Source organism: Erythranthe guttata, chromosome 4, assembly GCF_056151865.1.
Source record: "Erythranthe guttata isolate IM_541 chromosome 4, IM_541, whole genome shotgun sequence".
Taxonomy (NCBI): Eukaryota; Viridiplantae; Streptophyta; class Magnoliopsida; order Lamiales; family Phrymaceae; genus Erythranthe; species Erythranthe guttata.
The window spans coordinates 14,833,418-14,950,036 of NC_142536.1; the positions used below are offsets into that span (position 1 = coordinate 14,833,418).

Below are 116,619 nucleotides of genomic sequence, written 5' to 3' on the forward strand. Positions count from 1 at the left end.
AACTCGAGAGAGGATTTCTCGTTTGATTTTAGGAAAACATAGCTCGGGTTGTGGAAACGGAGACGTGATGCACCTCGGGTAGCCCTTAAGGACTTGACCTAAATACTCTCTTAATATCAGGTTCTGAACGGAGACGTCGGACCTGTGGGTAGACTCTAACTACACTGGAGACGGGGGTTAGGGTACTTTAGTGTCTGGGTTAGCGAACATAGAATTGACAATAGATTCGGATTTGTAGATCTTTATCGATAATACACTGGTGGATTTTACCCTAGAAGCCATCACACGTCGGAATTCCTCGCGTATACTGGCGGACCGTTGTTTTTATTATTTTTGTTTCCTTTTGGCTTCATGTCATCTCCCATCTTTTTCTCTCGTCTAGATAAAGTTTAGGATAGTATAATTACGGTACTTGGTAGATTTAGGAACTTAATTCCCTGTGGATCGATATCTGGAATTCACTATTCTACAAAACGCGATACTGTACACTTGCGGTTATTTATACGTAGGTTTTACGCGTATCAAGTTTTTGGCGCCGTTGCCGGGGAATTAGTTAATCTTGAATTTACTAATATCGTTACCAACTATCCTTACTTTACTTTAGACATTTTTTTTTTCTTTTGATTTTTTTTTATTTTTATAGCAGATTTGTATACATCGATGGCCTCGATTTATGATCTCTCTCTTTGCAAGATTCAATCCAGAGCTGATTACATTCAACAGGAGTTGGAGGATATTGAAAGACATCGAAGGTTGAACCCAGAAAATGGAATTGCACAAACAAATGAGCACTTCTGCTATCTACAAGAAGAACTCCACTTTTTGGAAAATATTTTCGAAAATTTTCAGAGATGTCACATTCATAAACCACATCCGACCATCCTTTATGAAGACAACGAGGTATTTACAGATTTTCGTATAAACGATGAGGTTGAGCACCTTGAGGGAATTATTCATCCCAGTTCTGTAGATACTTTAGCGTGTGATGAGAGTGGGATGAAGATGATGGTAGAGGAACTTGACGAACATAATCCTATCCACATTGCTATTCCAGATTTGAGTGTGAGCGAGGAGACGAGTTTCAAATTTGAGGTAGAGCTTTCTCCAAAGCTCGAGTATCTTGTATACGAGTTTGAGAGATCGGTAGGCAAGCAACCCATCCTAGTCTCCTACCGACTGATTTCCAAAGCAAACGAAAAGTACCATGGGTTGGGATGGTCATTACAAGATTGCAATCTAGTCCACGATATGATTGCAAAGTATGTATCAAGACTGACGGATGGATGCGCAATCTACAAGGTTTTGGATTGGACATAATCCGTCCAAAACGTGTCGAGCCGTCGACTGTAAAACAGGCGCTGAATGGGAGGCAACCCATTTTTCATTTTTCGTCATTTATTTTGTTAGTTTTCTTTTATTTTTGCATTTTTTTTTTATTTAAAGCTAGATTTCACCCATTTTTCTTGATTTTTGCCGGTATCTCGTCCCCAAGGAAAGAAGAGTAAGAAGTCGGGAAGTCTAGGCAATTCCGGCAATTCGCCCTCGGTGCCAAAATTGACGGCACCCCGTGCAACCAAAGAACACTTTCGCAACCGTAGAACACTGATCAATCTGCGGCACGACTGTTCAGGGCGTATTTCTTTCTCCTTTCTTTTATTTTCGCATTGAGGGCAATGCATGATTTAAGTTTGGGGGGAGTTTAGCTTATTTTGATTTGGTCTTTTGCATGCATATCATATAATTTAGTCTCGTTTATGTATTTCGATTTCCGTAATTGTGTTATGTTTGTCACATGCATTTCATTTAGGATCGAGTGTAAGTTGCATTTCCGGATTCTATTGAAGCAAAGCAATTAATGAATTAGTAGATGGGCTAGTTGATTTTAAAATTGAAATTATGGATAACCGGCTAATTATAGATGTACCTTCCGACTGCGTTTTTGCAACTTGTGTGGATAGCCTTTCGAATCCTTTCCGATTAAGCTGGAGCGCACTTTTCTGAGGGGTATAATAGTCTGAGGTTTGGGGGGCGAGTTAGAATTGAATTATGTTTTCACGATTTCCAGTTGTTGGCTAAAAGTTCTATCAATGGTCTTTACGTTTTTATTTTATGTTCGATGTTAAAAAAAAAAAAAAAAAAAAAAAGAGAAAAATAATAATTTGTGGTATTGTTGTGATTCACGCTCTGATTTCCCCGCCTTTCTGACTCGAGCTTAACCCGTTGGGTGCACCTCGTCGCCTAAGTCTCTCGAGCTGTCGAGCTTGGGGGTTTCTTGGACTAAAGTTCGATAAATGGGTCAGGGAGATAACACAGTGGTGTCGAGCCTTGCACGAGTCACGATTATGCCCGTTTCAAAAAAAATGAAAAAAGAAAAAAATTGTGATGAAAATCACCAAAAATATTGTTGTTGTCATTTCTTCTATTGAATAAATAGACCTACTTATGCCCAACTCGAGTTTTTGAATTTCTGAATCAAAACTTACTTTTCACCCACATTTCTACTCAAAACCCTCGATCATTGTGTTTATTGTTTAATTACGGATTCTTGAGTCTATCTTTCATTTTGGTGTAGAAACAACTAATTGCGTCGGTAAGAAAGTCGAATACCTTAAGCCGTATGCCATTCTAAGATTTTAGGTTATCTAGCTCGTTTCATCTTTCGAATTAATTGCAATGCTTTGACCAATCCGGCAACTTTGTGGGTGTGTTGTCTAAAAACCCTCACGAGACACAACTCGTCCTTTGGGGGTACCCAGGGGTTCAACGGCTTGTTGCATACGCTAAATGCAATCGTGTTTCCCTACGTTAGTGGCCTAGGTTTAGTTTTTTTTGCTTTCGTCATTTTTGTTTTTGGGTTGTTGTTGTTTTGTTTTGATTTACTCGGGACGAGTAAAGATCTAAGTTTGAGGGTGTGATAAGTGTTCATTTTGCATGATTTTCACTTATCAATTCTTCGAGTTTTGGTCTTCGTTCGTCCGAGTTTTCGGCTTTATTTGTATATATTATGTTGTTTTTGTTTTATTTATATTTTAGGTAAAGATAAGCTATTTTTGCCGATTCGAAACGATTTTGGAAGCGAAGCCGAGAACCAAACCAAACACGTGCAAAAGTGCATTCTCGCGGATTGTGGCAGTGTTTGGTATTTCAAGCATAACTTTCTCATACGACCTCCGATTGAGCTGATTCAAGTGGCCTTAGATAGCTAACTTCAAGGGCTACAACTTTTGTGAAATGCATAATTGTCAAATTCGGGCGAAAAATGGGTGAAAACAGTGTTTGAAGTTGATGCAGAGGCCAGATCGCGATCCAGAAACACCGGATCGCGATCTGGTGGCGAATTCCAGTAGCAGCGAGAAATTGGGGCAGATCGCGATCCGCACTTCCTGGATCGCGATCTGGGAAGGCGGTTCACAGTTTTCAAGGTTGCCAGATCGCGATCCAAGAAGCCCAGATCGCGATCTGGGCACAGAAATCGAGACTAGATATTTTTCTTTGATTTTTCACTATAAATAGAAGGTCTCCTTTTCATTTTTCGATATCTCGATTATCTTCTCGACTTCGTCTTCGGTTTTTCTTTGGTTCTCGCCAGTTCTTCGCGGGAAGCTTCGACGAGGGTTTCGACTCGGGTTTTTCATAAGCTTTTTCTTTACGTTTAGTTTATAATTTCTCGTGTTCTTCATTTTGATGCTATGTTTGTAATGAACTGAGCATTTTCTTTTAGGGAAATGAAACCTTGTATATATTGATTTTGATTTCCAGATCTGTTATCTATTTGTCGTTCTTTGATTCTGTTTATGTTTTCCTGTATTAAATGCTTTCGATTGTTTGGCCAACAGTTGAATTGATTCTAAATGGGAATGAACTCGAGAGAGGATTTCTCGTTTGATTTTAGGAAAACATAGCTCGGGTTGTGGAAACGGAGACGTGATGCACCTCGGGTAGCCCTTAAGGACTTGACCTAAATACTCTCTTAATATCAGGTTCTGAACGGAGACGTCGGACCTGTGGGTAGACTCTAACTACACTGGAGACGGGGGTTAGGGTACTTTAGTGTCTGGGTTAGCGAACATAGAATTGACAATAGATTCGGATTTGTAGATCTTTATCGATAATACACTGGTGGATTTTACCCTAGAAGCCATCACACGTCGGAATTCCTCGCGTATACTGGCGGACCGTTGTTTTTATTATTTTTGTTTCCTTTTGGCTTCATGTCATCTCCCATCTTTTTCTCTCGTCTAGATAAAGTTTAGGATAGTATAATTACGGTACTTGGTAGATTTAGGAACTTAATTCCCTGTGGATCGATATCTGGAATTCACTATTCTACAAAACGCGATACTGTACACTTGCGGTTATTTATACGTAGGTTTTACGCGTATCACCTTGACAGATGTGTTGTTATCGGAATGAGCTGCATTGGCAAAGAACTCTCGGACCATGCTGACATTTGCCTCCCCCGGATCCTCAATGAACGATTGCCAACCTCGTTTCATGACATTGTCAAAAATTTCCGGGTTCCGTTCCTCGTCAAGAAGAAGTTCTCGCTCCCGGATGATCGACTTCGCTCGGTCTTGAAAATCCTTGGCGGCTTGTGGACTAACGAATGTGTGTGTCTGAAATTCATCATCTTCGATTGGTGCCGACGATGCGTTCCTTTGGTTGGCTCGGGCCCCAATTTTCTCTAGCACTTTTGACGAAGCCGTGGTTCGAGGCTTTTTCTTGCTCGGAGCCATATTGCAAGGGTTTGATTGGATAGGGTGGAAAAGTAGCTTGAAATCTTCTTTCGGGCAATTCACCGAACACTTGGTGTGCGGTGTTTCGGTACACTATTGAATGCTCCTTTTTGCTAGGTACCTGACTCCTACAACAATGAACAATCAAACACAAGAATTAAAATCCATCATTCACAAACATAAACATAAATTCAACATTTAACCCAAGCAAATTTGACAAGAAATTCAAAATAAAGCATGTTAGGGTAATTCCTAAATCTAGACATTGGTTCAACCAAAAACTCATGCTTCAAACCCCAAGACTCATAAAAAATGAACATTTGCAGTACCCAACAAGAATCAAGGGAGAAGGAACAAGAAATTAGAAGAAATTTGAAGAAATTCGAATTTTTTAGGGTATTCATACCTTGTTTGGAAATTTCATTCAATAATCAACCCCAAAAGTGCAACAATGCGTGTTAAAGTGAATTGGTGTAAGATTTTGTGAAAGAGTTGTGAAAATTTGGGCTTAAAATCGATTTTTTAGGAGTAATGTTTGTGATTTTGAAAGAGGGGAATGAATTTGAATTATGTTTTCTGCCTCTTTAATCTGCATAAACCGACACCCATATCGCGATACAGGCGTCTATATCGCGATATGGCCTTACCTGGGAGTTCCGGAAAGAGTGCCCCATATCGCGATATGGACACCCATATCGCCCGATATGGCAGAATTGCAGACTCTCTGTTTCCCATCCTACCATATCGCGATCTGGAAACACATATCGCGATATGGTACCTTTTACCAGCCAAAATTAGAAAGCTAAAGAGGTGAAGTGACAGAAGTACGAGAAAAGCATATGACATAAATACGAGTAACAATGGGGTGCCTCCCATTTAGCGTCTGTTTTACAGTCGACGGCTCGACTTAGTTTGGATTTATTGGGAGAAAATCAGTGCAACACGCTCCACTTCCTCGGGAGCACCATTTGGGTAGTAATGCTTGACTCGTTGCCCATTGACTTTGAATGATGGGTCATCTCGTCCTCGGATTTCAATAACTCCTTGTGGGGTTGCGCTCAGGACTACGAATGGCCCTGACCAACGGGACTTTAGCTTTCCCGGAAATAGTCGTAGTCGAGAATTGAATAGCAAGACTTGGTCACCTGCCCGAAACTCTCGCTTTGTAATTCTTTTGTCATGCCACTTTTTCGTCTTTTCTTTGTAAATCTTGGCATTCTCGTAAGCATCGTTTCTGAACTCCTCCAATTCGTTTAGTTGAAGCAATCGACGATCGCCGGTAGCTGTTTGATCGAAATTGAGCTTTTTGACTGCCCAATAAGCTCGGTGCTCCAATTCCACTGGCAGGTGGCACGCTTTCCCAAACACGAGTTTGTATGGAGACATCCCAATCGGTGTCTTGAATGCGGTTCGATAGGCCCAAAGTGCATCATCGAGCTTCAACGCCCAATCTTTTCGGTTCGTGCTCACGGTCTTCTCCAGAATCTGTTTGATTTCTCGGTTTGACAACTCAGCAAGGCCATTTGTTTGCGGATGATACGCCAGCGCAATTTTGTGTCGAATCCCCAACTTATTCGTGAGATTAGTGAACAGCTTGTTGCAGAAGTGAGATCCTTCATCGCTAATGATCGCCCTAGGTGTCCCAAACCTTGAGAATATGTTCTTGCGGAAGAATTTGAGGACTGTACGAGCATCGTTGGCAGTGGTGGCAATTGCTTCGACCCATTTGGACACGTAGTCCACGGCAAGCAGAATGTAAAACTTCCCGTTCGAAGAAGGGAATGGTCCCATGAAGTCTATGCCCCAAACATCGAAAAGCTCCACCTCTTGCATGTTGTACAAAGGCATTTGGCTTTTGTTGGATAGGTTCCCTGTTCGTTGGCATCGATCACACCGTTTCACGAACTCGTAACTATCTCGGAATAGGGTTGGCCAAAAGAAGCCTGACTGCAGAACCTTGGCGGCTGTGCGAGATTCCCCGTGATGCCCGCCACAAGGTGAAGAGTGGCAATGTGTGAGAATCTCACGTACTACTGTTTCCGGAACACATCTTCGGATGACACGATCGGGGCCGGTTCTGAAAAGCAACGGCTCGTCCCATAGATAGAAACGACTGTCGTGAAGGAATTTTTTCTTTTGGTGATAAGATAGATTGTCAGGGATGATTCCACTGGCCAAAAAGTTGGCCACATCAGCATACCACGGAGTGTGAGTACTAATGGCGAGCAGTTGCTCGTCTGGGAATGATTCTTGAATATTTCCTTCGGCTGGAACTTCGTCTAGTATGAGTCTGGAAAGATGATCTGCTACCACATTCTCGCTCCCCTTTTTGTCTCTGATTTCCAAGTCGAACTCCTGGAGTAGGAGTACCCATCTGATGAGTCGGGGCTTGGCGTCCTTTTTTGCGAACAAGTAACGAATAGCTGCGTGGTCGGTGTAAATGATCACCCGAGACCCCAAAATATACGGTCTGAACTTGTCAACGGCATAAACGACAGCAAGCATTTCATTTTCGGTAGTTGAATAGTTCTTCTGGGCTTGGTCAAGTGTACGACTCGAATAGTAGATGGCTTTGAAGATTTTGTCCCTCCTTTGTCCCAATACTGCACCTACAGCATAGTCGCTCGCATCGCACATGATCTCGAATGGTTCCTCCCAATTGGGAGTAATCATAATCGGTGATTGGGTTAGCTTCTCCTTGAGAAACGTGAAAGCCTGCAAACAAGCAGAATCAAAATCAAAGACGGCTTCCTTCTCAAGCAAATGACATAATGGTTTTACAATTTTCGAAAAATCTTTAATGAATCTACGGTAAAACCCCGCATGCCCTAAAAAACTTCTAACCCCCTTGACATCCTTCGGTGGAGGCAATTTTTCAATCGTTTCGATTTTTGCCCTGTCCACCTCAAGACCCTTTTTCGAGACCTTGTGACCTAGAACAATACCTTCACGAACCATAAGATGACATTTTTCCCAATTTAAAACAAGGTTCGTTTCTGTACATCTTTTCAAAACAAGTTCTAGATTATGCACACAATGATCGAAAGACGATCCAAACACAGAAAAATCATCCATAAACACCTCAAGAAATACTTCTACCATATCATGAAAAATAGACATCATACATCGTTGAAAGGTAGCAGGTGCATTACACAAACCAAAAGGCATCCTACGAAATGCAAAAGTACCGTAGGGGCAAGTAAAAGTAGTTTTCTCTTGGTCTTCCGAGGCGATTGAAATTTGATTGTACCCCGAATAACCATCAAGAAAACAGTAATACTCGAAACCTCCTAGCCTGTCTAGCATTTGATCGATAAAGGGAAGGGGGAAATGGTCTTTTCTAGTGGCTGCATTCAATAATCGGTAATCGAAACACACACGCCACCCAGTGACTGTTCTAGACGGAATAAGTTCATTTTTATCATTCACAATAACCGTCATCCCACCCCTTTTTGGCACAACCTGCACCGGACTGACCCACGGACTGTCAGAAATTGCATAAATCATACCAGCACCTAACAGTTTTAAGACTTCTTTTTTTACTACATCTTTCATTGACGGGTTTAACCGCCTCTGAGGTTGGACTCTCGGTTTATAGACGTCTTCCATTAGAATTTTGTGTTGAACAATAGACGGGCTAATTCCCTTAATATCCTCAATAGACCAACCTATAGCCGACCTATATTCTCTAAGGACCTCCAGTAGTGTGTTTGTTTCGGCCTCGCTCAAACTAGAAGAAATAATCACCGGATAAGTCTTGTCTGCTCCATGAAAAGCATAACAAAGATAATCCGGTAATTGTTTCAATTCCAGTACGGGGGCCGTTTTCACACTAACTGGTATCTCGGGGACGATTCCTACCTCGTCTACGCCTAAAATCTCGGCACACTCAAGAAACAACACACAATCAAGCACATCATTTTCAATAGGAGTTTCAGGGGAGACATAATGCAAATCAATAGAATTAACAATGCAGTGCTCAATAGAATCACACAATTCATACAAATCAATAAAGGAGGAAACACAGTCCTCGATCACGTCTATTCTACTGCAATGCTCAACATGCTCAGAGTGTTTAAATGCATCTGTCAAATTAAAAACAACTTCTTCCCCATTCACCCTAAGCATTAAAGATCCTAATTCCATATCAATCATCGCCTTACCAGTGGCTAAGAATGGACGACCTAAAATGATTGGTGCTTCATCATCTTCAGGCATTTCAAGTACCACAAAATCAACAGGCAAAATGAATTTATCTACTTTAACTAGCACATCTTCTACAATCCCATCGGGATATTTCAATGAACGATCAGCTAGTTGTAAAGTCATGCGAGTGCGGTTCAAATTTCCTAAGCCCAGTTTTAGAAACACAGACATAGGCATCAAATTAATACTTGCCCCCAAATCACATAAAGCTTTGTCGAAAGTAGAATTTCCAATAATACAAGGAATAGTGTAACTCCCTGGATCTTTCATTTTCGGTGGTAGATTCGACTGAATAATGGCACTGCAAGTTGCTGTGAGTGTCACTGGTATGTCTTCTTCGATCCGAATTTTCTTGGATAGGACTTCCTTCATGAACTTGGTGTAGTTTGGCATTACCTCCAAGGCCTCTGCAAAAGGGATGTTGATTCGAATTTGTTTGATCTTTTCAATGAACTTCTTCAATTGATCCTGGAACTCCTTCTTCTTCTGTCTTTCTGGAAAAGGAATAGGAGTTATCATAAGAGGGGGATTATCAGGAAAAGAAATATTATTGGGCTTACTAGTCTCTTTTGTACCACTCCCTGAAATGGTGATTTCCGGCTCGACCGGGGTCGGTTGTACAGCTGGCCTTGGTGACTCGTCCGTCGGATAAGGAGGATCGGTCATTTGCAAACCACTTCGGGTGGTTATGGCTTGACAGCTTTCTTTTGGATTGACTTCGGTATTGCTCGGAAATCCACCTTTGGCCATTGTGGACATGGATTGGACGATTTTCCCTATTTGCTTTTCCATGTTCTTCATTGTTGATTTCAGGCCCTCCATTTCCCTTTCTTGTCGGTGAAGACGTTCGTCATACGTTGGCCCTCGTTGCTCTCTTTGATGGTTGACATCGGAAGGTGGTTGTAGAGCATTCTTTGGATTGGCGTAAGAGAAGTTCTCGTGATCCGAATTCCCGGGTAATAGTGAGTAGGATTTTGGTTCTGATTGTTGGTTCCCCGGAAATTGTTGAATCGGTGGTTCATAAAGTGTGCCTGTTCCCAATCGTCGTTTGTGGCTTGTGAGGTACTTGCTGCTGCCACTCTTTCGGTATGTGGCCCTCGAACTGATAATTGGGCGACCTGATTTGATAGAGTAGCTAATTGTGCTGAAACTGCAGCTAAAGGATCGAGTTGGTGGACTTCGGCCACCTTTTGTACACCACTCCGTTCGGACGGCCAATGGTAAGCATTCTCACACATTCGCTCGACAATGTCTCGAGCGTCTGTGGGAGTCTTGTTTTGCAATGATCCACCTGAGGCAGCATCGACTAGAGAGCGGGCTGGTTGATCGAGTCCATTGTAGAATAACTCCATTTGATCCCACGGGTTGAATCCGTGTTGAGGGCATTGTCGTAATAAGTCCTTGAATCTCTCCCAAGACTCGTGCATTGGCTCTTGGCTCATCTGTCTGAAGTTGCCTACATCTCTTCGTAGTTGTGCGGTCTTTGAGGGTGGAAAGAATCGTGCCAGAAAGGCTTGTGATAATTCTTCCCAACAGGTGAGTGATCCTGGATTAAGACTCAGAAGCCAACTCTTCGCTTTATCTCTGACAGAAAATGAGAATAGCTTCAACCGGATGGCATCATCAGAAACACCGTTAACTTTGATTGTGTCGCAAATTTCCAAGAAATTGGCAAGATGAAGATTTGGATCTGCAGTGGCTGCTCCAGAGAATTGGTTCGCCATGACCATGTTGATTAGCCCCGTCTTTAGTTCGAAATTGTTTGCGGCTATCGTCGGTTTCCTGATTCCCGAATAGTTCTCATTCACAGCTGGAGTTCGGTATTCTCGCATTGTTCGCTCGGGTGGCAGGTTCGGTCTTGGCTGCTCGTGATCTCGTCCTGGCTCTCGATCGTATTCAAAGGCCAGGTGCTCTGGATTTCCTTGATCGTCGGCCATTGGTTCACTTTGTTGGTTGCGTGTGGCCCTTAGTCTACGAAGTGTCCTTTCAATCTCGGGATCGTAAGGTATGATTTCCAAATTTCGACGCCTGGGCATAAACAAAGTGATCGGTTACAATCAAGGTATAAATCGAAAATAAAGCAGGTAAATAGCTAAAGTAATACTCAGATAATTGGTAACACTATCAACAAAGATAAAATCAAATTGGTCCCCGGCAACGGCGCCAAAAACTTGATACGCGTTTTCCTCACGTATAAATTACCGCAAGGATACGGTATCGCATTTTGCAGAACAGTGGTTCCGGATATCGATCCACAGGGACCTTGTAGATTCACATGCTGAGTAGTGTAATTATATTATCGTTATATTATCTAGCCGATCGTAAATATTTGGAATTGTGAGAAACCCTAATTTGAAAGCATGCAAGATCGTAAACATGTAAATATAGAATGTACGTAAATAAAGTAACGATAACTCAACGCGGGGGGGGGACTTTGATTTAAAGGGGACTTCTAGGGCCAAATCCACCTATGTATAATCAACAACGATCTACAAATCCGTTATCTAACGTCACATTCCTATTCGTTAACCCAGACGCTAAAGTACTCTAACCCCCGTCTCCAGTGTAGTTAGAGTCTACCCACAGGTCCGACGTCTCCGTTCAGAACCTGCTATTAAGAGAGCATTTAGGTCAAGTCCTTAAGGGCTACCCGAAGTGCATCACGTCTCCGTTTCCACACCCCGAGCTATGTTTTCCTAACTTCAAACAAGAAATCCTCTCTCGAGTTCATTCCTATTTAATATCAATCTGAGAGCTGATCAACGCAATCAGAAGCATTTAATACAGGAAAACATAAACGAAATCAAAACACGACAAAAAGATAACAGAAATGACGATCGAAATCAATATATACAAGGCTTCATTGCCCTAGAAGAAAATGTTCTTAGTTCATAACAAACATAGAGTCAAAAGAATGAACACAAGAAATGAAGAACAAAACGTAAAGAAATATCGTAAGAAAAACCCAAGTCGAAATCCTCGTTGAAGATTCCCGCGAAGAACTGTCGAGGACCGAAGAAAGTCGAAGAAGTCCCCAGAAGAATGAGGGCTGACTTCTATTTATAGTAAGGCAAAGCTTCTTGAGGAAGCTTTGCCTTTTTAGATATTTTTTACACATCCCGAGGCCCATATCGCGATATGCGTAGTCATATCGGGCGATATGGTAAAATTGCAAGCTCTCTGTTTCGTTTCTCCCCATATCGCGATATGGAATGGCATATCGCGCGATATGGCAAAAATACAAGCTCTCTGTTTCGTTTCTCCCCATATCGCGATATGGAATGGCATATCGCGCGATATGGCAAAAATGCAAGCTTTCTGTTTCGTTTTCTCCCATATCGCGATATGGGAGGTAATATCGCGATATGGTCACTGCAATAACTTCAAACTCTGGTTTGACCCTTTTGTAGCCCGAATCTGACAATTTTGCATTTCACAAAAGTTGTAGCCCTTGCAGTTGGCTTTGTAAATACAATTGAATCAGCTCAATCGGAGGTCGTATGAAGAAGTTATGCGTAAAATACTGAAGGCTGCCACCATCCACTTGATTGCAATTTTTGCTCTTGTTTGACTTGATTCTCGGCTTCGCTTTCAAAATCGTTTCGAATTGGCAACAAAATCTAACAAAACCTAAAAATAGAAATAAAACAAGAAACGCAATAATATATACAAATAACGCCGAAACTCGGACGAATGAAGACCAAAACTCGAAGATTCGATAAGCAAAAATCGTGCAAAACGAACACTTATCAATAGGGTCTTCGATCTCTCCTTACTATAGTCCGTCATATCAAATTCGATCGATGCTATATTTGTATCCAGTGATTAATTAAGTACTAAATAACTATCAAGAATTACCATGAAAATAAGTGTTTTCCTTTCTTCTTTTTTTCCGCCTTCGGGTAAATGTCTCTTTTGCCACTCATCATATCATACCTCTACGCTTCATCTCTTGTCTAGTAGCATGCTGTTTTCCCCTGAGATGCATCTCGAAGCAGTCCTCGTTCATGCAGCTGACGTGGCACAGCTCACAAAACACCGGCTTCTTCTTAACCACGATCCCTCCAGTTCCGTTCCTCCTACATTCCTCAAGTTCGTGCAGTTTGGCCTTGTGCTTACGCCCCTTCAGGTGCATCTCCATTGTATCCCTATCCGAGCAGAAAATTTGGCAGACGTTGCACTTCGGCTGCTTTACGGTGCAGTTCCTCGCCTTCAGCTGCATCCACACCAGCTTCGCCTTGTGGGGCCGGCCCCTCAAGTGGTCCTGCATTGTGGTCCCGCTTGAGCAGCTGACCTGGCAGAGCTCGCAGAATAAATTCCGGGGGGATTTATTCACCGCTTGGGTGCTGTTGTTGTTACTGTAGGCTGGCGGTGGATTTAGCAGTTCTTGAATGTCGATTTGCTTTCTCTTTAAACTCGAACGCGGCTTTGTGGGGATGATCTGCCCGGGAAAATATATTGGCCTTTGAGTTTCTGTGTCGGTTTTCAGAATCAAAATAGCCTTTGGAGGTGGAGTTTTTGCCGGAATCTGTCGACGGAAAAAAAAGGATTCTAGTTAACAAACATGGAAAAAGGACTTTAATTTATTTTTGCAAAAATTAGAAATAAAATTTGTTTAATTACCAATGGGAGTTCAAATGATGAGTTATAAGTCAGAAGTTTTTTGTCTAAAAGTTTGCTCGGGTTTATCCAATCTTTATGAGGTGATGACGGATTTATGAGGCTCGATATTTCATCGGAATATGGCTCCTGAATCATAAGAAAAATACGATAAATTCAGACAATGAATTCTTTTAATTAGTACATTTTGATGCAAGAACTCACAATTTTTATCAAACTCTGCTCTGTGTGAAATTGGGGTCTTGGAGACGGAAACGTAAGTCTTGGATGTTCCATCGAAGATTGTACCTTCAACCGGGGAATTAAATATTAATAAAAAAAATAAAAAAAAAAAATCGAGCGGTAAATTGTTAATTAAGGCGAAAAAGGTTTGAGATAAGAAACTTTTTTTGATGAACATGCGTTCGTCCAATCCCCGAAGCTTGGAGATCGACTCAGGGTTCTCACGACTTCATTATTCGGACTTGGAACCTTATAAAATAGGTGTAATTATGTAGAAAATGTATCGGAAACTGCTTGTTAGGAAAATATATACGATGTAATAATAATAATAATAATTAACATTTAGCAGATGTATCAGAAAGTATATATGATCAGCATACAAGTTTGTCCCGACAAAAATATACGAATATTTCATTTATGATTCGAAACGCAGACTTAAACACATCACTTTGGATTTTTCATCCAAGACTGTAAATCAGAGAAAAAAAAATAAAAAGAAAATGAGAATTTACGAGCCAAGAAAATTATGTTTACTATAAGTACTATAAATTTGATGAATTGAATGCAAGAAAGTCAATCATTACATGTAAATACGAAAAATTGGCTGATGCCTACCTTTTTGCGGTTCGCTAGCTCCCTTCGAAGTGCTAGTTCCAAATCGGACTTATGCGCCACAAACATTTCTCGTTCGATTAAATTGGATCCCTTCAAAAAACAGTTGACACAAAATTAGTACATTTCAAGAGATCAAGGGACTAATTATTATACGGCGAATGTAACATTTCTTAAACAAATTCGCATAGCAATTACTGAAAAATAGATGACACTCGCTTCGAATTCTTAAGAGAGAGAGAGAGAGAGAGAGAGAGAGAGAGAGAGAGAGAGAGAGAGAGAGAGAGGGAGGGCTTGAAAATGGTTACCTTACTGAAAGCAGAAAAAAGACTCAATAGAGTGTGAAAACAAAAGGAGGCCTTAAAAATTAAATATGGTGTTTGTGAAGTACAAGAGAAAGGACTAACGCACACAAGGCATGCATGTATATATTTGCATTAATAAGGGAATAATTTTTTTAAGGGTCTATTAGATATAACCCCCTTAAACATTCAAATAATAGGGGTAGACCCAAATTTAAATTTGCCATTTTGATAAAAGCCCAAGCTTTTCGTAATTACATAATTACCCTCAATCAAATCCCACAAATCCCGTTACTTTACCTTTTTTAAATTAATAGACTATCTCATATCTTTTAATAGACTATCCCATGTATCTAATTCGACTATGGGTTTAATTAATTGACTATTGGAAAAATAATAATATATATGGAAACTGAATAATATGTTTGTTTGAAATACTAATCAATTTGGGTAATTTTCCTTATTATATGAAAACGATTAGGGTTAATAATAATATATATGAAAAAATAATAATATAAATGGAAACTGAATAATATGTTTTTTTGAAATACTAATCAATTAGGGTAATTTTCCTTATATCATGTAATAGACTATCTCATTGATCTAATTCGACTATGGATCTCGTTAATCGACTATGGATCCCGTATTATTCAACCACATAGTATATTAATAATTTCAATATAGTACATTAATCTGCTATGATAGTATATTACGGTTATAGTAGTGATATGAAATTGTGTTACAAACAATACACCACTGAAATGACAAGAACATTGAGAACAAGACCAACGTAAAGTATTCCAACATAACCAATAAAATAGTACATTAATAATCTCATAATTTCAATCTAGGGTTTTGATAAAATACTTAAAACACATCATAACACAATCAAACCAATATGTAGAGTTAAAAAACTCTAGTACATTAATAATCTCATAATAGTATAATAAAATGATAATGGTAGTATCATATGGTATTCATAATAGTATACTACTGTATTATAACGGTTTAGCACTTAACCGACGTTACCGAGCCATTACATCGTAAACACCTCTTTATAGCAATCAACCCACCAAACATCGAAATCATGTCCTCATCGTCAGCCAAGATACATTCACCAACGCCTTCCAGCCTATATGTCATGCTTATATCCCACCCATCGAGTTGTGGCCACTTTGAAATAACAAATGCAACCAATGAACCGCGAGTAAACCCGTTCGAACACCTCTTTATAGCAACCAACCCACCAAATCTCAACAAAATCCGTACAAAATTCGCCATCGATAAAACCTTGAATCATAATACGACATTAAAAATACAAAATATTAAAAAATATATTAATATGATCAAAAATAAACTTAAAATGCAAAATTCATACGATAACTTAAAAAAGACTACAAAGTATATTTTAATGTACTACCCAGAGTCCTAAAATCCGCTGTTATAAACAAATAAATCAACTATCGACCGGGATCAGACACATGAACTCCACGACCGCGGACAGTTATTTCAATTACTACGTAAACCAACTACGACGTTCATATAAAATAACTCTGGTCCAATATGCGTGAACAATCCTTATCTAACTCTGTCAATCCTATTCCGAACAAACATCATCCGCCAAAATTAACGATGTATATATGACGGAATAATTTTGTTAAAAAACGTTCTACATAATATAATCAAGTATCAACACACCTCTTAAAATTTCTAACCACCATACACGACGATCCTAGCCATTGAACGAAAAATAAATCGAAAAACGCATTCATACCCGGTTAAACAACGTCCAACAGATGAGCGCTCAATTCGATCCTATTTCCACGACGGTACAGAAATCTTCAAAGATAAAAATCCCCTGGAACGGTGAAAGAGAACCTCCGAAAATATTATACACGAATTGGTATAACGGCCAATGATCTCACGTAATATTATTCCGTGATTTTAGGCTACGTATCAGCAAATCTCAAATCACGTATTAAAGGAATTAAATACCGTTTAAAAATAAACAAGGGTATTAAAGGAAAATTATATAATATATTTTGCCAAGTTGGCAAAATTGGGTCTATCTCAAAAAGTGGAAAAAAAATTGGATCTACCTCATTAGAAAATATGAACAAGGGGGTTATCCCTAATAAACCCTTTTTTTAAAGAGTTCTCAGGGGCATTCTTGTCAATTCAAGTGTATTTTGGCTTAACATATGTTGTGGGGCCTGTGGTTGGTAGATTACCATCACAGCCATCTCTCGCAAATGCTAAATTGCTAATTTGTGTGGGTCGTTGATTTGAGAGTTGAGACAATTCATCTATTTTTATTTATTTTAGCATCTATTCAAGTATAATAAATTGTAAAAAAACAAAAGTAGAATAGATTGTACGTCCATTTCCAAAAGGGTTTTTTTTGCAAAATCTACCCCTGTAAAATCTCTAATTGCTAAAAACCCCATCGTGTTAAAATAATTAGCAATGACCCTCCTATGAAAATAAGTCAAAGCCAAAAAAATCCCTAACAGCTCATCGTATAATGCACACGCGAATTGTGCGTGTAGGACTGTTTGTTTTTACTTGGAAATTCGAAAATACCCTCGGATTGTTTTGTAAAAAAAAAATCCAATTTGATTTAAATATAAATAATCCAAAACTTTGGATCAAATTGCAATATTTAAAATTTCTCAAACGAAGAAAAATAAATTGCGTCTTCCCCATTGAAATCGCCGGACCACCAACAAACTCCGACGGCCACCACCGGCAAACTCCGACGACCACCACCACCAACAAACTCCGACGACCACCACCACCAGCAAACTCAGACCACCACCACCACCATCACCGACAATCACCTCGTCAAGATGCCGGCTCCAAACAGGGGTGAAAGAACATGTCTTCCCCAAAAATCTTCTTCTTCCCATTGAAATCACCACCACCTCCGGGCTCCGGCAATCACCTTTTCACGCCGCGCCGCTACCCCTTCCTTCCACCACCCACCTCCTCTGCTCTTCTCGCCATAGACACCCTGACCCTCCACCGCCAAATTCTCAAAATCCCCGGCCCCCTATCTATCTCCCCCGTCAGCCACCTTTACTTGAGATTTGATTGCGACGAGATGTGAGGCATGAACATTGAAGAATCACCATTATTTTTTTCACAGTGTTGGAGAAGAGGGACCTCAATTGGAGAAGAAGACGTTGGGTTGGGTTTTGTTGCGATGGTTATTTGCATTTTGTTTTGTTTTTTTTTTAATATTTCCTTACAGTTTTGTAAGGGTAGTTCAGCCATTTCATATAAGTCAACATTCAATTTCAAAACGGGGAGTGGTGTGCTTTGAAAAATACAATATAAGGGTTTTTTTGCTAATATACTTAACACGAAGTGTTTTTCACCGATTAGAAATAACACAGTGGGGTCTGTGCTATTAACTCTTTCCAAACCGTTTAGGATTTTTTCCTTTTTTTTCGTAAATATGTTTTTTAATGTATATGCACAGGCATCCTTTGCTCTTCCTCTTCTGAAAATATTAATTGTTTATTAACTCATCACAATTTTTTTTAGGATAGGCCTTTAGAAATTTTCAATTTTCGCATGTACCCCAACTACACTTTAAAAAAATGGACTCTCCCCCCCTTTCAATTTTTGTTTGCAATTTACCCCAATTCACAATTTCTGTCTTATTTTCATCATTGTCATTTATCCATCCACCACTGCAAGGGCTTAAGCCCTTTCATCAATCCCACCCAAATCTTAATATCCTTATCTCTTTTAATAGATAAAAAACACAATCCATTTTACTAATTTCATAAAAAAAAAGAAAGTTATGTTTTTTATATCGTAAAATGAATTGTCATCGTGACACCAAAATTGTGAGAATCTTCAATTTCTTTTTCAGTTATCAGCTATTACGGTGATCCGTCTCTGAAATGATGCAAATGCACTTCAATTGGACGGGTTCATGCCAGTTCCCGTGAAAAATACACGGAAATTATAATTTGGGGCAAGTGCAACCGGAACAAAATTTAAATACAGAACATTATAATTTGGGGCAAAGTGCTAAGGGAACAAAATTTTGAAGGGAAAAGAGTCTTTTTGTTGAATTTATAGGGGTGAAAGTGTGAAAATTGAAAAATATTAGGGGGCCGAAGTTGTCCCTTATTTATTTATTTATTTATTTATTTATGTACATATACATACTTCAAGAGTTGCCTACATGTATGTATAACATAAAAGTAAAATTCTTGTAAATCCGCTTCAATTCCCCCCGCCAATCCCTTTCGCCGCTGCTTCCTCTCTCTCTCCGCCGCTTCCCCTCTCTCTCCGCCGCTCTCCTCCGGCCATTCTATCAGGTAATTGAGTTGATGTGGAAATTGTTTCCGATTAACGGCGAGCCCTTTTCATATTTCCAATACTCTATTACTCGATTCTTGATGGTATGTATGTTAAGCAGGTTTTTTAATTTACTTTTGGTTTCATTACAGCCCCTGTGAAAGATATTAGCTTTGATCTTAGAATTTTCAATCTATTTGTGTGGGTATTATGTGTGCCTCAATGTTTGTTTTTGTGGTCTATTTAGCACTAATTTCGAGAGTTGGGAATGGTGGCCGTTAATTATAATTGGGATTCAATTTTCAGAGAAATTTTGTAGCTTCTGCGCAACTGCAATTTTTTAAAGATAATATGATCTTCTTTACAAATATCAATGTTTTTAAAACCGGACCGGACATCGAACCGGACAACTAACTGGGTCATGGTTGGACCGGTTCAACCGGGGTTTAACCGGGTTTTTTAATTTTTTTATTTATTTAATTATTTATATATATATTTAAAAGTAATTATTATATTTTTAAATTATTTATATATATTTATGATTATGATCAATACTAATATTTATCTAAAGACCATAATCTATTTATTAATCACCCCAATAAAATATATATAAAAATACACAAAATATAGAAATTACATCAAATTTAAAAATTAATTTTTGAAAAATAAAAGCATAAACCCTACATTGAAATAACATTTCCGCCGTCAACTCCCCTCTCTCGCATCCTCTTCCTCTACCCATTTTTTTAAATATCCTTTCTTAATCCTCCTTCTTCCTCCACTCGCCCACCAGGCACTACTACATCACTGCCAATTTTCTTGTCAAGCTTTGAACAGATCCAGTGAAGAGGTAATCGATTTTCTATTTATCCCTTTTTTTCCCCCTTGTTTTGATGAAAAACCGGGTTTTTTCTGGTTTCGGGTCGGGGGTTCAACCGTGGGTTTTCCGGTTCTTCATCACCTGACCCGGTTTTTAGGCACTTTTGGGTTTTTACATCCAACCGGACCGGACTTGGCGGCGGTTCACGGTTAAACCGGCCGGTCCGGTCCGGGTTTCAAAACATTGATAAATATGGATTCATTGTAACTATTTTGGTTTTTAAATAATTTTGTACGTTTCAATGTGTTTTTTTTTCATAGTCGAAATGGATATTAGTGATGATTTTTTATGGTGCAAAGAGTGTTGTTTACAGTGATTCTTTGCTTTTTGATTATTTTCTCGAAAAGTATTGCTGATTTCGTATAATTGGATATGTTAAGAGATCTCTGCCCGTCGTGTGATGAAGATGTATTTTTTTTTTTCGATTTTACTATTTGTTACCGACCATTCACATGTTCGTGTTTTCATGATTAAACTTCTCAGGTACTTAGTTTTACGGCTCCACAATAACTATAGCATCAACAACGTCCATTCTTATATCCAAATTAGTATGGATTCTGTAAAATCGGTTAACTTATCCATACAGGATAATGTACTTCAGCCACTCTTTATTTCTTCCGGCTCTTCGACTTTACACGAAGCACTAGAGCGGCTAATCGAAACTGCCAAAACTTCCGATGGACGATTATCCCTTTCTTCCAAAGATATTATCAAACCAGCCCTCGAACTTTGCCAATATCCTTTACGAGTCCCACACCAAGAACTTCTTTTAGCCGTAAAACTACTTCGAAACATGTGTGCGGGTGAAATTAAAAACCAGGACCTATTTATCGAACAAAACGGCGTTGGTATTCTTTCAACCCTCGTTGGTTCTATGTGTTCGAATTCTGGTTCTGATAATGAGATACTTCGTATGGTATTGCAAGCGTTGGGAAATGTTTCGTTAGCCGGTGAAAAACATCAAGAAGCTGTGTGGGCCCAGTTCTTCTCCCTTGGATTTATCGATATTGCTCGATTTCAAAGCAAGGAAACATGTGATCCTTTGTGCATGGTTATCTACACATGTTCTGAAGGTAGTAATGAAAGATCGGTTGAAATGCTTTCCGATCAGGGGCTGGATATCATTGTAGAAATCGTACGAACAGTTACAGCAGGTAATCGATCTCCTCGTAAATTTCAAGATTGAGCTAATAAATACACCGTTTCTTGTAAAGATTTGATTTTTAATGTACCCCGTTAATTTGAAATTTGATATTTGCAGCTGGTTTTAGTGAGGATTGGGTGAAATTGCTCCTTTCAAAGATCTGCTTTGAAGAATCCTATTTTTCGTCAATTTTCTACAAATTATCTGAGAACTGCGACCAAAACGTACCGCAAATTTCGCATTTTGGAGACCAAGAAGCATTCTTGCTGAGCATTCTTTCAGAAATATTAAACGAGCGACTGGGAGAAATTGTAGTTTCGAGCGATTTTTCTTTGTCAATTTTTCAGATATTAAGAAATGCTGTTGAGGTTGTCGATTTCGGCACAAGGGCAAATTCGTCTCTTCCAACCGGTTCATCCGTTACTGATGCTATGGGCTACGCTCTCTCCCTCATAAGAGATATTACCGCTTGTGACGGTCCAAACGTGGATACATTATTACGGGCCGGGCTTATTAAATTTCTTATAGGCCTGCTTCGAAATTTAGAGCCTCCAACATTGATTAGGAGATCAACGGTCCACGCCGATACTGAAAACAATACTACTCCTCGATTTTCCAAGTACTGTTGTCCTTACAAAGGCTTTCGAAGAGATATCGTGGGCGTTATCGGAAACTGCAGCTACGGGAGGATTAGTGTGCAGGATGAGATACGAGAGCAAGATGGGATTCTTTTAATGCTGCAACAGTGTGTGACGGATGACGATAACCCGTTTTTGAGGGAGTGGGGAATTTGGTCGATGAGAAATATTTTGGAAGGGAACGTTAAAAATCGAGAATTAGTTGTTGATTTGGAGGTACAGGGATCTGTTGATACTCCTGAAATTGCTGGAGCTGGGCTTCGAGTGGAAATCGATCCTGTGACTCGTCGGCCTAAGCTCGTTAATGCTTCGTGAAGGTATTCGAGGGTTCTTTTTATTGAGTGATTATTAAATTTCTCGGTTTAAAACTGCAATTATATTTCGTTCGATGTTTGTTTGATTGAAGATCTGACTAAAAAAAGTAAAAAACCGATTGAATCGGACAAAAACTAGACTGAATGGGAAAAAAAAGATGGGTTCGACCGAAAATATCGGACTTTTTTTTTATGTTTTTATATGATGAAAGTATTTACGGGTAGTTAATAAATTGAAGTGGGGTTCTTTTAAGTTGATGTTCAATGACAAATATGTTTTTTTTTATGTATGTTCACGACATGGATCACTTTTATGCGACTCGGTTGGCTTTCCGATTCTGATTTTGAATGCATTGTTCTCATATTGTGGTTTTCTCCAGTTTTCTCCAATTTTCTCAGATTCTCGAGTGGTTGGATGAAAGAATCGGTAGGCTCGAGATGGGAGGATCGAACGGGGGCATGAATGCGAAAATGGGAACCGGTGAGGCGAAACATTTTGTGCAGTACATGTGGATTTCAACATTCAAGAAAACAGATTATTCAGACAAGTTTTAGTGACTGCATCAAGGAATGATGAACATCGCAGAATGTTTCACAATCAAAAAATGATTTGATCATAAATTAAAGCTTAATGTATATCTCTAATTTGCTATAAGTAGATTGCATAATTAGAGCTAAGGACTGATGTTACTTTTGATTTAATGTATTTATAAAGTTTCAAATTAAGTTGAATTGAGCTCTTGGTACTTTCAATTTCACCCCATATGCAGTTGGTATTTTTCTTCCACCCCTACATACAATGGCGGGTCCGGGTCAGCTGTCCACGGTTTGGGGTCGGGTTGGGTCGGGTCCGGTTATATATATGCGTGGAATTGGAAAAAAGGTACTTTTTATGTAACTAGATAATTAATTTCAATTTTGTAGAAATTAAATTGAAATTCAAGAAATTGGAATGAAATAACTTGTACCAAAAATTAGAAATTTTCAAATCAAGGTGGAAAAAAATGATTTTAAGGTTAAGCTAGTATAAAAGGTTAATAGCATTTTGCCATATTCACTTTGCCACTTTAACAAAAGAAATTGTCATGAGTACACGCAAACCTATTTTTAACTCACTTAACCATCTAAGTTGAATTTTAAGAGGAATCTTCACATATTCCGGCACACACATTTTAAGAGGAATCTTCACATATTCCGGGCACACACGCAATGCACATGCATAAGGATATGGGTTTTTTCGTCTTTTCACGAGCATATTTTGAAGAAATGCTCCAAAATGTGGTTTGGGTTCTTCAAATTTAGGTATTTTTTTTTGTTTGACTTATGTAAATCGTTTTTTTCAAACAACCAACCCATATAAACATGTGATAAATACGGTGTTGGGCCAGATTGAACCGCGAGTATCCAGCAAGGCCAACCAATTGTTATCACTTCCCTATTTAGCTGAAGAGGTAACCCTTGCTCTATCTCATATGACTCCTCTTAGATCACTTAGCCTTGATGGTCTACCCATTATTTTCTACACAAAATATTAGCATGTTTTGAAGTCTAATGGAACATCTTGTGTTCTTGACTTTATCAACAATAAACATATTTCCTCTTCCCTTAATTTCACATATATTGTGCTTATCGACGGAAAAAATCACAGAATATAGGTTCATAATTAGTTTGTGTAATGTTGTCTACAAGATATGGTATAAGGTCATCGTTAATGGCTCAACCGAACTTTAAACGACATTGTTTCTCCTGACCTATTCACATTTGTCCCTAATCATCTCATCACTAATAATATTCTACTAGCCTACAAAGTTAATCATTTTATCGAAAAACGAGTTAATTTCATGGCACTTAAACCAGACATTAGTAAAGCGTATGACCGAATTGAATGGATCTTTTTGAGGAAAATTCTCTCTCGTCTTGGTTTCTTGTCTGATTTTATTATTGATCTTATCATGCTTTGTGTTTTAACCGTCTCTTATGTTTTTTTATTTAATGGCTCTCAGTTTGGGTCTCTTATACCAACTCGAGGGCTTCACCAAAGAGACCCTCTATCTCCATATCTATTTATTTGTTGTGCATAAGCTCTCATCTCGATGATAAAAAAGGCTGTTGACGAGGGGGTTCTACACGGAATTCAAATTGCACCGACAATGCCAACCATTTCCAATTTATGCTTGATCGACGATACTTTGCTCTTCAGCCAGGTAATAGAAGACGATGCAACCACGCTATAGCAAATTCTTAACCAATATGCTAGGATTTCAGGCCCAAGAGCTCAATTAAAAAAAAAAAAACAACAAAAAGCTTTAGCGCCACAACTCCGGAGGACGTAAGAGAGGCGATACAAAGACAATTGGAAGCTCAAGAAGTTGAGTACCACGACAAGTACCTAGGAATGCCAGCCTCTATGGGCAAGTCCAGGAAAGAAATCTTCGATTTTTTACAGGATCGAGTTTGGGCAAAAATCAAGACTTGGGGTGAAAAACATTTGTCTAAAGTTGGGAAAAAATGTCAGAATTAAAGCTGTATTACAAGCTATCCCATCTTTTGTTATGAGTTGCTTCATCTTGCCGGCTAGATTGTATCAGATTTGGAGGCTGCCATTCAGAGATTTCGGGGGGGGGGGGGGGGGGGGGGGGTGTGGATATGGGAGTGATCGAAAAATGACATGGTTGGCATGGCATCGACTTTGTCTACCGATAGCAAGAGGTTGTATTGGATTTAGAGATTTACATTGTTTCATCTATGCACTTGTAGCAAAGCAAATCTGGAGGGTTCTCACTCAAATTGGACTATTATTTTCGCGGGTACTAAAAGTGAGATACTTTATGGAGAAAGATATTCTTAGGGTAGAAGTTGGTAGGCGGCCGTCGACCACGTGGTAAAGTCTGGTCAAGGCAAGGTCGTTTCTTTTAAAGAGTTTCCGACGGAGGATTGGCAACATGAGGGAATCTTCGATATAGGCTGACCCTTGGCTCGGAGACGAGGGCAATTTTCAAGATTCACACGAGAAGACCGATTGATTCACCTTGGCCAGAGCGTTTCTCGGACATTATCAATCAAAGCATAGGTGCTTGCTTGGGACGTACAATTATCTAAGATTTTTTTTGGCCTATTGACGGAGGTAGAATATTCTTTCGATCCCCGCTGGCAGCAGAGAGGTTAGTGATAGATGGGTGTGGAGCGTTCATAGTTCGTTTCGTGCTACCATAACATTGTTGCAGGGCAGCTTCTTGCCGGCGGTAATAAACCAGGGGCTCGAGTAGCGATGAAGTTAACCAGAAATAGGACTTGTTGTGGAAACTTCTCCATCCCTTAAAAAATTAGGGTTTTCTGGTGGAGGGTTTGCATGGATATTTTACCCACACATGCTGAATTGTTCTTGAGAAAAGTCTCCCCATCGACAACATGTGGCTTTTGTGGTTACATAAGCGAAACTTCCCTTCATATATTTCGAATGTGTAATGGCATGGAGAAGATTTGGGCGAGACATCCGTTCGAGTTAAATGGCTCTAAATATTTCTGTTAGAATTTATTTCGTGCATATATAAATTATTTGTGTCAGATTCAGTTTTTCGTTACTGTTGCGGGAAGTGTTGCAACAGTTCGTGAAGCAGTTCGTAAAAACAGAAATAAACGAGACACAAATTTAATGTGGTTCGGATACAATTGTACCCTACATCCACGGGGACCTGCAAATAAAATTTACTAATTTTTAGTTTTACTAATACAATAGTAAGACTTAATCAAAATACAAAGACTCCCTCTTTGTTGACGCCGTTCTTGTATACTACGTTGAATTATAAATCTTCAATTTGCAGCACGTCCCTTGCTCTGCACGGTTGAACTCCCTTCAACACTGAATCCCTCAGTCGGCGGATCGATCTCCTCCCGAGATCTGTTTAAGGCGCTCTCCCGAAGAACCGATCTTCTTTTTGTATAGAAGAAGCAAACTTGTGATACTCCTTGAATCTTGGTGTCTTCACAACAAAGCCTTGAAGCCGGTATATTTTCTATGAAAATCACGTATCACGATGGAACAATAAAAAACGAGAGGAAAAAATATATTTTCTCAGAACACTACTCTCGAAAAAAAAAAAGACGCTGGAAGAGCAGCAAAGAAAAGAGCAAAAAATTTCTCTCCAGAAGACACACGCAATCACGTTCTGATGTCTTCATTTTTATACGTGATTGAATCTTCCTGTACAAGAAATAAAGAAACCCATTAGGTTTAAGTTTTACGTACAAAGAAGAGTTTTAATAGGAAAGAAATATTAGCCCACTACTAATGAATACTTAATTCCCATAAAATATAAAATACCAATGAAATAAAATCCATTAGGTTAGGGATTCTTATTCACGTAGGAGAATAAGTTGTAAAATAAGAAAACTCTTTGTATAAAGAAAATTCCTAATATTAATCAATTAATGACAAATTAAAAGAATTAAAACACAAGGAAACTCCCCTTCTTATATCACGGCATATTTAGACTTGTGGTACAACTCTTTTACACGTTTCCTTGCAAAGTCAGAATCCAAAGGATTCTAACAATCTCCCCCTTTGTCGTTTATTGATTATAATCATTTTCTCCCCCTGAGTAAAATAACCTGAAAATAAAACAATCAGATGATAGACGGAAGCAATAAAACGAAGGATCATCCTCAGCATTAAAGGAACATCCAGCAACAAGAGTGGCATCAACTGCTGCAATAGCAAGTGCCACAATTTCAGCAACTGTTCCAGCAGTAGTGGCTTCGGCAGATGGTTCACAGCGGAGCAGCTCCCCCTGCATTTGTTTCTCCCCCTGTAGGTGATCCTTAGGCAGCTCCTCTTGTAAATGACTTCATTCTTCCCCTTTGCTTACTTGACTTGGTAGACTTGGAGGGCGGTGGAGGGCAACATGGTAAATCATCCACGTGATAAAAGTCTCAGCAAATAACTTCGGCATTAGCTCCTCCTTTTATATTCTTGTAAAGACCTAAACCAATTAATGACAATGAACACAATATTAAAAGAAGTAAAATTCCTTCTATTTTGGATACACACGTTCAGATGTTAATATGGAGAGATAAATTATTTCTTCTCAAATTATCTAATGAGATAACTAATGAAAATATGTTCCTCATATTAATACAAATCTCCATAGAATTCCACTTCGTGTTGTGGACTTAGAATCCCACCGAGATTCTAACACTCTCCCCCTTTGGCATTGATTGGTCAGAACATTTACTCCCCCTAAATATATGATACATACATGAACAAGAGTCAGCAAATTCAAAATAACATCTGCAAATATAAACAGTTGCAATAGTTTATCAAACAGTTCAGCAGATAGTGTACCGTTGTTCAATTAAGCAAAGAACAACAAAAAATATGCAGTAGCAGAGCAACAGTTTATCAAACAGTTCAGCAGATAGTGTACCGTTGTTCAATTAAGCAAAGAACAACAAAAAAAATATGCAGTAGCAGAATCAACTTCCCTTTACAATGAATTCCATCTTATTTGTCCTGTATTTCTGCATTATTCCAACAACTGTATGATGCATTATCTCAACAGTTGTCTGAACTCCCCCTGCATTCCTGCACTGTTCCAGCAACTGTCTGATGCACTGTCGCAACAGTTGTCGGAACTCTCCCTGTGTTCATGCTAGCGTTGCTGTTCTTTTCTCCCCCTTTATGGGCAATCACCATGCATAGATAAATCAACATGGACTAATGATCTTGATGTGTCGATCAATCTGTTCAAACACTTAACAAAAAGATCAAACGAAGAGAGAATCTTGAAAGTAAGTGAGAAGAATCACCATACATAACGTGCACACGAAGTCACAAACTCAAAACCACACGATAATTACAATGCGAAAATCAAAGAATAGTGATATCAAATCCAACATTAAATAACAAAGACTACAGACTTTGCCAAACTTCATACGAAACGTGGAAATGTGAGGAGTAAGCTCAATAGATCCGGCTGCAACAAAAAAATTAAATTTAACCGGCACATAAACAAAAATCCCGTCTCTCTCTCTTTTTTTTTTTTTTTTTTTTTTTTTTTAAATAATGCCTAATGCAAGACAAGAAGTAAACATGAGAAATAAACATGAGTGAAGAGACATATGTGAATAGGATACTGCATGGACAAACAAAACATATGGGATTTATCTTCACATTCACGATAAATGCAATCCCCAAAAATCCGACTGCCAATGCAACCAATAAACTTAATAATCCCAAGTCAAACACAAAGATGTTCTTATTAGGTAGCGAACACACACATCTAATGGTAGCTTTTTCCCATGAAAATCAGAGCAATTAAAAGGAACGAGATTATAGTGGTCGTGCAATGTGTATTTCCCTGGGCTTTCTAATTGAGCCTTGTAGTGAGTGTTCGGTCAAGTGGTTTACTGGCTCGACTCAACTAGGCTTCGAACAATTCACTGACCATATATATAATTTATATTGGCCGTGCAATGTGTAGTCCCCTGGGCTTTCTAATTGAGCCTTGTAGCGAGCTCTCGGCCACGTGATTTACTGACTCGACTCAAAAAGGCTTCGAACTATTCACTGACCAAATGGTTGTAGATATATATATTAGTAACAGTAGTTCAAAAGTAGCTTTCACTCATTAAAAGAGGCAGCTTTTCCCTCTAAAAACATCCAACCATGATAAGACTATTCAGAGAAATTAATAAGTTGGAGCCTTTTAAGTAATCATTTTGGGAATTGGTGAAGTTCTACCCCCACAAAGTTTAGAAATACACGAAGCATCAAATTCACATTTGTCTCAATCAGATGCAGTATGCTTAATGCAGGTCCTATATGAGATGCAAAAACATATGACGTGTCCTACTACTAAAAGTTGTAAGTCTTGACACACAGACTGTTGCAATAGTTCATGCAACTGAATCAGATTAAACAACATAAATTCCCAGCGATTTTCGCAAGGAATCAAATCTCTGTGCATCAAGGGTTTTTGCAAAAGCATCAGTTAATTCATTCTCCGTTGCAGCATAATCAATTGAGACAACCCCCTTTTCAATCAAGCCCCTTATGAAACAATGACAAATATCAGTAAGCTTAGTTGCCTTGGAATTATAATCTGCTATTCGTACCTCTTTATCACTCCACTTCTCTTTTGGCGTTTGAATGATCTCGTGTGACTCATTCATTGAGGTAGGAGGTGTCCAACCAATTAGAATCGCGCGCCAGGCCCATTCATCAATAGATTTGATGAACATCTTCATCCTTATTTTCCAATCAGAGTAGTTTACTTCACCCAAGAGAGGTGGTAGGAATGCGCCTTCACGATGATTATTCATATCTGCACAAAAAAAAAATAAAAATGAATTACATCCCAAAATCTCACTAAGTGTATCTAGTGACAGGCTCTTGATGCCAATTGTTAGAATTTATTTCGTGCAGATATAAATTATTTTTGTCAGATTCAGTTTTTCGTTACTGTTGCGTGAAGTGTTGCAACAGTTCGTGAAGCGGTTCGTAAAAACAGAAATAAATGAGACACAAATTTAATGTGGTTCGGATACAATTGTACCCTACATCCACGGGGACCTGCAAATAAAATTTACTAATTTTTAGTTTTACGAATACAATAGTAGGACTTAATCAAAATACAAAGACTCCCTCTTTGTTGACGCCGTTCTTGTATACTACGCTGAATTATAAATCTTCAATTTGCAGCACGTCCCTTGCTCCGCACGGTTGAATTCCCTTCAACGCTGAATCCCTCAGTCGGCGGATCGATCTCCTCCCGAGATCTGTTTAAGCCCCTCTCCCGAAGAACCGATCTTCTTTTTGTATAGAAGAAACAAACTTGTGATACTCCTTGAATCTTGGTGTCTTCACAACAAAGCCTTGAAGCCGGTATATTTTCTATGAAAATCACGTATCACGATGGAGCAATAAAAAACGAGAGGAAAAAATATATTTTCTCAGAACACTACTCTCGATAAAAAAAAAAAAAAGACGCTGGAAGAGTAGCAAAGAAAAGAGCAAAAATTTTCTCTCCAGAAGACACACGCAATCACGTTCTGATGTCTTCCTTTTTATACGTGATTGAATCTTCCTGTACAAGAAATAAAGAAACCCATTAGGTTTAAGTTTTACGTACAAAGAAGAGTTTTAATAGGAAAGAAATATTAGCCCACTACTAGTGAATACTTAATTCCCATAAAATATAAAATACCAATGAAATAAAATCCATTAGGTTAGGGATTCTTATTCACGTAGGAGAATAAGTTGTAAAATAAGAAAACTCTTTGTATAAAGAAAATTCCTAATATTAATCAATTAATGACAAATTAAAAGAATTAAAACACAAGGAAACTCCCCTTCTTATATCATGGCATATTTAGACTTGTGGTACAACTCTTTTACACGTTTCCTTGCAAAGTCAGAATCCAAAGGATTCTAACAATTTCCCTTCAATATGGAGTTGGTTCGAGCATCTTCAGCGGGCGCTTCCGACGAACACCTTTTTGCTCGCTTTAGTGATGGTGTGGGCTGCTTGGTATCACCGAAACAAGAGTAGACACAGAGAAGAGGGATTACATGGAGATGATCTCGTGGGTTGGAGCATGAACTATATATTGTTGCGTTTAACCAAGCAATCCAACCGGTAAGTATACGTAGGCAACCCTTAGTTGCGGCTGTGTGGAGCCCACCTATGGATGGGAACTCAAAATCAACCTTGATGCCTCATTAAAGACCATTATATAGTTTCTATGGTCACTCGGGATTTTGGGGGGTCAATGCATTTGGTGATCCGTGATCAAATTTCCAGGACGCACGAAACCGGTCGATAGGGAAGCCCATGCGGCTATGGACGCGCTAACTCAGGCACAAGGAAAGAGGTGGCTCTCAATCATGCTGGAAGGTGATTGTCTACAAGTGATTTCGGCCTCAAAGGAGGAGAGGTTACAAAAACATCATTTGGAGCCTATACTGAAGAAAGTTTATGAATTTCTACTACTTTTGTTTCGTGCAAGTTTAGTTTTGTTAAGCGCACCAGTTAGCTTCTATGAATGAATTGTCATGTAACGAGGGGATACCATTCCACCACACGTGACGCTGTTTTGATTAATGAAATCAGTTTTTCTCTAGTAAAAAAAAAGTTAGACAAAATGCTATTAATCCTAATATACAATACATAACATTATTGTAATTACAAGTGCAATTTCGGAACTATTTTTTTTCGAAAATCGGTATTGCAATTCCGATACAAAAATATTTTAAAAAATCGGAAATCAAAATTTCAAAAATTAAAATGAAAAATATTATTCCAAAATCAAATTTAAAAAAAAAAATAATAAGTGGAAATCAAAATCCCTTCCAATTTTAAAATTTCAAGTCTAATATGGTATGCATAGCAAAAAAAGAAGGGGGCAACTATTTTGAATACTAATTTTTGCTTAGTTGAATACTACCTAGTTGAAAACCACAATTGAGTACATATTTTTAAGTTTTTTCTTACTTTAATACCAAAATAAAAATAAAAGTACAAAAATACCCTTTCATACAAAATACTAATTACATCAATTTTTCTTTGAAATTACCTATTTGAAAACCAAATAAAAAAAAAGAAAAAAAAAAATCAAACACAAAAAACTCCTTCCGTCCACCTCCCTCCGTCCACGCCGCCCGACGCCGCCGCCGCCGCTCCAACCATCGCCGCCGCCGGACGCCGACGCCAAACACCGCCGAACGCCGCCCACGCCGCCCAACGTCGCCCGAAGCCGCCGCCGTCGTCGTCTTCGAATAGTAAGTTATAGTTGTTTCGATTTTTTTTTTCTTTAATATTTATTTAAGATTTGAATGTTTGATATGGGTAATTAGGATTTGGTTGTTTTAGGTTAGAATGATCGTTAATTAGTAATGGGTGCATCTGATTTCAGTCGATTTGAGCATTGATTTGAGATTCGTGGGTCGGTTCTTGGTTCACCATTTTCGACCTGTACATGTCGATTTTCGATGAATTTTCGACAGGTTGATGTCGAAAATTCATCCAAAATCGACAAGTAGATGTCGAAAATGGTGAAAGGGTTGAGTTTGGATTTTGTAATTGTCGAAAATGGGTTGCATTTTCGACAGCAACCTGTCGAAAATTCAACCAATTTTCGACAGTTAACTGTCGAAAATTCAAACAAATTTCGACAGGTTGCTGTCGAATTTGAACTGTGGTATTTATTTATTTATTTTTTTTTTTTTTCCTATTTTTATTTGCTTGTGTTTATATTATGTATATTAATTTTTATTTGTGTGTTATTTTGCAGTGGAAGAACCACGTCAACCTCGTATACCTCCGACTGTCTCGAACCGTAAAAAGAGGAAGGAATTATCCGATAAAGGCAAGGGCATACCAGTCACGACCAAGAAAAAGACCACGACCAAGAAGAAGTCTGGAGAGGGTTCTTCGTCAACGAATCCGGTGCCGGCTCTACATTCGACTGTACAAGTTGGTGATTCGAGCAATGAACCGGTCCTAGGTCCCGAGATACCGGAATTGTACACAAAATTTGATAAGCACATTGCTTATCATATTGTGAACGGAGGGCCAGATCGTTCGGAGCGCGGCTCAGAATTTCGAATACGAAATCACACAACAACTTTGAAAGGTTGGGAGCCGGCGCCGTTTATTAAAGAGGTAGTACAAAGATGTGGTTTAATGTCAGTTGTACAGGCATCGTACAACACTGTGGACGGCCATCTACTTAGAGCCTTCGTAGAGAGATGGCAGCCAGCTACCAACACATTTCACTTACCTGTTGGAGAGATGACCATCACACTTGACGATGTGAGTACGTTGGTCGGTTTGCCAGTTGTTGGGCGTACCGTATCTTGCGAGCGTTTGGTCCGTGATTCCAAAACCATTCCCAGTACTTTGATGTTCGAGTTGCTAGGTGAGTACCCGGACGATGTAAACAAGAAGAAAGCGGTCAAGTTGGAATGGTTGAAGGCTAAATTTAGCAAAGTGACCATGAGAGATAGTGCGGAGAAGAGGACATACGCCATTCGGGCGTATTTGTTATTTTTGCTCGGGTGTACTATACTGTGCGACAAGACAGGCAACATGGTAAGCGTTGAGTACCTAAATCTTGTATCTGATTTGGATCGGATCGGCGAGTATGCTTGGGGCACTGCATGTCTTTGCCGGTTGTACGATGAGCTTTCCTCAGCCTCACAAAAATCAACGAACTCGATGGCTGGCTGGCTGACGCTCTTTCAGTCATGGATTTACGAGCACTTTCCTTATTTGGGGGGTGGCACATTGAAGACGGAATTCGAGGGGCCATTAGCGAGCCGATGGGAGCCTCAGTCAAAGACTACTTCAACGCCTGAACGAGCGTCGTACCTGCGATCTCGATTAGATGATTTGATCCCCGATCAGGTAACATACCACTTTAATAATTTGTTATTACTACTTAAGTAGGTTTTTACATCTAATTTTTTATTTATTTTAATAGGTTATATGGTCACCGTATACGGCTATTCGTGATCGTTTCCCGATGCCAGATTCTGCTTGGTTTAGTGGGATGATATGTTGCATGGACCACTTCGAGGCATATCATCCGGACAGAGTGTTGAGGCAGTTCAACCGGGTGCAAATCATTCCAGGTCGTGCATACATGTCAAAAGATATGTACAAAGCTCTAGTTAGCAAAGGTCGACCGGTCCAGAACTCAATTTTCGTTGCGTACGGCGAACGATTCTCTGATCGGTGGGAGGAGTATTGTCTGGACGAGGAGTCGAGGTCCGTTGAAATTGAACTCGGGGAGGCGGACACTTCGCCGGACTACATGAATTGGTTCCGACTCAGATGCATGTTACAACTGAGTAGGCATGGAGCCCATCCACCTCGACCCCAGGCGGATCGACCTCGACCCCATGAAGCTCGTCCAGAGGGTGGTACCGATAAGGAGGTCCAACTTTCACAAATTTTGGAGTTGGTAAAGGGTACACTTAGCGAGGTGCGGGGACTTGCGCCATCCGACGCTCATACGGTCATGTGGGGGACCCTAAATGATATTGTCAGATTGATCGAGCCGGATGCCCCACTTCCACCTCCTTCGAGGTCGTCGGATGCCCCACCACCACCTCCAGGTAGCTCGATAGGGCCACTTCCACCGCCATCGAGCTCGTCCGATGCCCCACAGGCGGTTGTGAAACGCGTGTTTAGTAGGAAGAAAAAAATACAGGATTAGTCTTGTATTTTTTTAGATGGATGTTGTTTGATGGATTTTATTTGTTTTACTTGTTTTTTAATTTAGTTTTATATGGATTTTGGTTGTTTTAAATGAAAATATTTTTTATAATTCGAAATATATTTGGGATTAGTCTTGTATCAAATTATTTTTATCTTACATTGCAATATATTTGGGGTTAATTTCAAAAAAAAAAAAAGAAAAAAATTGCAATTTTTTCAAAAAAAATTAATTTGATACAGCTCAAATTCGACAGCTAGCTGTCGAATTACTCTCTGTAATTCGACAACTTGCTGTCGAATTTGAGCTGTATCAAATTAATTTTTTTTGAAAAAATTGCAATTTTTTTTTTTTTCCAAAAACACTTAGAATATGTTTTTTTATCTTACATTGCAATATATTTGGGGTTAATTTCACAAAAAAAAAAAAAAAAAAAAAAATCCAATTTTTTCAAAAAAAATTAATTTGATACAGCTCAAATTCGACAGCTAGCTGTCGAATTACAGAGAGTAATTCGACAGCTTGCTGTCGAATTTGAGCTGTATCAAATTAATTTTTTTTGAAAAAATTGCAATTTTTTTTTTTTCCAAAAACACTTAGAATATGTTTTTTATCTTACATTGCAATATATTTGGGGTTAATTTCACAAAAAAAAAAAAAAAAAAAAAATCCAATTTTTTCAAAAAAAATTAATTTGATACAGCTCAAATTCGACAGCTAGCTGTCGAATTACTCTCAATTTTTTTTGAAAAAATTGCAATTTTTTTTTTTTCCAAAAACACTTAGAATATGTTTTTTATCTTACATTGCAATATATCTGGGGTTAATTTCACAAAAAAAAAAAATAGCAATTTTTTCAAAAAAACAAAAAAAAGTATATACATTGAATGTAGCACCAGTAACTTTACATATTTATGTTGGGAGAACTATCACCATTGTCTGATATAGTAATAATCTCGAAACTCTCTCGCGTGGCAACATTTTGACCTATTAATTCTCGAAATGCTGTAATCCGACCATCCATTTCTGCAGGCTTCCAACCATCAGCTTTAGGATCATGACATCGGTACCAATAATCGGCGATAGGAGGTATTGGACAATTCTTGTTCAAGACAACATGCACGAAGTGACAGTTGTCGACGAATGCCATACCGTGCTCTTGCCTCTCGCTGAAAAGCTTTGGATCGCTCGATAGGGGAAGGAACGTGAGACACTGATACTTGGATAAGTAGACAAGCACAATATTGTATGTTGAAGCAATTACATGACCCATATTTGGAAAAGACATCCAATGATCACGAGTTGCAGGAACATCCCAGTTACTCACAATAGCTTGCATGCTTCTAACGGTTTCTTCGCCACGGTGCATGGTCGTGTAAGTGGAAAAATTAGAAGTCAACTCCCGTAGCATGTCATCTCGCACTCGACCCCATTCATCTTCTCCAAATCCCATCATAGAGGCAACTGCCCGAAATCCACAGTGTCCATCTGAACCGACATTGATGATTTCTCGAACGTGCATACGAAATCGTGGATGGATCGTGTCAATGTACTTATTCTTGCCGATCAAACCTGGTGGCAAGCCCACATCTGCATCTTCAAATAATGGTTTGACTGACTCTTGTGTCGGTATAGTGCTTTTTCCTGACTCTTGAGTTGGTATAGTGTTGAAAGAATCATTCGAATGCCCTCGTAATCTCATCAGTACAGGTATCAGCTGCAGTATATTACACTTCATTACTCAGCACAATTATAAAATACAACTTCAATGAAATGAGACGATAGTAGCGACATTTACCTTTGGAGAACAACTAGCTTGCTTCGATTTTTTTTTCTTTGGCTCCACATACTCAAAATGTGATTTGTCCCGAGTGCTTGATTTGTCTTTCCTATTTTTTGCCGGTCGACCTTTGCTAACAACTTTTTCACTAGGCTCCGTAAGGTTAGTCTTCTCTGGGTGGGTAAAATGTCTCAAATGGTTGCGCAATCGAGTTTTTGCATCGAGATCGGCACATTCAAAGAGCTTCTGGTATTCCGATAATTCTTCGTCGATGGTTGGTAGGATGACTTGGCCTGTGGTCGCGACGGGCTCCATACTCATGTGTTTCCAATACGAGCCTATTAACTCAAGTGGGATAGGACATTTGTTCACAACAACATACTCATGAAGTTCATGGCGACATGGTAGACTGTGGGTTGTTCGGATGGCGCAACTACAACCCATATCGCTCGGTTGCAATAGTTTCGCATTGTCCACCTCAACTTTGAGTAGTTGTAGAGCGTATTTTGAGATACTTCCACGAAGCTCATTGTATATCAACATTTTGAAAGTGTGCTCGTAAGTATTTTTACTTACTTCAAAGGAAGCCTTGATGTCATTGTGTTGTTCGACAATTTGATTGTGGACTTTCGTATACAAATCCACAAATGTGCTAGTTGAATTACGCACATCCCTTTTCATTCGTCCGTGTGCCCCCTCCACCCTATTAGAAGTGTACGTTCCAAAATGAGTATACTTATTTGTCCACACCGATACAAGTCTCTCCTTGTACGGATCCAACCATGAATTAGCTACATACTCTATAGCCGGGAGATAACCAATAAATGTTCTTTTCAAATCCTCCCAATCCTCATTGAACTCCTCTATGGTATTTCTTTCAATAAGAGCCGAAAAACTCGACTGAAATTGCTTCCATTTGGTGATGTCCTTTGGGAACAATTTCCAATTGGCCACTATATTCTTGTTCACATGCCACCGACACAGCAAGTGATGACTCGATGGATACACATTGGCCACTGCTTTCATTAAACCCAAATCTCGATCTGTTACAATGCAATTAGGCCGAGGACAACTGGTCATGGCCTCCTTCAAACAACGCAACGCCCATTCAAAATTTTCCGTCTTTTCGTGGTCCAAGTAAGCAAAGGCAATTGAGAACGTCTTGTTGGTACAAGTAAAACCCACAATCTCAAGAAATGGGAGTCCGTAACGATTGGTCTTGTACGTGCAATCGATGACGAATACGTACGGATACGACTGTGCCAACTTAATGCATTTCGGGTGGATCCAAAACAAGTCGGTAATCGCATTCAACTCGTTCGATCTATGGTACGAGAGGTATTCATCTTCTTTCAACTTGACAAACAATGATTGCAATTGAGATCTCCCATCCAATTCACTGAAATTTAACTTAGAGATAGTATTGTAAACTGTCTTCATACCAGTTACATTAGACGGGTCCTTTTGCTTCAACGCTCTTAGAATTGCCCTTGGTTTCACCATTGCTTTCTTCATAGTGTGAACAAAGGAAACATCCTCCTTTGATAATCTTCCGGCATAAGAGTGTCCGTGCAAGTTTTCGAATAAGTTGTGGTTGTGAATACCACAACTAACATCCAATTTCCACTCAGCCTTTTCATCATCCTTGTGTTCCCTTGTCCCCTTCAATTTAAACGGACAATTGCATTTCTTTGAACCGGTGCTCCTTTTTCCCGGTCTTTGATCATCTTCACCTGGTACCTTCTTGCCAACATAATGGCCCCCACGCTCACAACGAACAATCACATACGGTGTCCTACGTCCTCTATCCCCGTCACTCGAACCCCCAATCATTAACACCATTCCAATTCTTTTACATACTTCACGAACCCATGCCATTAAAGCTTCTTTTGTTGGGAATTTTTCTGACGTGGTAAATGAATGGGTGCAATCGATCTACACAAAAGTGTCGAAAATATAAGACAAGTAAATTTGCAACAGGAACCAAATCGACACTTAAGTGTCGAGAATTACCCATATTTTCGACACTTAAGTGTCGAAAATATGGGTCACTTTCGACACCTAAGTGTCGAATTATGATGCAATTTTCGACACTTAAGTGTCGAAAATATGGGTAATTTTCGACACTTAAGTGTCGAAAATTGTATCATAATTCGACACTTAGGCGTCGAAATCGAAGGGTGTTTTCGACACATACATGTCGAAAATAAGGGTATTTTCGACCTGTATGTGTCGAAAATACATGGCGAGTTGTAAAAAAAAAAAAATTTCAAAATCGATGTTTTAGCTCAAAAAATACATAAATACATACCTGAATGGGTTCTCCTTGCTCGTAAACTACCATTCTATTGTCATTTGAGGCCATTTTGCAAGTTGTGTAAGGTTTTGATTTCTTTTGTTTTGGGGTTTTTTAGGAGGGTTTTTGGGGAGGGAGAAGAAGGAGGTGGAGGAGGTGAGGGGTTTGGGAGTGAGGAGGGAAATGTTTTTTTAGGTTTTTGATTATTTGGTTTTTAAGAAAGAAAAATAGTATTTGTAATATTTTTTGGTTTTAATTTTCATTAAGGGTATTAAAGTAATTTACAATTAATTATTTAATTTCTATTTTTTTGGTATTCAACTAAGCAAATTTTAGTATTCAAAATAGTTGTCCCCAAAAAAGAAATATAATGAGGGGAGAACCCTCAAATAAATAAACCAAGAAATGGAGTGAATTTACAGTTTAAACCCACAGCAAAATCAGTAATCGATGAACACGTAGTAATTACTGGCTGGGCTGCTGCTGCTGGTGCTGTGCTGTGCTGTTGATGCCATCCTCATTAATGAAAAAAAGTTCTTAAAAGCTTATTAAACCCATTTCTCGATTTTCACGAAACCAATTTCAAAATTCAATACCTTCTTTCCCCTTTCTCTCTCTCTCTCTCCCAATTATACCTTTTTCTCCTCTCCAGGGTTTGCTTTTTTAATTGTCCTTCAATTCAATTTTTTTTCTTTTGAACTGTGTGGGCAGCCCTTTGATTTTTCTGTGCGAAAACAATGAGTATCGAGAGCACCGCCATGAGATGGGAGAGGGTTCAGCGGAGAGAAGTGAGCGGTGTGAGCGGTGGGCCCGGAGTGAGGTGGGGCCACACATGCAACGCCATTAGAGGGGGCAAGCTTCTCTATGTTTTCGGCGGTTATGGGAAGGATCAGTGCCAGACTAATCAACTTCATATCTTTGATACCGGTTTGTTTTCCCCCCCTTCTTGTTTTTTTCATATAGGTCTTTTATTTAATTTTTCAATTAATTGGATTTTTGTACGATGTGTTTTGTTTAGTTTATATTTGATTCGTGGGTTTTATGTGTAGAAAATGCCTGTTTGCTTCTTTGTTATGCTTAAGGTTTGATGAAATTGGGAATGGACTAGATAGAACAACCTGAACATGTAACCATGTGCGCTGGCGCAGGTGCGCGGAATTCTCGAAGAAAGAGGAATATAGGGAAGAATAAGACGGATATGAATTTGAAATCGAGATCCGACAAAGTTCTTTACAAATTTTATCTTGTATTTAAAAGGGTTAAATATGTTTATCTGGTTGTCAGTCACATCATCAATCGATTAGTTATTATATGGTGTCGGATTCGGAAAGTCGGGACCTTCTACACACATTTCTCGAATTTTCCAGTTATTCATAAATGATATGGAAACTGTTGAAATCGTGTTTCATTAATTTTACGGAGTGCATGATTATTTTGTCATTGTAATTTGCTTTCCACATTCTTGTAAGAATGATTTTTACGATTCAGTTTCGAGTTCCATAAGTATTCGCCCTCAATATCTTGTATTTCTATGTGATCAGTCAATATGCTTTGGAGCGAGCCTTCGGTGAAGGGCACACCACCTACCCCAAGAGACAGCCACAGCTGTACAACAGTTGGTGATAATTTGTTCGTTTTCGGCGGTACAGATGGAAGAAAGCCACTTAACGATTTGCATATATTAGATACATGTGAGTTGTTTATCCATTTTACTTCTTTTTATGTTCTTGTTGTAATCATATAGAAAATTGTCAATTAACTTTATACTGACATGTTTTACACATGCAAGCCTCCAATACGTGGATCTTACCAAGCGTCAGAGGCGACGGGCCGGAACCACGAGAAGGTCACAGTGCAGCTCTTATTGGTAAAAGACTCTTTATTTTTGGTGGATGTGGCAAATCCGACAACAGTGAGATCTACTATGATGATCTCTACATTTTAAATACCGGTACGAACTTTGTACTTTGCCTCGCAGTCGCCTTCAATTAGATAAACGAATATAATTCTTAAAAACCCAATTTTCTTATCTCGTTCTTCAATTATTTGCAGAGACCTTCTCGTGGAAACGTGTAGTTCCATCGGGCACCCCTCCAAGTAAGAGAGACAGCCATACATGTTCGTCTTGGAAGAACAAAATCATTGTCATAGGTGGTGAAGACTCGTGTGATTACTACCTATCAGATGTTTACATACTCGATGCTGGTATGATCGAATTGTCTTTTATTAACTATATGTTTTAACTCCGTTTTCACATGACAGTTTTCTTGATAAATTATATTGACTTAATTTATTTTGTTATCCTTGGACGAACAGATACTCTTGTGTGGTGTAAGTTGAACACTACTGGCCAACTAATGCCGCCTCGTGGCGGTCACACTACAATTGCTTTTGGCAATAAGTTATTTGTCTTTGGTGGTTTCTCGGATGAGCAGAGCTTGTATGATGATGTGTATATGCTTGACATTGGTAAGTGATTGCCTTTTTTTTTTTTTTTTTTTTTTTTTTTTTTCCAAAAATAGGATTTGAAGTACATTGCAGAATCGATAAAATCTCGATTACTTGAGATATCTTTTTTTTTTTCTTACATAAATAATTTTAATCGCTTAGATTGGTTTTTAAAATTTTTGAAAAATCAATATAGTTTATGCATGAAAAAAGGTTACAAGATTTGACATTCATCAATTAGTTGAGATGCAGTGAAATTCTTGACACATCATTTTTAGTTAAGATGCGTGCCCGACAATTCGGTAAAGATTGTTCATCAATCTTTAAAAAAAACTTATTTGCTGATTTCGAATGTAGAAACTGGGGCATGGACAAAAATACTAGCTAATGGAGAGGGACCTTCCGGAAGATTTTCGATGGCTGGGGAAAGTTTGGATCCCGAGGTGGGAGGTGTTCTTGTGTTTATAGGCGGCTGTAATAAAAATCTCGAAGCACTGGACGACATCTATTACTTGCATACAGGTTTCATTTTATCCCCCTCGTTTTTTTTTAAATCAAAAAGTTGCACATTGTCTTGTATTATTATATTAAAGCATCAAAGAATTACATTATCAGGGCTTTCAAGAGAAATTGAGCGGGAGGAGAGACGGATTGAAAAGCTCTCTCTGAGAAAACAGCTGAAATTGAAATGCCAAGAACAACAAGCTATTACTCCCGCGTATGGGAAGGCTTCTTCCGGTGTCGAACATGAACAAGACACCACCATTTATCAACCCATGCCGATATCGAGTTATATGCCATCAGGCAAGACTAAATTTCTTATCTTTCTGTCAATAAAGAGGCGTTGGTATATTTGCAGTGAAAATTGAAGATAGACGTTTCAATTCGATACCCGATTCAAGTTTCCCGCATTTTTTTTTTGAAGAAAATGTTTCAAGGAATAGATTGATTTTGACATCATTTCCGATGCAGGGAGGCAGAATTTCTATATAAGTGAATATCAGACTCCGATGGGAAAGAGGACTTTCCAAGCTAAAGTCATCAAATGCATGGCAGATGGATATACTATCGAAACTATGATCGATGGAAAACCTCTTCGTGGCGTGTTACTGTCCAACAAACCAGTCTCTGCTGTCATGGGTGCTGATTATTCAAACAGGTGAATATTTTTATCTGAAAACCGACATATAAGCCATTTTTTGCAAGGCAAAAAATGTTTGACGGGCTTTTGTTTCACTTTACTATTTGACGGGCTTTTGTTTCACTTTACTATAGGAAGATGGAACCTGTGAAGAACGATGGTGCCCATGTGCATGGTGATCATAATTCTGCAGTAGAGAGTGAGAAATCGACAAAGCATCAAGCGGATGATTTCAAGCAAGCAGATGCTGTTTTAAAAGAAACGGCAGAAGTTCAAGCTCGGGTGGAAATTGCTGCTTCAGAAATGAAAAATCATGCAGCTGCTGAATATTCAGTCTCCCAAGAGGTTATTTCTCTCTTTCGACTTTTTTTTTTATATTTAAAAATATCTGGGAATCTTAACATTTTATCTGAAAAGACGAGAGAAATTATGCTCCTTAACGTATTTTCTCGAAATCAGAGTTTTTGAAAGGGAGAAATATTTTTTTCATTCCAATATATTTCTTAGGTTCTCGACTTATATATATGCAACTATGAGGTGTTGCAGTTTCATATATTAACTTTTAAGGAGCTAGCTTCTAAGCAAGCCCATATAGATGGTGTTTGCAAAACTTTTTCTTAAAGCAGAAGTTGGTGATTATGACTTTAAGTCAATGATAAGTACTTATTTCTAAAAGTTGGGGGTGTTTGCGAACTCCATGAAAAATCATTTCTACGCAACTTATTCTAAGAGAAGTTGCTCCGGGGGTGCTTTCTATTTTTAGCTTAAAAGAACTTTTTTAGCTTAAAAGAACTTTTTTTTAAGACAAGTAGAAGCAAAAGCTGCTATTGAAAACACTTCAAAAGTGATTCTGAACCAAAAAAAAGCTCAGAATCACTTTTGACTTCCACTTTTTTCACGTGTAATTGGACACATCATAAGGTATTGCTTTTGATTGTTTTATTGTTTTGTCTACATAAGCAGGTTCCTCGAGCCTCAGAACCACCCATGGAGCCTGAAAACAACGCGGGAAGTAATGGGACTGGTAATCCATTACCCTCTAATGCTGAAACGCATAAAGAGCACGATTCGGCATCTTTTAAGGATCAAATCTCTCCTTAAATTCGAGGTACAAATAGAAAAAATGCTCATTATTTTCATCATGCCTAATTTCTCTCGATGGCTCTGAAACATTTTAAGCTGAGTGCGTCGGCGTGTAGTGATTAAACAATTAGATAAGGAAACTAACTCTTGAATATTTAATACTTGGACGCAAATTCTTGGTTTGGTATCGAGTTTGATGAACATATACAGTTTATGCAGTTCTGTTGTTTTAGTTTGGTTTCTTTTGTGCTATCAAATTACCACTTGCTTGGAAATCTGAATAGTTGAAGTTGGTTTTGACCGGTCGAATTAGTTCAGTTCTTTGGATAAGTTCCAAATAATTTGTTTATGCTCCTGAATCTTAATTAGTCAATTGACCAAATATGGTAAAAAAGGCTAAAGTAATTCGAAAATACCCACTAAATAAAAATATTTTTCAATCTACCGTATGTCGGGAGAGAGGAAGCCGATTTTGCAGAAAGTCGGCATCCACTAGGCCACATTCATTCATTGATTTTTTTTTTTTTTTTTTTTTTTTTAAATTTAACTAAAAGTCAGTGGGCAAGAAACCGACTTTAACTCTAAATGTTTTTTAAATTTGTTTTTCTTAAAGAAATCGACTGGGCAAAAGCCGATATCAAAAGAACATGTGACAATATCTGAAATAATTCACCAGTACCCACACTTACGTCTACTAGGTCCAAGTTCTTGTATGATGCTTCTCATTTCTTTTTTACTGAAAAACTAAAATCGAAATTTATTAATCCTCTTTTGGATTTTCAGTTATTTTTTTTTCTAAATATAAACCTTATTGCAAGAACAAAATAAAAGAATAGCGGTTGGAATCTTAATTAACTCTATAAATAGTAGGAGTATACTAACATTACTTGTGGAAAAGTTAGTACGTTACTTGCACATGGAGAATGACGAAGATAGGTACACGGGCCGGGGTTTCGTCGGTGATTTTGATGGTTGCTTAGCATAAGTAAATAATAATGTTAGCGTTGCTAACAAATAATTTCATTACATCTTTGATGAAATACTAAATAATAGTAATATGTTTTCAATTACAATTGAATAATGCCATATTTAACATGCATGAAAGTTTTGAAATGTGCACTCGTCCAAGAACTTGTCCCCAATAGTTCAGTTCGGCGAGTTATTTCAGATTTGGTATTTCTTTTAATAGATCTTTTAAAGTCGAAAAACATTTATGGTTACAATGGTCTCGGTCTCGTACTTACCCACTTTTGATAATAATCATAAACAATTTCCAATAAAGTCGGTTTTGGTGAGTGCCGATTTTTTAGTTCAATAAGCTTCCTCGCGCCCGAATTACCGTAGTTGGGAAATTTTATTTAGTAAATAACCTTCGCAGCCAAACTTACGGTTGGATCAGTCAATTGATAATGTCCGCATAAGATGCAAATAAATAGACATATTAAAGCTTTTCTTATAAAGGCTCGACAAAGATATGGACAGAAGAGGAAAACTGTGGCGACGTTTATAATTTGAACCACTTTCAAAGTCGTTTATGCCATAAATTTCTAATCATAGTGTGTGAGAACTGCTTAGATACACTTGTCGGACGATTTTTCAGGAAATAATTAATGTGCAATGTATGTCAAGAAAATCTAACGGAGGCATAAATGCCAAGTACAGTTAAACCTCTATAAACTAACACAGTCGGGACTAGGAAAATTCTATTAATTTAGCGAAATATTAAATTATCGAGTTAATAATTTAGCACGTTCTCACCGAGTCGGGACCGGGAGAAATTATTATTTAGGCTATATTATTAATTTACTGAGTATTAATTTATCGAGGTTCTACTGAACAAACGCTTGACGTTGTGTGCATAATATAGAGAAGGAGATGCTTCCTTCGAGTAATAGGGTCTTTATTTCGACGGTAAGAGGATGTACTTAACATTTGAGATTATGAATATGAAAAATAATTGAAGTTTTTATGGGATAATAAGTCGGGTATACTGTGCACGTGTAAAAGAAGTGTGGACAAATACTATAGTATTTATTTATGACTCTAGTTGTAATCCACACTAAGAATCTCAGTTCCCGACAAGTCCCGACAACTAATATGATTTACCGAAAACCTTATTTTGCTCGGTGATGTTTGTATTTTGGAGCTCATATAATTTAGAGAAATCTTATACCACATCTGACAATGATTAACTTGTCGAATAAGATCCTTTACGTATTAACTTGATACTAATTAACTTGATACTAACCAAGTTAGAGTTTGGTAATTTGGTTTGCCGACGGGTTTATGTCCTTAAATGTTTACCTTAAGCACCTTTGTTGTTTATTCTTTAGCAACAATGCATCTAAATAGAGATACAATTTTTTTTTTTAATGACTATTACTAACATTGTGCAATGCATTTAAAGTGTTTCTTTTCTTTTCTTTTCTTTGTAATGAAGGAACCCGCAACCGAAATAGACGGTAAATCTCCACTCTTGTGCAATAGCTCGCAAACCACACGAGAGATATAAACCACACTAGGCATAAGCCAACAAGCTCGACCCAGAAAGCGTTGGCAATGGGATTCGAACTCGGCGCGCAATGAATTCAAACTTCATTTGCTGAAATGTAGTCGTATTCCTAGCGTCCAGATTATTATTATTTTTCTTTCTTTTTTTAATTAGAAGAGATTAGTTTAGCTCTCATTTTTCGTATTCTTTTTCTTTTTTATTTAATTCTTCACAGACGTTCTTGGAATAGTCTAGTGTAGTGTAAGTGTAGTGTTCCATTGCATATTGAAAAAAGCTGGAACTGTATTGTATTTATTTCTTTTTAAGTTTTATGATAGAAGTTCTTTGTACAAAGAAGTCGGTATTTACTGCGTGTATGTATTTAAATTTTCTGATAAATTGGTTTATACTTTTGCAGCTAACAGGTGGCTGAAATATTATCGACCTGTTTCCAGATAGAACATTTCATCTGGCCTTGAAGCTGTATAGTTCCCAACAATTGAAATACCCAAGAAAGAAAGGTTATAAGCGTCTACTTGTTTTTGCCTTTTCGAATTGGATTTTTCATCTGTATATTGCAAGACCTATCTTCGGGAGTTTCGGTACAGTTCTTGAAATTCTCTTTACTCTTTACACTCTGATTTACAATTTATGCTGCTGTTCCGTATGTGCGGTAATATAATCAACTTCTTGATGCCTTCCCTTGATAGCTTAGATCTGTTTTGTTTTGGTGGTAGTGTTTATATCATTGTTGAGTATTTATTGTTCCAGATGCAATAATGACTTAGATATGTGAAGTTAATGTCATTGTTATCGGAAAAATACAGTTTTGTTTCCTCAAGTTTGCACCGATTTCACATTTGGTCCTCATGTTTACAAAAAACACATTTGGTCCTTCATGTTTCAAAAATTCAACACTTTTAGTCATTTCCGTCAAGTTTTCGTTTGTACTAATGGAATCAAGCGTGTGCCCATCACTGCCTTAACTGACGGAGTAACGGTAAATTGGCGAAAAGGACGAAGAGTGTTAAATTATTGTAACATGAGGGACCAAATGTGTTTTTTGTAAACATGGGGGACCAAATGTGAAATCAGCGCAAACTTGAGGGATGAAAACTGTAAATTTCCCTCATTGTTATCATAGTTTTGAGAATGGTGTTGTGCTAGTGGATGGTTGTGCTCTTCTTAGAGATGTTCTACATTTGGTTTTCTCAGGTGATAACCAAATGTTGTCTGGATTTGGTTTGGCCCTAGAGAATTTTATGCTGTGTTTTTTTGAGGTTGTCGGGGCTCGAAGAAACACCTCCAACGAGGAGAGAGCTATATCGTGTAAAATAAGAAAAGCTTTACCTCGTAAGAACTTAAACTAATCCATGAAGAAATAGCAATTCCTTATAGTGATCAACTCTATTGCCGATACAAAGATTGCAGAAGTGTTAGTGGACCTCAAAAAAAAGTTAAATGGAAGGATTTTACTATGAATTTCAAATCCTTAGCTCTCAATTTTAACTAGTTTTTGTTTAATTAGTGTGGATCAGAGATCCACTTACGACGGAGTTATTTGAAATCCTTCCCTAAAATGCTCTTATCAAATCTAAATCCTTCAATCAACAGTCGTACGAAATTCGGGTGGCAATTGATGAATTTAAAACAATTTTTCTGAAGTCCATGACAAATTCGCCAGTCGAGCTGGCAAATTCGATATAGTTTTTGTTTAGTTTTTTTTAATTTCCGAATGTAAATATTTGCTCAGAAATGGAAACTTTTAAAGTGATTCTTTCACAACGGTCAACATACGTCAAGTTATGATGGTTGACCCTCGGAAGCTTCCTCCGCATTTGCCAGCCGACGAAAATATTGGCTTTACGAGTTCGAAGAAAACGGAGTGAATGGCTTTCGGCTGGGCTCGTAAGTCTAGGATTGTACTTTATCGGGATGGATCGTTTTTAAATTGAGTTATAAAAGTCTATTCCTAGAGGTTTTATCACACACGGGTTGGATTGATTGGTGATAGGGGCTTGTCTTTCGTTTTGCATTCCTCGCATTTGCCACGTCAGCTTTTGTGAGGGGATCGGAATTCAGAATGCTGACACGTGTAACGAGCACTAACGGTTTAGTTAGACTAACACTAATTCTTTTGCACTAGTCAGGTAAAAAATGAGGAACCTTTCCCTGAAAATTTGGTTGTATAGCAGTATAGGGGTTAAAGAGTTTAAAGGAGAAAAATAAGTTTTTGTTAGGATTTAAGTTTCTAGAAATTCAGATCTGTTTCATTAGGTTCATTTTTTATTTTATTTTGGAAGTTCTTGATTTGAATATAGGGTAAATTACGGCCACCCCATAGGTAAGGTTAAATTACAAAACACCCCTTCATATTTGAGTAATTACAATCACCATTCAATTATGAATCTTCTCAGACGTCCACCCTTATGGTATCAAATCCAATAGAATCTTATAAATTCCGTGAAATGTTATTTAGTTTGTGCTCGTATTCTGCAAAAAGACAGTTTCTGATGCACCACAATTTGATATTTACAAGTCAAGACTCATATCTTATGATCATCTTGTTTCAAAATGTGAAGTTGAAATGGTGTGAAACGGGTTCAAACTGAAGAATATTCCACATAATCTAGAAGATTCAACTAAATTTGACAATATAGAGGTGTACGTGTAATAAGATTCATAGTTGAAGGTAGTTGTAATTACCAAAAACAAAAGATATTTTTTCGCGTAATTTGAGCTGACCTCGGGGTCGCCGTAATTTGCCCTTGAATATATCATATATTAATGAAAAAACAACTTTTTTTTTTTCTAGCTCTTACTGTACTTTTGGACTCTTATGAAAATTGTCTACAATGGCAACAAATATTGCAGTCAACTATTTTATTTTTTATAATAGTATTGGCAACAAATATTTTGATTTAAATAGAATGAATGAGCCTTGAAATTCAACTATATAATCTTTCTAGTTGGTCCAGAGAGAGGCTGAAACAGTTGTCTGCACTATGATCAACTGGACCATTTTCCATTCCAATACAAACTTTTTTCTGCAAATTCTTTAGATCATGGTCCAATTTATTTCCATGTATAGACATGGGGAAGATCTATATATATATATATATATATATATATATATATATATATATATATATATATATATATATATATATATATATATATATATATATATATATACACACACAAACACACACACAGTCCAAGTTTAATTCTGCGCGTAGAATGGAAATGGCTGTTGACTTGGTAGGGAGTAAATCCTAACCGTACAATTTACGCAGCATGCGTGAAGATGTCGGTACAAATTGTGACCGAAAGATGTTCATTATTCTTCACCAGTAGTTTTGCAGTCTTCCTTGGTCTATTTTATCGGGATGTAAAATGCGATATAGTTTTCGGAAGTAATAAGATGCAATTTGCAGCAACTGCTTTGCTGGAAATCGAGACGCTTACGCACTAAAAATACGAACATGAAACTCCATCTTCAACGTATATATATAGTCGATAATGGATATATATAGTGTTGATCATTTGTTCTGAAGTTAAAAGAACATATTATTATAAGCAATTCTAAAAGATGTTTCACTGACTTTGTTGAAAGACTTACACATCAACTTGTTATTTTCGTACTTTTACGTACCAAATTGGCCAAATCAACATTTGGCAAATGAATTTAGATAAATGAAGAAAACAGAATAAACGATTGGGACAAATCGTCTTACGTTTTTCGCTCTTCTCTTTGGAAACTATTTACAGGCCTACCCCCATACATGTTCTCATCAGAGAAATCATTCACAACTTTCTTCTGCCAACATTATATAATAAAAAAAAAATCAACTTTATTGTATCTGAGAATCCCTTTGATCAATGAGATTTTTTATTTTAAGGAATTATTTCGTCTAGCGATATCGATTTTGCTAGAAACTTTCCATCTCTGTCTTCGATTTCGATCTTGTAAGAGTGCATTTCCTCCTCGTCAATTATCCGCTGATCTTTCGTACAAATCTTCCAAAACACACAACCGACAACTGTATCAAGAACGAGTACCAAAGCGTACAAGTAAGCGACGAGCACTCCCTCGATAATCATCGCAGTTGCATCTCCACCGTTATTATAAGCTCCGACTATTCTGTATTGAAAAAGAGCTTCAATGGCCGCCAAAGACATACTCACGGGCACAGCCAATGACAATGCAGTTGCGTTTCTACCCTGGAATAGTATCATAACACACGCCTTAAGAATCGAGATGAACCCACCCCTCTTCTCCATTCCAGTCGACACCAAAGCTAAATTACTGACGATGTAAGCATTCGCAAGAACAATGGAGTAAATTACGACCCCCAAGGCAGAAACGAGCATTGTGGGCCCCGGTGAAGAGATGCCTAGAACGTATAAAAAGTTGAAGAATATGACTAGGATGAAGAAACAAGTGGCGTTGGCCGCAAGTATGAGTAACGAGTTGCATAGTTGAGTGATGAGAAGTGGAATAAAAAGCGAAATCGAAGAAGAAACTCGGGGGTTTTCTTCGGGTTTATTTTGATCGAGGGTTTTGATTACGGATGCTTTGGCGAGGAGGAGAAATGAATATGTGAAGGGAGAAACGAAGAGAAACGAGAGGATTGTTTGAGAGAGCTTGAGATTGAGAAGGGAGAATAGTTCCGAAGAGAGAGGGAAACCGGCGGCGAGAAAAAGCGACCTCAAGCGAGAGTGGATTAACGGGAAAATATCCGACGAATAAACGAGCGACTGAGAGAGGAGTGTCGAAACGGCGAATGGGAACGCGAGAAGCGATGGAGTCGACGTGAAGTATTGGTAGTTTTGGAGGAAAGTAAAGATCGATCTTCGCATGATCCTCATCGTGCTTGTTGTTGTTGTTTTTCTCCCCATTCTTGATTAGTGTTGTGAGATCAATTCTTGATTTTCTTGAAATGAAATTTGAATTTATTAATGGAGATTTGGTGATGTATGTGGTTTTATTGAATGGTGGTTTGTTTGATGTGTGTTTTGGTGTGTTTGTGTGTGTGTTTTGGTGATAGAATGGATTGGCTAACAACTGCAAAAGGGAGAGCAACAGAAACAAAGCAGATGTGGAGTTGTTTTCAAAGGCTTTGTTTTCACCAAAAAGAATGACTTATAGTTTGGACTCTTTTGTTACTTGTGGCTTTGTGATCTCCAAACACTCTCAACTATTAGTTGGGGAACATAGAAAGGACACCTTTTTTCATGATTACATATACTATGAGTTGTCTCTCACCACATACACAAAGTATCTATATGTATGTATATGTATCTATTATTTTTTATTTTCTTGTGTTTGTACTTGTATGCAGAGGCGGAGCCAGTATTTTCTAGGAGGTGAGGTAGAAATGTATGGAGGTTCGGGGATAGCGACCCGATTTATTTTTTGATTTTTAGCATGAAAAAAACAAATATCTCTTTAAAGTTATATTCCAAAATGGGAATGAAATTCCTGAATTCCGCCAATTCCGTTCTGAAAATATCTGAATTTGGAACCGGATTTTTCATTCCAATTTTCAAAGTTCGGATTTTCGATTTTTCCGAATTTATTGGATTCCGCCGATTCCGAGGTATTCCGTAATCGTAATGAATTTTTGCATTCTGATTTTTTTGGAACGGAAATTAGAACTCATTTTTTACTTCCCAAAAAAAATTGAATTTTTTTTCCGAAAAGGCCATTCCGATCCATTTGGTCCGATTTCCACCCCAACTTACAGTTGACCATGTATAGTAAACAAATTATATATATATATATATATATATATATATATATATATATATATATATATGTATATATATATATATATATGTATATATATATATATATATATATATATATATATATATATATATATATATATATATATATATATATATATATATATATATATATATATATATATATATATATATATATATATATATATATATATATAATTAAGAAAGAATTGTGCTATAAGTTGTAAGTTTGTTGTTGTGAAGTGTGGTGGAATCTTTTATGAGGTGAAACTATTAGAACAGTTTGATTGTTTAGGGAGTAGAATTTGCCTACACGTCATGTAATCTAACATCAAAAAAAAATGAGAGCTTGGGAATTAAGGTAGGCTTTTTGGTGCAATTGCTTGGAAATTAAAAATAGGTTCTTTTTATGCAACCTTAGAATAGACTCTTAGAATGCAATAAAACTAATTATTTTTTAGTTAGGAAATCATTATAAGGGGCTTAATTAAGACTATGTCTTAAAGTTAAGGTAGGGTTGTATAAATTTTGAATCCTTTGTCTTGTATCCTATCTCTTATTAGTTTCGGGTTTTTAGTTTGAAACCCGAATTACTTAAGCTGTTGAAATTTTTTTTTGCTAACTTGGTGAAAAGTATCAGGTGATTTTGCACCATATAAATTTATACAAATAACTACCGCACTAAACAGTAAACACACATGCACATGAGAATATGTGTTATTATGCGTAAATTAATGATACATAATCACCCGGTGTATTTCACTGACCAATTAAATAATTGGACCCTATACATCAAGTCATAAGATATTATAATTAGAAAAGAGAAGAAAACCCTAAATAATTAGTTTTTAAAAGTTTTTTATGTCAATAAGCAATTATTATGGGCATCAAATAATTAGTAGTGTAAAATAGGCTCAAGAGAGGTGCACTCAGATCACCATCATATTTTAAATTGCGCTACCAACCTATCAACTAATTAATTAATTAATTAATTAATTAGTTGATGACGACGGTGAGAAGTCATAATAGAGTTTGGTAATATATGAAAATTTGGTCGACTGAAATTTGCAAGTAAATCGTATTTTATTTATTTTTAATGTGATTTATTGATCCAACCCACGTACAAGAGGAGTAGGAGGAGTAAACAATTACATGTTTTTCTCTAAAAAAAATAAAGAAAAACAAATTACATGTTATTTTCCTTTTTGAGTGAAATTTGTCTATACATAATAATACAAATCGCATTAAAAAGTGTAATTTTAATTGAGAAATGAAACAAAAATTTCATGAAAGACGATTTTATATAAGAAAAATTAGTTGGAGGTCCCTCAAAAATATTCTCTATAGGTATAAGGATACATAAATTTTGTCATTTTGCTAAAAGTTTCTATACACTTCCTCTCTAACGGAATCGCTGAGGAAAACTTACAGTAAGGACGACGCAGTGATTTGCACAACTTAGTTTTATTAATAAGTAACAGTTTAGTAGAGTGAAGAAAAAACTGAAATAAGAATAGATGCTTCCACATCATATACACAACTTACACATATAACTTAGTTACATAGCTTAGACAACTTAGTTACACAACTTAGACAATTTATTTGCATAGCTTAGTTAAATAAGCTGAAAAAAAGAATTTAAATTTCTCGTGCGTACATCACCACCAACATTACCATCACCATCACCATCATCATCACCATCATCATCACCAAACAGTTCTTCATATTTTTTTTGTTTTGGTTTCCATAATTAGGTTTCAGCGGAGATGAACGAGTGTAACCAAAATCGTATGTGTGCGCGTGTGTATGGTTGCGTATGTGTGTATGTATTAGGTGTGTGATTATGTGTGTGGCTGATCATCCACGGTGGCAGCAGGGAGCGGAGGTAAAACATACTTGCTGGGTGGAACACATCTAACGGAGGCAGACGTGATGAAGACGTCTGAAGAATAAATGAGTTTCAACAAATTGCAAAAGTGCGGCTGTTCTGATTTGAAAGACTATTAGCGCTCAGGGGAGTTTAGCAAATTGCTCCTTTTAAGTAATATGAATAAGCACCCGTTGACTTAGCTTATTTTAAACAATTGATAATATTTTACACCTAATAAGTTGTTTTTTTTTTTTGAGTAAATTTAAGTCCTTTATAAGGGGGGGGACTCGAACCCTAGACCTTTTACCCTGTTGGTAAAGCTATATACCAACTCTTCTAATGAGGGTTACCTAATAAGTTGTTTTAAGAGCAGATAAGTTGTTGTGTCGTGTTTGGATAATAATCTTATAAGTTATTTTAACTCATTATAAGATCTTAAATTAAAAACTTAAAGATCTTATTTGCTCTAAAACAACTTAACTTTTGAGTTTTAAAAAAAATTACCAAACACTTTGAAAGAACTTATAACCTCTTAAACATCTTATAATTTTTTTTAATATCTTATAAGTTCAGCCCAACACCCTCTAATCAAGTAAAAGAAAAATAACAAACTAAGCTATCAATTATTTGTTAGGAGAATTAGCAATCAATCTTTGATCCCTTGATTTGTAAGCAAAAGCCTCATCATTGAATATCGTTTTATTTCTCGCATTTCTTATATATAAGTAATATAAACACACACACACTGTAACATTAGTCTTTCTTAAATAAATGTTGGGGGCGCGGGATTTCGCATTTTTTATGCAAGAAAAAATAAGACTTATTTCAACATACACAAAAATAGTCTTTTTTATTTTTGGTATGATTAATAAGCAGCATTATCCTTATCCTTTATCCCTATTGTCTTTATTATTGTTAGATCATAAACGACCAATTTTTATAATAATAATGTTGTACTGTGCAGTTGGCAGCTCATACTGTTTGTACAGAATAAAGTCAAAATACATAAAATAGCAAAATTATTTTGGATTACTCAACCAACTATTGAAATATTCAATAGTATTATATAATTATTAATAATTTTTATATCAAATCCTAATAATTGAAAACTATCACTGTAACTAATAATTTAAAACTGTAACTTACATAACTAAAATTTCTTTTCTATCCACCATATCTAGGGGTAAAAATTGGAACGAAATTTTCGATTTACGCCGATTTTGATCCAAATTTTCTTGATTTTGGAATAAGAATTCTAACTATATAGTATTTGTTTAATAAGAATTGCATATGAATTTATATTATATATATATATATATATATATATATATATATATGCCTTCATTCTTAGAGGGTGTTTGGCTAAGCTTATAAGATGTTAAAAGGAACTTATAAGATGTTTTAGAGCTTATAAGCTCTTCCAAAGTGTTTGGTAAATTTTTAGAAAAAGATCTTAAATTTTTTTAAAATAAGCTGTTGGAGAGCAAAGAAGATCTTTTTAAATGAGTACCTCTACCCCACCTTTTTATTTAAGATCTTTTAATGAGTAAAAATAGGAAATAAGTCCATTATCCAAACACTCTAAAAATTAATCCTAAAAATAAGATATAACAACTTATCAGCTCTTAAAACATCTTATCAGACGTAAGAGCTTATCAGCTGTTTAAAATAAGTTTAGGCAAACACCCTCTTAATCTCGTCTTCGGTTCTCAAATTTAATTTATTTTAAAAAATGTATCTAAATTGTACTATTCAAGTGTCAGCTCTAATGATACTTCTCGGACAATAATTTAAAGGGTAAATAGCACTTAATCCTTTTGTGATTTTGACATTTTGCACGTGACCCACTTATGGAGTTATGGTATGAATTTAGGCACATAACCCTTTTGTGGTTTTAACATTTTGCACATGACCCCCTTATGGTATGAAATTAGGCACATAACGCCCCTGTGGTTTTGAAATTTTGCACATGACCCCATTATGGTATGAAATTAGCACATAACCCCCTTGAATAGAAAACTGGAAAAGACTAAATTACCCCTATCAAGTCAAAAGTTCTTGTTTTAATTTAAAAATAATTATTCTATAAAATGAAAAGCTTAATGTATTTTTTTGTAAAATGAGAAATATAATATATTATTGGGTTATAATATATTGTTGGCGTATGGCCTGGTGGTGTGCGAAAACGCGTTGGAGCGTGGGTCGGAGGGGCGCGTTGGCGCGTGGCCGGAGTCTTGCGATGGTGGCGCGGGTCGCGACCAAGTTGCCGCGATGCATGTTACTTGAATCGTCGGAGTAATTGTTTCACGACGATGTAGTAGTACGGAGCGAGTTATCTTCTCGTGGGAGTTGTCTCGTCGCGGGGTAATAGAGTTGATTGAGTTATCTCCTCGTGGGTGTTGTCTCGTGACAATGTAGTAGCTTGGAGCGAGTTATCTCCTCGTGGGAGTTGTAATTTATTGACATTGTCAATGGTTTGATGCGTTGCTTGTATGCGTTTACATATAGCCTTGTGCGTACTTGATGAGGGGATCATGCTCTCAAGATTTTTTGATGCGGATCGTGCCCCTTGTTAGACCTCATGGGTCGTAAGTATGTTACGACCGTGGCCACGTTTTAAAGGAGGACCCGTCGAAAACAAGTAGAGAAATTTGAGTAATCAAGCTCGCCAAGCTATATAGATTCCCATAATATCTCTAAGTGTTCCTAGGATTGTAATCGTGCTAACTTGAGGTGGTCATTGTGTAGTGAATTTGTTTATTCACTGACTGCGAGCGAGTTGTCTCCTCGAGAGACTTGTCTCGTAGCGAAGTTGTTGGAGTGTTGGAAAACGCGCGACTGAAGAGCGTGCAGATTGAGATCGCCCTGAGCTCTTCTCGTGGGAGTTGTCTCGCAACGGGTTCATAGTACCGAGCGAGTTGGCTCCTCGTGGGAGTTGTCTCGTTGCGGGTTGGTAACTCCAATCCAATTCAGGCAGAAATTCAGGCAGAAATTAATTTGTAATTGTACTAGACTCGTTGGCTGGTGGCGGGGCAAATCCATCAGCGACCACCCCCATCACCCCCTCGTCGGCAACTCCTCAGCCAGATGCTTGTGCACCAACCACAGATGTTGAAACCCCTAGGCGACCACCATGACTCCACCTACTGGCCCACCGCCTTTTGATTCTACATCAGTTTATTGACCGTTACCTCTTGCTTCTCTTATTGTCCACTTCAGTAGCCTTTATTCTCCAAGCTAACAGTTGCTTCTGCCAAGAAAATCATGCTTTGATGTCTGATATTGAAATCTTGCTTCTGACTTTTGCATTAACTCTACTAGCAAAAAAAAATTCAAAAAATATGGTAAGGCATCGTATTGGAACATTCTCAAATTCCCAATTCCAAGTGTTTTACTCCCACTTTTGGGGATTATACTATTCATCCTTACGACCAGTCTAGATATCCCGATGCATAAAATAACACCGTTACCATCATATGATAAAATTGCCGACAAAATAAAATGGATTAACAATCATCCAGTCCAACAGGACACATGGGAAAATCAATATGTATGGAAGGAAAGATTTGTCTCACATTTCTCTACGCCGTGCGATGAGAAGAACCACATGATGATTTCTTGCTCGGAGAACTTTGCCAGAAAGAAGGAAAAGATCGATGATGATTTTTTTAGAGGAAAAATTGTTTATGAATTAAGGAGATTGATGTAATTAGGTCTAAAGTTTAAGGAAACCTATTAGATTTGATCGTACTATTTTTTTTTTTTCATTTGATATGAATTAAGTTTTAAATTATTAATTTTTTAATTAAATTTCCAGTTTAATTAAAATGTGTTTAATGTAATTTTACTTGGAACATATATATGTATCGTACTATTTTTTAGTGGGTACATACTAATCCTATGTGGAGTATTTGTATTGGCCGGTTATGGTCCGAGAAGTACAACTCTCTCGGACCCTCCAACCTCTTCAAAATAATGATCTAATGACCTCATAAAAGTGGTCAAAAGCCAATATTATATTTTATAATAAAATATATTGTTTTTATTAAAATAACCCAACCGAAAATATACAAAAAAAAAGAAAGAAGAAAAGGCACAATCTATAAGCAGTTGATAATGTAACAAGAAATCAATTGGATTTTATATCACGCTTCAAACAATCTTCAGAAAACAATTTCAGAATCATTTGAAGATTAAACAAAAAAAAGTACATGAAACTTTTTTTTTTAAAAAGCCAATTACACTACTATTCCTTCAACTACATGCATAAATTAAACCCCTCCACAAAGTTAAAAAAAAAAAATGTGCAGCAAAAAAACAAAATAAATCAAAGAAGCAAACTTTGATGAGAATACAGAAAAAACAATGAAATCTGTCTCATCTCCCTTGAAAATTTTCAAGAAACATAGGATTAGCCACAACCACCCCAGAATCATCACTCATATGATCAACATCAACAACAATCATCATCTCCTCTTCTTTCTTACTTTCCTTATTAGTACCACACTCCTCGTTTTTCGCAATCTTTATGACAGCATCCTTAGATTCCTCACCACCGCTACCCGAGCTCGAAGCTGTCACGGTACTACTCTCCCCTTGCAGCTGCAAAGCAAACTCCAAGTTCCAAAGCACATCCCCCATCGAAGGCCTATCGACACCGTACTCCGCCAAACACTTCTCCGCCGACTCGACAAACTTTATCAACGAATCTTGATTTATATCTCCGACTATAACCGGATCGACAATCTTCTTTATCGACCCTTTCTTGTTCTGCATCTTCGCCCACTCCGCCAAGTTCACCTGATCCCTCGGCAACGAAGGATCAAGTGCCGCCCTAGCGCACAACACCTCGAAGAGTACAACCCCGAACGAGTATACGTCGGATTTCTCCGTAAGTTGTTGCCTTCGGAAGTACTCGGGATCGAGGTACCCGAAACTACCCTTGACAGCCGTACTCACGTGCGTTTGATCGAGCGACGACGGCCCCATTTTGGACAGGCCGAAGTCGGAAACCTTAGCCAAGAAGTTCTCGTCGAGGAGGATGTTTGTTGTCTTGACGTCTCGGTGAATGATACCTTGCGTGGACCCCGTGTGGAGATAGTGCAACCCTCTCGCCGAGCCTATGCAAATTTCTAAACGTTGCCTCCACGATAACGGGGGCAAGTTGGAGCCGTAGAGGTGGTCGCGAAGCGGGCCGTAGGCCATGTACTCGTAAACTAGGATCATTTCGGATTGTTCGTCGCAATAACCGATTAGAGAGACTAAGTGTCGGTGCCTTAGCTTTGAGAGCAATTGGATCTCGGTTTGGAACTCGTTGATCCCTTGGGAGGAAGACGCATTGCCACGCTTTATGGCGACTTTGGTCCCGTCCTCCAGGCTAGCTAGGTACACTTTTCCGAACCCTCCGACACCTACGACCGCCTTCTCGTCGAAGTTTTTCGTCGCGTCGCGGAGCTCGTTGAAGGTGAAGCATTTCCCGAGATGGAGCCCCGTGTTGTTGAAAGTGCTCGTGAAAGTCGCGCTCTTGCTCTTGCTCGACATGAACGTGCTGCAGATTTGGCTCGTGTTTAGAGGGAGGAACCACGACGAGAACGTCTTTTGCTTCTCGTAGCCACCTTTGTTAGGCCTCTTCTTCCACCTCAATATCCCTACCAAGAGCAACACCAACGCCGTTGCCCCTAGCGCTAACGCGACGGCGGCGGCTACCTTCATCGAAGCGTTGCCGGTTTTCTTGCCTCGATAGGTCCCGTCGGCGGAGAACAATCCGTCCAAGCTCCCGGCGGAGTTGCTCATCTTCATCACCTCCAAACCATTGAGTATAGCGTTTGGCATCGAGGATTGGATGTTCGAGGTGGGCCCCACTTGGACGGTGACCGTCCCGTTGGTGATGAACGAGGCATTGAGGACAAAGTCCTTGTAGTACGGAACGGCTAGGCCGAGCGTGAGAGTCGAGAGGTCGAGGCCCGACGCGCCGACGAGGCCATTTATGTACACGTTGAAGTAGAGCTCGTTGAGCCCCTTGCTTACGATGTCGCAAAAGTGGAGGCGTATGAGATACGAGAAGGTGGGGTCCACGCTCATTGCCCACGTCAGATTGAAATTCGGGTCGGATGTACCCGAATCCTCCATCTGGTCGGCGGTCGAGTACACCCAGTGCGGGGCGATCAGCGGGGTCGCCCCACCCTTGGGGTACTCGATCACGTCGGTGGGGACCGACACCTTCTTCGCACCTTGCTTAAAAATCATGAAATCGTCGTCCGGGGCCCACGTCCTCGACAACGTGTCGTTCCTCGGGGTGACGTGGGGCCCGCCGACATTGATCCGGTACGAGACCTCGAGCGCGTAGTTTTTGAGGCCGTTGAAGTCGGCGACCGGGGAGACGGCGGCGGCGGAGTCGGGGATGAGCTCGTCCGGGGCGGAGACGAGCTCGACGGCGTTGACGAAGGCGGCGGAGTTCTTCATGGGGGAGAATTTGAGTGTGAGTTTGTCGGTGGTTACGTTGATTAGGTATTCTTTAAGCACAGTTTTGGTGGTGTCTTTGATGGAGAAGCCATGCAGGAGGGCAATATCGTCAGTTGCGACGGTGAAAGATGAGGAGGTGAGATTGTAGGTGGGGTGGGGGAGAGGGTAGAAGTAGAGGCGGAGGAAATGGCGGCCGGGTTTGGAGATGAGGAATCTGTAGATAGATTCGTGGTGGAATATTCTTGCGGTGAGGTATAATGGGAGGAAGGAGGAGGAAGGAGAGAGGGTGTTTGGGAAGGAGGGAATGGAGGTTAGGATATCTTCGTCGGTGGATAAGTATGAGGCGGATTGGGAATCGGATTTGAAGGTTCTGCCGTCGTCGAGGACGGTGTTTTCCGGCGAGCCGCAGTTGATGAGGTAGTTGTCGGTGGGGGTGAATGAAGGAGACGAGTCGCCGGAGACTGCATTAATGAAATGTGTTAGAATGAGAATGGTGGAGAAGACACGTACTGAATGTGCGGAGTGGGGTTTCGGCCGGACGGCCGCGGTTGCTCCTCCCATTGCGGTGGCCGTGGAGTTAGGGCGGCGGCGGTGGTCGGCGCATAAGGCGATCGCCCACGCAAGGAGAGGAGCTATAGTATGGAAAATGTAGGGAGTTTAATTTGTTTTGAGAAAGTATAGATAAACAGTAGGTCTTTTTTAGGACAGGAGGACATGCGAAAATAAAATTTGTTGGAAGCATGTTGGCGAGAACGTGCAAACATGTACTAATGATTTTTTTTTATTTTTTTTTTATTTTTTAATAAAGAATAAAAATAAAAATAACAAACTTCATTACTTGATGTGAGAAGACTTTTTTTCCAGTTTGAGAAAAGTTAGTTGGCCCCAACGAGATTTTTATTTATCCAATGTTATTTTTTTTTTTCCTTTTTTTCTTTTCAATGGATAATTCATCATGCTATATAAATATATGTACTTAGTAAATTACTATTTAAGCCGGTACCAAAAGTTTTCACTGAATTTCATGGTTATTTCTATGCTATAGTCGGTGATAGATTTCACTTGATGGATGTGTAAGTGTTTGTGTACTTATAAATGGGAAACCTCAATAAATTTCTATGCTACTTGGTGTGTCATAGTACAATAGAACTTTTATAAATTAATAACATCGCTTAAATAATTATATCTTCACATCATGACTAAAGATGTATTAAATTATTAGTTCGATAAATTAATATTGTTAAATTAATAAAATTTTGTTAATTTCAATTGTGTAACTATAAACCGGAATTTCATCGGATAGCCAATTATTTAATAAAAGTTGTATAATTGAATATTGCATTTTATTTATTCCATCAATTAAATCACCTTGTAGGCTATTTCTTTTTCTTCCTATTTTTGTATATGATATGAGAAATTGAAACCGCGTATCCAGCTGGGAATAGCTAAGGAGAATTAGTCTATGATTTGACCTTTGAGGAGGATTAGGTATCATTTCATTTACTTTACTTAAGACAAGATGTGATTCGCAATTAGCATGATTGAAGGAAGACATTTTAGTGTGTATTTTTTATTTTTTTTTTCCGGATTATACAAGTGAGGGAATTCACGGAAATTAGATGCTGCACCTGGTTATTTACATTGAGTGGATTTGAACCGTAGATCTATACATAATTACACACATTCACGTGTGTATTTAGTGGGTAGTTATTTAATTAAATCTATCTACACTTTAAATTAACTCGGCGTAAATAACCAGGTGTAGCATCTAACTGTTCGAGAACTGACAGTGATATTTATAATATATTTTTTCTTTTAATTATTCTGGGAATTGCAATAATTGGTGCTATTTAGTTATTCTTAAATGATAATTAATAAATGACATATGTATGATCTAAGAGCACCAGCGACATATGTTGGAGATGTATATATGTAAAATTCACATTATTTACATGGTTAATTAATCTTGTTGAAAATAGGTTATAAATTGATGATAACAACCACAAGAATTGAGGCAGGAAATAGATCGAACACATAGCAAGCCCTAATCACATGCAAAACTTGTTGAGAATGAACCGTAAACTATAACAGATGATGTTTAGAGGTTTGATCAACTGATCTGCATCCACTTGCAATGAGGAACTCTCATTCAATCACACAAATAGTCAGAAGATTAGGGATGGCCATGGAGCGGGTTTGGGGCGGGTTCTGCATTCCCCGCCCCCGCCCCGTTAAGAAACCCGTTGCACCCGCACCTGTCCCGTCCCGTAACGGGTCTAAAATCTACCAACCCGCATCCGTCCCATAGAAAACCCGCGGGTACCCGCCCGCCAAAAAACCCGTGAAAGTTGAAGAAAAAGGTAAAAGAAAAAAAAAAAAAAACAAACAAACTATCAGTAGTTAGTACAGACTTCATTAACTAAAAAAATCATTCTTCTACCAAATATTAAATCCAAATTAGCTAAGAAATAATACCAAATCAACTATCCGATAGGCGATAATATTACATCCAACAATTCAACATACTACAAATAAAAAATATTACCAACATGCATTAGATTTAAGTACGTATGTTTGTTAAACACTTCATAAATAGACAAAAAAAAAACTAGATTATTTTGTTACTAGTCATCAATCATATCCACTTCATCTCCACCATCATCACCGTCGTCGTCGTCCGTCGGCTTCACCATCAAAAGCATTTTGCATTACTTCATTAAGTACCGTTTGCAAAGATGTACCTACACAACAATAAACTTATGAATAAATTAGCACATGAAATAAATTATATAAGAACACAAAAACAAAAAAATAATATGAATAGCTTGCCTTTAATTTGAGCCCACAACCAATTTTGGCAACACAACAATGCATCCACGGTCTTCAAATGAAGCTTACTACGATGTGGACTCAATAATCTACCACTTGTGCTAAAGGCGGACTCCGAAGCAACCGTAGATACGGGAATGGATATATAGGACATCCCTTGCAATCAATCTTAAAGTTGGGTACTTCACTCCATTATTTTTCCACCATGACAAAATATCGAAATCATTACTCCGTGGTAGAACATCATCTTCTAAGTAATGACCCAACTCCACTTTCCCATTTACAACCCTTATTTGGCTACTAACAAGCATATATATCATAATCAAAAAGAAAGTCACCTCCCACGGATTGATTATCATCCGAAGAAGACAAGGACACAAGTGCATCACCATCCATTCTCTTGGAGCTGTATTCATCAAGCAAATCATAGCAAATGGTTTTAATCTTACTTATCTCTATAGAAGCACGATCTCCCTAAATTTTCTTAAACAAATAATCCACTAGCTTCATCTTGAATTGTGGATCCAATATTGCCGCAACCCCCATGATACCGTGGATCACATCACAATAAGAATCAATTTTTTCTAACATGCTTAATGCCATGTTCTTAATTACATTATTTATAGATGTCGACCACTCATTTAAATGAATTTTGATTTGACAAACTTGAGGAAAATAAAGGTTTGCGGTAGGATAAGTAGTGCCAGAAAATAACCGAGTTACTCTATGAAACAACTCTAATTTTTGACAGATGAGACTTGCTAAATTCCATTCATCCTTACTTGGCATGCAATTATATGACGACTCGAGTTGGTTCAACCGAAAAAAGACATCCTTATACACTAATGCAGAAAAAAGCATCAAATAAGTTGAATTCCAATGTGTTTTTACGTCAAGAACTAACTCTTTGGCGCATGAAACACGAACCTGCCGAGCAACTTCCTCAAATTTTTGTCTTCTTTTTATTGAACCAGTCCAAAACACAACATTGTCACGTATTTTCTCAATGCAATCTTTTATAATCACCAAACCATCTTGAACGATCAAATTTAAAACATAAGCAGCACAATGCATATGCAACAGTGGAACATGCGAGAATAGTGAGTTAGATGGAAGATTTTCAGAGATAATTCTTACCATGGAATCATTAGTGGTACAATATCAACAGTTAAAGTAGAGAGTTTGCCATCAACATTCCACTCTAGCAAACAATTGAAAAGAACCTTTGAGAGAACTTCACTGGTGTGTGGAGACGGAACGTAAATAAACCTACCCATGTATTTAAAATCAGTACAAGTTATTAGAATCATTTATGATCTAGAAAATACAAAAAAAAAGGCAAAAAAATTAAAACTGTAAAAAGTAATACCTTAACACACGGCTGTGTAAGGTCCAACATTCATCAATATAATGACCAGTGAAAACTATGAAACCTCGTTTCCTTTTACTTGAAGTCCACATACCAGTGGTGATTGCAATTCTACTTGCATTTTTTTCAACAAAACGCATAATCTTCGCTTTTTCGGCCTCGTAAATATTAAGTATATCTCTCTTGATTGTGTTCCTAAAAATCATCTTCAATAATGGTTGGAGAGCAAGAGAATAGTTTCTAAAGCCAATATAATCCACAATGCTTAGAGGCAACTCATGTAAGATAATTATACACGCAAGTTCCCGTCGAGCTACTTCTTGATCAAACTGACCAGATTTCAGGACCATCTTACCATCGACCTTATTTTGCTCATTAACCAATACTTGTTGCCTCATGTCTCTAATGTCTTTAAACTTTCTTTTAATACACCGTAATGTAGCATGATCACGTAAATGAGTTATTTCATCTGTACTTTTTGCAACAAGACATTTCTTACAATACTTGCATTGTGCTTTTGGATCTCCCCCAACTGTTACTCTGTCAAAGTGCAACCACACATACAATGTTTTTCTTCTCTTTACGATAACCACATTCTCATCTAGTGGTGCTGGGAGTAGTTGTGCTTGGAGTAGCTGTGCTAGGAGTAGTTGTGCTAGGAGTTGAAGGAGTATTTATTCCTTGTGGAGATTCATCTGTACTTGCATCTAGCAAGGGATTAGCATGAGATGAAATCGTTTCTTGCGACATCCTAATTCAAATGATAAACCTGGAAAATTAGAAACAAATAATAAATCAGAGACAAAGAACATGAATAAATAGAAAAAAAATCTAAAGAAATTAAATTTACAAGAAATTAAATTTAGGGGTTTTGAATTTTTTTTACAAGAACGAGAGAAATTAAAGCGAGAAGAGAACAAGAGAAATTACTGGACCACCGGTAGTCAACGCCGGAGATGGAGAGAACGGCGGCAAGGCTCGGCAGTTGTCAGTTGACGGGCTGGTGAGTGGTGACTCTTTAAGAACAGAAGAAGAAGTTTTGAGAAGTGAAAGATAATTAAAAAAAATGGGATGGTGATGGTGACTCTTGAAGAACAGAAGAAGAAGTTCTGAGAAGTAAAAGAAAACTGGAAAAAATGTAAGAAGCGGCGTGCAGAAGAAAAAGAAGGGGATAACAAATAATATCTAGGGTTTCTAGTTTAAAATATGATAATATTATATTATAATATATATATATATATATATATATATATATATATATATATATATAGATATATATATATATATATATATATATATATATATATATATATATATATATATATATATATATATATATATATATATATATATATATATATATATATATATATATATATATATATATATATATATATATATATATATATATATATATATATCCGGGGCGGGTATACACAAACCCGCACCCGCTCCGAACCAGTTTTTGGGCGAAAAATTAGGACCCGTACCCGCGCCATTTATTTGCGGGGCGGGCAGTACCGGGAAATTTCGGAGCGGGTCGAGGCGGGTACCCGCGGGTCGGGTAAAAATTGCCATCCCTGCAGAAGATTTCATATGACAAAGGATTTCTCGGGTTTTCAAGAATAGATATCAATCTCTATCTAGTCTTCTATCTCTCTCCTTTCTCAATTCCTCTCAACTACTGATTTCCTCTCTTTGAGTTCAGAGTGTTTACAATGTTAGTTTTCAACGATATTACATTTTCTTGTTGCTGACTTTTTGTGAAGTTTGAGGTTGTTTGATTTATCGTATTTCTTGTTTTTGAGACCATACCCACATGCCCTTTGAGTTTTTGGCTTCAGAGATCGGATTTTTGTTGAACAAAGCAATTGCTCCACAACTGTTTTGTTATCTGGGTTTATGTACTTTCTGTTTAAGATCTGATTTGTATGTTAAATTTACCTTCTTTTGGGGCTAAGAATTGTTTGTTTCTTTTAAGGTGATTGTCTGCCATTTCTGAGCTTTTAGTTTTTACATTCTTGGAAATGAGATAATATTTGATTTTTCGACGAAAACAAGTCGAATTTATTTAATCAATTTCAGCTCTGAAAATTCAGAGAATGGAAAATGGGAAAGATGTACGAAAATCGATAATGGATCCTCTGTTTCGTAAACGTACTGCATATCAATGATGCAGATAAAGGTGGACAAGGGCACCTTCGAGGAATAAAATGGCTATATGTGAACAATACAATGCACCTTTGCAGAGTACGAGGTTTAATTTCAATTCAAAGACAACGCTGTCTATTCGGCCAAGCAATGGTTGCGGTAGCTTCGTTTCATCAAACAAAGTAAGTAGGGAAAACTTACTACTACTATTATATATTGATATTGGCTCTTTAGGAGGACTTTTTTCGTCTTTTATCAATCGAATGTTCTCCTTGAATTGTGTTCATGTGAATATCGATTTGGACCGTGTATGAATTTTAAGTTTGATATGGAGTTTGAATTCTGAAATGGCAAGGGATAGTTCATGAATTCCGTGTTTTCTTATGTGGTTTTCTTCATGAACGGATAATCATTCACCATATTTATAGTCATATTATCACTTTATTTGCACATCAATATCGCATAATAGATAGGGTAGCGTACCCGATCATATTATAGGTTCGTCATTTACTAAATTTCCTTGGAGTATTACAAAATTGCACAAGAGCATAGAAAGCTTTGGCAGTGCTAGCTATATCAGTCATATGTCTCTCGTTTGAGTTCTTATTTCCAATGGTTGTGAATAATAGACACAACCGTTAGACAATTGAACAAATAAAAAGGTGTGGCACCCCTCGTCACATTGAAAAACCTTTTCAATTTTCATTGACAAAAAATAATTTTATTTTAATGAAATTTCCAATAATAATTCTTATATATGTAGTATTCCACCTCCCTAATTGATGGTGTGATTGATTTAATATATACTATGAGTCTACGACTGTGAGTGACTCTGTAGAATATTTCGAATTCAATTTACATTTTAAAAGGTAAATATATTTTAAAGGTTTCTAGTACACTCATAGAAATCTTTAAAATTTAGTTTCATATCTAGAGGTGATTGGTCTACTTAGAAATTTGTCTTCTAAACTTTCTTATTCCAAAATCTTTTTGGTCACACACTATAAAACATTGAATTTCAAATATATCATTATTAATTATTTGAATTAGCTCAACGTACGAAACAAACTTATAACTTACTAAGGTAGAATCCTTGTAATTTTTCCTTGTGATGCTTATTGAGTATAATAAAAAAACATGTAGCAGGACTATCTGAAGGTAACCATCAGATGAAATAGTTCACTAGTAACTGAATATAAAGAAACATAAGGCATGTAGACAGACATCTTTAATGGCAAAAACCTCGAAAATATTCCTTATAAATTTATGAATGAATCAGTACTTGCAAGATATGTACGCCTCATTTACTTTGGGGATGTGGTATCATACAATATCATGTTTACTTCTAGGGATTTTCAGATTATCTTATTAGGCAGGATAAGCTACTTCAAACGTTTAATCATCTGCGTGCTTGATTTACAGTGTAGCTGAAATTAGAGAGTACTGGAAGTATAGAAGTGTGTGTTTGTTTATGAAAGTAAAAAAAATGCTAGGAAATCTGAAAAACCTTAAGGGTATTTGTAAATGTTTGTTTATTTAATGAGGGATGATTATAGTTGCTGTCACTAAATTTGTTGCTCAAATTAGAAACAAATTTATTATCCCTTGCTCCGATCCGTCACTACACAATTTTCCTAGCAACAAATATCTAGTCGTCGCATCATTTGTTGCTAAATATTTATTTTAGAAATAGATTGAATATTCGTCGCTAGGGTTTGTTGCTACTTAACTACACTTGCAACGATTATATTGTTTGTCGCTATATTCGTTGTTGTAACATTATTTTCGAAACAAACTTATCTTTGTGCAGACATTCGTCGCTAAAGTCGGATTTAACCATCAATGGGACGATTTTAGCTTCCATCACTAGTGTTATTGCTCAATCAATACTGTACCAACGAATATGTTATACGTACGGTGCCAATGTCCGTAGCTAATAGGCGATTTCCTAGTAGTGATCATTCAGAGGATGGCATGATTCATATATTTAGGGGTGGTTTTTTTTTTTTACCAAATTACCATACCAATCCGTTGCCCTACCGAACTCTACCGATTCTCTATCCAAATATTTCTACCGAATTATTAACGTACCCTACCGAAATGTTTTGGTAGGGCAACGACACTCAATATTATTAAAATGGTATTACCCTACCGTACCAAAATATTATTAATAAATAAAATTTTATTTTAATAATTCATTTATTATATATGAGAACATAGTACCCTAACTAACTGCTATTAGTTAAAATTAATTATATTCTTTAGGTATGTCAAAAATAATTTAAATTGCTTTCATTAATGATGATATAATTGATGTTAAAAGTTTTTATCTTAAAATTTTATTAAAGAAATATTTTATATTAGGTAAATTAAGAAGATATATTATGAATACTTATATTTTAGAAACTAGTTTTGTACACTTTAAACATGTATAACCGTTGAATTGATTTGAAAAAATAATATTCAGTTTAAACTTAAATAGTAGATGACATAAATTGATAATTGCCATTACCATACCCTGCCATACCGATTACCGAACGAATTTCAGTATACCAAAGTTTTTGATAGGGCAATGATTTTATAATACCGAAATTTCGATAATGGTAGTGATTCGAGGGGTTTGGTACGATTGCCCTACCAAACCCACCCCTACATATATATATCTCATGATCAACAACGCCAACGCTATACTCTTTTTCCTTCGTCCAAGATTTTGTTCCATAAGATTTGTCTTGACAAGATTTTAACGATGCAGTGTTACGATCTCAATATTCAAATGAATATGTACAATTTTTGTCCTTCGTTTAGGTTTTGTTCCATTCGGTTTAAAACTCAATTTGACTTTGGACTAGGCCCATTATAGACAGCCCAAAAAAGCCTTTTCCAACTTAATATCTGGAAAATAAATTATTTACTAATTATTAATAAATTAATTTCCCATCTTCACCGGAAACAAACACACTCTCTCACTGTTTCACGAAATTGTGATGGATTTTGAATCAGCCACCGCCGAAGAAGACGGAGATGTATCGCCGGAGCCGCTGGAATTACCCACAGGCCCAATAGAGTGGGACAAAATCCACCACTCTCCGCCCGGCGCCGCCGTTTCGCCGCCTCCAAGACCCCCCTGGCCAATGGTATCCATCAGAAAACACCAAATCAGTAGCAGCAACAAAAATCCCCCAATCATCTTCCCTCCCGTCGACCACGAAAATCTTCAAATTAACGCAAACCCACGTTCGGATAATGCATCAATTGCGTCGCGGATGCATATTCGAGAAAATTCAGATTCAGCTTCCGATTCGGATTTGGAATCGGTCACCAACTCAGATTCGTCGGCTTCATTTTCTCCGTCGGAATCCAGCCCAGTGGCGCAATCTCCGCTTCTCTCAATCCCGAAAACGACGCCGGTAGCCAACCCGACGAGGTGGTTTAGCTTGTGGGCGGAGATGCTCTGTTTCAAAGTCAATGCCATTTCGCGCTACCTCTGGGCCTCGTCGCGCGGGGTGTTCCCGAGTTTCCGCTCCGCCGCGCTGACGGCGGCGCTGATATGTTTTTTGTATTTCCGGCGGCGAAGGAGATTGAGAGTAGGAGAAGAGAACAGTGCTCGTCTTATTGGCATCATCAAAGAGAGAGATGAGGTTGGTTTTTGTAGTCTCTAAGTGTTTGTGAAAATGCCTGTGAGAATGAAAACACTGTTGAATGTCGTTAACTGAAATTGATAACCTTTTGTTTGCATTTGTGTTGTGCAGAAAATCAAGCAATTGTTGGATCAAATATCAGGGATGAATCAAGTGTTGCTCACTCTTCATAGAGTATCCACTACGTAATAATCGAGTAGTTAGTAGTTGCTGCATAATTCTTATACGTTCGAAGGTGAGTCCGTTTACGATGACGGCTCCATATGAACACGATTGTGATTATTTAATGATTTAGATTTCATTAAATCGATCCCCCAAAAATCGAGTCTTTCAACTCTTTATTGTTAGTTTCTTCATTCAATGTTATACTATGTTACATACTTGAACGAGCTGTTCATTGTACAAAGTGTTCGTTCTTTCCTCTATATATGAATGCCAAATATTCAAGAACGAAGCCTGCAACTTAATTACCGCATTGTCAACTGTTTTTTTCGCTCGAATCTTCGGTAATAACTGCGTTTAGTACGATTTGCTAGAGCGTCTAGGCAAGTAAAAACATTAAAGATCTGTACCATAATGTTCTGGATTTCGTATAACATCAACACAAAGAAAATCGGAATAACGGAAACATATTTTTGCCGCACGTATTCTTCAAATTGTTCGTGCGTTCGTCATTCAGATTTTCAGACGCCAGCTCTGATAGGTTGTACGAGGTGGTTTTTATCTGGGATATGAGTGATTGTGTGGTTGCCCTTTTCTGGGATGGTTCATTTCTTATCCTTAGCCATTTATTAGTCCTTTCAATTTTAGCAGTTCATGATTTGTATAAAAAAAATTAATTACAAAAAAAAAAAAAAAAAAAAAAGATAAGAACTGAATTAGTGAAATAAATTGGACCACTAAAAATAGCATGTGAAAAGAAATTATGAAAATTCACAAAGCAAATAAAATAACCAAATCAAGAAAATTCAAAACTACATTTCACTTGTATGGAACTTGAATAAAACTTTTGCATTACCTACAAAGTATTTATTTCTCCCCACGTATAGTATACTCGTTAGCTCCTAGCTCCGTCACTATGATGCGCCGAATGTCGAATATCAAACTGATCCACATTCACCAACGGAGCAACGCTCTCATTACGAATCCTCTTAATATTCGGGCTCACCAATCCCCTATGCCTAAACCCGTACAAGTTCAAAACTTGATTATCCGCGAAATTAAACGCCCTCTCCATACTCTTCAAACACCTCTCCACCGGATAATCCCCGTAACTCCCACACGGCTTGCACCCCACAAAATGAGTCACAAACGGCCACCTCTCGTCGCCCAGTCCCGGATGGTACTTCTCAATCATCTCCTCGTACCTATCCACCAAACCCTCCCAAAACCCGTGCAGATAATACGAGTTCTCCACGAAAACTTTCTCCATCCATCGATCCTTCTGCGATATCAGCAAGTAAATCAACGCGGATTGGTCGTCCGCCTCGAACGCTGGCCGGCCCTTGAGGTAGGCCGTCAAGACTTTCCCGGCCTCATCTCGGACCGGACCCTTGGGCCCCATCGGGGCCCACGCGTCGAAGAGGTCCAACGACCACTGGCAGTTTCTGAACAGGAAACTGCCAGTGTTGAGGGCGATCCACGACTTCTGATCGAATAGCAGATCAGGGTAGCCGTGGATCACCATGTTGTGATCCTCGTATTTTTTTACGGGGATCTCGAATACCATATCGGTGAACAATGCGTCGCTGTCCATCCACCAAATCCACTCCACTTCGGGATGCGACAACATTAATTTTCGAAGTAAAGGAAGCTTTGACCAATAACCGGCCATCTCCTTGTCCAAATGAGCCATGTTGTAAACAATCTCAATCCCATGGATTCGACAATAATCGATCTTATTCTTTATACCTTTCAACAAGTAATGATCTCCGATTGCGTTATCGCACGGTCCGGGCGGCGAACCGGTGACGAGCAAGATACGAGGTTTCCCGTTGACGTGTTGCGGGAACTGAGGGTTCTGCTGAAGCCACACCCTTCTGTCTTGATCCCAGGTTGTGATTTTGGGTCCTAGAGCGAATGTCATGTTCGGGTTGAAGAACTGCTCGGGTTGGTCGTCGTCCGGGTCGGTCGGGTCCTTGTCGGACCGGATCTCGGCCAGGATCCGATTCGTTTCTTCGGCCATGTGCTGGTTTTCGGCATCGGCTTCGGAGGAGGAGAGGCTGCCGAGGCCGATGGTGCCGCGGAGGACGAGGATGGTGACGAAGCCGCACAGGACGGTGATCTTGATGTTGTTGAGGGTTTTGCTGAGCTGCTTGCCCCGGGAGGCGGCGCGGCCGCGGGCGACGCCGGCGGCGGCGGCGGAGGTGGTGGTTGGGAGGGCGGTGGAGGTTCGCTTCTGAGGCGAGAACGTGCTTTCCGTACCCATCATCAGCTGAATAATAATAATGAGTCGAAGGAAGGTGGAATGGGTTCGGTGTTGAGAGTTGTCTCTGTAAAAATGGAAGTACGTACACTCATCGACGTATACAAATATACATACATATGATGTGTTTCTCTCTCTAGACAGAGGAGAAAATAGAGAGAGAAGAGGAGGAGGAGAAGAAGAAGAAGAAGCACGCCGGCACCGACTGAGATGTAGTTTTCTTGAGATGGGTTTGAATAGTTTAATACAAAGAGGTTTTGGTGGATTCAATAAAACATTGAATAATATTTGATGAAGGGGACAATCCCGCTGTTTACGGGCTGGATTCAGCGCCTCTCTGTACTTTCTAGGTGCTTTCATAGATTTTCACCTTTTTTTTTTTCCTTCGAAATTACATTTTGCCCCTTGAACTATATTTTTTGTTGTCATTTGGCCCCATACTTCTTAATTCCCATTATTTTAAAATTTTGCCCCATCTCTTCCATGAATGAAACATTAACACCATTCATTTTTGGGGTAAGTATAGTTAACTCCCCTGGACTACAGGCTCCGAACCAAAATTTTCCTTCAATAACAAACTGGGACAGATTGTACCACCCTTTCATAACTCAGTCAATCCCTAACTTTGTTGTCACGTTGATAATTAATATCTTATTAATTACAAATAAGAAATTAGAAGGCAAAATGAGTTTTTTAGCTGTAAGTTTAGGAGTTGAGAGATTCAGTCCACCATGTTTTAAATTCAGAATTTTAATCCTTTAAGTTACAAACTTAGAGAATTTTAGTCATTTGACCTGCTTTAATAGGTAATTCAATAGTTCCTTAAATGACTTGGCATTTAATTTATAAAAATAAATAAATTAAATATAAAGTAAATGATGTGGATGATGAGTTGGATAATTTTGGAGGCAAATTTAATTCTAAATATCAAAATGAGGGGAAAATTAACATTTTCATTTATTATCTATTTTCGTTAAATAGTTCACTTTTATTTTGACCACTTAGTACATATTTGTACAAATTAAATATTTTGATAAATATTAAAATAATTACTATTTTTCTCAATTAACTATGAAATAATAATTAACAAATCTGTTACTAAACAAATGCTTATTTCCTTTATACAATAAAAATAAAAATGTTGGTATATTTTATTTTATGGAACGTTAATTTTCACGAGATTTTTTTATTGCAAACTATAACAAAAATAGATATGTAAATGAAAATGTTAATTCCCCCCCCCCACCCGACATTTAGAATTAAATTTGCCTCCAAAATTATCCAACTCATCATCCACATCATCTACTTTATATTTAATATATTTATTTTTATAAAATAAATGAGGAGTCATTAAAGCAACTATTGAATTACCTGCTATTGCAGGTCATATGATTAAAATTCTCATAGTTTGTAAGTTAAAGGACTAAAATTCTGAATTTAAAACATGATGGACTAAATCTCTCAATTCCTAAATTTACAGGACTAAAAAACTCATTTTGCCAAATTAGAATGTAAGACAGTATCATGCATAATTTTCTGGCTAAAACAATAACGAAATAATGTTATTGAATAATTATTTGAATTAACAAAAAGTTGTATGCTTTAATGTAACATAGGTTAGGGATAACCACAGCCATAGGATTCTAAATTAGAATAAAAATATTTCCAATAATTTTAGACTTCTACTAGTTTATAGCCGGCATGAGAGAAATAATATATTCAAGAGTCCATACATATGATTAATTATTTAATTATAAGCGTGGTCCATAATCACCCATTCATGAAAGAGAGAGAGAGAGAGAGAGAGAGAGAGAGAGAGAGAGAGAGAGAGAGAGAGAGAGAGAGAGAGAGAGAGAGAGAGCATTTGATCAATCAAACGTGCGTGGTGCCCCATTAGTAGGGAGGTTGCCGGCTCGTAATTTAGTTATAATTGTATAAATAGGTGAGATTGAGTTTGTTCAATGTATTGATTACTTCTCAATTTTCACATACATGTGCTTCATTATGTATTGATCTACATTGTAAAATTACTAGCTAGGGTGATTTTGTTTTGGCCAAAGACCCTACCAAGTGATTGTCCTATCGTGCTATGTCGAACGGTAATGGTTCTCTACCGCACCAAGCTGATTTTATTTGGTAAGGTAATGGTACATAAAATTATTATCATACGTACAAATATACTATTAATTAAATAAAACAAATATTTTACCGAAAAAAATAGATTTTATTTATTTTTAAATTTTAGTACTATTTTTTATTAAGAAGACTTTATATGTTTTATTTGAACACTTAGCTGTGAGCGGTTGCAGAGTCAAAATTTAATATAAGAATTAACTAAAATTTAAGTGGTTTAATTTGGGTAAAAAATATCACAAATTAATAAATATTTGATTACTTTAATTAAATCATATAATGTTCAAAATGTAAGTGTTGAGCTCTTTAGCGTATATATCAAATGAGTTGGATGAGCGAATTAAGTTAAAGTAAATATTAAAATAGTGCTAAAAAATGAGTTTGGACTGAAGTCACAGTAAGTAATAATCTTTTGAGTGACAACTTTAATTTTCAAATGATTATGCAATAAATGTTGTCACTGTGATTGTAAGTTGTAACTAATATGAATGGAGCCACTTCTATTAGTGTGCGGTTTTTTGGTATTTAACACCCAATTTCCTCCATAAATTCTCCGATCCAAATGGCAGAAAAGTTTCTATATTTATACATTTATTGTTGGAGGGGCGACCGTCCGTTAAACTACCAAAAAAACAAGGGTAAACCAATGTGATCATGACATTGTAGGTGCTTGTGATGGGAGGGATGCGACGCTGCCTACGCGCTAATTAGCTTCCCTTCTGTCGTGCGACCCGACGGCTTATGTGCGACCTGTGGCCACACCTCCTATTTGTTCAAGGCGAACGGCGTGAACTCTGATTCAATTCGGGTATTCAATTATAAGCCGGGGTTTTAAATGGCATATTCAGAAAAATGAAGTTATTCTTGTTCTTTTGCCCAAAGAAGTCATGCACTTCCGATAGGTCGATTCAACACCTTTATGAAGTGAAGCGTGGTTCGATCTACGTCCAACTCCATGATTTCATGCATGACTTTTCTACGCCCAACCCCAACTGAGGACAACTAAGGTGCAGTGTGTTGGAAAGCCAACTCCTTTTCAAATCCTTTCTTTCTCGGACACACCTGCGCGGATTACTGGTGACAGTTACATGTATGGTGGGGAAAAGTAGCATAATGGCTATTCTCGGCTAAACAAGGGCTTTATTTGCCGAACTGTGGACAATGGCTTTAAGGGGTGAATACTCGGAAAAATTACATATATATCGTTTAACAAACTACCCGATTATCAGTTCACTTCTCCTACCTATCCCCAATTACACATGAATGTTCACTTGCCACCTACCAATGATGCCTTTCACTTTCAGACAGTTCCCGAGCATGAAATTGACTTCTAAAGTCAAAATAATGAGAGACGTCTCAGACACAGTTGTCACTTTCTATTTACAAAGGTTAATCCAATCATTGTAGGCATGAAAGGACTTGAGAAATCGCAGTAGATCCCAGTGACCTGAAAAGAAGAAATGAAAGAGATCACATAAAAACTTCTCTCCACAAAACTGTGAAAATTCCGGTGCTCTCAATAAAAAAAGTTACGTAACAACAAAACGAGTTATTACTTAATAGTGACTACATAAAAATGTTCGCTTAATATATGTATTTAGTGACAATTGTTTATAGTGTTACAACTTTGGTATCACTAATTCTATTTTTCTTATGGTAAGTTCACACTCACCTACACATAACTTTCACATGTTTGTCGGACATGTAACTTCTCTGACGTCCTAAGACATTTGTAGACATATTTTTATTCAAAATTAAATTAAATTTCAAATAGTTTTAGTTTATTATTATCTTTACTATTTCGTTACAACGAACCACTCTAGTCATCATGGACATAAATTCAATTTTGACTTGAGTTCGAATTCGTGAGCAATACTTATTAGGTTAACCTCCTCATATGTAGTTATTAAATATGATTATTTCTCAGGTGGTTTGAAAACTATTACACAAGAACATAGTTTATTCAATACATTACGAGTAACTGTAAATTCTTATTTCGAGTAGGGAAAAAAAATCCAAATTTGCTGTTACTATTTGTTAATGAGTTAGCTGCGCAAACCCTTGTGAATTTTCTTTTTAATTGACAAGAGAATTTGGGTGCAAAGACGAAACAAAATATGGTCGAAGTAGACGAGGAAGATAACAGAGAGAACAAAGAAAGAGACAACGTTGATGCAGAGGAATAGCGGCGTATGTCATTTGTCTATTCTGTAGATCGGGTAGAATCTGCATCCAATCTTTGCCAGTTTTTCCAAATTTTTTTTGTCTTTCTCTCTCTAAAGCTGAATACAATGAGTTGAAAAGGAATCGCAAGGTTGAAAGCTATCCGATGATAATACCTAGGGCAAACTCGAATGAAGAATCCTTCGTCGATCGAGAGATAAATTAATTGATAGGGTATCAAGGAGTATGATGAATATGGAGTAGAGATGAGTGTACATGTGTGTGTTATAAGATGAGAAATAAATGGTATTTCAAGGGTTCAAATGGTATTTCGCACAGTTTTATGTCAAAGAAAAATAGGATGTAAATGCTAATTCGTTTAACATGTGTACTTTTCGCGCAACTACTCATACCACAGAGGTGTCACTTGCTAAAAACTCAATTTTTTTTGCCCATAAAACGGTCTTTTGCCAAAAATAGCAACGACAATAGAAGGGTATAATTGTATTTTCGCATCCCACAACTTTGAAGCCTTATTTCTGCAATTGAATTTCTGTTCTCTTTAATTCATGTCTTAACTTCTAAGTTTTACCCCCCAAATGCAATTTGCTTTAATCGTTCCTTCCAGATTATTCGATCAACGCTCAGCATTTTCCGTCGCTGTTTCACCGATCGATCTCCGGCCAGTTTTCCGGCAACGATCCAGATCAACCCTAAGGTACGCACCACCACCGATCTAGGATCGTCGTCCATATCAGCATTTCCCATTTCCAATTCTCTAATTTAATTTAATCAGAATTCTGATTATTTATAGCTTTCAGCAATCGAACAAGTTTTTGAATTCGCATTACTTTGGTGAATTGATTATTGTTTTTTTTTTTTGTGGACTGAAGGCACTTTTTTTCCGGCGAGGAGAGGAGGCAAAAAGATGAGTCAAGTATTCGAAGGCTACGAACGCCAATACTGTGAGCTATCTGCTAATCTATCCAAAAAGGTTACTTCAGCTAGTCTCCTTGATGGCGGTAAGAGAAGATTTCATTTTATTTTTTGCCGTTTTTTTTTTCAATTAATTATATAATATTTGTAGAAATACCATTGTATAAGAATTATTAATATTATGATGTTAGTCTCTTTATATTGCATGCATCTATTTTTTTATGGAGGGTTAATTGGTATATTGAATTGCATGCTAGTTTTTTAGAATGTGTTGCTGTTTCTAGAAAGAATAACTGACCCAATTTCTGTTGAACCTGATTATCTATGATAAGCATATTTGAGTTTTCGAGCGTTTAATTTGATCGATTTTCTTGTTTGCCCCATCTTATGATTGATTTTTCGTCTTCTTCCTACTGGAAATTGTCTAAATATGGTTTTATGACAAGTGCTACACTTTATTTTAGGAGGTTTACTTTTCGACTTAAAATGTCGATTTGAATCTGAGTGATACTTTTAGCCATCTGAGGACTAACGATTTGCTCTGCTTAAAGAGTTTTGGCACTACGCCTGGGCGAAGCGTTTCTCTATTTTTAATTTCTTGCTATTTTGATAACTCAATGAGGATTGCCGTCACACTTAAACTATGAGATAGAACTCTCCACTTTCAGTTTATCTCGGAAAGTATATAGAAAATCTCTGTATCCCTTGATAATTAACTGTTACATTACTTGTGCAATTGAGATTATACCCTCGGGATTTTGTGTTCTGTTTGTACATTTGCTTGATCTCGGTATATAAACTACAACTGATCTACATGCATTCACATTTTTCGAATGCTTTTTCGATAGTCTATTATGCCGAGTGTAGTCTCTCTTACGTGAGTATGACAGATCATATTGTGTACAGGGAGTGATCCCCTTACCGACTATTTAATTCCGCTCTTATAATTTCTGACCCCACCCCACCCCACTCCACCCCACCCCAACCAAAATTTGGTAGTTCCGACTTTAAACTTATATATTTCAGATCGTGTAAATCGTGCAATAGGCACAATTTGTTCATCAGTTAATGCATAATTCATTTTTTTTTTCACGAGTAAGATCTTCACGAGAGCTATATGTACGTTCTTTTGTAATTCACTTTCATTGGCTGAATATATTTGTTGATGATAGATACCTTTGACAATTGCAGAACAGAAGAAACAGAAAGTATCTGAAATCCAAGGAGGATTGGAAGATGCCGAGGCACTGGTAATTGACTACTAACAGAAACACATTAAAAGAAATATCTATATATATATATATATATATATATATATATATATATATATATCCCTTTTGAAGTCTATAATTACATATGATCTGGGCTTGATATCCTAGATACGTAAAATGGATCTAGAGGCTAGAAGTTTGCCACCAAGTGTAAAAGCTTCACTTCTTGCCAAGTTGAGAGAATATAAAACAGATTTGAACAATTTGAAAGCCGAAGTGAAGAGAATCACATCAACGAATACCAATCAAGCGGCACGAGATGAGTTGATGGAGTCGGGAATGGCGAATACGCTGACGGTACTAATGCCTTCCATTTTGTTTGTACTTTCATTCTTATTGAATCGAAATCATTTCTCCTTAGCAATTGAGAAATGGGGGGTACCTTATACTTGTATAATTTATTTTCGATTCTAGAAATATGCCCATGTTAGTGGTTGATATTTATTTGGCTGCGTGTGTAATTTCATTGTCAATCGATACAGGCATCAGCGGATCAAAGAGGAAGGTTGATGATGTCAACAGAGAGAATAAATAAGTCGAGTGATAGGATAAGGGAAAGTCGAAAAACAATGCTGGAAACCGAAGAGCTTGGAGTCTCTATTCTTCAAGATTTGCACCAGCAACGTCAATCACTCTTGCATGCACACAGCACAGTACGTCTCGTCTTTTGTGTTTTTTTCTTTTTTTTTTTGCAATGAATAATGAGTATCAGATTTGAGCCAATCGAGATTAAGATTATCAAACGTGTTCTCTTTTGCAGCTTCATGGGGTGGATGACAACATTAGCCGAAGCAAAAAAATTCTGACAAACATGTCCAGAAGAATGAGCAGGAACAAGTGGATAATCGGCTCCGTTATAACTGTCCTAGTTATAGCGATTCTCCTCATTCTTTACTTCAAGCTTACCCATTAACTTACCAGGTTTGATTGTTGTAATCCTTTTTTTTGAACGTGCATGTTTTCTGAACAGTATTTGGTGAGTTGTAATTGTAATCTTGTGCTTTCGTCCATGTCTAACGTTGCTCGAGTTCTTAACCTTGGATCTGTTACTGTTTGGTCTTTGTTTGCTTTATGCAATCCATGAAATTAAACCAGTTTAACTTCCTCTTCCTATGATGCTTTCGATCGAGTTTATGAGAATATCCTCTATTAGAGCATCATAATCTAGAGATAACAATGGTGTGTATATATGGGGTAAATTACTACCACCCCTGAAGCAAGGTCAAATTACGAAAACCCCTCTCTTGTTTGGGTAATTACAACAATTCCCTCAACTATGAATCTTCTTATTCATTTACCCTTATGGTGTTAAATTCAACATAATCTTCTAAATTTCGTGGAATGTTCTCTAGTTTGTACTTTTTTTTTTTGCAAAAATGCAGTTTCTGATGCACCACAATCTGATATTTACAAGTCAAGAGACAATGTGGAGTAATGGGGTAAAATGGGCACAAACTGGAGAATATTCCATATTATCTAGAAAATTCCACTAAATTTTAAATTTGACACTGTAATGGTGGACGTGTAAAAACATTCATAGTTGAGGGAGTGGTTGTAATTACCCAAACAAGAGGGTTTTTTTTCTTCGTAATTTGATCTTACCTCAAGGGATACCCATAATTTACCCCATATATATATATATATATATATATATATATATATATATATGCAAAATGAATAAGTATGTCATTATATAACAAACTGCTACATAAAAGCAAAACATTATATCCTCAGCTAGAGAATAAGATAATAAAGCTTCTCATAGATATTACAGTGTGTTACACTACTAATTTCGACATATGAAACCACATTTCGACTTTCACATTCTTCCTATTAAAACAGATAAAAATCTGTACCAGCAGTTGGATTTTTCCTAATCGTACTCTTCCTCGTCATTTTCTGCTGAAGCGGGTTGCCCATTCAAATCCACACTAACACCGTTAACCTTCCTCACAAACTGGCCCTTCACACGTGGTCTTCGTTCCGCAAGTTTTTTCCGATTCACATACCTTATCTTTTTATCAAAGCATCTTTCCTTTCGTTTCTGCCTGAACTTAATCAAGGCCGCCTCTCTACGGTCAACACTAGTCAACTTCACTTCATTGGACGAGCAATTTTCAGATGAAGGCCATGGATTTGGTGCAGGCATTTGACCTGGTTGTGGGTACATACCAAAGGGGTAATATGGGTAAGATGCCATCACTGGAATTTGAGGAGGGCATTGTGGGATTTGATTGTAGTTATGTACATCAGGTTGGTTGTTGACATCATCGCTTGATTCATAAACGCGGAGATGTAATAAGGATAGAACTCTTCGTTTGAGTTCCTTTCGATAGGAAAAGATTCGGGATTATTGTCTGTTGCTGCTAATGAATGGTTATCGCGAGTTTCTCTGCTATCGGGTATTTGTATGCTTGGATTCTCCATAATGGTCAAATGCTGAGGTGTATTTTCGTGGATTGAAGAAGACGAACCCTGGTTGGTGCTTTCGACTGTGCTTGATTTGACGTAGGTGAAAAAGGCAGAAGATTCGCCTATCTTCAGTTCGCTCTTGTTCGGAAAAGATGGCATTTGTCCTGAAAATATTTCAAAACCACAGTTAGATATATGTAGCGTCTGATAAGCTGTTTTAAGAGCTGATAAGCTAATACAACTTATTTTTCAAATTAATTTTTTAAGTGTTTGGATAATGAGCTTATAAGTTGTTTTTTACTCCTTATAACATCTTAAAAAAGGTAGGTGGGGTAGATGTACTTTTTAAACAGATCGTATTTGCTCTCCAACAGCTTGTTTTTTTATTTTTTAGGCTCATTTTGACAACTTATAAGCTTAGCCAAACAGCTTATAAGCTCATTTTGACAACTTATAAGCTTAGCCAAACACCCTCTTAGTATTTCGTAGGTAGTCAGAAATTGAATAACTTGTGTAATCCATTCATTCACCTGTCCGTCTGTCACTAATGCTTAGCACTTCAGGCCGACACTCTGAACGAACCCCAATTGCAGTAGCTATAGGAGCGGCGATGGTGCTATTCGTCTGAAAAAATGGGAAGGGCGAACAAATCCCGACGGAGCAAATGTTAGTTAATAAACAACTAATTCAACAGGAGCTGAAAATCCCAAGTATTGGATAAATTCGTTGCGACTCGCGAAAAAAAAAAAAAAAAAAATCAAACCCACCTCATTTTCTTGATGGGTTGAAATATGCGTCTCTGGGTTAATGCTCGTTCCGGATTTGTCATCTGTATCATCCGAAAATAAAGTAGTGCTGCTTGTATTAGCATCACTATGGCCCGACCCAACTACATCAAAATCGTAACTCACAATCTTCTTCTCCACTAGTCCAAGCTGTCGATTGAAAAAAAAATAAGCAGATACATAATTATTACATAAACACAAACGTAATACACAATGTCAAAAAAAAAAAAAAAACACGAGTTACTTTGTTTGAATTAAAAAAGAAAAAACTAGAGCATACCATTCGCCTTCTTCTCCAGACGTGAGTCCACAAGTTCAACAGCTCATTAGTACGTAATGGCTTCACCAGATAGTCAGCTGCTCCAAATTTCAGGCACTTGACGACAATTGGGACCTCATCTTGAGCTGACATCACTAGAAACCAAACACAGCAACCGTAAGAATTTATATCGGGCTTCACTATAAAATTTAATAAAAAACAACAATTATACTTACTGATCACGGGTACACGTCGCAACCCTTTGTCCCTCATGATATATTTCAACATTTTCAATCCTTTTGATACTGGTAGGTCGACTTCCGAGAGAATAATATCTATATCAGGCCCCTGAGCATTTAGTGCCTCGATCACCTGTCTCGGCGACTTTACCGATGTCACTGAAAAGAAAAGGGCCAAAAATCACATAACAGTTCAACGCATATACGCTGTACGGGATATACGATCATATAAGCTTCATAGCAACAGTCGAATTTCAAAGTGGTAATCAACTCTCTGGAATCTATGACTACTTTGTATGCTTAATAACACTGTAAATTCAAGAATCGAAATAAATTATCTGCTACATATAACTCCTAGTTCTCCACGTTTCTTCCGGAGCTTGTCTAAATTTCTTCTCATTTGTCATGTCATATCACAAACTAGGGTAAATTACGGACACCCCCTGAAGTAAGGTCAAATTACGAAAAAACCCCTCATGTTTGAGTAATTACAACCACCCCTCTCAAATATGAATCTTCTTACACGTCTAACCTTATGGTGTCAAATTCAACATAATCTTCTAGATTTCGTAGAATATTCTTGTACTCGTTTTGTGCAGATGAGATACTTACAAGCCAAGAGACGCATTTTATGATCATCTTGTTTCAAAATGCCGAGCTCAAATGGGTAAAACGGGTACAAACTAGATAATATTTCATACAACCCAGAAGATTCCACTAAATTTAAAACCATAAGGGTGAACGTGTAAGAAGATTCATAGTTGGGAAAGTTGGGGATGGTTGTAATTACTTAAACATGAGGGGTTTTCTCATAATTTAACCTTCCCTCAGGTGTGTCCGTAATTTACTTAAACTATGAAGGATTGATTACTTTATATAGCTCCTTACACATGAGCTCCAATTTCTGAGATCTATAAATTACCTACACCGGTCGATCGTCGACCGTAATAACTTGTGGATCGGGTTAATCGAGCAACACGGAACTTCCAACTAAATCTATTGCACATAATTAATACTTGAGCCATCAATTAAACCATAAAACATCAATTCAACTATAAAACATCAATTAAACTGTAAAACATCAATTAAACCAGTAATTAAACTATGGAGAATAACCATCAATTAAAAATATCCACAAAATTCCTAATAATTAAGAAAATAAAAATTAATTAATCATACCTTGATAAGAACATTGAGAGAGAAGTGTAGAAATCTCCCCGGAGCTTTTTTCATCATTTTCGCAGAGCAAAATCCTCACCTTACTCCGATCAATAAATCCCTCCCCACCACTCCTCTCCATCACCTTCCGCCGCCGCCGCCGCAAATCTAACTACGGTTACAAATTTCTTCTTCTAATTTCCAGAAATTTACATGAAATCTTCACCAATAAAAAAAAAAAGAGGAAGTGCCAAATTCAACGCCGACACCTGTCACGAATCCGCGCACTTTAGCACCGACCAATCGGGCCCGTCTATATATTATATCTGCACAATTGGAAAACACTGGTATTCTAATGGCGTCTTTTTGTTCAACCGGTTGGTGGTGGGTGCTAACATGAGCTTCGCGACTTGGAGAGATGATCGGCCGTTGAGATATGGGAACTGAGGGTGTGGATGGTGGCGCAGGTTAGAGAAAGGATGACGTGGAAGGAGAGAGGAATTAGAAAAAAAGTGTTTTGTCTCGATGTCAGCTGGCAGGGAAAGATATTTTTTTAGAGGGAGAGAGGGTGCCACGTCACATTAAAGATCTCGGAAAAGGAAGAGAGAGAGAGGAGAGATCCGAATCAAAAGATAGATTTCAAGTTTCAACGCGTTTTTCTTGTGGGACCCACATCAGTTTTGTTGGATATTTCATATTTGACTGACATATTGATAAACAATCTCAACTGTAATAAATTAGAAACTTCAGATTTGTTTAAAGAAAGGTATTGAAATTGGAGAGAGTTTTTTGAATTTTTGTAAGTGTTGATTTTATTCTGATACATTTAATTTTCATCTTTTGGTTAATCTTATTTAAAATATTTTATATGCTCCAACTAGGCTCGCAATCGGGTTATGTGAGTTGAGATTGGGTCGGTTCAAGCTCACATACCATAGGATCTTGTTAGCTCAAACTTACATACCATCGGATCTTATTAGTATAAGCTCAAGCTCGACTCATATATTTTTTCGGGTTTCGGGTTTATATCGGAGCATATTATTACAATATAACTATAATGATTAAAAAAATTATAAAAACAAGTAATAAATAAGATTTACATAATCGTTGCAAGTTGTTGGAAACGTTTTATATTCTCAAATTTTGGTGATAAATTTCAGCAATTGGATTTCAGTGGGTATTTTTGCATTTGATTCTGATTTTACTTATTGCTACCACCACTACTTAATTCCTTTTATTTCGCAAAATAAAATAGTCTTATACGACCGTACCTTGTATGTCGTCATAGCATTAATATAATAAATATATTATGTATATTATGTATTTTATTCATTCGGGTTGATCCATAGTAGACTCAAACTCAACTCATATATAAACCGAGTTTAGTAAAATGACTCAAACTCGACCCCGGCTCACTAAAAAGTAGGTTCGACTCAAATATAATTGGGCCGAGCTATCGGGCCTCAGTTAGGCCCGGCTCAACGTCCTAGCTCCAATACATGATAAATAATTTATGAGCCGATGAGATGTTAAATCTTATTTTAAAAATAATTTTTGAATCATTTTGATATGAAATTTATAAGCTAATAAAATATATTAAAAAACATAGTTTATTAAAAATTCAAATTTTAACCCCACTAGTATATTAATAGGAAACATTTTTTATTTTTATTTTTCTCAATAAATATTAATTTTTATTATTGAGATAGTAGGAATATTTATTTGTTTAATATACATATAAAATATAAATAGAGAATAATTATCTTATAATAATTACTATAATTTTTATAGTAGTATTACCTAAATAATTATTAATCTTTGATTACTAGAATTCGTTCTTCGAAAAAAAAAAAAAAAAAAAAAAAAAAAAAAAAAAAGATATTAATCATGTTGTTCAATAACATAACATACGTATAGGTAATTTTGTATTTTGAATCATCGCAATGAATGTCCTTAGATGTGAAATTATTAAACCTAGAAATCTCTAGGTAAAGAATATTTTTGTTTATTGTTCAAATCCAACAATCCCTTTTTCGAAGTACTTGATGTGTATAAATCATTATTAGAATGATTTACTAATTAAAGTCTATAATTCATTAATTAAATGAACATACTAGGATTTTAAAGCATATGTAGTTCGTTTAAATTAAAAATGATCCTGTGAGTTCCCAAATCAGTTGCGAGTGGTAAAGTACGTAGAAGAGTGATCACTGTTGGTTGTAATACCTACACGCAAGTGCACGTATCTTACAAGTAATAAAGTGGATTTTTTAAGTCCAAGTATTGATCCCATAGAGAATATTTAATTATCTAACCCTAGACGCTAAATTCTACCAATTATTTTCAAGTCCACCCTACACAGTCGAATTTAGAGAGAATTAACTAAATTAAAGCAAATTAAAAAGACAAAAGCACGAAAGCAATTAAAAACGAAGGTTTAATCAGAGTCAACAAGCCTAGGATTTTATTCTCCCCCTATGTGATTATTATTCCCCCAATTCCTTCAAGTATGCAAGTAATTAACCCGGATTATTAACCTCAGATGCTAAAATAATGATAAACCGCTTCCGCGTGTATTACGATTCTAATACTCTAGATTCAATTACTATATTCCTATGCAATTAATTCTAGAACACGACATTAAGCACAAATCTCAATAATGGCTACCTAAGAGATTAACTATATTCCTATGTTAATACCACAAAGGCTCTTGTACCACAGTTCTAATTATGAACCCGATCTTCCGATTCATGCGATTAACAATAACATAAAAGCACATAAAGTGGCCAATTTCATGAACTTAATAAAACAAGTAGAAGAAATAATCCGGAATTAAAACTTGCATAAAATCATAGAAAATGGTTCATAAATCCCACATAGGGTTCAAAATAAAATTCTAGAAATAAAGACAATTAGCTACTCGTGATTCTTATGATAAAGAAAATAAAATAAATAAATTAAATAAGAAAAACTATGCTTGAGTCTTCGTTGATCTTCGTTACTCGCGTTTTATGGTGTATAATTTCGTGCTTATGGTGTAGAGCTTGTTGCTTTTATAGGCTTTTCTTGATAAGTAGTGGAAACCTAATAGGAATCAATTTCCGCCACTTTCCCCATCAGGACTTGTTCTTCGATTTTCGCCATGTTGGAGTCCGAACTTTTGAATGTTGCGTAAATAAGAATTGTAGCCCTTGAAATTAGCTTTCCAATGCCGCCAAAATAAGATGATTCCTTCTTCCAATTTGATTTATTTCCTTATTTGCAACTTTTTCCTTTCTTTTTGATTTTTTTTCCTTCATGGACACCTAATTCTCGTTTTCACCTATAAACCACAAAATCAATCAATTAAAGCACAAATATAATTAAATCTAAACAATATATCCACGTAAAATAAACGTATTGAGCGTAAAATCTACACTCAACACACCCCCAAACTTGAACTTTTGCTTGTCCTCAAGCAAAATCTAATCGTAAGCAAATTACTCAACTACCGCATTTCATGACATAGATTAATGACCAACTTCACGTTTTCAGAACTTGTAAGTATAATGAAAAGTCTTAGGCATTTACAAGCTAAAAATTCAAAAGCACTAAGTCACTTACCATAGCCAAAAACCACAAATCATGCAATTGCTTCAAGCATCCAATATTTGTAAATTAAAGATAGAAAAAAATATGCTTACATGCATGTGTTTGACTCCAAATACTGACCGAATTATTCTACCCTACTAATATCGAACATTAAGCTATTGGGATCATTGGGCTTTGTGGCTTTCAATTGTTAGGTTCTTAGGCTCGAGGTAGGAAATATGGGTATATGTGGCTATTCTTCTTGAATTGAGGTGATTTCGCCAAAATTTGAAAGATAGGCGTTTGAAACAATGAATTCACCTCTAAGGACTTTAATAAATTCGATTCTTAAGAGTTTAAAAGTCTCCACTTTTGCTCTTAAGATAATGGATTGAGCTTTTAAAAATAATTTCAACAACTAGTCCTTTCTTCTCCCTTCTCGTCTCTTCTTCTTCTTTTTCTCTTTTTTTTTTTAATATATATATATATATATAAGCATATATACTTCTTCGTCTTTTTTTTTTCTTTTAAGAAGAAGAGGGACCTTATAAAAAATTTCGACCGAACTCTAAGGGGTAATTTTTTAAAAATTTCCACTTTTCTACCTTATATACATTGGCTAAAAGAAAGAACACCTTTTCTCTGAGGCTCAAATCAAGGTTCTAAAGATAATTTCGATAAAAAGGTCGGCTTGAAAGGCTAACGGTTCAAAGAAGGCCCAAATCATATCCCAAATGAGTCACTACTCAATACTTCGTATCATAAATTTCCTAAGGTGAGTTTTAAAACCGAACATAGCATGATCTAGCACAAATTAATTCCAAATTTAAAATACAAATTATTCAACCAAAGCAATGCACAAAGTGTGATTCCTAGAAATAATTCGCTTCTATGTTCCATTGAATCGAAAGCTAAACAAACATCTAATCCTTATCACACAAAACAAGCACTTTCATCATCAAACATTGATCATCTCTCATCATCATAACTCATCGATGCATTCGACTTAAGCAAATTGTTTTTTTTTTAAGAAAACAATAAATAAACGAAAACGACTAAAAAGAGAAAGAAAAATCCTAAAGCATGCAATCTAAAACATATAAAGCACATAAAAAGTGTTTTTGCACCCCCAAACTTAAATTTACATTGTCCTCAATGTAATTAAAATGAAGTTTAAGGATATAATACACCTTGATTAGTCGAGACGTCCTCCACGTGTTGCACCCCTCCATCTATTCCTCTTTCAAGCAAACACTTTTTTTTTTTTCGATTTTTTTTTCCAGGGGTGTTCCGGACGGCCATCCCACCTTTTGCACTGTTTTTGGGACGGCCGTCCGACAAACAGTAGGTTCACAACTCGTCGTAACTTCTCCGGACGGTCGTCTGGGATTTTGGCTTGATTTTCGGACGGCCGTCTAGGCTTTTTGTGTCCATTTTTCGACCTAAAAATTCAAACATGATTAAATTATTAGATTGCATGCTTATATATATGCTAAGAAACTTAAAAACAACTAAAAATACGAAAAAATATGAGAAAATAAAACGATAAATGCTTGGGTTGCCTCCCAAGAAGCGCTAAATTTTAAGTCTTCAGCCGGACTTTGCTTCTTGAAATTGCTATGTACAATCCAAAGCCTTGTAGATTGCGCATCCATCCATGAGCTTTGTCACTTCAATTGCAACCGATACAGGGATAGGATTGCAATATGTCAGGGTCCACTTTAGCTTGTAATCTTTCTTGGTTGTAATCAATCGGTACGAAGCCAAGATTGGATCTTCATCACCCGCTCCCTCAAATTGGTACACAAAAACCTCACGTCCGCGTATAACCTCCACTTCAAACACATTCGTCTTCTGATCAACCTCTATTGATGCCTTCAAAGCTACGTCAGGAATAACAATAAGATCATCAATTTGAATATTTGCACTAACCACATCCATCTCCTTCTTCTCTTGTTCCGAGACATCTTTGGAGTTTAGTTCGATTGCATTATCAGATTCATCATCCTTAAGCGTCTTCGTTATTTCTTTTTCCCTCTCATCGACACTATTTTCTAGGTCTAAAGGATTTATTTCACCACAAATTTCAGACAAATTTTCTTTGTTGCAAGCGTTCTCGATATCGTCTGAAATATTTTCAAGAGACCTCTGACGCTTGAATTCTTCCAACTGTATCTCCAGTCTTCGGATAGATGCTTGAGTGGATTTCATAAATTCTTCAAGGACGGAGTTCAAATAACACTCCTGAACAGTGAGTTCTCGTGGCGTGTTGGTGTATGTGTTCCAATAACCGCCGTTGGTGTCATCTATGAAATTATTCGCTTTCGGTGCATACCAACATTGATTAGTGTAATGATCTCCACCACAAATTGAACAAAGTGACGGCATATCATAGGTATTTTGGAGGTATTCGCTAGACGGAAGACATTCATATCCCGTTTGAGGTGCGCGAAAATTGTAACCTGACATGTAACCAAAGAAAAAAAAATATATTAAAAAAATTAAAACGAAAAGATAAATTGAAAAAAAAATTACTTTGGGTGAATCGTGAAAATTGTTCAAATTTAGAGCTAGAATAAAATAAATAATTAAAATATTCCCCGGCAATGGCGCCAAAAACTTGCTGGTTATAATACCTACACGCAAGTGCACGTATCGTACAAGTAATAAAGTGGATTTTTTAAGGCCAAGTATCGATCCCACAGAGAATATTTAATTATCTAATCCTAGGCACTAAATTCTACCAATTATTTTCAAGCTCACCCTATGCAGTCGAATTTAGAGAGAATTAACTAAATTAAAGCAAATTAAAAAGACAAAAGCACGAAAGCAATTAAAAACGAAGGTTTAATCAGAGTAAACAAGCCTAGGATTTTATTCTTCCCCCTATGTGATTATTATTCCCCCAATTCCTTCAAGTATGCAAGTAATTAACCCATATTATTAACCTAAGATGCTAAAATAATCATAACCCGCTTCCGCGTGTATTACGATTCTAATACTCTAGATTCAATTACTATATTCCTATGAAATTAATTCTAGAACATGGCATTAAGAACAAATCTCAATAATGGCTACCTAAGAGATTAACTATATTCCTATGTTAATACCACAAAGGCTCTTGTACCACAATTCTAATTATTAACCCGATCTTCCGATTCATGCGATTAACAATAACATAAAAGCACATAAAGTGGCCAATTTCATGAACTTAATAAAACAAGTAGAAGAAATAATTCGGAATTAAAACTTGCATAAAATCATAGGAAATGGTTCATAAATCCCACATAGGGTTCAAAATAAAATTCTAGAAATAAAGACAATTAGCTACTCGTGATTCTTATGATAAAGAAAATAAAATAAATAAATTAAATAAGAAAAACTATGCTTGAGTCTTCGTTGATCTTCGTTACTCGCGTTTTATGGTGTATAATTTCGTGTTTATGGTGTAGAGCTTGTTGCTTTTATAGGCTTTTCTTGATAAGTAGTGGAAACCTAATAGGAATCAATTTCCGCCACTTTCCCCATCAGGACTTGTTCTTCGATTTTCGCCATGTTGGAGTCCGAACTTTGAATGTTGCGTAAAGAAGAATTGTATCCCTTGAAATTAGCTTTCCAATGCCGCCAAAATCGGATGATTTGGAGTTCGTATGAGAGAGATATGCTTGAAATGGTGGGCACTGCCAAAGCTGTGGCGAGATTCCTTCTTCCAATTTGATTTATTTCCTTATTTGCAACTTTTTTCCTTTCTTTTTGATTTTTTTTCCTTCATGGACACCTAATTCTCGTTTTCACCTATAAAACACAAAATCAATCAATTAAAACACAAATATAATTAAATCTAAACAACATATCCACGTAAAGTAAACGTATTGAACGTAAAATCTACACTCAACAATCACCCCTCGCAATAAATAAAACGTGGAACAACACGACGTTGAGTGTCAACTGCATGAAACCTATTACCAGCATCATGGTAAATGGCAAGTAGTATCGACTAATGACAAGCGAGATAAAGAAAGTAGCTGGCCCTATGTGTAAAACCTTGCCACGGGAGAATTACCCAAGTACACTGTAAAGCATCTGCTGGGAGGTAAACAAAACATCGACCACCCTCTGTAAGATGTATAACATTTATGGCGTCACTTTGGCATTCAAGAAAATCTTGATACTAACCAAGTCCCCCAACGTCAAAGCGGTACCCCCGATTAAACTTGGTTAAATACACCGGCTCAAAATTTTCAGTCGGAACAATTACATTTTATTGGAGACATTAATATTCACTGATATATTTCGGTAACAGCTTAATTTTGTAGTTGTGAATTGATGGTCATTCAACGTAGTATCAGAGTCAGACCAAATGAAAGGATCTGAGTTCGAATCCCAGCGTCACCAATTTTAAGTATTTCAAGTGCAATACTTCAAATGTAATTCGCCATTTTCCTTCCCTTTTTCAACCCAATCAACCGAACTTTCACTTGGCAAAACTTCAACCAACTCTCCCATTGCACTTGCATTTAATCCAACTACCCAATTAACCTCACTATCCAGCCCACCAACCATGTAGCCAACTAACCCCACTTCCCAGCCCATCACCAAACCCACCCATAAATCCAAGTCCAGCCGGCCCAAAAACGACTCTCTCCAAAACTACAAGTCAATCAAACTTCAAAATAGAATAATAAATGTTCTAGGTGGCCTTATTAATGATGTGTATACATTATATTAAAAAAAAAATTATTAATTAAAGTTCATAATTTATTAATTAAATGATCATACTAGGCTTTTAAAGCCTATGTAGTTTGTTTAAATTAATAATGGTCTTATGACCTAATTACCCGGCCCATTTGTTATTTAATTAGAGGCCCATGGAAAGCCCCATGAAAATCTAATTAATTCGGAATTCTGGTAACTGACTTGAATTTGATCGTCAGAGGGATCGCCGGTCAACCCCGGCGAGCCACCAAGTGTCCGAACTGCTCTCAGTAGGGAAGCTAGTGTACGGCCAGGGTTTGCCATGACCCCCCCTCAATTTTTCTTTAAGTACTATATATGTAATGTATATATAATTTAATTGTCTTTGTATCGTGCTCCTATAATTTTGTACAATTTAATTTTATATAAAAAAGAAAATTAATTATTTTTAATTGAAGAGAACACAAAAAAAAAAAAAAAAAAAATAGTCTAACAAGTTGAATAAAGAACTTAAGAATTGTGGGTTGGAACCATGGGCGAGTCAATTCTCAGTTGAAAAACCAATCACTATTTTAAATTTATATTTATATTTAGTCCACCAAAAATCCAACCTAATTCAAAAAAGTCCTAAAAGTTTTTTTTTTTTTTTTTTTTTTCGTTTTCTATCTTCTGGTTTTGTAAAAAACAAAAAGATGTCATAATTTTTTTCTTCGTGAGCGCTGCCCTCAAACCACAAAAAAATTAACCTGATTATGTAACAAAATCCTCGACTCCCATCACTCTTACAACGATCATTGTTGTCATCAACTTTGTTTACATTATTTTTAACGTATATTCGGGTCTCAACGATAAAATTCTGGCTCCGCCACTGACTGCTTCTATAAGAGGATTTGAGGATTGTTGAAAAGCAAGTGGAGAGCTACTCAACAATTCGATTATTGCTCTCATGGTACCAAATACACGTGGCAGCAGAGATCGATTTAAATGTCATTGTTTCGACGAGCCATAAATATATATATATATATATATATATATATATATATATATATATATATATATATATATCAACACGTAAAATGTACGTTTAGAACATGGTGTAAATTAAAAAAATAATCACATTACACAGATTTTGTTAATCCATGATTAAAACGTAATGAACCCGAATCCATAGCCACTTGAGCATAAAAAAAATCTTGTGTTGCAATGAGATTTCATCTTACACAAATTAAATCTTATGGCCCCTATACATGGGATTAATTAAAACCGAATAAATCCGACAGGAAATTAATGAAAATTAGAAAATATATGTTCAACAAGAGGTATTTAATTAACTAATTAATTAATTTGCGATATCGAAATCGATCCATAGCTACTTGTGCATGTGCATCCACAAACTGGAGAGCTGATCTTTGTGCAGAGGCTTCACAAGATAGTCAGCTGCTCCGAGGCTCACCCCCTTTATCGTTATCGACACCTGGTCTTGCGTCGTTATTACTTAATCAAAACGAAAAAACACAATCGATCGTATCACAATCTTCGTTTTCTTGTCAGAAGAAAAAAAATAAAGAATATATATATAGTATTTGATTAATAATTACTTACTGATGACAGGGATTTGTTGTAGTTTCTTGTCATGCATGATGTGTTTCAACATACGAGCGTTGTTCGCCATCAAGAGATTGACTTCGGCTAGGATTATATGCGCGTGCGGTCCTTCCGAATTTAGTGTCTGGTATACCTCTCTCGCTGTCCATACTGCAGCTACTAAAAATTCCGAAAAAAATAATCGTATTAATCATTGGAATATAAAATATTATGGTTAAAACTTAATGTTATTTCAAATAAAATCTTCAAATGTTTACTTGTTATTTTCCAAATAATATTATCTACAAATATTATGGTTAAAACTTATGTTGATTTTAGATAATAGTATGTGATATGACTAGATTACCCTTGCGATTAATGTTTTTGAGAGATTTATAAGGGCAAATTTGGAAAACAAAAATAATTAATGCAACATTTGAAATTTGAAAGTCTAATATAGAAATAAAAGAAAAAAATTCCAAAGCAACATTTAACTTGAAATACCTGCACTGTTATTGTAAAGATCCAGGGTACATGTATGTAGATGAACAAATTCTAAGTAATTAAACATTAAATAATTAATTAGTGCTAATTAAGTACAAAAACAATGATACATTTTTAGTTAGTTCAATAAAATATATGCATGGGGTTTATCGTAATATTTTAACAAGCAATGTGGTTTTTAATTAGACAAAGTACGAGCTTACACGAACAAATGCAGAACAAAAAATGTTGAAGAAAATCGAGCAAAAGTATACTACCTTGGTAAGAATATTTGTTAAGAGCAGCCGATATTTCGTGGCAACTTTCTGCATTGTTATCGTATAGTAGAATCCTAATCTTGCTTCGATCTGCGTGATCACGTTGATGACAAATGACGCCTTTGCCCTTGTCCATTGTTCTATGTTTTAGGCTGACGATATTTATATTTTCTGCACGATTAGCATGCAAAAACCGACGATATTATGTTTTAGGCCGCAATGGAAATGACCTAAATAATCTTAGTGTGACTTTTTCTTTCCAACTACCGCTCAAATGTGTTGCTAAAATAGCTCGTTTTTCGACCTATATTATGCACGTTTATTGTGAGTTCTTCCAACAAAGAGTTTGGCCTGCCAAATTTTAAGGGCAAACCTAACTGTTAGTTATATATACCTCTTTTTTCCTTTTCCCTTTGTTTCTTTTACTTCTCTGTACTTAACATTAAGATATCATTAGTTTCTAACAATGTTTCAAGGTTGATTGTAATTACCGATACCACGGGGACCTTAAAGTTATATTAGCATACCTCAGGGGTGTAAGTGTAATTTACGCAAGTTTAAAAGAAAAGAAAAGTAGAGCCTTCTTAATAGTTGATTATGTTTAATTTATTACTCCCCCTGTTCCATAATATCTGTCTCTTTTAATAAATTTTTTTCTTTCATATTATCTGTCACTTTACAATTCCAATGTTGCATTAATTATATATATTTTCAAGTATACCTTATTAACTCTCGAACACTCTTTCTGCAATAATTAGTAAACAATGGTATTTTGATCTATCTATATCTATTTTCCTAAAATCAAGACATATTAATTAAGATTCTTAAGACTCGTACCAAAAATAAAAAACGACACATATTTAGAAACGGAGGAAGTATAAGATTGACAATTAATTAGTACTTATATAAGAGAATATAATGACCATTTCTAGCTCAGTATTATCCTGTTCAATTTGCTAAAATAGCTCATGATTGCCAGCCCTTAGATTTTGGTTTACCAAACCACGTGTGTGACCATTTCAAGTGTATGAGCCAATAAATTAGAGCCATTATATTTTTCATGGGTAAATTACATATACGCCCATGAGGTATGCTAAAATAATTTTAAAGTCCCTGTAGTTTGATAATTACAATCAACCTCTGAAACATTGTTAGAAAGCCTAACGGAATAATGTATTGGATGAGTTATTTCGTTAGGGTTCTAACGAACTATTAGTTTCAGACAGTGGTCGAGACAACATAGAGCTGGGGGTGATATTAACCTCCTAACATTTCTTAAATCCTTATTATTTTATATAAGATTTATAAATTTTCGTCTATGGTAGCATTAACGCCCCCACTGGAAACAAATATAGTGCATGTCCGTCCCCAGGACATGAAATCTTGGTTCCGGTAATTGTTTCAGTGGTGTGTCTATAATTACTAATACTACAGAAATCTTAAAGTTATTTTAGCATACCTCAGGGTGTAAGTATAATTCACCCTATTTTTTTAATAAGTTGAGGAAAATACTTTAGTTGTGAACCAATAAATATGGGTTTATTGAATTATTTGCTAGATGTTTGGGCTATTTTCAGCAACTCTCTACATGATAAGTGAAAAAAACGTGGAGCTGGAAGTATTTTACCACGTGTTGATTTAAATTTAGGAAAGTGGGAATTCTTCTTTATGATGTATGTCAATGTGGAGAGTCGCCCATAAGTATTTACTCTATTATGAGGAGGTTGTCACTTATTTAGCACATGGAGAAATTAATATATGGGAAAAATATTGTTTTTCTTTTTGGGAAATTTATAGTTTTCACCCCTTAAATTTCCAACGATTACGCATTTGGCCCCCTATATTCACAAAAAAACACATTTGGTCCCTTATGTTTTAATAATTTGACATTTTTGGTAATTTTCGTCAATTTACTGTTAGTCCGTCAGCTACATTAGTGAGTTTGATTATGTTAGTTTTAACGGAAATTTGAAGGAAATGACTAAAGATGCTGAATTTTTGAAATATGAGGGACCAAATGTGAAATCGGTGTAAACTTGAGGGATAAAAACTATACATTTTCCTTTTTTTTAATTGACAACAGAAATCGACCCTAGTCGTATTGCATTGGCTAAACTTCGCTCTCGTGCAAACTCCTTAATGCTATATCTTCTTTAATGATCACTCCTCCATCATATCTTGATGGTCTGCAAAAGTTTTGAAAATTTTCATTGATTTAATTTCCGGAAAAATCCCGAGTATATCCAAAATTTTCCAAAATATTCATGCAAAATCAATATTAGATGTATCTATAATATGTATTATATACAATTTCTATACTGTTAGAATTATTTCGTGCAAATTAATTATAAATTTGTGTCCGATAAATCCCAGATTCAGTTTTAGCTACTGTTCTACTGTTTTACGAAGAGTTGCAACAGTTAATGGAACAGTAATAAAAAGACACAAATTTTAAAGTGGTTCGGATACAATTGTACCCTACATCCACGGGGACCTGCAAATGAAATTCACTAATTTTTAGTTTTACGAATACAGTAATAGGACTTAATCGAAAATGCAAAGACTCCCTCTTTGTCGACGCCGTTCTTGTATCCTACGCTGAATTGTCAATCTTCACTTTGCAGCACGTCCCTTTCCGCACGGTTGAAATTTCTTCAACGCTGAGTCCCTCAGTCGGCGGATCGACCTCCTCCCGAGATCTTCTGAGTTCTTCTCCCGAAGAACCGATCTTCTTTTCGCGTGAAAGAAGCAAATCGTTTGCTGTGTTTTTCTTCTCGAATAAGATCACAACTCAGGTGCAGCAACGCAAGAGCAGAAAAAGTTTTTCTCTCAAATAAAAGGGACAGTCTGTAATGACGTTGATGCTCCCTTCTTATAATTCCTTAGTTGTATTGGTAGAGCCCTACAAAATTAGAGCCCATTAGGTTAGATAAATTCTTCACGTAAGGAACAAGGAATTATGACAACAAGGAAAGTCTTAGTCAAATAAATTCCTTGTTAATAAAACACTAAGGTAATTAAATAAATTAATGACAAAATAAGAGTTTAAAGAACTAAGGAAACTTCCCTAGTTTTTATACACGTTTTTCGCACACGTGTTGAAAAACCGAAATAGAATCCTCTCGGATTCTAACAATCTCCCCCTTTGTCATCTATTTATTATAATCAAGTCCTCCCCCTTGATCAAATACCTGACAAAACATTAGACTGCATAATAGAGTAACTGTTAGAACAGTTAAAGGAAAAAGCAGTTAACGAAACAAGAAAAAAATTAAGCCTAGCAGACTATTAGAGGCCGTTGTTCAGAAAATCAATTCGACAACCACAAAAAAAACTACTCCAGAATATATTCAGCATCAACGAACAACTCCTCGTCATCATTCGTATCAACTTCAGCTGATGTACCATCAACTGTTGGAACAGTTGGAGCAACAACAGTTCAGTAGTAGTTCCAGCAGATGCATCAGCTCCCCCTGTATGCAGTTCCTCCTGGGTTGATGCGTCGTTGTCAACTCCCCCTCAAGAATAATCTCCCCCTTTCTGAGCAAGGGCAGTAAAATAGTCGAGTTTCTTCTTTGTAAAAAAAAAAACGACCTCGACAATCAGAGACCCCACTAGGTAGGTTGGCATAAAAATTATGAACCACTTGACAGACGCCACCGGGTTTGATGCTCTCGGAGAAGGAACCGAGAATTAAAAGCAGCGACAGCAGAGATAGGCACCACGGGATCCGGTGCAGAGTGACCTGCGGTGGTGCGAGTAGCGGAAGGCGAGGCAGAGTGAGTAACGCGTCGACGAGAGCGGCGAGGTGGCGGGGTGCAGGTGAGGCCGGTTTGGGTGGTTGCGATGGCGGTGCACACGGTGGTGGTGACGATTGGGCCGCCGGCGAGTGTGGCAGTAGAGGAGATGGTGGAGAATAGATGAACGGTCACGGCGGTGAGACTGGCGGCGACAGCGGTGGAGAAAACCTAGGGACCAAAATTTTCAGCGGAGGCGGCCGTGAGAAGGAGTGGGGGCTCCCAAAAGGCAAGAGGCACGGCATCCAACGGCTCTTCGAAGGCAGGGCGGTCATCGGAGCGGCGTCGCGGCGGAGGAGCTGCCGAAGACGCGGTTGCTGGTCGAGATGATCGTCGTTTGGACGAAGAAGACGATCCACCGGTGCTTTTTCGTTTCCCCATAACTGTGCTCTTGGATTCCTTTGATTTGAGTGCAGATTGGAGATTTGCTGCAAAGGAGAAAGAAGGAAAAGAGAGCAGTAGAGAAGAAAACCAATTTGGAGAAAAAAACGAAAAGGGGCATAAACATAGGTAACTGTTGGTCTTCTCAGGGGTATTTTAGCAATTTAGGAAGATTATAGTGAAGAAATTGCAAGTATTATTCTGCCAATAAGGAGAGCAATTTTATAAAAAATAAATTCAGGTACAGCAACTCTCAACCTTCACATATGAAGCCCAATCACAGTTCAAGAAAACTTCGAGAAGAAAAAAATGTTCAGAAAAGTGGGTGACTTCAAAAAAATGATTGCCGCCAAAACATATACGAACCCACCCCGTTTTTTTTTTTTTTTTTTTTTTTTTTTTTTTTTTTATATATATATGCCTAATATGCAGAATTAAATTACTAGGACGAGAAAAATAAACGTGAGAAAACGAAAGAGAGTATGAGTGAGTAAACACGAGTGAATAGAATACTATTAGGACTATCAAACCCATGGGGTTTATCTTCAATTTTAACAAAAAAGCAAGCTCCGAAATACAAACTAACAAGACTAACAATAAATTTAATACTCTCAAATCAAGCACAAAAACGCTCTTATTAGGTAGCATACACACCCTACTAATGGTAGCTTTTTCATGAAGAACAGAGCAATTTAATTAGCGAGATAGTTGCGGTCGTGCAATGTGTAGTTCCCTGGGCTTTCTAATTGAGTCGTATGGTGAGGGTTCGGTCATGAGGTTTACCGGCTCAACTCAAAAAGGCTTCGAACTATTCACTGACCATATAAAAGTTTACAGTGGTCGTGCAATGTGTAGTCCCCTGGGCTTTCTATTTGAGCCTTGTAGGAGCTTTCGGCCACGTGATTTACTGACTCAACTCAAAAAGGCTTCGAACTATTCACAAACCAATTTATTATATATAGTTTAAACAAAAATTCAAGAGTAGCTTTCACTCATTTGGAGAGGCAGCTTTTCCTTATGAAAGTGTTAAACCATGACGAGATTGTGAAGAGTATTAAATAAACTAAAGCCTCTATAGCCATCATTCGGGGATTGATGAAGTTTTACCTCACAAAGTTTGAAAGTACAGATAGTATCCAATACACAAGAGTTTTCATCACATGCAGCATGACTAATGCATAACTTAGATGAACAAAATGCAGTATGTGTGATGTGTCCATAAAAACCTAAAAGTTGCAAGTCTGGACACAGACAGTTGCAACAGTTTATGCAGCTGCACAGATCAAACAATACAGATTCCAAGCGAATTTCGCAAGGAATCGAACCTATGTGCATCAAGGGGTTTAGTAAAGATGTCAGCAAGTTGTTTTTCTGTTGTGACATACTCTAATGAGACAGTTCCTTCCTCTACCAGATTTCTAATGAAGTGGTACCGGATTTCAATATGCTTAGTTCGAGAGTGCTGTACTGGATTCTTGGAAATATTAATTGCACTCATATTGTCACAATAAATATGCAATAAATCTTGACTAATACCATAATCACATACCATTTGTTTCATCCATAAGAGTTTTTTGCTGTACCAGGACACGAGATTGTTCCCAAGATAGAAGCATCCTCCAGTTGTGCTTTTTCGATCATCTGCATCACCTGCCCAATCAGCATCGCTAAAGCCTCGGGTTTGAATTCCTTCTTCTACCGGACCAATGACTTGATCCACTGGATGATTCTTCTTGACTCTTCTTGAGGGTTCCTTGTGAGTTTGATCATCCAATTCGAGAGGCCTGACTTCAGCTTCGTCTCCTGTTTCAGAATTGACGTCACTTTCTTCTGAAATGGTAGAGGCTGCATCAACTGTTGGAACTGTTGGTGCGACACTGAAGCTGTTTTCCGATTCCTTTGTTGGTTCCTCTTCCAGTAGTCCAGCAGAGACAAGAATATAGCAGTTGTCAGATGATCGAGTTCCTTGAATAACACAATTCTCGTCTTTGTCTAATACTCGACATGTGAATTTGTTGAATCTGACTTCAAGATCTTGATCACATAACTGGCTGATGCTTATCAGATTTGACGTGAGTCCTTCTACAAATAGTACATTCTTCAGCTTTGGGAGATTCTCATGATTTAGCGATCCTTTCCCTAGCACTTCACCATTTTTTCCGTTTCCAAAGGTAACAGCTCCACCGGTGATTTGTTGATAGTTTTTCAGAAACTCTTTAACACCGGTCATATGTCGTGAACACCCACTGTCAAAATACCAATCATTAGTAGTACTTGCTTTTAAAGAAGTAATCGCAGATAAGCATTTAAACGTGGACTTTTCATCCCAAATTTTTTGCTGAGGTCTATTGGAAATATCGATTTTATTTTTGGGTTTTTGAGAGGGTGAAGGAAAATAATCAGCCCTAGCAGAGTAAAGAGAACGAGCCACAAGCTTTTTCACAAGTTTTAAATATTTGAAGCATCTAGGACGTATGTGACCTGGATTTTGACAGAAAAAACAAGTGGGAATAAACCTTTTCTTTGAATTGTGTTTCGTTGCTTCAACAGTTGCAACTGTTTGTGAGACAGAAGCTTGTTTAACAAAGTTGATTTTTCTGTTTTGATCTTCCTTTCGCTTTAGATCAACTTTGGGTAGCTGACTCCCTCCTATGCCTAGACGATTATAGTTTGGCTTGTTGTTGCTTAAGATTTCATCTAGATTACCTCTACCCAAGTTCAATTTTGCAATTGCTTCTTGAGTTTGAGTAAGTTTAGCCTGCAAACTATTTTTCTCTTGATCACTAGATATGATCCTTTTCTCAAGAGTAGAGATTCTTACCTTTAGTGTCTTGTTTTCCTCTATAAGCACAAACTTCTCCTTTTCCAGGAAGTTATTTACCTTAACGACGTCGAGCCATTTTTGGTACATTTTTTCATATACCTCCTTTACTTCATCCAAGGTTGGTTCTTCCTCATCACTGCTGCTGTTTAGATCCTCTGCAAAAGAAGAATTTTCGTTTAGATTTTTGTCATAATCAGAACACATATTTTCATACCTGGATTCTGTTTCACAGTCTGTTGCAACAGTTGAAGCAACAGTTGATTCTGAGTTGTCCAGAGGAACTTTGCTGCTGAATGCTACAAAGTTAGTGACTTGATCGTTGTTTCCTTGGTCATCATCAGATTCTTCTTCATCGCTCCAAACAGTAGTAAGTGATATTTTCTTCTTTTTCTTCAGGGTGTTTGCGCATTCTGATTGAATGTGACCAAAGCCTTCGCATTCTCGACATTGTATTCTTCTTGGTTTTGACTCCTCTGAGTTATCTTGATTTGAATTTCTCCTCGAATTTTGAAAGTTCACGGTTTTCCCTGTGCTTGGAAGATTTCCCCTTTTACCGATCTTTTTGAGAAATTTCCCAAAATTTTTTGATAGTATTGCCAAGGATTCCTCTACCGTCTGCTCATCTTCTTGAGTTGACGAATTTTGGGGTGTTGCATATGAAGTTTCTGCTTGAAAGGCTATCTTCTTTTCTCTAGGCTTTTCACGATGATTTTCACCATGATTGAGTTCTTGTGCCAGAAGTTTCCCCATGAGTTCGTCTAGTTTGAGCGTGTCAACATCTCTGACTTCTTCAATGGCAGCAATTCGGTAAGCAAATCTTTCAGGTAAAGAGCGCATCGCCTTTCTCACCAATTTGCTTTCAGAGTAAGGTTCACCGAGTGCATATGATTCATTGGAGATATCACATAATTTAGCATGGAAGTCAGTGATCGTCTCATTCTCTTCCATCTTCAAATTTTCGAACTTGGTGGCCAGCATTTGTAACTTCGACGTCCTCACAGTTGACGTTCCTTCGTATGTGACTTGAAGGATTTCCCAAGCTCTTTTAGCAGATTCACATGACGCTATTAGTTTAAATTGATTATCATCAACACCACTAAATATTGCGTTTAGGGCCCTTGAGTTGTAGTTTGCGAGTAGTATCTCTACGTCACTCCAATCTGCTTCTGGTTTGAAAGCTTCCATTTTGTCTTCTCCTTTGACCATGGGAGGTGTCCAACCAGTTATGATGGCGCGCCATGCTCTCTCATCTATGGATTTGATAAACATCTTCATTTTTGATTTCCAATATGAGTAGTTTGATCCGATTAGGAGAGGTGGGCGAGTAGTTGACGATCCTTCTCGTTGAGTATTCATATCTGCACAAAATAAGAGTAGTTAGTTCCCAAAATCTCACTAGATGTATTTAGTGACAGGCTCTTGATGCCAATTGTTAGAATTATTTCGTGCAAATTAATTATAAATTTGTGTCCGATAAATCCCAGATTCAGTTTTAGCTACTGTTCTACTGTTTTACGAAGAGTTGCAACAGTTAATGGAACAGTAATAAAAAGACACAAATTTTAAAGTGGTTCGGATACAATTGTACCCTACATCCACGGGGACCTGCAAATGAAATTCACTAATTTTTAGTTTTACGAATACAGTAATAGGACTTAATCGAAAATGCAAAGACTCCCTCTTTGTCGACGCCGTTCTTGTATCCTACGCTGAATTGTCAATCTTCACTTTGCAGCACGTCCCTTTCCGCACGGTTGAAATTTCTTCAACGCTGAGTCCCTCAGTCGGCGGATCGACCTCCTCCCGAGATCTTCTGAGTTCTTCTCCCGAAGAACCGATCTTCTTTTCGCGTGAAAGAAGCAAATCGTTTGCTGTGTTTTTCTTCTCGAATAAGATCACAACTCAGGTGCAGCAACGCAAGAGCAGAAAAAGTTTTTCTCTCAAATAAAAGGGACAGTCTGTAATGACGTTGATGCTCCCTTCTTATAATTCCTTAGTTGTATTGGTAGAGCCCTACAAAATTAGAGCCCATTAGGTTAGATAAATTCTTCACGTAAGGAACAAGGAATTATGACAACAAGGAAAGTCTTAGTCAAATAAATTCCTTGTTAATAAAACACTAAGGTAATTAAATAAATTAATGACAAAATAAGAGTTTAAAGAACTAAGGAAACTTCCCTAGTTTTTATACACGTTTTTCGCACACGTGTTGAAAAACCGAAATAGAATCCTCTCGGATTCTAACATATACAAACACAAATATTTTCATATATTAAGAAGAAATATTTGCCTAGTTTTTTCCACCACGAATTTGATCCCAAACTTATTTTCTTCCCCCTCATTCTCTCACCCACTTTTCATTATCGTTTTTTTTTTCTTCTTTCTCATTTTTACAAGATTTTTTGCCCAATCGATTTCTGCGAATCTAGATCTAGATGTTCCTTTGCGCGAGAATTTAAATATGAAAGATATACATGTCTATTTTATTTAGAAATCATGATTTTTTTTATATATATTCGTATAAATATATTCATATAAATATTATAATTTATAACCATCCATGAATTTGCAATTGACGGTCAAATCATGTAAACAACGAAGGAAAGAAAAAAATAATTTGGAAAATTTTCTATGGAAATGTGTTTCTATTTTTATTTTTTTACCGAAATTACAAAAATAGCCCAACAATTGTCCTACGAGTTCCCCGTGTTGTAACCGACACGAAAAAAGTTACACACGCGATACATTTAACAATTTGAAGTGTCTGTGCAACATAGATCCAGGCTTTGTGTGGAAACTAGAAGTCCTAGTATGCAACGGCTTGAAAATTATATCTTGTGAAGTTCTGATCCGCTGATTGTTTCATCTTTTCTTGAAAACTCTCTAATTGGTACTTTCCGGCAAACGACACTCGAACTTGAAGTTCTTCGTTACCGTTATTCTCTTGTTCCTCCGCTATTTTCATAGCCGAAATGGCCGCAGACTCACTACACCAATGCACTTGGATAAGTCCAAGTGTCGGTATTTCTCCGATATCTAACGGGATTTCCTCCAATTTTTTCAAACTTTCAAGAACAAGTTTCTCCAATACAGGAAAATGGGAGCTGTCTGCATTCCAGTTAACCAAATCACTCCATTGTATCAAAAGGAATTTAAGGCGAAGGAATTCCCCCTCAACAGGGTTCCACACTGATCCTTTGACCAAACGATCTTTCAATTTCAAAACTTCAAGATTGGGCAACGAGCCAATCACCGTTAAATCTTCCCACCGAATCATGCTACCTTGTAAACACAACTTCTTGAGCGAACTTGGGAAAGTGAGCTTCTGCAATACATTATCCACATCATACGGACAACACGTAAGTGATTCAAGTTTATGCAAGCGGCATATATTGTAGAGACGGTACTCAGTATTCGACCTTTGCGGGTCACTAACATACTTTATGTTCAATTTCCTGACATTGACGAGTCTCTCACAAGCCCCCTCGCTCCACACGAAGTTAAATACCGTCTTAAGTGTTTGTAGATTTTGCAAAACAAACTCACTCTGTTGTTGTCCACGATTCCGAGGAGGATCGGGAAGGTGTAGCTCATATATATCCACATGCAGTTGCCGCATCTTCCAAATTTGAGATGGTGCTTCAATGTTTGCTGTAATAATTATTGTTTGCAAATTCCATAGAACGTCTATTGACGAAGAAAGCTTGTCAGCAGGAAAGGATCTCGTCAATTTGTAATAAGCAAGATACCGCATGTTAACTTGATCAACTATATGCCGGCATAAATATTTTATCCTGGCTCCTTTGTTGAATGACATTACTCTCAACAATCTATTTTTGGGCAATCGACAATCTATGCTTGTTACCAAAGTACGGGTAAGTGGTGCCAATTGCAGAGTATGAAGGGCACGGGATTCATGATGCTTGGCCGTTAGAAATTTTTCATTACATACAATGCGACGCCCACTTTCTATTCCTTGTTGGGTGTCCTCCATCACACAGATAAACTCGTCTTTATGAGCTACCTTTAGACATAAATCTCGCAAGAGATCATGAATCTTGCAAATTTTAATTCTTCCATTCGATCCCAACCTATGATTCAAAACGAGATTCATGTCAATTAGATCACTCAAGTAACCTCGTGCAGTCTCTTCCCAGCTTTCTGATAGATTCGATTTTATAAATCCTTCAGCCACCCAAAGTTTGATCAGTCGAGAGACGAAAATCTTATGGTCTTCGGGAAAAATACCCATGTAAAGAAAACATGGTTTAAGATGAGCAGGCAAGTAGGTGTAACTCAATGATAATATACTCAAGCAATTCTCATCCTCTCCGGAGTTAAGAATTGAGGTTAAATCTTTTGCTATATTTTTCCAGTATTTTTGCGTTCTATTGGATCTTCCAAGAAGCCCACCAATCACACAAATCGAAAGGGGGAGCCCTTTGCATTTCTTAATAATCTCCTTTCCAATATCCTCTAGCTCAGAAGAGCATCCAACTTGATCAAATGCCATTTGACAAAATAGTTTCCAACTTTTATCCTCATCTAGAAAACTCAACTCAATGCACGGAGAGTCGAAGTAATTAGCCACATTCGATATCCTTGTAGTCGCAACAATTCGACTTCCATTATTGTTGTCTGGAAAGAAACAACTTACCTCCTCCCAAGCTTCAATACTCCAAATATCATCAATTACAATCAAATATCTCCGACCCCATAGCATTTTATGTAACTTTTGTCCTAATAACTGCTCATCTATTTGACTATTTTTTTCAGAAAGAAGTTGTAAGAGAAGTTCTATGACATTATACTTTTGAGATACTGTGATCCAAGTACGAATATCGAAATGGTGAACAATAAGTGAATGTTCGTAAGCATTTTTGGCGAGAGTAGTCTTACCAATGCCGCCCATGCCTACGATTGGAATGACTTGCCGGTTAGATTGTTGGCCGGTGAGCTTGTCCAAAAGTTGAAGCAACTGTTCCTCAAAACCGACCATAGTATTCTTGCCGGTGGTAATAAGAGGTGTACTTGATGAAGTAGTAGTACATGTGGGCTGCATATCTTGTTCGTTGGATCCAATTTCATCTTTCAACTCCAAAACTTTTTTCTTGATAGAATCCATTTCTTCTATTACACTATGGAGGTCCAACAGGGAAGCCCATGTCTTCTTTAGGCGCATTGAATGGATGATCTTAGCAACCTTTGTCCTGATACCAGGTTTAATTTGGTCGACCACATGAGATTCGATTACGTCTTCAGCCGCGTACGCTGCACATGCAATCCGGCTCTCTAAAACTCCATCAGTATGCTTCTCTATGAATTCTAACAAGAAACCGATTTTTTCGCCGAGAGATTCGAGCTGGTTCTTGTCGACAGAAGTGGAAAAGCGAGGGTGATTCTTGATCTGATCCATTGTAGTCAAAAGAGAAACTAGAGATGCGTATGCTGCCATAGCTTAAAAATCTTGTTTAGAGTTTCGAAAAAAATGTGGTTTACCGCAAGTAGAACATATGAAATTAGTAGAAGAAGATATGTGGCATACATTGGAGTTTAGGGTATGAGATAGTTATCCGCGGGTCCCCTACTGAAGAAAATTACAACGCTGTGTTAAAAAAAATAATCTCCATGTTATTTTGCAATGAAACTTTATTTTTGTCCTCTACAATATCTATCCCCTTTATACTTTGAAATATACATTTAGCCCCAAACCTACCAGTCAACTTATTTGACTACTAACCGTTTAGTACTACATTTAAAGGCGCTCGACTCCTTCGACCCTACACCCGGTGTTTGGGTGTAGGATCAAAGAAGTCAGGGCGTTTCCTCTTGAAATTTCTCCTTCACAACTTATTTCAACTTATTTGACTACTAACCGTCTAACCGTGTTAGGACAAAATGCACTTCACTCCATACAAATTTCTCATTTTCGCACTTTCCCTTCTAAAAATTTAAAAACTGGATAATCCCCCTTCAAAATATTATTTTCATTGCACTTTGCACCATAAGCCATTTTTTAGCGGGCATTGTGCAACAAAAATAACATTTTAAAGGGGCCTTGTGCAAAAAATATAATGTTTTTAAGGGGTAATGTGCAACAAAAATAACATATAAAGGGGCCTTGTGCAAAAAATATAATGTTTTTAAGGGGTAATGTGCAACAAAAATAACATATAAATGGGCTATGTGCAACAAAAATACTCAATGACGATGAATAATCCATCAAAATTTTGATATGGGGGCAATGTGCAACAAGAATAATATTTTGAAGGGGACATTCACTTTTTAAAATTTTGAGGGTGTAAAGTGCTAAAATTAGAAATTTTAAGGGGGTGATGTGTAATTTGCCCTGTTTTTAAAGGACAAAATGAATGCATTCCCCCTTGAAATTCCTGGTTTGCGCACTTCCACCCTACAAATTAAAAAATTAAACTTTCCCCCTTCCAAATTTTGTTATAGTTGCACTTCCCCCTACAAATTAAAAAATGAGACTCTCCCTCTTCCAAATTTTGTTGTAGTTGCACTTTGCCCCAAAATTTGAATTATGGTGCATTTTTTAACGGATTTCAAATTTGTCCGTCCATTTAAGGGGTAGGACAAAAGCACTTTACCCCCTACAAATTTCAGTTTTTCGCACTTTCCCCGCTAAAATTTTAAAAAAATGGATATTCCCCCCTCAAAATATTATATTGATTGTACTTTGCCCCATAAGCCTTTTTTGGAGGGCATTGTGCAACAAAAATAACATTTCAAAGGGGCAATAATGTGCAAAAAAAGTAATGTTTTTAAGGGGCAACGTTCAGTAAAAATAACATTTAAAGGGGCAACGTGCAACAAAAATCTTCAATTCCGATGAATAATCCATCGAAATTTTGTTATCGGGGCAATGAACTACAAGAATAATATTTTGAAGGGGGACATTCACTTTTAAAAAAATTGAGGGGGTAAAGTGCAAAAATTGCAAAATTTATAGATGGTGATGTGCAATTTTTCCTAAGGTATATATGCGTCATTTTAAGGTATATATGTTTTTTTCTTTTTGCTATTTCACTCAATTTTAATTATTATCCATCTGATTATAGGGACCAAATTACAATTTCAAAATTTATTTAAAAACTCTAATCACCTTCTTTTAGGGATTCTGACCCGTCAGACCCGCTAGACCCGTTAACATAACAATTTTTTTTTTTTAATTTTCATAATATTTTGCTTCTATATTTTAACAAAATAATGTAAAACTTAATATACCATATTTTAAAATACTTCTACAAATGATATAAAGTGAATAATAAAATTATATAATTAATTATATTTAACTTCTACGATAAGTACAGTTCAAAAGGCAAGACGGCTAGCGTTGGTCGATAAATGATAGATTTTACTTGCGAGAAATGAGATTCGAAAACATGAAATGGTGAAAAATGAATAAATGAGAATAGACTCGATGCAAATTGAAAGTTTGATAAATGAAATCATAAATTAATTTGTATATATAGATTAATTATAAAATATAATATATTTATACGGGTCGGTTCTAGGTCGGTTCAAATAAGACCCATAATCCGATCCGGAACCGTCCAGTTCTAGAAACTTAAACCCATTACGTGACCCATAACCATTTAACTTGTTGAACTTTAATTTGGCAGAGAAGAGCAATATATGTAATAAGAAGAATAAAGACAGAAATACTTGAACTCAAAATGGGCTACGAATTGAATAATTATTATATGCTAATATGATGCAGCATACACACATAGAATTCCACTAACAAACTAATCTCTAGAAAATAGGAGATATAACTGACTTGCTAATGACTTGGTAAAAAAACAATTATTAAACTAAGACTTGGTAAAAGACTAACAAACTCTAGACTTAGTTAAAATGCATGTGCTGAATGTTGTAATTTAACACTTCCCCTCAACATCAGCACTCATTTTCATCAAACCGAGTTGATGACATAAGCTTGTAAGCTGGTTGCTATTCAAGCTTTTTGTGAACAAGTCTGCCACTTGATTCTTTGTCTCTATATACTCCAATTTAATTTCTTCTTGAAGAACTTTCTCCCTGATGAAATTATACTGTACCGCTACGTGCTTCGTTCTAGCATAAAAGACTGGATTTTCCGCTAAACGTATTGCCGACTGGTTATCGCACAATAAGGAAAAACCATATAATCTAAGGGTTGATGCAACTCATTCAATAAATATATGAGCCAAGTACTCTCTTGTGCCGCCATTGCCGCAGCCCGATATTCCGCTTCGGTTGTCGACAAAGAAACAGTGGGCTGCCTTTTGCTACACCAAGAAATTGCTCCGGACCCAAGCATAAAGACGTATCCAGTAGTTGAGCGTCGAGTATCATGGTCCCCAGCGTAGTCGGCATCACAGTAACCAAATAACTTGCAATCTCCACCTTTCTTATATAAAATACCATGACCAAGTGTGGTTTTCACGTACCTCATAATTCGCCGAACAGCTTCGAGATGGGGTTTCTTTGGATTTTGCATATACCGACTCATCACGCCAACTGCATAAGAGATATCGGGCCTTGTTATAGTTAAGTAAATCAGGCTACCCACCAATTTCCGATACATCGTTGTATCTTCCAAATCACTTCCTTCGTGAGCACACATTTTGGCATTTGGCTCCATAGGTGTCGAAATTGGCTTACTGTTAACCATTCCAAATTTCTGCAGCAAATCCCTAGAATATTTTTGTTGGTGGAGAAATATTCCTTCTTGAGAATACTCAATCTCTAAACCAAGAAAATGCTTGAGTTTGCCAAGTTCCTTCATTTGGAAACGAACGGATAGGTTCTCCTTTTTTCGTTGAATTTCTTCTTCGCAATCACCTGTTACAATTAAATCATCCACGTATACTAGCACAATAGCTAGTCTCGATCCACTAACTTTAACGAATAAATTAGAATCAGCCGATGTTACCGAATAGCCACTATGAGTAAGAAATTCAGCAATCTTACCATACCAAGCTCTTGGAGCTTGTTTCAAACCGTAGAGCGCTTTACGTAGTTTGCACACATATTCTGGATGATCCCGACTTTGGAAACCCAATGGTTGATTCATGTATATCTCCCGATCCAACTCCCCATGCAAAAATGCATTCTTTACATCCATTTGCCACAAGCTCCAATTTTTATTTGCAGCAAGTGCAAGTAAGACTCGAACGGTTGTAAGCTTTGCGACTGGACTAAACGTTTCATCATAGTCTAGTCCATATTGTTGAGAGAATCCTCGAGCTACCAATCGAGCCTTGTATTTCTCGATCGATCCATTTGCGCACCGTTTTATTTTGTACACCCACTTGCAAGAAATATGCTGCACTTCTCTTGGTTTTGGTACGAGCTCCCAAGTTTGATTGCGTTCTAAAGCACCAATTTCTTCTTTCATAGCTTTATTCCATTCGAGGTTTTGAGATGCTTCCTCAAACGTCTCAGGTTCTTTAGCATCTTTTTCTTCTACAATGGCAGCAGTGGCATATTTAGGATTCATCTTTCTAGCTCGTGTTGATCTTCTTAGCGAAATTGGCGTTTCTCCTCCGCTAGAGTCAACCTCTTCTCTTGGTTGTTCATAAACACCAGTTTGCCAAGGATTTTGAGCTACAACTTCTTCACCATCACCATCGTCATTTGAAGCATCATCTACACTAAGTTGAATCTGGGCTGATTCCAACTTATCTTCAAAATTATCTGAATCGGGTAATATTTTCTTTTCCGAAGACCACCAAGAAGAAGCTTCGTCAAACACCACATTTCGAGATGTGTAGCATTTTCTTGTTGTAGGATCACAACATTTCCACCCTTTTCGTTGACTATCATAACCGACAAAAATACACCTGACTGCTTTCTTGTCCATCTTGTTACGTAAATGATTAGGAACAAATACATAACACACGCAACCAAAAACTCGAAAATAGCTAACTGTAGGTTTCATATTCCATAATTTTTCAAAGGGTGAAAGAAAGTATAACCTTTGTTGGGGCAGCCGATTAATTACAAATGCAGCCGTCGCCATTGCTTCTGCCCAAAATTGACCAGGAACATTTTTCGCGTGAAACATGCTTCTACAAATTTCCGCCAAGTGTCGGTTCTTTCTTTCGGCTACGCCGTTTTGCTGTGGAGTATTGGGGCACGTGAAATGATGGCGTATTTGAAACTCCCTAAGAAAATCAGAGAACTCATGTGACGTATATTCTCCCCCGTTGTCCGATCGCAAACATCGAACCTTTCTACCAATTTCCGATTCTGCAATCTTTTTAAACTCTTTGAATTTGAGAAAGTTTCGGATTTTTCCTTGAGGAAATAGACCCATACGAACCTGGAGAAATCATCAATAAAAGTTACCATATACCTCATTCCGCCGATCGAGGCTAGCTTGACGGGTCCAAACACATCAGAGTGAATTAACTCTAATGGTTCCTTTGCTTTGAACTTTGATTCTTCATATGGCAGCTGATGCGATTTCCCGTATTGGCATCCTGCACAAATTGTGTCGGTGCACAAATTGTGTCGGTTCTTACTTCAAGGTTGGGAAGACCCTTTAACATCGTCTTTTTCATCATTACATTCAGCTTAGAATAGCTAACGTGGCTTAGTCGCATATGCCATAGATCCGCGGTTTCATTTTTCCTCGTTTTGTCAACGTATGCTGTCTCGGCACTCATCACATAGATGGACTCTAGCTTCTTTCCCTTCATTATTGGCTCTTCCACAATCTCCAGGTGATGGTATATCCTTACATCCTCCGGGCCAAACAATACATATTTGCCCGATTTCGTAATTTGTGCTACGGATAAAAGATTTTTCATCATTCCTGGAACGTGATAGACATTTTTCAGCGGTTCTTCATTTGCATTATATTGAGGAGATTTCAGAGTATTACCAACGTGAGCTATTGGTAATTTTGAGTTGTCGGCTGTCACGACCACTCGATTTCCCTTATATTCACAGATATTTTTCAGCTTCTCCTTGTCTCCTGTCATATGATTTGAGCAGCCCGAGTCAACTATCCAATCATTCTCATAATCGATTTGAGATGACATTGTTGTTGCTAGAGCTAGCCCGTCTTCGTCCATCGCAAGAAATGCCTCGGCATCCCATTCCTCTTCACATTTGGAAGTAGCAGCATTACTTTCGACGGGCGCCTTTTTCCTCGCCCAACAAACGCTTTCCATGTGGCCCTTCTCTTCCCACAATTATGGCACTTCCCGTCAAACTTTTTGTAGTTGCCATAATTCTTCGAAGCTCCCCCTGCACGAGTGCTCCATTCCTTTTGATAATGAGTTTTTCCTTTATCCTCATTTCTCCTAAATCCACCAGCATGCCGTTGTTTGGTATTCCATTTGCTTTTGTTGGCGTAGAGAGCTTCCTCTTCACCTTTAAGCGAAACTCCTCCCATTTGCTTCGCTAGAGCTTCTTGACCGGCGAGCAAATTCTCGAACTCGACAAGTGATGGCTGATTTGGCCAACCCTGTATTGCAGCAACAAAGCCTCTATACTCAGGCCTCAAACCATGAATAATTATTCTCTTTATTTTGGTTTCTCCGATCGGCGCTTCTGGGTCTAGCTCAGAAATTTCCCGACATAGTGACTTTACTTTATGAAAATATTGAGCGATCGTCATGTTACATTGTGCTACGGACAATAGCTCGCTCTCGAGAAGTTGAAGCCTCGTGTCATTCTTCTTCGAAAACAGCTTGGCGAACGTATCCCAAGCTTCTTTCGGGGTTTTGGTATCTCGAATGTGCTCCAGCACATCATCTTCAATCGTAGTCTTCAAAGCGAACATTGCTTTGCCTGCCTTTATCTTCCATTTTCGCAATACACCATTTGCATCTTCTACCTCAGGTTGCGTAACTTCACTTCCGTTAACAACCTCCCACAAGTCTTGGCCTTGCATGTAAGACATCATGCAAGTAGACCAAGAATTGTAGTTTTGATTGTTAAGCTTTCTGATTCCGCCAACAACTTGGAGATCGCCCATTCTCGAAATTGATACTTTGTTACGAAATCAAATGCCGGCCTGTCCGCCTGGCTCTGATACCAGATTGTTGAACTTTAATTTGGCAGAGAAGAGCAAGATATGTAATAAGAAGAATAAAGACATAAATACTTGAACTCAAAATGGGCTACGAATTGAATAATTATTATATGCTAATATGATGCAGCATACACACATAGAATTCCACTAACAAACTAATCTCTAGAAAATAGGAGATATAACTGACTTGCTAATGACTTGGTAAAAAAACAATTATTAAACTAAGACTTGGTAAAAGACTAACAAACTCTAGACTTAGTCGAAATGCATGTGCTGAATGTTGTAATTTAACATAACTTACCCAGACCCGTCCCAAATGGGTCGATTCCGGGTCTTATAAGACCAAGCAAACCCGTACCCATTTCCATCCCTACCCTTCCTTCTTCCAATCACGGCACCTCCACCTCCTCCACTACTACCATTCTTCATTATCTTAAAAAACCATCTTCAGGGCATATCAAGCAAAAGATCCACCACCTAATATTTGCTCTCACCCTTTTCAAGTTTCCTCACAACACAAGTTTCTTTCGCCACCATTATAACCCTCATTCTGCTGTTGCTCAATTTTCGAATTCCCATTAATAGTTATTACACCTCGATTGACGTCGCCCCCGCCTTCGTGGTGGTGTTGCAGTTGCGGTGTGGTGGTGGGTGGTTGCAGGCGGCGAAGTGCAGCGGAAGATGGATGCAGAGTTGTTTGGCGGTGGGGTTGGTGGGGATGGATGGGTCAGAGGAAGAAGATGACTTATACTGAATTTATGTTTTTTTGTATTTCGTTTCTTTAAATCGAATGGACTAAATGCACTAAGCCCAAGTGAACAGACAAAAACATCCTTCAAGTGAACAGAGAAATAAAAATACTGATGAAAAAAATGACGGAAAATGTTAAATAGGGCAAAGTTCAACTAGCATAAAATTTTGAAGGGGTAGTCTCATTTTTCAATTTGTAAGAGGGAAAATGCGAAATTTCTAAATTTTTTAAGGGGCGAAGTGCATTTTTTCATTTTTTAAATTAATTACCAAAATATAATAATAAATAAATAATACGAAACTCGCCTATAGAGTCTTCTTATACCCATGAGGCAATTTTTTTTGTATGCCATTGGCCTAATAAAATATGAGACGTATTATTTTCACCATCAAAATATCTTATTTCACCATTACATTAAATATATTTTCTATTTTATTCCATTCTTCTTCTTCAATCTATATTCTGTACAAATTCATAAACCTTCCACCACTAAACTAATTAAAATATTTATAAAAAAGCTCCACCATTTTTCAACGGAATCTTTACCACAAAATCCCACCTTCTCCACCTTAAGTGAACAACATCTTCGTCAGAGAAAAATACCAAAGGTCAAAAAGAGCAGGCATTCACCTCCAAAATTTGCCAATTTGGCTTACTATAATTTTGTTGCCCCTAAAAAAACGTTACATAATCTGCAGGTCATCTGATATGAAACTTTAAATATCTTGTAATAAAATTTCATTGCAAAAAAAAATAAAATAAAAATAACTTACAACACATGCGGATTAAGCGAATATAAAGAAGGGTGGGGGATTAGAATTCGAGGGGTATTTATGATATTTTATAGGACAAAGTGCATCCCCCCCACCCCCCAGAAATATTCATTTTTTGCATTTCGCCCCCTACAAATTAATAAAAGAGACTCCAAATCACAACCTCGGGCGTTTTTTTCATTGGAATTCCATTTACTCGTCCACTTCAAGGGCATTTGAGCCATATCATTATTTCCATCTAAATCCTAATATCCTCATCTTTTCTAATAGACGAAAAATACAACCCATTTACTAATTTCAGGAAAAAGAAATTAGGGTTTCTTTTTTTTTTCAAAACAAATTGTGCCTATAGAGATCTCAAAATTGCGAGAATTTTCAATATCCTCCTCAACTAACAACTGTTACGGTGATCCGTCCCTCAAATGACACAAATGCCCTTCTCTTCCCTTGGACAGATTCACGGCAATTTAGATGAAAAGTACTCCAAAAATTATAATTTGGGGCTAAGTGCAACTGCAACAAAATTTTGAAGGGGGAATCTATTTTTGGAATTTGTATTAGGGGTAAGTGCAAAATTTGAATTTTTCTAGGGGGCGAAGTGCATTTTGTCCTATTTTATATACATTGTTTTATTTTTTTCAATAACTTAATTAATTTTGTTTAATTAATTTATTTTCTTTACATTTTTTATTTTGTTTAAATTTTCCTATAAAAAAAATTATTAAAACTTTTATTGTTTTTTAATTTTCAAATAAAAAAAAATAAATAGAAAAGATTTGCAAACATTAATTAATTAAACCTTTTACAAGTTTTCGTTGTTGAAAAAAAAATTAAATAAGCAAAATGAAACTAGTAAAGAAAAGGTTTGTTTAATTAAGTAGAATTTTTACTATTTTAAGCTACTAAAAACAATAAATTAAATAAGAAAATGAAATCGACAATTTACAAGAAAAAAAAAAAATAAGGAAAAGGATGGTCCATGACACGTGAGTCAAACCTTTTCTTCTTGCTCAGTTTTGAATAAGAAACAAAAAGAAAAAATCAAATATAGAACAAGAAAATGGAGTATATATATGTTGTAGGTCCAGACTGCTGTTTGGAAAGTAGAAGTCCTAGAATCTCCCGACATGAAAATTATTTCTTGTGAAGTTGATGTCATCATCTTCTGATTGTTTCATCTTTTCCTGAAAACTCTCCAATTTTTCCTTTCCATCGATCACAACTCGAACTTGAAGTCCCTCATTGCAAGCGTTCTCTTGTTCCTCCGCTATTTTCATAGCCGAAATGGCCGCAGACTCACTGCACCAACACACATGGATAAGTCCAAGTGTTGGTATTTCTCCGATATCTAACGGGATCCCATCCAATATATCCATTCGTTTAAGAAAAAGTTTCTCCAAAACCGGAAAATGGGAGCTGTCTGCATTCCAGTTAACCAGGTCGCAATATTGTATTAAGAGGAATTTCAGGCGAAGGAATTCCCCCTCAACAGGATTCCCCACTGCGGGTTCTCTAGCTGAAAGATGATCGATTTTCAAAACTTCAAGATTGGGGCTAAATACCCACACGCAAGTGCACGTATCGCAAACAAGTAGTAAAGTAGACTCGTGAGAGTCGGATGTCGATCCCACAGGGAATACGCAAATTATTTAATCCTAAGTACCAAATCTTAACAATTACGATTTTTATCCAGCCTACGCAGGGTTGTCAAATTAATTAACTAACTAAATTAAACTAGTTAAGAAAGCAATTAAACACGAGAGAATATCAATATAAAACGGATCTAGGATTTTATCTTCCCCCTATGCGGTAATTCTTCACCCAATTAATCTCCTATCATGCAAGTTACGATTCCCGATTATTAACCCAAGACACGAAATTACTCATAACCAGCTGTCGCTGCGCTATAAGCCTATTATTCATAAAAGATTCACTATATGTCTATGCAAACCTAGTATAAATAAAGCATTAAATAACAAGTCTCGCAAACGGCTACCTAAGGTATTATCTGTATGTCTACGATAATACATGCAATTAACACACACATTCGGTGAAAAACTACTCGAAGGCTCTTCTATCCCTGTTCTAATTATTAAAACGATCT

General features: G+C 37.2%; 12 protein-coding genes and 1 non-coding gene across 19 annotated transcripts; 4 read left to right on the plus strand and 9 right to left on the minus strand.

The window, feature by feature from the left end:
- Nucleotides 1-12,830: 12,830 nt before the first annotated feature.
- Nucleotides 12,831-14,503, minus strand: LOC148771222 (uncharacterized). Its single transcript, XM_088816974.1, has 5 exons — nt 14,400-14,503; nt 13,950-14,033; nt 13,767-13,850; nt 13,566-13,691; nt 12,831-13,470 (listed from the first exon to the last, which is right to left on the minus strand). The coding sequence occupies exons 1-5, from the start codon at nt 14,463-14,465 to the stop codon at nt 12,868-12,870; spliced, it is 963 nt and encodes a 320-aa protein (XP_088673100.1). The 5' UTR covers nt 14,466-14,503; the 3' UTR covers nt 12,831-12,867.
- A 4,032-nt stretch (nt 14,504-18,535) lies between these two features.
- On the plus strand, nt 18,536-22,723 carry LOC105973531 (uncharacterized). 4 transcript variants are annotated; one of them, XM_012998564.2, is made up of 5 exons: nt 18,536-19,035; nt 19,809-19,865; nt 20,379-21,049; nt 21,157-21,994; nt 22,391-22,723. In XM_012998564.2, exons 3-4 carry the CDS (start codon nt 20,446-20,448, stop codon nt 21,990-21,992), a joined length of 1,440 nt encoding a protein of 479 aa, XP_012854018.2. In that variant the 5' UTR covers nt 18,536-19,035; nt 19,809-19,865; nt 20,379-20,445; the 3' UTR covers nt 21,993-21,994; nt 22,391-22,723. The 4 variants fall into 4 exon arrangements, with proteins under 4 accessions (XP_012854018.2, XP_012854020.2, XP_012854019.2 ...); XM_012998566.2 differs by lacking the exon at nt 19,809-19,865; XM_012998565.2 differs by lacking the exon at nt 18,536-19,035 and having other exon boundaries at nt 19,714-19,865.
- A 12,391-nt stretch (nt 22,724-35,114) lies between these two features.
- Nucleotides 35,115-38,607, minus strand: LOC148771223 (protein FAR1-RELATED SEQUENCE 5-like). Its single transcript, XM_088817544.1, has 3 exons — nt 38,302-38,607; nt 36,009-37,925; nt 35,115-35,927 (listed from the first exon to the last, which is right to left on the minus strand). The coding sequence occupies exons 1-3, from the start codon at nt 38,353-38,355 to the stop codon at nt 35,115-35,117; spliced, it is 2,784 nt and encodes a 927-aa protein (XP_088673670.1). The 5' UTR covers nt 38,356-38,607.
- A 34-nt stretch (nt 38,608-38,641) lies between these two features.
- Nucleotides 38,642-46,973, plus strand: LOC105973505 (Galactose oxidase/kelch repeat superfamily protein). Of its 3 annotated transcripts, XR_016030873.1 has the most exons (13): nt 38,642-39,213; nt 39,828-39,977; nt 40,076-40,237; nt 40,339-40,491; nt 40,603-40,755; nt 41,092-41,256; nt 41,350-41,538; nt 41,707-41,893; nt 42,010-42,220; nt 42,839-42,983; nt 45,399-45,567; nt 45,868-45,970; nt 46,665-46,973. XR_016030873.1 is itself a non-coding variant. In XM_012998535.2 (11 exons), exons 1-10 carry the CDS (start codon nt 39,024-39,026, stop codon nt 42,974-42,976), a joined length of 1,698 nt encoding a protein of 565 aa, XP_012853989.2. In that variant the 5' UTR covers nt 38,642-39,023; the 3' UTR covers nt 42,977-42,983; nt 45,399-45,803. The 3 variants fall into 3 exon arrangements, 1 of the variants encoding a protein (XP_012853989.2); XR_001174258.2 differs by lacking the exon at nt 46,665-46,973 and having other exon boundaries at nt 45,868-46,143; XM_012998535.2 differs by lacking the exons at nt 45,868-45,970; nt 46,665-46,973 and having other exon boundaries at nt 45,399-45,803.
- A 2,187-nt stretch (nt 46,974-49,160) lies between these two features.
- On the minus strand, nt 49,161-50,683 carry LOC105973283 (uncharacterized). Its single transcript, XM_012998304.2, has one exon. The coding sequence runs from the start codon at nt 50,349-50,351 to the stop codon at nt 49,347-49,349; it is 1,005 nt and encodes a 334-aa protein (XP_012853758.2). The 5' UTR covers nt 50,352-50,683; the 3' UTR covers nt 49,161-49,346.
- A 6,525-nt stretch (nt 50,684-57,208) lies between these two features.
- LOC105973557 (Protein kinase superfamily protein) lies at nt 57,209-60,220 on the minus strand. Its single transcript, XM_012998593.2, has one exon. The coding sequence runs from the start codon at nt 60,112-60,114 to the stop codon at nt 57,469-57,471; it is 2,646 nt and encodes an 881-aa protein (XP_012854047.2). The 5' UTR covers nt 60,115-60,220; the 3' UTR covers nt 57,209-57,468.
- Nucleotides 60,221-68,815: 8,595 nt separating this feature from the next.
- On the plus strand, nt 68,816-69,997 carry LOC105973357 (uncharacterized). The gene is made up of 2 exons (XM_012998378.2): nt 68,816-69,543; nt 69,655-69,997. The coding sequence occupies exons 1-2, from the start codon at nt 68,890-68,892 to the stop codon at nt 69,730-69,732; spliced, it is 732 nt and encodes a 243-aa protein (XP_012853832.2). The 5' UTR covers nt 68,816-68,889; the 3' UTR covers nt 69,733-69,997.
- Nucleotides 69,998-70,421: 424 nt separating this feature from the next.
- On the minus strand, nt 70,422-72,303 carry LOC105973570 (putative xyloglucan 6-xylosyltransferase 5). Its single transcript, XM_012998605.2, has one exon. The coding sequence runs from the start codon at nt 71,972-71,974 to the stop codon at nt 70,601-70,603; it is 1,374 nt and encodes a 457-aa protein (XP_012854059.2). The 5' UTR covers nt 71,975-72,303; the 3' UTR covers nt 70,422-70,600.
- Nucleotides 72,304-76,791: 4,488 nt separating this feature from the next.
- Nucleotides 76,792-79,580, plus strand: LOC105976177 (vesicle transport v-SNARE 13). Of its 2 annotated transcripts, none has more exons than XM_013001468.2 (6): nt 76,792-76,982; nt 77,158-77,286; nt 78,392-78,450; nt 78,580-78,768; nt 78,954-79,124; nt 79,232-79,580. In XM_013001468.2, the coding sequence occupies exons 2-6, from the start codon at nt 77,193-77,195 to the stop codon at nt 79,382-79,384; spliced, it is 666 nt and encodes a 221-aa protein (XP_012856922.2). In that variant the 5' UTR covers nt 76,792-76,982; nt 77,158-77,192; the 3' UTR covers nt 79,385-79,580. The 2 variants fall into 2 exon arrangements, with proteins under 2 accessions (XP_012856922.2, XP_088673101.1); XM_088816975.1 differs by having other exon boundaries at nt 76,869-76,982; nt 77,182-77,286.
- A 558-nt stretch (nt 79,581-80,138) lies between these two features.
- Nucleotides 80,139-83,968, minus strand: LOC105976193 (two-component response regulator-like APRR1). Its single transcript, XM_013001480.2, is given in 7 exon segments — nt 80,139-80,719; nt 80,722-81,047; nt 81,414-81,507; nt 81,651-81,818; nt 81,949-82,082; nt 82,164-82,325; nt 83,346-83,968. Coding segments are annotated over 7 exon segments (1,380 nt in total). The 5' UTR covers nt 83,467-83,968; the 3' UTR covers nt 80,139-80,344.
- Nucleotides 83,969-92,716: 8,748 nt separating this feature from the next.
- LOC105976183 (uncharacterized) lies at nt 92,717-94,217 on the minus strand. Its single transcript, XR_016030874.1, has 3 exons — nt 93,935-94,217; nt 93,192-93,353; nt 92,717-93,083 (listed from the first exon to the last, which is right to left on the minus strand). It is a non-coding gene; the product is annotated as an uncharacterized LOC105976183 (transcript).
- Nucleotides 94,218-97,862: 3,645 nt separating this feature from the next.
- Nucleotides 97,863-102,211, minus strand: LOC148771224 (uncharacterized). The gene is made up of 2 exons (XM_088817545.1): nt 99,662-102,211; nt 97,863-98,159 (listed from the first exon to the last, which is right to left on the minus strand). Exons 1-2 carry the CDS (start codon nt 102,209-102,211, stop codon nt 97,863-97,865), a joined length of 2,847 nt encoding a protein of 948 aa, XP_088673671.1.
- Nucleotides 102,212-103,417: 1,206 nt separating this feature from the next.
- On the minus strand, nt 103,418-106,471 carry LOC105976175 (putative late blight resistance protein homolog R1B-17). The gene has a single exon (XM_013001467.2). It carries the CDS (start codon nt 106,389-106,391, stop codon nt 103,743-103,745), a length of 2,649 nt encoding a protein of 882 aa, XP_012856921.2. The 5' UTR covers nt 106,392-106,471; the 3' UTR covers nt 103,418-103,742.
- Nucleotides 106,472-116,619: the final 10,148 nt, after the last annotated feature.

What these genes read in the sequence shown, in the direction of transcription:
- LOC105973531 (XM_012998563.2), top strand. Translation starts at nt 20,296, where the DNA reads ATGAAGATGTATTTTTTTTTTTCGATTTTACTATTTGTTACCGACCAT. An exon ending in CGTACGAACAGTTACAGCAG is followed by an intron (nt 21,050 to 21,156) that starts GTAATCGATCTC and finishes TGATATTTGCAG; the next exon opens with CTGGTTTTAGTGAGGATTGG.
- LOC148771222 (XM_088816974.1), bottom strand. Translation starts at nt 14,465, where the DNA reads ATGTTTGTGGCGCATAAGTCCGATTTGGAACTAGCACTTCGAAGGGAG. An exon ending in AGCTAGCGAACCGCAAAAAG is followed by an intron (nt 14,034 to 14,399) that starts GTAGGCATCAGC and finishes CTATTTTATAAG; the next exon opens with GTTCCAAGTCCGAATAATGA. An exon ending in AGCAGAGTTTGATAAAAATT is followed by an intron (nt 13,692 to 13,766) that starts GTGAGTTCTTGC and finishes CTTATGATTCAG; the next exon opens with GAGCCATATTCCGATGAAAT.
- LOC105973557 (XM_012998593.2), bottom strand. Translation starts at nt 60,114, where the DNA reads ATGGGAGGAGCAACCGCGGCCGTCCGGCCGAAACCCCACTCCGCACAT.
- LOC105976177 (XM_013001468.2), top strand. Translation starts at nt 77,193, where the DNA reads ATGAGTCAAGTATTCGAAGGCTACGAACGCCAATACTGTGAGCTATCT. An exon ending in GAATGGCGAATACGCTGACG is followed by an intron (nt 78,769 to 78,953) that starts GTACTAATGCCT and finishes CAATCGATACAG; the next exon opens with GCATCAGCGGATCAAAGAGG. An exon ending in TCTTGCATGCACACAGCACA is followed by an intron (nt 79,125 to 79,231) that starts GTACGTCTCGTC and finishes TCTCTTTTGCAG; the next exon opens with CTTCATGGGGTGGATGACAA.
- LOC105973283 (XM_012998304.2), bottom strand. Translation starts at nt 50,351, where the DNA reads ATGGGGAGAAAAACAACAACAACAAGCACGATGAGGATCATGCGAAGA.
- LOC148771224 (XM_088817545.1), bottom strand. Translation starts at nt 102,211, where the DNA reads ATGAAGATGTTTATCAAATCCATAGATGAGAGAGCATGGCGCGCCATC. An exon ending in TCTTATGGATGAAACAAATG is followed by an intron (nt 98,160 to 99,661) that starts GTATGTGATTAT and finishes TCTCCTTTGCAG; the next exon opens with CAAATCTCCAATCTGCACTC.
- LOC105973357 (XM_012998378.2), top strand. Translation starts at nt 68,890, where the DNA reads ATGGATTTTGAATCAGCCACCGCCGAAGAAGACGGAGATGTATCGCCG. An exon ending in TCATCAAAGAGAGAGATGAG is followed by an intron (nt 69,544 to 69,654) that starts GTTGGTTTTTGT and finishes TGTGTTGTGCAG; the next exon opens with AAAATCAAGCAATTGTTGGA.
- LOC148771223 (XM_088817544.1), bottom strand. Translation starts at nt 38,355, where the DNA reads ATGGCCTCAAATGACAATAGAATGGTAGTTTACGAGCAAGGAGAACCC. An exon ending in AGCAAGGAGAACCCATTCAG is followed by an intron (nt 37,926 to 38,301) that starts GTATGTATTTAT and finishes ACTTTTGTGTAG; the next exon opens with ATCGATTGCACCCATTCATT. An exon ending in AAGCTAGTTGTTCTCCAAAG is followed by an intron (nt 35,928 to 36,008) that starts GTAAATGTCGCT and finishes AATATACTGCAG; the next exon opens with CTGATACCTGTACTGATGAG.
- LOC105973570 (XM_012998605.2), bottom strand. Translation starts at nt 71,974, where the DNA reads ATGATGGGTACGGAAAGCACGTTCTCGCCTCAGAAGCGAACCTCCACC.
- LOC105976175 (XM_013001467.2), bottom strand. Translation starts at nt 106,391, where the DNA reads ATGGCAGCATACGCATCTCTAGTTTCTCTTTTGACTACAATGGATCAG.
- LOC105973505 (XM_012998535.2), top strand. Translation starts at nt 39,024, where the DNA reads ATGAGTATCGAGAGCACCGCCATGAGATGGGAGAGGGTTCAGCGGAGA. An exon ending in ACTTCATATCTTTGATACCG is followed by an intron (nt 39,214 to 39,827) that starts GTTTGTTTTCCC and finishes CTATGTGATCAG; the next exon opens with TCAATATGCTTTGGAGCGAG. An exon ending in AATATTCAGTCTCCCAAGAG is followed by an intron (nt 42,221 to 42,838) that starts GTTATTTCTCTC and finishes CTACATAAGCAG; the next exon opens with GTTCCTCGAGCCTCAGAACC.